This window comes from Lepidochelys kempii, chromosome 3, assembly GCF_965140285.1.
Source record: "Lepidochelys kempii isolate rLepKem1 chromosome 3, rLepKem1.hap1, whole genome shotgun sequence".
In the NCBI taxonomy this organism is placed as follows: Eukaryota; Metazoa; Chordata; order Testudines; family Cheloniidae; genus Lepidochelys; species Lepidochelys kempii.
In genome coordinates, this window is record NC_136382.1 from 66,307,896 (window position 1) to 66,452,074 (window position 144,179).

Genomic DNA, 144,179 nt, shown 5'->3' on the forward strand with positions numbered 1-144,179 from the left:
GACAATGTAGACGTAGCCTGAGATTACTGAGACTAATCTACTCACGGAGATTTATCTGCATCTGAAACAATTCTACTGAATGGTACACTCAGCACTGGAAAAATAGTGATGCTGCAGATAAACACTGAAATACACAGGCAGAGCTGGGTGATAAAATGTATTTTCTCTCTAGCTATAGCTAGTATGATTGTATTGGTTTCATTGTCCCTGGAAATCACAGTTATAGGAAAACTATGGGCTACATCATGCTGTTTCATAGAAAAACCATAAGAAAGGGCCAATTTAAGATGGAAATTCAAAGTTTCCAAAAAGTCAAATGTGTATCATGATAATGGGGGTTTAATGCTGCAAATGTACAGCTGCCCCAAGATCCATAGGCAAATGTCATCTTAGTGCGAGAGCATCTGTCCAGAGTTCACCGCTCTTCACTACTCACCTACCAGCACTGTTCCCTTGGAGTCACAATGGGAGTTATGGTCTCCTTACCACATCTGGGCCCCAAATCCTCTCTCTTGAAATGGGTTTGAAAATTGAGAGCATTAATGCTGGCAGCCAGTGTTATTTCACTGCAGGTTTGTTGGGGAGACGATGCCATGTAGGGGGTCTCCTTATGTTATGATCCTTCCCCCACACACTGGTTATCAGTGCTCCTTTATACAAATGTGTTATATTTATACAAATATTTTATATAAATACATAGCATATTTATTTAAAGGGACACTGATACTTTGTTAGGGCTAAAAATTTGCCATTCAGAATCAATGGAAAATATTTTATACGTTTGATTTATAGTTCATAGGTGTTTATAAGTATAAAAAAAGAGGAATTTTTTTTTATTCCTCAGCATAGCTTTTTTTTTTTTAAATTCAAGCAGGGGATGCTTAACTTGTAGAAACAATAAAGATTCCATTAATAAAATACAGCGCAACAGAGTAAAATGATTTTCCCAAGTAAGAAGTGTGATTAGCACTTCCTTGTTAGAAACCCTCTCAGGACCATTTGCAAAAAAGTCTAAGCTCTGTTGTTTGTATTAGCACTCTAAACTTGTCTCTGAGCTGAACCCAGTCCTTTATGTTTGCTCAGACATACCAGGGAAGTGTTAATGTTTACTGAATTCAGATGCTGCTGCTTAAGAACCTTAATTAAATGGATCATTCCTGAGTAGCAGAACAATGTGTAAAATGGAGAGATGTGAACTGTGCACTGACAAGAAACCCACTGTGTACTGTGGGTTAAAAAAGTTAATTTTCAATCAAATAATCAATGTCAGAGGGTTTTTTTGCGGCGGGGGGAGGAAGGGGCAGGGTTCTTCATGCACCTAACAAATCCGATGAAGTGAGCTGTAGCTCACGAAAGCTTATGCTCAAATAAATTGGTTCGTCTCTAAGGTGCCACAAGCACTCCTTTTCTTTTTGCGAATACAGACAAACAGGGCTGCTACTCTGAAACTTATGTTCTCAGGTTGTTGTTTTTTTAATATATATTGTTAAATGAGACAGTGGTTGGCCCAGAGCTGTTCACCTTTAGTTTAGCACTTTGAATCCTGCCTAAGGGCTGGTCTGCTCTGAAAAGTTCTATCAACTTAGCTATGTCCCTCAGGAATGTGAAACAGTGGTGTAAACAGCACGAGGTCAATTAAGAATTCTTCTGTTGACCTAGATACCACCTCTGCAGGAGGTGGATTTACTAGGACGGGAGAACCTCTCCTGTTGCTCTAGTGATTGTCTTCACGGAAGTGCAACTGCAGTGCTGCAGCTGTGCTGCTGTTGCGTTGTTAGTAGTGACCAGGAACTGTTCTATGATGGCTGTTACGTAGCGATGAGCAGAATGCCGCATAAAAAAAACAACCCCAAACCAAAACCCCAGTATTCTCTGTAAGTTTAAAATACATTTTCTTTACTTGTGTTCAGACTCATTCTCCATTTTCCTTGAGAGTATTCTAGCAAATGTGTTTATTGGCATGAACGTTCTTGAAAACAATTAATGTTAAGCAAATATTGGAGAATACTCGTGGAAAATACATTTTTAATTAATATGTATGAATATTTGCACTGGAAACCTGATTGGATGAATGTTGCTTTTACAAACAGGGAACACAGATATATACTATGTGTCCAAACAAAGCTAACTATGCACCAATCTTTTGTATGATCATTCTTGGTCAGCTCATTGCCGTTAAATGTAAGTGAAATCTGAGACGTGTTAATTTCAAATAACAAAGAATTTCAGAATCTGTTCATGGACAATTTTCAGAGAAAAAAAAGAGGTGACGTTCTCAAATACATTATTTGTTGGGAATTATTTTCTCAGCTCTACTTTCACTGGCTTGTTAATTGTAAATTGATTTCAGCTAATTCCTAGTGTCTTCATCATTAAGCCATCATCCCAACTGGTGCCATGGTTTGCAGCCTCAGCAGCAAGGCCAAGGACTGAATGGGCAATGGAAACTGAACTACAATCTCACGCCTAGGTCCCTCCAGGCAGGGTTGGGAGGAAGCTTTCACTGCCAGTGCTTTTGCTACCTCAACTATTGATAGAATAAAAGACAGTGGGCCAGAGTCTTATTTTCCCTTTGCCCACGGCAGTGGAATTCTACACTGTTGTAATACTGGTGAAGGCAGTGAAACTGGTTGCTGTGCGTGCTATGTCACCCCTCCCCAGCATAAAGGATGTGCTGGCAGAAAAATAGAGTGTGACAGGCTGGGCTGGGGCCATAATGGTACAGCAGCATTCTGTTACACCAATTCTCCACTGGAATAATCTAGAGCAGCCCCTGGAATTCTTTGAATATCTCTGGGGCTGAAACAGGGCGCCATAACCAGCTCTTTAATGTCTCCTCCCCCATTCCTCTGAACTAAGTGGCGCTTGGATGCAGAGGAGAATTCAGCCCTGTTAGTCCAATACTTTTCATGAGCAGTATATTCAATAAAACATGTTTAAACTATTTAGTTAATATGAACTGTCAGTGATTAGAAATAATGACTATGAAGAGGGAAATTGAAAGCTCTGTGTAAAATTTCCCATATGTGTTAGGCATCCAGAAGCCTTTGGGTGTTTTACAAATAAATGTTGATTATAATTATAGTACTAAAGCAACTTCATCTGCCAAAGAGTCTGCCATGCACCTGCTCTTCTACCTTGGAGAGATGGTGATGAGGGAGAGTAGAGGGTGTGGAAAGGCAGGGACTATTCAGTGAAAATGGAAATAGCAGTCTTTTCCTTTAGAAAAGCACAGCTGGCCAGATCCTACAATCTTTCTGCATACAATATTCCCACTGAGTTCAATGTGGGGGATCAACTGTAACCCCTCCATTGTTACCTCTTGTTCATGCCCATAGACAATCCTTTCAAAAGGCACCTAAGTTGTAAAATTATTTTTGAAACATAACTAAAGGGACATTTAGTGGTAGCCTTGGAGCCTGATATTTTATATTTGTGCATAAAGCAGGTGCGGAACGAGCAGTGCCAATGTGAGCTTCATCACAACAGTGATCTATAGGGACAGGTGAGGTGGCAGTTTAGACCTGATTCAGATCCCATTAAAATCAAAAGAAAGATTCTCTGACTTCAGTGGGAGTTGAGTCAGGCTCTACATCTCCATCCACCTTCCATCCTTGGACTCCCTTGTACGTTGCCAAGATGGTGCCAAGTATGACGACTTTTCTGACCAAGATAGGCTGTCCACTAGGAAACGGACTGAAGCACCAACCCACTTCAGATGAGCCACTCCACAGCTATTAAATGATACTACTTTTCAGTCATTACAAATCTGGGCCAAATTCAAAGTGATAAAGTGAGAGAGAGGCCCCAGTTCATCCATGTCTAACTTGAAGCAGATGAGCAGTCCTACTGAAACCAATGGAATTTCTGACATGCTTAAAATTAGACACTTGCTTTAATACCTTGCTGAATTAAGATCTAAATGTCCATGTTCCATGCCCAAGTCCTCTGAATCCTAACACTCTAAATGTCGCATGCATAAAAAATAAATGAATTAAGGCAACGCTTAAATATACATTTGTAAATTGGTTTTAATGTTATTCAAACCACTTGTTTTAAACAAACAGGCATTTTAAACAATACTTTATCTTCTAGTATCAATCTAATGCTGATGATATGTACAGTAAGAGTGATCTCTTACATTGCTGATCTAATGATCACCCCAGATAATCACTTTTGTGATGACATAGAAAATATGCTGAAAATATCTTGTACTTAAAATTTATTGCTTCATAATTGCTCAAAAATGAAAATATCAAAAGCCTGCTGGAGTCGGGGGTGGGGGATCCAAGCTCCCCTACCAACCCCCTTCTACGTTAAGAAGGGACTGACTCCCCACAACCACTAGGTGACACTTTCAACAAACACCAACTATCACATGAGGAACACACAATTAGTGACCACCTGTGAAATGTTTGGTTTAAGCAACTTGCCTAGCATCACATAGAAACTCTATGGCACAGGCAGGGATAGCATCCAGTTTTCCAGGGCTGCACTCAACTGCCTTAACCATGAGTCTGTCCTTTTGTTTACTGCAGTTTTCTGCTTTCTTCACTATATACCTTCCAATTTCTTCAACAAATGAGAGAGGGGGGGTCCCACAGAGAACATACTTCTTCTCTACACATCCCCAATTCATCCCCAAAGCAGGACCATCCTGTGCACAGGCAGCCTTAATTCTGGCATTTCCTAACATTTGAGTGCTTGACTTTGCAACCTTACTACTGTTCTTTAAACAGTTGTTTTGTGAGTAACTTCCTAGGTTTTGAAGAAAGGTTTTCCCTCCCCTCTTCCCCCCCCCACCAGAAATGTCATTTTATGACATCATATTGACACCCAGATGGTTCATCAGCAGGGTTGGGCCTTTAGATCCACTTCATAGATTTCTGTTACTTGAACTAACAGAATAAGTGATAGCAATAGTAGTTGTTATCCTTTATGTGCACGAGCACTAGAGGTGGATAAAAGGTACACTCTGCCAGTGGGTTACACAGATATTTGCTGACTGTCGAGGAATAGTGAGACTCAGGGATCTCTGATTCCATTCCAGGCTCTGGAGTGTGCTCTAGTGAGCACAGACTCTTCTGCCTGTTCCCCCAAAATTTGAACCTTTCTTCCCTATCTTCTCCAGCCTGTCTCTGTCCCACTCTTGTCTCTTCCTCTCCCCACCCTTGGTTCCTCAATCCTAATCCCATTCTATTCACCTAGCTGGAGTCAGTCTCCAATCTTCAGGCTTCTCATCCCAATCCTCAGCAAGTCCTAGTATGACTCCTCCAGACTCAAAGTCCCAGTCTCCCCCTTGTTGCCCAATTCTTTAGTGGTTATTGATTATTAGTGATTTCCAAATAATTCTGGTTTAAAGAGCTGGGGAATTGTAGAGTTCTAGTCCCAGAATCAGGCACAACAGAATCAAGGTTATCCCGTTCAATATCTGGTTGTGAACCTTGGAGGCACAATGTAAACACTCACAGTGAGGGCAAAGCAAAGCTTTAACAACGTTTATTAGCACAAAGTAAAGACATAAACGCTCCAAGCCACAAATAAAAAAAAATAGCACAAATACAGAATGAATGCAGTATCTTATACCCTTCTTTATATATATACTTACATGCTTTCTGATGGTGAGAGACAAAAGTCCCACTCCATCTCTGGCATTCCAAACAGGCCTGAATGATCCAGATCAAGACTGACCGAGTGATCTACCGACGACCCTTCTTAAATGGTAGTTTGATCTAGTTTAGGGCTTCGGGCCCATCATGAATATTCATTCAAATACATTCAATCTCCATGACCAGCCAGTCCCATTCGTTATCCCTGGATCCTAGTCTCAGTCTCTTCCATAGCTCCGAATCTCCTTGTCCAGCCAGTCCCATTGTCCCCAACTCCCAGTCCCAGTTTCCCTCTCCTTATCCCTGCCAGCCTCCAGATCCAGTTTCCACCTGCTTCCCAATCCAGGCTCCTTTTCCCAATCTATTCCTCTGACCCTTTCCCTGATTATTCCTGTCCCCTTTACATTTGAATCAGCTTCCTCCTCCACACTGCCTGGACCCAGTAGCGGGGGGGCGGGGAGATGAGAACACATGAGACAGGCCTCGTGTTCTCAGTTAAGTTGCCCAGACCTGGACCCAGCAAAGTCTGCAGCAGCCCAGAGCTGCAATTGCAGGGAAAGTCTTGCTCAGCGCTGAGTTGGAGCATGCCTAGTATGGATCAACTGTTAGGGGAAGTCTCTACTAAATATGTGCGAACTGTGATTTTTCAAAGGCTTATAACTTAGCTAAATTTGGGTGGATTTTTAAGGAAATAGCAAAACAAACACCACCCTTTGCCAAATTTTAAGTCCCTGCTCTAAAGCATGGGGTCACTAGAACTTATTGAAGAAAAGGTTACCAGAATTTTTTAACATGGGCTAAACAATGTATTTTCCCTTAGCCTCATTCTTGGAAATGGCTGAAATTTTCCAAAAGCATTCAGTGTGAGGCAGACACCTAGCATGGAAAATTTCAGACCAAAGGGTCAAAGTTTGGCAAAATTAGAAGCTACTGAAAGCAGAACCTTATAATGGGAATTACTGGGCAACCTTAATAATAGGCAGTGCAACCAGCTGTGTCTATAATTATTTCATGTACACTGGCCATACACAGTTGTCTTAACTAGGACAGGTAGGCTACTACTAAACTGTTCTACTAGTCCTATATCCTTGTCTCTATTATGCTATAACTCAGGGTTTCTGGGATTTGAGCGTGCAAATAAGATTTGAAATTCTGCTATGATGGAGTTTAGAACTTGAGAATATCAGTGGTCTGAATCATAGAATCATAGAATATCAGGGTTGGAAGGGACCTCAGGAGGTCATCTAGCCCAACCCCCTGCTCAAAGCAGGACCAATCCCCAATTTTTGCCCCAGATCCCTAAATGGCCCCCTCAAGGATTGAACTCACAACCCTGGGTTTAGCAGGCCAATGCTCAAACCACTGAGCTATCCCTCCCCCAATCAACTCCTTCTCTGTGGGGAAACAGGCGGGAAAGGGCAAAGGCACCAGGGAACTCTGCCAGAATTCCACTTATGGCTCCTGCAGAGAAGCTACTTTCGCAAAAGCTGGCTGTATTTCAAGGAATCCCTGTTGAGGTTACAGGGACAAACCATCCCGATGAGTCGAAAGAATAGTAAATATGGCGGCCGACCAGCTTGGCTTAACGGTGAAATCCTAGAGGATCTTAAACATAAAAAAGAAGCTCACAAGAAGTGGAAGGTTGGACATATGACCAGGGAAGAGTATAAAAATATTGCTCGGGCATATAGGAATGAAATCAGGAGGGCCAAATCACACCTGGAGCTGCAGCTAGTAAGAGATGTCAAGAGTAACAAGAAGGGTTTCTTCAGGTATGTTGGCAACAAGAAGAAAGCCAAGGAAAGTGTGGGCCCCTTACTGAATGAGGGAGGCAACCTAGTGACAGAGGATGTGGAAAAAGCTAATGTGCTCAATGCTTTTTTTGCCTCTGTCTTCACTAACAAGGACAGCTCCCAGACTGCTGCGCTGGGCATCATAGAATCATAGAATCATAGAATATCAGGGTTGGAAGGGACCCCAGAAGGTCATCTAGTCCAACCCCCTGCTCGAAGCAGGACCAATTCCCAGTTAAATCATCCCAGCCAGGGCTTTGTCAAGCCTGACCTTAAAAACCTCTAAGGAAGGAGATTCTACCACCTCCCTAGGTAACGCATTCCAGTGTTTCACCACCCTCTTAGTGAAAAAGTTTTTCCTAATATCCAATCTAAACCTCCCCCACTGCAACTTGAGACCATTACTCCTCGTTCTGTCATCTGCTACCATTGAGAACAGTCTAGAGCCATCCTCTTTGGAACCCCCTTTCAGGTAGTTGAAAGCAGCTATCAAATCCCCCCTCATTCTTCTCTTCTGCAGGCTAAACAATCTCAGCTCCCTCAGCCTCTCCTCATAAGTCATGTGTTCCAGACCCCTAATCATTTTTGTTGCCCTTCGCTGGACTCTCTCCAATTTATCCACATCCTTCTTGTAGTGTGGGGCCCAAAACTGGACACAGTACTCCAGATGAGGCCTCACCAATGTCGAATAGAGGGGAACGATCACGTCCCTCGATCTGCTCGCTATGCCCCTAGTTATACATCACAACAATGGGGAGTAGATGGCCAGCCCTCTGTGGAGAAAGAGGTGGTTAGGGACTATTTAGAAAAGCTGGACGTGCACAAGTCCATAGGGCTGGACGAGTTGCATCCGAGAGTGCTAAAGGAATTGGCGGCTGTGATTGCAGAGCCATTGGCCATTATCTTTGAAAACTTGTGGCTAATGGGGGAAGTCCCAGATGACTGGAAAAAGGCTAATGTAGTGCCAATCTTTAAAAAAGGGAAGAAGAAGGATCCTGGGAACTACAGGCCAGTCAGCCTCACCTCAGTCCCCGGAAAAATCATGGAGCAGGTCCTCAAGGAGTCAATCCTGAAGCAATTACATGAGAGGAAAGTGATCAGGAACAGTCAGCATGGATTCACCAAGGGAAGGTCATGCCTGACTAATCTAATTGCCTTCTATGATGAGATTACTGGTTCTGTGGATGAAGGGAAAGCAGTGGATGTATTGTTTCTTGACTTTAGCAAAGCTTTTGACACGGTCTCCCACAGTATTCTTGTCAGCAAGTTAAAGAAGTATGGGCTGGATGAATGCACTATAAGATGGGTCGAAAGTTGGCTAGATTGTCGGGCTCAATGGGTAGTGATCAATGGCTCCATGTCTAGTTGGCAGCCGGTGTCAAGTGGAGTGCCCCAGGGGTCGGTCCTGGGGCCGGTTTTGTTCAATATCTTCATAAATGATCTGGAGGATGGTGCGGATTGCACTCTCAGCAAATTTGCGGATGATACTAAACTGGGAGGAGTGGTAGATACGCTGGAGGGCAGAGATAGGATACAGAGGGACCTAGACAAATTGGAGGATTGGGCCAAAAGAAATCTGATGAGGTTCAATAAGGATAAGTGCAGGGTCCTGCACTTAGGACGGAAGAACCCAATGCACAGCTACAGACTAGGGACCGAATGGCTAGGCAGCAGAAAAGGACCTAGGGGTGACAGTGGACGAGAAGCTGGATATGAGTCAGCAGTGTGCCCTTGTTGCCAAGAAGGCCAATGGCATTTTGGGATGTATAAGTAGCTAGCAGATCGAGGGACGTGATTGCTCCCCTCTATTCGACATTGGTGAGGCCTCATCTGGAGTACTGTGTCCAGTTTTCGGCCCCACACTACAAGAAGGATGTGGATAAATTGGGGAGAGTCCAGAGAAGGGCAACAAAAATGATTAGGGGTCTGGAACACATGACTTATGAGGAGAGGCTGAGGGAACTGGGATTGTTTAGTCTGCAGAAGAGAAGAATGAGGGGGGATTTGATAGCTGCTTTCAACTACCTGAAAGGTGGTTCCAGAGAGGATGGTTCTAGACTATTCTCAGTGGTAGAAGAGGACAGGACAAGGAGTAATGGTCTCAAGTTGCAGTGGGGAAGGTTTAGGTTGGATATTAGGAAAAACTTTTTCACTAGGAGGGTGGTGAAACACTGGAATGCGTTACCTAGGGAGGTGGTAGAATCTCCTTCCTTAGAAGTTTTTAAGGTCAGGCTTGACAAAGCCCTGGCTGGGATAATTTAATTGGGGATTGGTCCTGCTTTGAGCAGGGGGTTGGACTAGATGACCTCCTGAGGTCCCTTCCAACCCTGATATTCTATGATTCTATGAAAAGCCGTAGTCCCATTGTTAGGGGGTGCTAGCCTTGTACTTGGGAGAGTGGGGTTCAATTCCCTTTTCTGCCACAAGGAACTTGGGCAAGTAACATATTGTCTTTGTGCCTGAGTTCCCCATCTGTACATTGAAGATAATAGCACTTCCCTACCTCACAGGGTGTTATGAGGATAAATACAATAAAGATGCTGAGGTGCTCAGATACTATGGTGACGGGGTGGGAGTCATGTAAATACCTTAGATAGAAAATTTCTCTCAGCCTTTAAAATGGTACAGTTTGCTTTTCTACGAGCTGCCTCCCTTCCCAGCTGCACCAGGCACTTGTTGGCCACAGCTGAAGGAAGATCTGTGTCTTGATCTGTGTACTTGGTGGTGGTGATGCCCTGCTGCCGGAGGTTAAATACCACATCCCAGGTTAAGTGTCATCATATGTGTTCCATGTGATGCTCAGTGCTATAACAAGGTCACAGAGCAATAGGGGAAAGGAGAGGACAACACTGTCTCCATCACTGACTTTCTAGACAGGGAGGTTATAAATGAGAAGACCACTTAAGTGAATGGAACACTGGTAGGCTAAAGCATGACTGGATGCAAATGCCAGTAACTTATAAATCAGTAAATCAGAGTTGGAGTGGGATGATCCTTCTATTATCTAATTTCTTATTCTTTTCTGACTGTATTTGATATGTTAGAACTAAATGCATCTCTACTTCATTTAACCTGGCTACTTTCTCACTTTTTTAGGGATTATGGAACAAAGTCTGCCATGCCACACTGCAGGCATTGAGGGCCCTGACTGCAGCAAATACAGTATGATTACGCTGCATGGTGGGTCAAACATTTCTGCTGAGGTCCAACATCAGTGATGCATCAGTATTTCACCACCCTCATTATCTTAAAAGGTCAGAAACAAGCAAGACTTCCTTAGCTGCTATTCAGCACCAATGCTTCTGTTTGTCTTTCTGTATGTTATTTGAAGTGCTTATAATCCCATAGCAAATAATTTGCCCATTTAAAAAAAAAAGTGGTTTGTCACATTAAATATTCTTGATTCTGCAATGTGCAGTTTACTCATCTGGATGCATTGTCTTTGCCATTTGCCAGAGTGTGCCTGGGGGCACACAATCTGGTGTTTGGAGTCACATCCTGTCACATGTGCACTGAGAAGCCTGCAGTGAATGCACACTGTCTCTGCAGTCCTCAGTCGGATACCCAGAGTAGCAATGTGACCACCATTTAATTTTCAAGTGATCAACAGGATTAAAACACAGGGATTCACAAGACACAAAGGAGAATTTTGTATCTCCAACTACTGGGTATTTCCATAGAGGCATGCTGGAAAGGGAATCCTCCCTGCAGCTCCACAGAGCAGAGCCAATCGCTCTGTAGCTATTACTTCGTATTTATTGATGGCGTAGACCTAGAGCCTTAGCACCTCTGTTGTGCAGAATGGGGCTAGTGAATCCATGCAGTATTCGATCTTCAAGTCTACCGATCCTGTGTAATTGCACTCAAGGATCCCCATGGAACTAGGCTCTATGGCATGAAGAGGGTGCAAGGATATGTGGGTTCCTGAAAAATTGCCCCTCTCCTCCACACAGCAGGGCTACACCAGTTTTGTTTTTTCTGGGACCCTTCACACCAGCCAAGTAGATGGGAGAACATATTTTACCCTTTGAGCAAAAAAAGACAGACTTTAAATAATATTACAGTCTAATTCAAAATCCAGATGGGGCCTTTTACATTGTCTAAGGACTATAACATAGGATTGAGGGGATGCAGGATCAGGCCCTTTGCTATCAAAATACTGTGGTGACAATTTTAAACCAACAGACATCCTATGTAGTAAGAAAACAGCATATCAGGGCCATAATAGTAACACAGTATCTTGTACAAAATGTAAATTTTGTTCATATTTTGCTAAATCTTTTTAAAACTTTGCACTAAGAAGTTGAATTTTAAACCTGTTCATACCCTGTTCTAACTTAAGATAATAATACTTTGTTATTCCTGCCAGTTTACAACTCATAATCTAATCCTATGCTTATGCACTGCCCAGTTTTCAGAAACTATAAATTGTGTTGTGTTTATTGGATTTTTTTGTTTAATTAATGGCCCACCCTTGCTCATACACTAGTAGTCCCAATGGCCTGATCCAAAGCCCAGATCAAAAGGCTTTGGTTCAGGCCCTAAATGGGAATCAAAGTATGGCTTACGTCCCATGAACTCCCAATTGATTTTAATAGTGTAGAATCTAGTCCATTGTATTCAGAATTATGTCTTCAAATTTTGTGCCACTCTGTTACTGGGTACTTATAGATGCCAATTGACATAGTAAATGAGCACCTTATAATCTTTGTTTCATTTCTCCTCATAACACCCCTGTGAGGTAGGGAAGTGCTGTTATCCAAATTTTACCCATAAGGAACTGAGGCACAGAGAGACTGAGTGGCTTGCCCAAGCTCACAAAGGAAGTCTGTGGTGGACGAAGGAATCAAACTAATATTTCCCAAATCTCCGGTTACTGCCCTAACCACTAGACCATCCTTCCTCTCAAGCACTTTAGAAATATACTTTAAAACTGTTAATTTTTTTTTAAAATAAGCATCTTTACCAATGGAAAATCAAAGTAAGGGGGACATTCTTGTGCTAGCAGATAATGGAGAAGCACTAGGCTTTCTCAGATGGTCTGTGTTAAAGAAAATGTGTGACGAGGTTTTCTCTAACACTCTGAGGGATAGACTGTGCAACCCTTACATACACACACATTTGAGTACTGACTCAGACAAATAGTCCCATTAACTTCAGTAGGATTACTTATGTGAGTACGTGCTTGCAAACATGAGTCAGGTTTCAGAATCTAGCCATGAGAATAAGACTTTTTATTAGATCTCTTTATGAATTACTGCGGGACAAATTGCAAGAGATACTGAGCACTTGCAACTTCCACTGATGTCAATGGGTGTTGACACCACTCACCATTCTACAGAAGGCATACAACTGGCTAATTCATTTAAGTTATTTTATTATGTGTATTGGTCATATTGATGCTGCATAACTAAAGGGTATGTCTTCATTGCAATAAGGGTGTATTCTTAAGTTGCGATAGCTAATGCAGCTTAAAATAACAGTGAAAACACAGCAGCTCAAGGTTTTACTTAGGTTAGCAGCTTGCATTCAAGTCTAGAGGGTTTATCTGGATGATTGCAAAGCATAATGAGATAAAATGAACTCTGACTTATCCTCTGGACTTGAAAAATATCACTAGTTATTTCAAATACATAAAAGTGCATTTCTATTGTTTGTATCAAACAATATGGAAACTATAATGGATTCCTGATGTATCAATATATTCCAACTAACAGTAGCAGGAGTATGGAAACAAGAGGTCTTGACTGATAGAGTTTATGCTCCATTAAGTCAAAGGGCATAAACAGATATCTTGAATCAGGAACAAGTGTTGACTTATTGAGGGCACTGTCAAAGTCATAAATTAGTAGGAGAAAATATGACAACAGCAAGAGGGCAAGTAAGCTCCTTACAAGAGGGAAAGCACCAATTTACAGCCATAAGTAACTTGAGTGGATTGATTTGTTGATTGAGTCTTATTCTTTTTTCAAAACCAAAATTACCTTTTAGTTTCATTTATGTATTTAGGCCCAAAACATGATTTCATTGTACTCAGTGATAAAACTTCCACATCATAGGAAATGCTGAGCACTGCCTAGACCTTAGCCCTGTTTTGGATACTTTAATAATATTCTGGAAACTTTTCATCAATACAAAATGCTTGTCAGGGTGGCAGGGTTGGTAACACATTGTGTGCTGTTCTTTGTAAATTCATATCTTGTTTTCAAAGTATATAGGAAAACTGCATTTCTTTCCATATCTGAAAATAAAAAAAAATCTGATGCTATGTACTTGAAAGACAGTTAGTACCAGATTTTCAGTCAGGCATGTGTAATTGTAATTGCATTTATATGCACCTCATTTGTACATACAAATCCCAGATGCGCAAATGAATCAAGAACTTACACGCAGTCATGAGTCATGACCAACCACCTAACTGGCCGAATGTGTAAATAAATGCCTTATTTGTGTACACACATTGGATAGCTGCATGCATAAATTAGGCAGACACCTAACTTTCAAAATATGTCTGTAAAATTTTATCAAAACTGGCAACATGAAGATGGAAGTGGGCTATAAACTACCAATTACTAAGAAAGTGTTTTCCCCTGATATCAGGATTTCCCCAGCTGACACAGTCTCAGCCAATAGAAAAGTGACGAGCTAATTATACTGGACCTGATCCTGCATTTCTAAATTTATAAAGCACTCTTTCCCTAGGTGTTGGAACTAGTGGTGCTGCCGCATACCCTGACTTGAAGTAGTAATAACAACCCAAATACATGGTTTCTACCTTCAGCAACCCCACTATAAAGATTGTCCCAGTACCACTGACTTTGACTACATAAATAAGATCTGTAGCATCAGGCCCATACGTTTCACATGTAAGCTGGTACAGAAGACTTTACATAATGTATTATGTTTTATTAATAACCAAGAGGTATCCATTGCTGTTCACAGAGAGGCTTCTATGAAGCCAGCTGAATGTTTTCAGCCCAGCTATTCCCATGTCCAAGTGTGATTAGCACTGTGTTGTCAGATCTTGCTCTGAGCCATTTGGGAACACGTTCCTTGTTTGTAATAGCAACCTCATCTGCCCAGACCTCTGTGTTTACTCTTCTATGTGTCCTATTAAAAGAATATTACATCACCAGGTATTGAACTGCTGAAAGGTATACAAGTACTCCAAATCAATTTCAGTGAATGAATTACCCTTTGCTCCTGATAAATATTTGCTTGATATGTAGAGCTAAATTGTGTTCTCAGTTGTATTGGTGTGAATCCAGAGTAACTCTGTTTGAGTGACTTGTACTGCCCGTGACATTTTTTAAAATTTAATTTTAACAGTATTTTTTTACAAAAATTGCACTGTGGCTGAATAAGATTGAATCCTGTAAGTTTACATGTGCAGCTGCTCTGAATGGGATAGCTATTAATAATAAATAAATCCTTAATGCTGACATATTCTGTATATTAGAGACTTTTGGAAGATGTGACATTTAATATAATCCCTGAGTATGTTTTGTTGATATTTATGAAAAAAGCAGAAAAGCCTCATTTGTTAGTTTCTGTTCCTTTCTGTTTTTAAAGCAGAATGTATTAGAGCATGACAATTAGAATTACTCTATTAGACTTACCCTGGAGTTACATAAGTGTAATTGAGAGCAACATCTGGTCCAATATTCATATTGTGTATTTTTAAAAAGCTGAGCTACAAATATCTGATGCAGAACTAGTATCTGAGGCATACAAAGAGAAAAACTGTGTTAATTTGATTAAGCAAGAATTAATGAGTGACTCAGCCTCAATCACAAAGATTCTCTTCATATTGCACTCAGAACTATACTAGCATCCACCAAATTTAAAAAATGTTATTTATTAATTGTTTTGTTAATCATACTTGACCACTATTTCTTAAATGGTTGTAGCATGGTTTTAATGTGGATTAGTGTCTAGCATAGACAAGACATTGTCCTATGTATGCATTGCAAGCTAACATTCCTTTGCTGCCTTCTGTGCTAACCAAAAGAGGGAAGCAAAGGGGTCTATGACAGGAGATAAAGCTATTCTTCTATACTGTGTTTAACAATGCCAGTCATACTCAACCTTCTTGCCACTAGGTCAGCCATGGTAAAGTATTGCAAAAATAACTTTATCTTAATAAATGAGACTTCACTACAAAACTGCAAGGCTATGAGTAGTCATGTAGCATGTAAGCACACAGTGGCAACAACAGCTGCTAGTCATTATTTTCTCCTCATCTCTTCAACACCTCTGTGTTTCAGTTTGCTTTATAAGTGGTAAGTCACTCTTTTCTCAAGAGATTTTCTCATACAGGGTAGGTATTAAAAGGAACTCTAAACTCTGGGGTAACTAAGGGTCACCAGCAAAGGAACTCAACTTTGTTTTTTTTCTTTATTTGAACTGTGCATCCTCTCTTCAACCTCTCTGTAGATAAGGTGGCTCACCTTAGTAAATTACGAAATAAATAATGCTGTGGCAATTCATCTTTGCTGTTTTGACAGAGACTCTTTTCTATTATTTTTTCTACAGGCAACCTGGTGTCCACCTCTTTCTTCTGTTCCAAGGCTTGTGTTGATGATTTTCTCAGAACTTAAGTGTGAGCTACAAAAACTGGTTCTCACTTCAGTCATGAAAAAATGTATTCTACCTTCAGTCTTTAGGCATTCTACCTTCAGTCTTTAGGCATCTGATTTTATGCACTAACTGTAGGTTGTTCCATGCTGACAATTTGGTAACAGAGGAAAAAGAGAGAGAACCTGGCTTATGATCACACACTCAGATAACTGCATAGACTGCTTTATGCCCTCATCTTATCCAATCTCCTGCTTGAGGATACCAGATAGGTATCTACTACAATGTAGTAGGAGCATTTTGTCTAGTTTAGTTTTAAGAACATAAGAATGGCCATAGTGGGTCAGACCAAAGGTCCATCTAGGCCAGTATCCTGTCTTCCAACAGTAGCCCATGCCAGGTGCTTCTGAGGGAATGAACAGAATGGGTAATCATCAAGCAATTCATCCCCTGTCACCCATTCCCAGCTTCTGGCAAACAGAGGCTAGGGACACCATCCATGCCCATTCTGGTTAATAGCTATTGATGAACCTATCCTCCATGAATTTATCTAGTCCTTTTTTGAATCCTATTATAGTCTTGGCCTTCACAACATCCTCTAGCAAAGAGTTCCACAGGTTGATAGTGCATTTTGTGAAATACTTCATTTTGTTTGTTTGTTTGTTTTTGTTTTAAACAAACAAACTTGCTGCCTATTAATTTCATTTGGTGACCCCAAGTTCTTGTGTTATGAGAAGAAGTAAATAACACTTCCTTATTTACTTTCTCCACACCAGTCATGGTTTTATAGACCTCTATCATATCCCACCTCAGTCGTCTCTTTTCCAAGCTGAAAAATCCAAGTTTTACTAATCTCTCCTCATATGGAAGCTGTTCCTTACCCCTAATAATTTTTGTTGCTCTTTTCTGTACCTTTTCCAATTCGAATACATGTTTTTTGAGCTGGGGCGACCAGATCTGCATACAGTATTCAAGATGTGGGTGTACCATGGATTTATATAGAGGCAATATTATATTTTCTGTCTAATTGTCTAGTCCTTTCCTAATGATTCCCAATATTCTGTTCACTTGACAGACACTGCACATTGGTTGGATGTTTTCAGAGAAACATCCAAAATGATTCCAAGATCTCTTTTTTGAGTGCTAACAGCTAATTTAGATCCCCTCATTTTATATACATTGCTGGGATTATGTTTTCCAATGTGCATTACTTTGCATTTATCAACACTGAATTTCATCTGCCATTTTGTTGCTCAGTCACGCAGTTTTGTGAAATCCCTTTGTAGCTCTTCGCAGTCTGCTTTGGATTTAACTATCTTGAGTAATTTTGTATCATCTGCAAATTTTGCCACCTCACGGTTTATCCCTTTTTCCAGATCATTTATGAATATGTTGAACAGTAATGGTCCAATTATAGACTCCTGGGGAATTTATCTCTTTCCATTCTGAAAACTGACCATTTATTCCTACTCTTTGTTTCCTATCTTAACCAGTTACTGATCCTTGAGAGAACCTTCCCTCTTATCCCAGGACAGCTTACTTTGCTTTAGAGCCTTTAATGATGGACCTTGTCAAAGGCTTTCTGAAAATCTAAGTACACTATATCCATTGGATCCCCGTTGTCCGCATGCTTGTTGACTCCCTCAAAGAATTCTAGTAGATTGGTGAGGCATGATTTCCCTTTATAGAAATCACGTTGAATCTTCCCCAATAAATCATGTTAATCTATGCATCTGATAATTCTGTTCTTTACTATAGTTTCAACTAGTTTGCCCAATACTGAAGTTAGGCTTACTGGCCTGTAATTGCCTGGATTGCCTTTGGAGTCTTTTTTAAAAATTGGTTATGTCACATTAGCTATCCTCCAGTCATCTGGTAGAGAAATGGATTTAAATGATAGGTTACATACCACAGTTAGTAGTTCTGCAATTTCACATTTGAGTTCCTTTAGAACTCTTGGGTGAATACCATCTATTTTAACCACTTCAACTTCATCCACTATAGGAGGGGGAAAAATTTCAAATAACTAATTATGTTGCAGTATAGCAGAGTTAGTAAGGGAATCTTACACTTTAAATGTTTGATTTCTTATCCTTAATGAAATTGGAAAATTATATAGCCAGTGTTATTCAGAAGGTCAGATTAGATGATCACAGTGGTCCTTTCTGGCTTGGAATCTATGAATGATTCATTGTGCCATTTTTTACACTGAGAGCAACCTTTGCTTCAAAATTTGCTTCCCTCATACCCCTCTTAGAAGCCAATGAACAGCTCCAATCTACAGATGGTGTACACCTAGAGATCCAATACATGAAGGTGATCTGGGCAGAGCACATCACAAATGTGCAGAAGGTTAAATGCATAGATTAGATAATTATTTCTTTTTCACTGTAAGAGCTTTGCCTTCTTCTCTCACTGATTAAATAGCAGAAAGCTGTTAAGTCTGTATCCACATTTCTGACTTGGAGCTCTGGGGGCGGGGGAGAAAGTTACAGACCTAACAAACTGACTACACTTACCACACAGCTAACAATATGGCCATTTTACACATGCTGCTGTGAATTAAATAATATGAACTGCATTGTGCCCAAACACAAAAGGAAAATGCACAAGAAAATTTCTGCCCATATCTGCTTTTGGGCAGAACTTTGCTTGTAACTGGTACCAGAAAGCCAATAGTCTCCCCCAAACAGTGCAAACATGCCTCCTGGTTGTGTCACTGGGCATATTCCATCATTTTGGAGGCTGTGTGTGCTCTAGTTAGCTGGGCTGACCCAATAGGGAAAGGAATGCATGCTACACCCCTTAAAAGGGAGGCAGAGCTGCTGTTGAAGCATGCACTCCCAGACCCATGAGTTCCTGCTGTTTGAATCCCCCAAAAGTGTTGTTATTTACTGGCTCTTCTGTTATGCTCATTGTTGCAGCATCTGAACATGTAACACACAGTATTGAATACAGCCTCACAATACCCTGTGAAGCAGGGAAATTATGTGGATTGTAGTTTAAAGTCTGGCCATTTAGTACCACATGCTGTTATTGCACAGGGTACATTTTCAAAGTTATTTGTAGTTGTGCATTAGAATAAAGCATCATTGCCATGTGAAAGAGAATGAATCAATGGTCTGGATACATGCAGTGCCTTGGGGATGGTGGTTGGGCAGGATATATCCTATAATTTAAGAAACTCCCATAAATTAACAGAATTGTTGATATCCGATGGGGGAATATATAAAGTGCAAAATATTTTCTTTCCCTTGGTTAAGAAGGTAAATATTCACTAATAATAGGTGAAGTGAAGTAGGATTGTACCACAATGCAAAGCCATTCCCACTGGACATGTCACTTTCTCCACCGTCACCATGTGAAGTTCCTTTGTCTGCCTCTCAGCACTGTGTACTGCCCTAGAAATGGTCAAATGCAATTTTAAAAAGTACATTTTTTGCAAAGCTACACTGTGGCTAGATAAGATTGCATGCTGGAAGTTTGCTTTGAAAGGGATAACTGTTAATAAAAATAAATTAATAGATAAAGTAAATCAAGTCATGAGGGTTGAAATATTTTCTATATCAGAGACTTGTAGAAGAGATAGCATTTGATATAATTTCTAAGTATGTTTTGTTATTAAGTGAATAAATAAATACAATTTTAAAGGCCTCATTTTTCATTTTATGTTCCTTTATTTCTGCTGAAGCAGCATGGATTAGATCCTGGGCAGTAAGTAAAGCTCCTAGTCAAGCAGACAAGTATTTTTGCCCCAGAAGTAGTGAGTATTTTATTCCCTTCAGTGGTAGCAGCTAGGATAGTGCTTCAGTCCCTGCCAGCATCAACCCGTATTGCAAAAAGTACACGAAACTGGGAGAGTCACTTTAGTCTTTCCCACACTTGCCATTTCACAGCCCAGAAGCGTGGGCTTTTTTTCATGACAGCAGCCGTGTCTGTTCAAGTGTGATTAACACTGACTTGCCAAATCTCTCCCTGGGCCATTTGGGACTTGCACGCGTCCACGCTCCTTGTTTACACTGATGCGCCTTCACGCGTAGCCTTTTTGTTTATCTGACTAGCAAAGGAAAGGGAGGGGGTGGACTCCTAAATAGTCATTAGCCGGGGACTATAAAAGCCCCACAGCCTCGGGCTAGCGGGAGAACTGATCTACTTCAGGATCATCATCGGCAAAGCAGCACCACTCCCTCGTCCGAATCCCGTGCTGCAGCGGCGGAGCATGGAGAGCGCACACATCTGCTGCGGCCCTCCACTTCACGGGTTTAGCTCCCGGGGATGTTCCAAAGGACAACACGGGTATCCGCACTTCCTCCAGCCCAGCGCACGCACCGCGCCTTCCTTCCGACAGATCAATTGCACTTGTGATCACACGCCTGGTTTCCCCATGTCTCTTTCACCCATCGGGCTGTGGAAACTGAGCAGCCAGTCTAGGGTTAGGTGAGTGTTCATCTCTATTTAACAGGCTGTTTCCTTGATTCCGCAGGGCCGGGGAATTCTGGAGACCTTGGATCCCCGCCCAAAGCGATGCAGAGAGACAGCTGAGAAGAAATCAAAGCGTGGTAAGTGTCTCAAATCTGCCAATAATACTGCCCTGGCAGGGAGATGGAGAAGACCAAGCAGGTTTTCTTCCATCTGACACGTTCAGGATACCGTGCAGGTCTGTGACTAAACAATAATAATAATTAATAAAAAAATTAAAGCCCAAAAGCAACAAACTATCAATCTCCCAAACAAGATCTATTTGGAAAATAATCTGTGCAGCAGTAGTGAAGGGCATTTCTGAGGTTAAATGGCAATGTGTAGTTTAATAAACCAAGAATACTGAATACTGCTGTAAATTAACCTGTACTGTTTGCCATGTTATATTTAACAGAGGAGGAGTAAATTTTGTCTCCTCTTTTTTTAATCCTAGCTGTATAGTCCATATGGGATGTCAGAAGCCTCAAGAAAACTTACCCAATATACACATCCAGTTAGGTAAGTTCCTATTCAAGGAGTAACAGGCTCTTTAGTGACCCTGGTGATAATTAATTTTACAGCTGTCATGCTTCTGAGGCAGACTTTATGGCCTTTAGTCTCCACCCATAGCACCAAATGTATTTGTGGTTGTATGTACATTAGATGGTCTGAAACCAGTTGAGCAAAGAGTACAGCAACCTTTTCCAGAAATGTGCTGTGCGTTATAGCCCCTGTCTAGCAAAGCACTTAAGTACCTGCTTACTTTTAAACAGTGTTAGTAGTCCTATTGATATCCGTGAAAGTACTCATATGTTTAAAGGTATGCAGGTGCTTAAGTGCTTTGCTGGATTGTGGCCTACCAAAATAAATGTTAAAAACTATCATATCAATGATACCTTGCATTTATAAAGCTGCTATTATTCCAGAGGATCTAAAGGCATTTTACACTTTTCAAACAGAACTCTCCTCACCCATCCCTGAGGTGAAACTTGACAGCTGTTTGATAGCACACACCACTAACCGCTCAGGTCAGGAAGTAAAGAAGATTACTATAGCTGAAACTGTAGAGGATCTATCTGTTGCATGTAATGAGAGCTAGTCATTATGGTATCCAGGTAATTTAAGAAGGCAGAATGTAATTACACAAATTAGTATTTGAGGTAGGACATAAAGTGCTCACAAATTTAGGCCCTGATTCTGTACACACTTGAGTAATTGTATTGACTTCAGTGGGACTACTTACATGCAAACGTGTGAGAGAGTCTCTTCAGAATTGTGGCTTTACACACTAAAAGTGAACAGGAAATGTGATACGGACTACTTGAGTGAAAAAGATATGATGTTCAGAAGATGTAGCCTACTATAATTTGTTATTTACAACTGACTTAGAAAGTATTTTTGAATAAGTAAATAAACCTCCTCTTAATTTGTTTCTGTTATGGATGATATGTAACCAGTGTTTATGAATCATTGCACAGGGAAATATATTAAATGGTGCTGGTGACAAAGTGGTTAGTGTCCATTTATCTTTAGAAACTTACATTTCATTTTTTTGCTTTTTAAATTCACCTCCCATTTTTGCTTGCAATTTGTTGTGATTAGTTGATAGTGTAAATTATATTAGTTGGCTGTCCCTGCCAATAAAGTAGGAAAAAAGTCTAATTGTCGTCACTGGTGTTTATAATCAGTGGGCACAATATGGGAGATCAGTTTGAAAAACTAGACCCACCGGACAAGAGTTGCATGTAGTCCACAAGTGGGAAGAAAATATAGATTTTAGTTTCATCCTGAGAAGTTACTCTTGCTCTGAATGCTTTCTTTCAACACCGTTTTACTGTAAATGTGTATAAACCTTGTTATATTGTTAAAAATGAAAAACAGTCCACATACTGTACATACATAATGATGCACTGTAAACAATATAGCATACACAAAGCAAACCAGTATAGCTCTCAACTGACATTTGGATTATATTATTCCCTTTTCTCCATCTTTGAAAACACATGTTATATACTCTGGTGTAGATCAGGATCTCTGTAGTCACTGAAGTCACACAAGCGTACCTGGTATGAAAGGCAATTCAGACCTCGTGATTTTTTTTTTCTTTTAGATTAAAACTATTGAGTTCTGTGGTAAAACCCATGGGCCTGATTCTCTTCTTACATCAGATTTACACCTTTGTAACACCCTAACTTCAGTAAAGTTGATCCTGATTTACACGGGTGTGAGAGGAGGATATGGCCCTTAGTAACAAAGCAATGCACATAATTTATGTTAATCTTAAATAGTCTTTGGACCATATTGTAGAACTTCAGTTAATTGGGTAGCATGGAGGCTGAGTTACAAAAGTGGATCTCAGGATTCAGGTTAGTTTTTGATTCTACATTTTGTGTGGTAGTAGATTTGAGGCTTCTATTAGATCTGTATTTTTGACAAATTTTAAATTTCAAAATATCTATCAGATATTCAGATAAAAGAGAAACTTTTATAGTGCTGACTTAGCAAGTGATAGTTGTGTAGGTTGGGGGGAAGAGTTGGTGTCTGTTAGAAACACAGAAGACTTTTCTGTCCTCGGAGGCTGACAGACAAGAAACACAAAGGATAATATCTAACAATAATAAATACACAAAACATTGTATATTTATTTCAGACTATTTTGGCCCAAGTCAAGGTGCTATGATTACTTATATCAAGAAGCTGAAGCACTTCTGAAAAACTTCCCAGTTCAAGCCACAATTTCCTTTTATGAAGACTCAGATAGTGAAGATGACAATGTTGAACTGGAACAAGATTCAGGAATAGAATCTGATTGCTAACTATATGGAGTGCTAATGCCACCTCTAAAACTTTCTAATTTAAACTTGATGTAAAAATGTATCATAGTATTTTAAAGATAATTTATTTGAATGTAAGTTATTGGTAATAAAAAATTGAAATATTTTGTAAATGTTATAGTATTTTTGTCTTTATCTTTTCTAGTCTAAGGATTGTTTTTGCTTTTAAGGGAGAAAAGGTACAAATTTGAACTTCTTAAAACAGCCGAATAATGTATTATATATTATACGTTGTAGTCCATAACTGACACATTCCCAAATTGCAATTTTAAAATAAGTTGCCTGATTATTCCTTCCTTTACACTAATTTTATGATGATGTGACTCTATTGACTTTACCAGTGTAAAAATGGTGCAACAGTATGGAAAAACAGGCCCAGTACAGTGGCTACACAATGAAAGTTTTCTTTATAGTTTTGGTGGAGCATATCAAGTAATTAATCTGGAACAAGTATTCTTAGATCATACATTCACTGATTAAATGAAGTTGCATACATGTGCATGGAAACAAGCAGTTTAGAAAAGGGACAAACAACATGACTTTTTCAGTGTAAACATTAGGAACCAAATTCTGCTGTCAGTCACACCCATGAAACTGGGGACAGAATTTAGGCTTGAGAACTGAATCATGCTCTCAGCTACATGGGCTCATATTGCTGGATATAAAAGGGGTGGCCAACCTGAGCCTGAGAAAGAGCCAGAAGTTACCGATGTACATTGCCAAAGAGCCACAGTAATACATCAGCAGCCCCCCATCAGCTCTTCCCCTCTCAGCGCCTCCTGCCTATCGGCAGCCCAGCTGATCAGCGCCTCCTCCTCCCAATCAGCTGTTTCATGGCATGCAGGAGGCTCTGGGTAGGAGCATGGGCATGACAGGCTCAGGGGAGGGGGCGGGAAGGGGTGGAGTGGGGAAAGGTCCTATGGCAGAGCCAGCGGTTGAGCAGTGAGCACCCCCTGGCACTTGGAAAGTTGGCACCTATAGCTCCAGCCCCGGAGTTGGTGCCTATACAAGGAGCTGCATTTTAACTTCTAAAGAGCCACATGTGGTTCCGGAGCCACAGGTTGGCCACCCCTAGGATATAGTATAAAAATAGTTACTGATGATGCATGTAAACCAGATGACAGCAAGAACTAAGGAGAAAAATTGTGCTCTGACTAATGGGGTTCCATTGCTACAGCTACAAGTAGAATTTGGCCTGACATACAGTAATAAATGCCTGCAAATGTGGAGACAGCTGTAAATTAATATAATTTATAGCCAAATAATCATTTGGGGTCCAAGTCTGCTACCCACACTCATGAGTAGTAGTACTGTGCTCAGTCAGTGTTCCCCCTGAAATTACTCAGAGTAAGGTACAACACAGTGCAATGACAGCAGAATCAGACACTTGATTAAAATGTTTTTTTTACAACCAGTCCATTCTCTCCATTTCAAAACCTTCAACATGTGACCTGGCTGTGACTACCTGAATTTGCAAGAGAGCTTGAAACAATAAATATGAGATCTGAACTACCCTGTTGAGTTCAGTGTGTGCTAATTCAGATGTCAATGATGATACTTTATACCTCAACATTAACAGCTGTACCGTTCTTCTAAGCATGAAAGAAAGGAGTATTCTATAAGAGAAGATTGCATAGATCTTCCTGACTGACTGCTCATGTTGGTGCTGAAGTTGGGTGTGATTGGTTTAATTTTCTTTCTTTCAAGAGTTTGGGAAACTGTCCAGCCTATTAGCAGGCACACTGTCCTTTCTATGTTTTATACTGTACCTCAAGGTCACTTGAAAAGTTACAATGCTTAATTGTGGACCTTAAATTTGATTCGGGGCAGAATGTCTTTGCATCATGCTCAGGTTTTCTCTCTCTTCCAGATCAACGCAAATAGCTCTTTTCTTCTACCTCTTCAAGGGCATATAAGCTTAACTTTCTCGTGACATTTTAATAATAATAACAACAATATTTTACACTTATAGGGCACTTCCAATCTGAGAATTTCAAGCACTTTACAGACAGTAACGCATTAAACCTCAAAATACTCTGTGGAGACCATATCCCTGGCCCACTCCAGTGAGGGGTGGCAGGCATTCCAGTCAGACGTCCAAGCGAGCTTGGCCACTTTTAGCCGATTCCCGCGGCTGTGTTACGAGAGCCGGGGCCATCTGACTCAGTGGTGTCCCGACAAAAAAAGTAACCCGCGGAAAGGCCCAATGCCAGGGTGAAAGGCGCATCAAGGCACAATCCAATGGGGGGGGAGGGCAACGCAGCAACCGCAGCAGGGTGGAACGTGGAAGTTGTTTTGCCCCACGTCACAGCCCGGCGGCGGCGGGGGAGGGGAAGGTCTCGCGGGGTGGGGGCGGGACGCAGCACGTCAGCACCGGCCCCTCTCTGCGGCCGGTTGGCGGCTTTGTTTTGCGCGGCTCCGGAAGGAGGCGGAGTCGCTCCCCCGGCTGCTGGGCGGGCTCCGCCCCCCGCGCCTGCGCAGTCCCGTCGCGGCCCGGCCGAGCGCGGAAGCGGCGCGGGGGGTGAGGGCGGCCGGGGGGCCGCGGAGCGGGATGCTGAACGTCCCAGCGCAGGCCTTCCCCGCGTCCGGCTCCCAGCAGCGGGCGGCGGCGGCGGGGGGGCGCAGCAAGGTACGGGGCCGGGCTGGCAGGGGGGGCTGGCCTCGTCTTTCCCGGCGGTGGCGGGGCGCTGCCTGCAGGGGGCGTTGCGCAGACCCGGCTGCGGAGCCTGGGCAGCGCCGCCGGAGCCGTGTGTCGCTCGGCTCTGCCCGGGGCCGGTGAAGCGCCGCGGGGGCCTCACAGCAGCCGGGCAGGGAGCAGCCAAGCGGCGCCGGGGCGCTGTGTGTGCCCTCGAGCCGGGCCCGGAGTAGTGGGCAGGCGGGGGCTGCCCCCGCTCTCCCCGGGGGCCTGGGCTGCCGCCCTGCCTCGTGTTTGGAACCAGCTGTGTCCTCCCATCGGGGCCCTGGGGATCGGGCACCTCTCGCCTGGTCACCCGCTTCACTTCTGTAGAGTGGGGGAAGCCTGCGGGGTGCGGATCAGTTCCTCTAAATGCGAAACGCCAGAGCTGTCGTGCAGCGTTACTGTCAGGGGCTGGCAAGAACAGCTCACGCATTTCCAAAAGGAAAGTAGAAAGAAAAGGAGGACTTGTGGCACCTTAGAGACTAACCAATTTATTTGAGCAGAAGCTCTGGTGAGCTACAGCTCACTTCATCGGATGCATTCAGTGGAAAATACAGTGGGAATGCATCCGATGAAGTGAGCTGTAGCTCACCAGAGCTTCTGCTCAAATAAATTGGTTAGTCTCTAAGGTGCCACAAGTCCTACTTTTCTTTTTGCGAATACAGACTAACACGGCTGCTACTCTGAAACCTGACAGAAGGAAAGTGGCAGTTATGGATGTGCAGCAGGGAAAACCTCTGCTTAATGAAATGTGGTATAATTGGTCTATGGGACTCATTGCCACAAGATATCAATTCCATGAGTATAGCAGGATTTGGCATCTTATACATAATGAAGATAGTCCACGATTACTCTGTTGTATTTTTAATAATTTTATAAGGTTAAAGGGTTTATGTCCTTGCGTTTCAGGGCTGAAGCTAAGGAGGACACTTGCCCTATGGGCTGACTATTTTATAATTGCCCATGTGAAGGTTCTTGCACTTTCCTTTGAAGCATCTGGTACTGGTGACTGTCAGAGTGCAGGACTAGATAGATTGCCAGTCTGATGGCAATTCCAGTGTAAACCATAACCTATATGTATTATTTTTTGTTAGTTTTATGTATTAAATCTAAACTTACATGTAGTATTTGTCAAGGTATATGCTATAAAATTATCTTCTGGGATTTCCTGATTTAATTTTTTTACTTTAATGTTGCATTAATGCTTTTTTTCTTCTTTAATTTTATGTAATTTGCAAGTATTGGTGGAACCATTGTGCTGGATGCTGTACAAACATTTGAGAACACGCATTCACTGTCCTTAGGAGCTTATGCTTGCTTGTTGCATTTTTGTTTCAAGTTTGTTACACTCTAATAATAGCAAAGGGGTAGGAAAGACATGGGTGGTAGCGATAAGACCAGATAGCTACATAGGTTAGGTATCTGCACAGCCTTATGGTTCCAGATAACTCATATTTCTCTTTAGAGAAAGAAGACCCTTACCAGTTCCTTGTTAGATTTTCTAGGTTATCTCAGTATTTATAAAGTATAACTCTTCCGCTGATGTTAACAGCACATTTTGCAGCTCAAACTCTACATGAGGATGTTTATATCCAGTAAAGCTCTTCTGTTTAGGTTCCTAAATAAGTTGGGCCTGGCTTTCAAAAGCCCTGAGGACACTTGACTCCTGTTGGCTTCAATAGGAGCAGGGTGTGCGCAGCGTTTTTAAAATAAGGCTCAATTTATTTAGGAGCCTAACTTATAGGCATCTGCTGTGTGAAAATTTTGACCGTGTCAAATTTTAAATTCTGATTCCTTATGCAATATTCTCCAGTCCTCTCTTTTTCTCCATCTTCTCTTCTGTACCTTAACATGCTTTTTCACCTCTTTTGCCATATGTAGGGCTTGAAAATTAGATCAGTGGTTTAAACCTGCTAGGCACAGATTAGTATTAAAGGTGTTAAAGATCAATGCCCAGGTGAGATACCATCTGCACCTCCAACTTTTGGGAAAGGGAAGGTCCTGCTAGGATGATGTCCCTGGATCTTTTGGCTTTCTTTTTAGTCAGTCAATGACCAGTAAACTTGGAGATGTTTTCTCTGGGTGCTTGAATAGAGGAGGAATAGGTGTATCTATCTCTTCTTGAGCCTCTTAGCTGCTATGCAGTTTGGTGGAGATTCTTCTGTCTGATTGATGTGAAGTGTGTGTTTGTAATACTCTCTCTCCCTAAACTGTATTCTTGACTCCCTTCTTTCTGTGAATAGCTCTATTTCTTTTGCTATTCATGGACTTCCCAGCCAGCAGCAGAATGAAACTGGTGTGACTCTTCACTACTGCAGTGAAGATTTGGTGTTTGAAGTCCAGTTTGTTGTGGACAAATATCTTTCCAGTGGGTGCTCATGTTGGCAGTTGAAGGGCAAGGAGAGAGTGGAGAATGCCACTTGCCTTGAGTGAGTAGGTAGCTGTCCTAAGTAGTTTCTCTTTGGTCCATGGTGTTCCCCATAGCAGCAAAGAAAACAAACGAGTGTCTTCACTCTATCCATACCCTCTTTGTAAAACAAAACAAAGTAGTCTTTTGAATGTGCACTTTTCCAATAAAAGTTATTACCTCACCAACTTTGTCTCACTTTTCCTTTAGCATTTTACAATGTTAGCATACATTTTACTTTTTAGGTCCCTTTGAAACCAGGCAGAAGTCTTATGGATTGGATTCGACTAACTAAAAGTGGAAAAGACTTAACTGGACTGAAAGGACGATTAATTGAAGTGACTGAAGAAGAGCTTGCAAAACACAGTAAAAAAGATGATTGCTGGATATGTATAAGAGGTGGGTTATTCATACAAAAAATACATATAAACAGTGTGACAGTATGTGTGTAATTTCTTCTCATTCATAAGGTGGTAGTTTGGACATTGTTTTACAACTTAGGCCAAATCCACTTTTGGCATAAGTGGATATAGTTCTGTTTAAGTTAAAAGTTGAATTGTTTAAGCCAGGAGTGAAATCTGATTTTCAGTGCACAAATTACAGGGATACCCATTTACCTTATTTCCTCTTCTGCCCACTAACACCATTATAGATTTTTCCCCTTTTTAAGACATTAAAAAGGGGCCTTCAAAACAAGAACTGCAGCCAGGGTAAATTCCCACGTTGTCAACTGTGACTTGCAAATTGGGAACCCTGGAAGTTGTTTCTTACGGAGCTAATGCATGTTGTGTAGCTGAGCTTCTTGGAAGAGGTGTGCAGCTTGAACAGTAGAATCAGAATGCTTTGTGCTTATGAAACTATAAAGCCTCCCTGGCTCTTGACGGGGTGTGTTCAGGTACTCCCTTGCTATAACTTTTTAGTGAGATTTGGTGTGTGCTTGTTTTCAACTCAGCCATTGTGTTGAGGTGAGACCATGTCCCTTCCAAGGTCAGTCTATGCTAGCTAGTCCCTGTTGGAGTGTTTGTCACTATACTTTTGCATACCCCACTTGGTGGGTGTTCCATATGGAAAACTTTTTCTCCACTCTCGCTTCCCTCTAAAGCACGCACAGAGCTGAGCATATTTTAGACCGGTCATATATTTGTATATTAAAATGACAGAATGCAGTTTCTTAAATGGGATCAAACTAAAACCAATATGAAACAGCAAGATCAATATAAAAAAGTTGGCAAAAGTATGAAAGTCAAAATGCTGACATGCAGACTATCTTTACCCTGTCAGAGTTCAAAAAACACCAACAGATGAAGGAGCATTAGTAATTTTATTATTTATTTATTAATTTATTAATTAATATTATTGTCTTAGAATATCATGTAAGTTTAAAAAAAATTAAAGGGAGAAGTAAGCATGTGTGTAAGCACATTCGTATCCTTAGGTCTTCACTTTAATAATGCAAATTACAGTTGTTTACATTTAGCTGTAGCAGATGTCTGTGGCAACGATTTTTTTTTTTAAATGACTTCTACTGAATCTGAGATCAAACATTCCAGTAAAAGCACCCCATCTTTCTTTGTAGTAATTAAAATAAATGTATTGTGAAAACCAAAGCTCTTGGTATAAGCAGTGTTCTTCTGGATATTTGGTTGCTCGTATGCAGCTCAGTGGTTAGCTGAGAATAACATATTGAGCATGTAGCTGTTTGTATTTCTTTTCCTAACCATTTTTCTCCAAAAATGGCAAAGCATATGTTTGCAGACAGTTTATGAAGATTGAGGTCTATAAAGAATGACTAAACTCATCTAACATAAGTATGATCTGGGGCAGCAGAGCCTTCATAGAAATAGAAATGGGCTAGGAGAGGTTGGAATTGTCCTGGGGTAAAGCACTACTTCCTTGAGAAGAGGAGAAAAAGTGCTTTGTCACAATATCGACTTTTTTGACTCTTTAAGGAGTAGCTTTGATATACTCTGAATGGAGTTTATGCCATTCAGAAGTTTACTGCCACATGCTTGATCTTGGACATACTTGCAAAAGTATAGTCAAAAGAGAGCTTGACTACCACGGTATCTTTTGCATCTCAATCTTCTTCCAGAAGATCCCCTTCCTGTAGTCAATCCAAAACACAACTGCAAAATCTTTCTTTCCTGCTGTTCTGACAGTCTCTCCCCATTCTGGCTTCCCTTCTCCCAAAACATTCTTTAAGGTTCTCATTTTTACAGAACTCAATCACACTGCTTCTGCATACACCTCTGCCTTTATTTCCTCCTACAATCCCACCCATTCTTTATGCTCTAAGGCTTTTTTTTAACTAAGCATCTCCCTTGGCATTTTTCAGACTCTCTCCTCATCCCCAAGCCTAAATACTCTAAGAAACTTTTAAACACCCTTACTGCTTGAAACACTCAGGCTATATTGTCCTGTTTTGTATCAAATGTACTTTTGATAATAAATTCCTCCAGGAATGGTCTTATTACAGTAGAACTTCAGAGTTACGGACACCTTGGGAATGGAGGTTGTTTGTAACTCTGAAGTGTTCCGTAAATCTGAAGAAGAGGTATGAACTTCGGCCACAGGTGGGGAGGGAGGATGTTGGGGCTGCAGCCGCAGGGTGGGGGGCATCGGGGCTTCTGACCCGCAGGGTGGTGGGGCTCCGGGCTGAGGGATCAGGGTTTCTGCTCCGCGGGAGCACTAGGGCTCAGGACTTCAGACCTGGGGGGAGTGCTGAGGCTTGGGGCTTCAGCCCTGCAGCTCCATTCCCAGTTTCAGCCTCACTGATGATGCTGCAGCTCATGGCTTCAGCCCCACAGGGGGCTGCTGAGGTTCGGGGCTTCAGCCTCCCTGCTCTGTTTCAGCCTTGGGGGGGGCACCAGGGCTCCCCATGGCTCTGCTTCCGGTTTCAGCGGGCGATGCTGGGGCTCAGGGCTTTAGCTACAGGGGGAGCGCTGGGATTGAAACCAGGCCCCCGTGTAGCTAAAGCCCTGAGCCCCAGCGCCCCCCATGGGGCTGAAGCCAGGAACGGAGCTGCGGGGCTGAAGCGCTGAGCCCCAGTGCTCCCCACAGTGCTTCCGAGGGTCAGAAGCCCAAAGGCCTCCCGCTCCCAGTGGCTGAAGCCCTGAGCTTCCGAGGCAGTACATATTTGCTGGGTTGGTGGTTTGGTTTTGTTTGTCTCCACTGCTGCCTGATTGATTACTTCCAGGTCCACGTGGCTAAGGCTGCGATTTAGTGCAGAATCTGGTCGGACAGATATGAGATTGAATGGGGGGGGGGGGTCAGACTGGGGGCTGAGCGGTGGCTTTGTGAGTCTGTCAAACTGAATGTAGCAGCAGCATAAGAATGGCCATACTGGGTCAGACCAAAGGTCCATCCAGCCAGTATCCTGTCTACCGACAGTGGCCAATGCCAGGTGCCCTAGAGGGAGTGAATCTAACAGGTAATGATCAAGTGATCTCTCTCCTGCCATCCATCTCCACCCTCTGACAAACAGAGGCTAGGGACACCATTCCTTACCCATCCTGGCTAATAGCCATTAATGGACTTAACCTCCATGAATTTATCCAGTTCTCTTTTAAACCCTGTTATAGTCCTAGCCTTCCCAACCTCCTCAGGCAAGGAGTTCCACAGGTTGACTGTGTGCTGAGTGAAGAAGAACTTCCTTTTATTTGTTTTAAACCTGCTGCTCATTAATTTCATTTGGTGCCCCCTAGTTTTTATATTATGGGAACAAGTAAATAACTTTTCCTTATTCACTTTCTCCACACCACTCATGGTTTTATTTACCTCTATCATATCTCCTTAGTCTCCTCTTGTTCAAGCTGAAAAGTCCAAGTCTCTTTAATCTCCCCTCATATGGGACCCATTCCAAAACCCGAATCATTTTAGTTGCCCTTTTCTGAACCTTTTCCGATGCCAGTATATCTTTTTTGAGATGAGATGTAAGCAGTATTCAAGATGGGGGCGTACCTTGGATTTATATAAGGGCAATAAGATATTCTCCGTCTTATTATCTATCCCTTTTTTAATGATTCCTAACATCCCGTTTGGTTTTTTGACTGCCGCTGCACACTGCGTGGACGTCTTCAGAGAACTATCCATGATAACTCCAAGATCTTTCTCCTGATTAGTTGTAGCTAAATCAGCCCCGGTCATATTGTATGTATAGTTGGGGTTATTTTTTCCAATGTGCATTCCTTTACATTTATCCACATTAAATTTCATTTGCCATTTTGTTGCCCAATCACTTAGTTTTGTGAGATCTTTTTGAAGTTCTTCACAGTTTGCTTTGGTCATAACTATCTTGAGCAGTTTAGTATCATCTGCAAACTTTACCACCTCACTGTTTACCCCTTTCTCATTTATGAATAAGTTGAATAGTATTGGTCCTAGGACTGGTTAAATAGTAAACTTTTAACCACACAGCTAGTTACCCCTCTCCATTCTGAAAGTTTACCATTTATTCCTACCCTTTGTTCCCTGTCTTTTAACCAGTTCTCAATCCATGAAAGGATCTTCCCTCTCATCCCATGACAACTTAATTTACATGAGAGCTATTGGTGAGGGACCTTGTCAAAGGCTTTCTGGAAATCTAAGTACACTATGTCCACTGGATCCCCCTTGTCCACATGTGTGTTGACCCCCTCAAAGAACTATAATAGATTAGTGAGACATGATCTCCCTTTACAGAAACCATGTTGACTTTTGTGCAACAATTTATGTTCTATGTGTCAGACAAATTTATTCTTTACTATTGTTGCAACTAATCTGCCTGGTACTGAGGTTAGACTTACCGGTCTGTAATTGCCAGGATCACCTCTAGAGCCCTTCTTAAATATTGGTTTCAGAGTAACAGCTGTGTTAGTCTGTATCCGCAAAAAGAACAGAAGTACTTGTGGCACCTTAGAGACTGTTACATTAGCTATCTTCCAGTCATTGGGTACAGTAGCTGATTTGAAGGACAGGTTACAAGCCATAGTTAATAGTTCCGCAATTTCACATTTGAGTTCTTTCAGAACTCTTGGGTGAATGCCATCTGGTCCCTGTGACTTGTTACTGTTAACAATAGCTCACCTTACCTGATTACTCCCGTTACAGTGTGTATGGTAACACCCATTGTTTCATGTTCTCTGTGTATATAAATCTCCCCACTGTATTTTCCACTGAATGCATCCGATGAAGTGAGCTGTAGCTCATGAAAGCTTATGCTCAAATAAATTTGTTAGTCTCTAAGGTGTCACAAGTCCTCCTTTTCTGGTTACTGTTAAGTTTCTCAATTAATTCCAAAACCTCCTCTAGTGACTCTTCAGTCTGTGACAATTCCTCAGATTTGTCACTTACAAAAGATGGCTCAGGTTTGAGAATCTCCCTAACATCCTCAGCTGTGAAGACTGAAGCAAAGAATTCATTTAGTTTCTCTGTGATGACGTTATCGTCTTTAAGTGCTCCTTTTGCATCTAGCTCATAATAATAATGTCCTAATAATCTGGGTTTTCACTGACTAAATGTCCTCCTCATATGCAGTATTCACTACTGCACACTAGATGGTGTAGTTAGCAAATCCAGCAGAAAAATCATCTTTTATAATCTTGCAAATATCAAGGTATATGTTCTGCATTTTCATTGTTCACCCATTTAACTTATATCAGTTTTCTTAATCTTATTGAAGTTACAATTTTATCAAACTATCCACAGGCAGCGTTCTGTTTTTCTATATATATTTTAGGCAAGAAGCATCCACAGTCTGCAGACTTCTGGACATATTGTCACTGAAATTGATAGTAAAAACAAAGCAAAGTATAAAATACTAAACACTGTGAATAGTAATATGGTTGGTACTCGAGGGAGGGAGCTTTTTTCCCCCCTTGACATACACTGATTTGCACACAGCAGAAGAAATGTAATTTAAGTTAGGAACCAGTAATATGGGCATGTATACTTAATACTTCATAATATTTTGCTTTTATATATAGCAACTGTGGGAGAAGTAAAGAAAGAAGCCAGTTTAGAGAGAATCTCTTATTGGTGGGTGGGGAGATATTTTAAAACAGGGGTTCTCAAACTGGGGGTTGGGACCCCTCAGAAGATCACGAGGTTATTACATGGGGGGTCGCGAGCTATCAGCCTCCACCCCAAACCCCGCTTTGCCTCCAGCATTTATAATGGTGTTCTATTTAAAACTCTTTTTTATATATTTATGTGGGGGGGGGGAAGGGGAGGTCTCACACTCAGGTTTGCTATGTGAAACGGGTCACCAGTACAAAAGTTTTTGAGAACCACTGATTTAAAAGAAGAAATCCTTTAAAATGGACAGGATGTCATATTGCTGAGGGCATGAAGAAGGTCAGTTTGTTTTGGTTTTTTTAAGCTTAGAAAAGTTAAATTCTGAGTAAAGGCATCTTCCTAGCATTCTTCTAAGCTAGGCATATTTCTGGCACAGAACAAATTTAGTCACTTTAAAATCAGTCATCTGTTGTATCTTGATTTTAAAATTTAGGCTTTAATCCTGCCAAGACTTGAGCAGTTGACTAACCTTAAACATGAAAGTAGACCCATTGATTTCACTTGGACAACTCATGCTTAAGTCTTTGCAGGACTGGGATTTTAGGCTGCTTGATATTACTTCATTTAATTAAACAAAATAGCTGTTGTATGACATGTAGGGATATGGAATTTTCTAGTCTGCTTCATTTTAACGTTTTTCTCCTTGTTTATTTTTGCATTACTGAGGATTGACGTATAGTGCAGTATTATTTCATAATATTTTTTATGCCAAGATCTCTCTCTGCTGTTTCCCATGACTGAAGAGCATTGAAATACTAACTTATTTGGAGAAAGCAAATTTTAATTTTAAAGTACACATTTTTAATTAGCGAATTCTTTGCTATGATTTATATCTCCATTCTTTGATGCAGGGCTTGTTTATAATGTCACTTCATATATGGAGTATCACCCTGGTGGTGAGGATGAGCTAATGCGAGCGGCAGGAACAGATGGCACAGATCTCTTTGATCAGGTAAGAATACTGTAACACTTTGTTACAAGGTGTTCTGAAAACTGCACATTTTTTGAGTTTCTTAATGCATTCGGTGCATGGGGAGGGGGAAAAAGTTATTAAAACATGTGCAGGACTTAGGTTCCAATACAGTAAAGCCTGACCATTTTTCCATTTCCACTTTGGTGTTTTAGACTATAGAGTTTGAGTATTTCTCATAGCTAAAGCTCTGAAGAACTAATGAAAATTAAAAATCCTTAGTTTCTCAAATCCTTTTGTATCAGGAAACTTGCTATTTATCTGGTTTGTAGATCTGACTAATTGTGTTCCCACTTTTTCCACTGCATTTAACTTCTTGTCCTTGATTTCAAAGCCCTAGTAATCTTCTATCATGTTTTGCCCTATTTCCTCTTCTCCACCCACTGTGTTGGTTTTGATGCACTGTTTGTCCCATTGTCCCACAAAGGTTTCCATGCCTTTTTTTTGTACTGCTCCTTATCATGGAAACTGTCCCAATTCTGGTCTGATAAATCACTGCCTTTTCTTCATTCATAGGACTACTTAAGATTAACTAAAAAGAAAAGGAGTACTTGTGGCACCTTAGAGACTAACCAATTTATTAGAGCATAAGCTTTCGTGAGCTACAGCTCACTTCCTCAGATGCATATCGTGGAAACTGCAGCAGGCTTTATATATACACAGAGAATATGAAACAATACCTCCTCCCACCCCACTGTCCTGCTGGTAATAGCTTATCTAAAGTGATCATCAGGTGGGCCATTTCCAGCACAAATCCAGGTTTTGAGAAATTTTTTTGAGAAAACCTGGATTTGTGCTGGAAATGGCCCACCTGATGATCACTTTAGATAAGCTATTACCAGCAGGACAGTGGGGTGGGAGGAGGTATTGTTTCATATTCTCTGTGTATATATAAAGCCTGCTGCAGTTTCCACGATATGCATCTGAGGAAGTGAGCTGTAGCTCACGAAAGCTTATGCTCTAATAAATTGGTTAGTCTCTAAGGTGCCACAAGTACTCCTTTTCTTTTTGCGAATACAGACTAACATGGCTGTTACTCTGAAACTTAAGATTAACTGCTTCTCTGATGCCCACAACAGTTGAGTTGAATAACCTTGTAATTCAGCTATGATAGTGTATATGTACCTAAACTGTATGATCTTATTGTTCTTCTTCTTTTCTGTTCTTTGTTACTCTTACACATCACCTCTAAACTAGTTTTAGCTCTCTGGGGTGGGGGCAATATTTCCTATTTGTCCTTTAAAATACCTAGCACACTGACTTGGGTCATGTAAACATAATAAAAATTTATAGTAAATAACTATTCAAAGAATCCAAGAGTAACTTTAAAGACTGTTGAATCCAAATACTTGCACAGCATGAAATATAGTGTACAAATTACCGTATCTCCCATTTTCCAAGGGTCCAGGAAAGAAAGATGACCAGTTGTCTTCCAGTACAAAAGACAATGAAGCAAAATGGACATTTAAAAAAATCAAACTCTGATTAAAGGTCCTTAGATATGTACTAATACCTTTGTAGCCCTGATGTTCCTGCCTGTGTTGATGAATGTAGCACAGGGGTGGGCAAACACTTTGGTTTGAGGGCCACATCTGAGTATGGAAATCGTATGGCGGCCCATGAATGCTCATGAAATTGGGGTTGGGGAGTGGGAGGGGGCTCCAACTGGGGGTGCAGGCTCTGGGGTGGGGCTAGGAATGAGGAGTTGAGGGTGTGGGAGGGGGCTCCAGGCTGGGGCAGGGGGTTGGGGGGTGTGTGTGTGTGTGAGGGCTCTGGCTGGGGGTGCGGGCTCTGGGGTGTGGTGGGATAAGGGGCTAGGGGTGCAGAAGGTTGCTCCGGGCTGGGACTGAGGGGTTTGAAGGGTGGGAGGGGGATATGGGCTGGGGCAGGAGGTCAGGGGTTCAGGCTCCGGGCGGCACTTACCTCGAAGTTCCCAGAAGCAGCGGCATGTCCACCCTCCGGCTCCTATGCGGAGGCACGGCCAGGTTCCCAGCCAATGGGAGCTGCAGGGGCAGCACTTGGGGCAGGGGCAGCTTGCGGAGCCCCCTGGCTACCCCTATACATAGGAGCTGGAGTGGGGACATGCCGCTGCTTCTGGGAGCTGCGCAGAGCCAGGACATGCATGGAGCAGGGCAAGCCCCAGACCCCACTCCTCGGCAGGAGCTTGAGTGCAGGATTAAAACATCTGATGGACTGGATGTGGCCCGTGGGCCATAGTTTGGCCGCCATGATGTAACATCTCAAAATTTAACAAGTGTGTTTTGAGTCACCAAAATAAAAACTGACCTTCATTTTCTCACCGTATAGTTTCTCACATGCAGTCAAAATTATAAATATTCTTAAGCGTATGAAAACTACTCTTTTCCTCCATGCAGGTTCATCGTTGGGTTAATTATGAATCCATGTTGAAGGAATGCCTTGTTGGAAGAATGGCACTCAAACCTGTTGCTGCTACTACAGGTATATTTTATAAAATGGAATATTTTAAAATCAAATACATTCAAAATTAGATTATTTGAAAGTCTTGGGACACCTGAAATGCTCGGGTGGTTTGAGAGTTGTCCCTCTGAAGTGAGGGAGAATATTTAGTTACCCATTTCAGACTTTCCCAAAACCATCTGGCTAAAGATGGAGCTATATTATAAACATAAATTTCTATACCTTGTATCCCTCTGTTTAGCTCCAGTTTGTCAGTCACTGGGAAGCAGGCAGTTCAGACAGGTCATCTTCTCTTTTTATCACAAGATGCTACTTTTGATTTCCCCACATCCTGCGCCAGCTCTGCTGGGTTGCTCCCTTTGCATAATCTAGAGCAATTTGTAAAGCATCAACTCATTTTCATGTGGTATTTCCATTAGATAATGTTTAAAACCCAAAGTGTCAATTATGGGATCACACTTCCTAACATGTACTTTGTATTTTATTAAGCAGGTTGAATAAGCTAACTACTCAGGTGGTAATGCACAAGAAAATGTGTTTCCCTACTTGTGCTTTTTTGAGTTAATTCAAGCTTTGAGGCTTGTTTGGTCTTTATATGGAAAAACATATTGGAGATACTACTATTTGTTCTGCTTAAAAAATGCTTGCTTTACAGAAATCCAAAACTGATCATTGCTGGATCACTGGATGAGATAAATAAGTTGTCTTAAAAAGTGCTGGTGTGGATTCACAGAGGCTTCAAAGTCAGTTATATTCCTTTTGCCTTCTAGTAATGATCAAGTGGCTAGTAATAGCCCCCACCCCAAAAAATATTGCTGAGCAGCAGGCACTGTTTTTGAGTAGTAAATATGAGAAAAGTGGTATGGAAACAATGACAGAGTTAATATGTAAAACTGATTTTTTTGGTGACTAATTTTTAAGTGGCATTTAATTTACACTTTAAGCAATGAATCTCTCACTTCTAGCTCCTAGTAAGGAATGCTAACAGGCATTGTAATGAGGATGTGATGAGTCCTTACTAGACCTTACTTAAGTTATATCTGTAGGGCCATATTGTTTAACTGATTGTGCTTTATATCTGCACTTACGGAGGAGAAAGCAGGAGACTGTGTTTCAGTGTTGTATGTAGCTAATTCCACTGTATAATTGTGTACTTAAATGCTGGAATATATGAATGAACCAAAAAAACCCAAAACAAAACCAACTTCCAAGCTAATGGAGTTGAGCTGTGACAGATGAGTTGCTGCCACTTACGTGAATAATCTTTCCAGAAGTACCACTTACATTAATAACCTTTTCAGAAGTACATTGACATAATTAAAAATAAACCAACCTCAGTGGAATCTATTGAATCAATTACAATCTAAACTTCCCTGCAGTGGGAGGGATGCAGCTGGAACTGACAAGAGTTTCAGCCAGTCAGTGGGTGATATACAAACTTTGTTCATCAACTGCATGATAGGTGGCTGTGTTAAACAGCTGTGGCCACTCATCTGTTTGCTCCAGTGCCATTTCTTTCCTGTGTTTGTTTGGCTTTTCTCCTTGCTTACTCCACCATGGCATGCTGAAAGCTTGTCCTTCTTAGCAATATCTGCAACATAGGACTTCACTTTGCAGTGGGCCAGTAGTATGAAAATGACAAACTTGTCTATTTCTTTGAAAGAATAAAATGTTAAATATTTTACTTTAAAATGGATCAAGGTGTATTTGCTGAATGTTTATTGCTACAAGTAAGTAGCATTAACAGATCTGTTTTCCATAATCCACTGCTGTTTTATAATCATATAATATTAGGGTCTCTGAGAAATACCCTTCAGTCAAGGCTATGTTTGACATTTGAAATATGACAATATTCTTTTTTAAAAGTGAATATAAAATAAAAGCTTTTCAGAAGGAGCAATTTCCTTCAGGGGAAAAAAATCATTTAATGTAGAATTCCATAGCAAAAGCTTACTTTGCTGTTCTCAGCAATTAATAAATTAGCAAGAATAACTTAGGCCTTAAAGTATCTGAAAGTTAATATTAAGTTGAGAAAATTATCTTGCCAAAAACCTTTTCATTGTGAAGTGGGTGATATTTTTCTAGTCTGTTTATAGTTCAGTTGTGATCACAGTTTGATGAGTAATGAAAGTCCTGCTAGCCCTTGGCAGCAAAGGGCAAATATTAAAGTCTGTCCTCGTTTTATCCCAGTTTTCTAGACAATGATAAAATAGACAGCTATTGTGTGTATTACACAGTTCTGAAGGGGTGTTAGAGTACTCGAAGATGGGATAATGTTTAGCATATTAACGAAGGTTGCTCTTTAAAATTAAACACTTATGAACAAATACAGGCTAATGGATTGCAGTTATTCACTGAAATTACTTGATGAATTTTCATGAATAATTCTTGCTGTGTAGCTTGTTTGTGAGCAATTCATGAGGTATTTGAAATCTGATCTGCTTGATCACCTTGGTCTGATTTTGTTCTCTGGCAGAACATCCACTAGAATCAGCTTTCTATTAGAAATGCTCTTGGAAAGGGAAATTAAATTTGCTGTCCACGAATAGCATAAACTTTAAAATTTGCTATTTCCACAGACACACCTGTCATTAAACATGTTTGCTAAAATATTGCTGGAAAGCAAGAACACAGGGTGGAGAGTTAACTAGATTTAAAATGTGAACTAAAATTAGCAGAACACTTTTGCAGTATTTATCCAGCTCTTGAAATTGCTATATTAACACTAATTTATTAAATTATACTGTAGAATTAGTAAATTCCTTCACTACTTCTCTCTCTCCCATCTTAAAAAAAAAAAAAAAAAGGAAGTAGTACCTATTTGTAGCATATTCTACATAGCAATACATGTAGTGTATGTAGTGGTTGTAGAAGAAAATATAGTGTGGCATCCAAGAAACTTGGCTTTAGTATTGGACAGAGGTGGGCAAACTATGGCCGGTGGGCCACATCCAGCCCGCGGGGCCATCCTGCCTGGCCCTTGAGTTTCGGGCCAGGAGGCTCGCCCCTGGCCCCTCCCCTCCTGTTCCCCCTCCCCCGCAGCCTCAGCTCACTGCGCCACTGGCGCCATGCTCTGGGCTGCGAGCTCCTGGGGTAGCGCAGCTGCAGAGCTGCGGCCTGACTCGGTGCTCTGTGCTGCGCAGCTGCCTGTCCCGGTGCAACCGTGCCAACAGCCACCAGTAAGGGGACAAGGGGGGGCAGGGTTGGATAGAGGGCAGGGGAGTTCGGGGGATGGTCAGGGGCTGGGGGTTTGGATGGGGGTCGGGGCAGTCAGAGGGCGGGGAATGGGGGGTTGAATGGGAGCAGTGGTCTGGGAGGGGCAGTCAGGAAGGAGAGTGGGGGTTGGATGGGGCGGCAGGGGGCAGTCAGGGGTGGGGGTTCTGGGGGCTGTCAGGGAGAAGGGGTGGTTGGATGGGGCAGGGGTCCCAGGGGCTGTCACGATGGAGAGGGGAGGTTGGATGGGGCAGGCAGTCTGGGGGGCTGTCAGGGGGCGAGAAGCAGGGGGGGTTGGATAGGGGGCGGGGGCTGGTCCATGCCTGGCTGTTTAGGAAGGCACAGCCTCCCCTACCCGGCCCTCCATACAATTTCAGAAACCCGATGCGGCCCTCAGGCCAAAAAGTTTGCCCACTTCAGTCTAGGATCTTCAGATGACATTGTGTGCTGTTTTGATCAGTTTCCTTTTGATGGTGAAAAATGGGTGACAGAGGGTAGAGGGTGAATACTCAGACAATGGCTGAACTAATTTGAAAAAATAAAAAACGACAAGTATATCAAGTATAAAAGACTTTGGAAAATCTTGAGTTCTTTTGAAATGTTTTAGAGCAATAATGAAGAATGGTCCTAGAAGACAAATTGACAGACTGAGAAACAGAAACATGAATTCCAAACAGCAGTATACTTGTTTTAAAATTGAGCAGTCTGTCTGATATATTTTTTCAAAGAAGCTAACAAATTACCTGATTAAGCCAATTGTATTACCTGTGCTTAGCTACTGTCATGATCAATAGTCGGTATTTCATTTTTCTGAAAAACCAACTAATGATGCTACTACATAGACTCTTTGGGGATAGTTTTAATACATTGAATATATTAAAAATGGGACTATCAAATACACTTGCCAGTCATCAGCCTGACCCATTTTTATGTTGTATCTCCTTCCCCACTCCCTTTTCAGTTATTTTTCTTTAGACTGTGAACTCTTCAAGACAGACTATCTTACTATATGATTTTACAGTGCCTAACATTCCTTAACTATTACAATATAATTAACATCACCCTTATCGTTGAATCAGTACTGGAATTCTAGGGCCAAATTTGTTTTCCAAATGTAAAGATCACACTTTCTACAGATGACTACATATACTGTTTTTATAAAAGATGGACTGTCTGTCATGATTCAGCAAATATTTGACCAGAACCTACCTGGACCATTTTGTTTTGTATCCTTCACTTGTAAAGCCATTACATTTTTAATATGTCTCTCAAAAAGAAAAGGAGTACTAGTGGCCTCAGTGTATTTTCAACTGAATGCATCTGATGAAGTGAGCTGTAGCTCACGAAAGCTCCTGCTCAAATAAATTGGTTAGTCTCTAAGGTGGCACTAGTACTCCTTTTCTCTTTGCAAATACAGACTAACACGGCTGCTACTCTGAAACCTGTTAATATGTCTCTGTAGCTGTCATGTAGTGAAAATGTAAATGAATAGGGAAAACAGTTGTCTAAGTTTAGCTCACCTAATATTTTTAGGTGAAAAGAGCATTTTTCTACTTGTGCTCAGCAGTGAAATGCTTGTCTTCTAGCTTGTGATGTTGGAATCATATTTCACACTTAAAAAGATTTAGAATAAGGACTGTAAATTTGAATGTTTAATCCAAATACGTATCTTTATTATAGGCAGCACTATCAACCTGTACTTAACTTGTCTGACACTTTCCATTATAAGATAGTGTTTTCAGTTGTCTATAACTTTGTCAATCTCTAACTGTTTGGGCTAAAACTTTCAATGCTAGGTGTTTGACTCACACTTACATTTTTGAAAGTTTCAGCACAGTTGTTTCTGAGAATTAGAGGAAAAAATACATTGTCTCACGTGATAAAAATAAGTTTTTGCAACTATTTTGTTGAGAAGCTCTAGTGCTGCCATGCTGTGGATCAAGGACTTGAAATTTGGCAGGGGAGTCACTCTTGTGGCAGGGATGTGCCTTTTGCTTTTCCCATGGAAAAACTGCATGTATGTCCAAGTTAAAGCCTCAAAAAAAATTTGATTCCGTGCATGTTTAGTAGAGCCTTGTTAGTTTGGCAGCAAAATTCTCTGAAGATTCCATCTGTGCTAAATATGCTCCATCCCAGGGCTTTCCCTGCAATTGCCTATGCAACCATAATTCAGTCCCTTTGTGTATCTGCATTATATAAAGTCTTTAAATACACGATCACATATTTTTTTCCATGGGATCTGTCTCAATCAGTACACTGGCAACCTTAATTCTGATATTTTCTAACTTTTGAGGGATTGACTGTGAAACCTTAATTTTCTTCTAAACATAGTGTTTTGCATGCAATATATAAAATAGCATCATTTCATTTTGGCTGTTTTATTTCTTGATCTTTGAGAAATGTCATTCTGGTTAATCTGTTTGAATACTGTGTTGTAACTTGATTCTTGACGCTTATTTACTTTTCCATGACCAGAGCTTTTTTTAGTCAAACATATTTGAGTACTGTGTCTTAACCATAGTAGCTGTCTAGTATTTTAGTCATTGTTGGCTTTCTTGCGTCCTTGCAGAGACTTGCTGCACTCTACCTGAAGAGAAGAAACTCTTAAATGGTAAGTTTTCAGATGGTAAGAATTTGAAGCTTAAACTAAGGAATAGCCAAAGAAGTTAATAGGAGAAGCAACATCTAGTTCAGGGGTTCTCAAATTGGGGGTCGTGACCCTTCAGGGGGTCACAAGGTGGTTACATGGGGGTCGTGAGCTGTCAGCTCCGTGGGGGTGACAGCCCCTAACCCCCATTAAATTAACACCCCAATTTTTAATTTATAAGTGGGGATCACACTCAGAGGCTTGCTTCTGAAAGGGATCACCAATACAAAAAGTTTGAAAACCATTGCTAGCTGGTGAACTCTGCATTATACATTTCAATCTATGGTGTTGCTGCGGTAGAGACAACTGTGAGAATTACAGTTCACAAAATCCTACGTAGGATTTGTGAATTTAGCACTGAAAGATGTTTCACCCTAGAGAAATCTACTTTTGGGTTCTAAAATTCTGAGTACAGCTATAAAAATACAGTCCTGAACTCATCTTCGATGTCTCAATTTATCTGCTCCTGCCCGCTTTGCTGCTTTAGTGATGCTCTGTCCTCCTGTTTGTCATCTCTTATCTGCATATTGTCTTACAATATTCCAGAATAGTTCAGAGTGATGAGTTTGGTAAGGCAAATGGAACAGGCAATATGCATTCTGTTGTAATTAGTTTATTCACAGTCTTTGGAACCTGTTTTATTGAGACACAGAGCAGTTGTCTGGAACATAAGGTTTATCAACAACTCTTGTTACAAAGTGCTGTCAGACTTTTAAGTTGGAAGTGGAAAAAGGGAGTAACCTCAGTTTTAGTAATCATGTGAAAAATGTTCCGTTTTTAACAGTTCATCAGACTTTCTGTCCCATTTTGTTCATTGGAGCATCAGGTTTGGGTACAACTATAGCAGGGGTGCGCAAACTTTTTGGCCCGAGGGCCACATCCGGGTTGCAAAACTTTATGGAGGGCTGGGTAGGGAAGGCTGTGCCTCCCCAAACAGCCTGGACCCTGCCCCCTATACGCCCCTTCCCACTTCCCACCCTCTGACTGCCCCCCTCAGAGCCCCTGACCCATCCAACCCCCCCTGCTCCTTGTCCCCGACCGCCCCTCCCAGGACCCCTGCTCCTAACTGCCCCCTGGGACCCCACCCCCATCCAACCCCCCCACTCACTGTTCCCTGACTGCTCCAATACCTGTCTACACCCCCGCCCCCTGTCAGGCCTCCTGGGACTCCCACCCCCTGTCCCCTGACTGCCCCAACCCCTATCCACACCCCGCATCCACACCCCCTGCCCCTCACCACCCCCCAGGATCCCACCCCCTATTCAACTCCCCTGTCCTCTGACTGTCCCCTCCGCAGAACCTCCTGTCCCCTGGCTGCCCCTCAGTACCCCCGGCCGCTTATCCAACCCCCCTGCCCCCTTACCATGCCGCTCAGAGCGGCAGGAGCTCGCAGCCACGCCGCTGCCCTGCCCGACAGGACAGCACGGGCAGTGCAGCGCACTGAGGCTGCGGGGGAAAGGGAACAGCAGGAGAGGGGTCGGGGGCTAGCCTCCCCGGCCAGGAGCCGGGCAGGACGGTCCCGCGGGCCATAGTTCGCCCACCTCTGAACTATAGTGATCCAAATTCTCTTCTGCCTGTGCACTACCTTCTGCCAACTGTGAATTGTTGCTTGTTAAAGTCATATCAGACATCTCAAATGACTTCACTAAGGCATTCAGGGGTTCAGCTTCACTAATACACGACATATATTGCAGTACACGGATACATGTGGAAAAGTAGCTTATGCCATGAATAGGCCCGTTGAAGACAATGACATTACAATACTTGTGGCGTAGAATACTAGTCAGTGTTAGCAAATGTGGCGTAGTGGGGTTTGATAGAAGTGGATGAATAATTTAGAGCATGTGAAATGCAGAGTTGTCAAGGAAAATTCTATTTTTAAAATAAGTCTCAACTGTAAGATATTTAACTCTTTTGGATAAAAACTGCGTTCCACAAACATAATTAGAAAGATCAAGATTAACATGGTAATGATTTATTTTTTTAGGTCATCTTCAAAGTTCTATTCTTGCTATAGCTTCATTTGTAATCCAGACAAATTCATTTTTGTTATATATGCATGGAGTTACAGAACCCACAAATATCACACCAGAATTGTTATCTTGTTTGCTGGTGTGTATATATAATTCTCACCACGATATACTTTCTAAATTTAACTGGAGTTTGATTCTTCTCTCTCCCTCCCCCCTCCCCCGCCTAATTTATAGCTTGTTAAGTACAGCGTTTTTAATAATATGGTATCAGTGTTTCCATGAGGGCGTCAGTTGGGAAGCAAGCCTCAGATTTACTGGGTGGTGGCTCTTCTTTTGGAAGAGTGTTCTTTTTTAGCCCCATCTGCTTTGGCAGCTGCTGTACCACCTATGGTATATACAAATTTAGGAGCAGTGCATAAGGATTTGCATTTATTTCGCACATGGTGTTCCCTCCTTGGTTAGTCATAGGTTTGTAAGGCCAGAAGAGACAGTTATGACCTAGTACAGAGGTCGGCAGCCTTTCAGAAGTGGAGTGCCGAGTCTTCATTTTTTCACTCTAATTTAAGGTTTTGCGTGCCAGTAATACATTTTAACGTTTTCATAAGGTCTCTTTCTATAAGTCTTTAATATATAACTAAACTATTGTTGTATGTAAAGTAAATAAGGTTTTTAAAATGTTTAAGAAGTTTGATTTAAAATTAAATTAAAATGCAGAGCCCCCCGGACCAGTGGCCAGGACCCGGGCAGTGTGAGTGCCACTGAAAATCAGCTCGCGTGCCGCCTTTGGTATGCATGCCATAGGTTGCCTACCGCGATCTAGTAGTTTGATCTCCTGCATGACACACACAACTTAATTTCATCCAGCAATTTCTGCATCAAGTCCAAAATATCTGGTTGAACTAGAGAACCTGTTTGATGATGATGATTGATTTAAATGGGAAAATGAATACACTCCCTAGTTACTTATCCTTGTCCATTATGCATAACCATCTCTCGTTAACATGGTTTGTTTTTAATGCATCTGAAACTGATTTTGAAATTTAAAAAAATGGGCACTTCTATCTGGAAGGGATGCATGATAGATCAGAACATGCTCTGTTCAAGGTAATCTTTGTTCTTGTCATGAAAGTGTGTAAGACAGTTCTGGCTATACATCAAGCTAATTTTAGGAAAACATCACATTGGTTACTCAGGAGAGTGGTCTTGCCTGACATAAAATCCTTGCTCTTGTTTTGATAATAACCAGCCATCCACAGCAATAACCATTGCTTCCCAACTCTATTTTAACCCTTCTGCCTAGAGTGTTCCACCAGAAATCCTGCCCTCCACTTGGTGTCATGGACCACATAACATTTCAGGTTGTTCATTTTTCGCCATGCCCACAATGACGCAGTTCAGCTTCTTTTTAGCATCAGTGTTTAGGAAGAAGAATTGAAATCACTTTAACCTATGTTCTCATTTCAGATTGTTGCCTGAATATTATTCTCTCTGTCAGCGATCAGTATTGTTGCTCTCCAAGCAAACTGAATAGTGATTGTTCTCACTATTAGTTTCTCAGACTTTGGTCAAGGTCATTGTGATTAAAAAGTAGAAAAACACTAAAATGAAAGCTGTTTATGAAAGCAGCTAGCTGAATACTACAAAGATCTTGAGCAGGATGCTTAGTGTAAAGCAAGATTTAAAATGCCTGAAAGTTTCTGCTTGTCTTACTGATGTTAAAGCTGAATTAGTGTATGACATTAAGTTACATACCTGAAAGTCACATTTTATTTTATTTTTATTTTTGGAACTCTAAACGTGGGTAAGTTATCTGGGTAACTTGGGTCAGCATTCTAATGCTTTGAAAATTAAAGTAAAATATAAGAGACAGTTAAAGAATATGCTTATACATATAGCTACAATTACATACCACTGGTTTCTTAGACCATATTGCACAAACAGATGCTAATTCCGTGGGAAGCTCATACACCAAAGTTTTTTGTGATGTACCAGTTGCATGAAAATCAAGAATATGTGAAGTGGAAATTTTTGGGGGGTTGGAGTTCATTTCTCGGGGGGCAATTGCTAAAAAGCTTGTGGCTGCCCAATTACCAATGGAAATGCAAACACCAGGTATCGAGGAGCTATAGCTATTGCATGCATTTAATTTTAAAACTTTCTGGATTTCATTCCTACTAGGAATAGATGTTAACACTCTTGGATGCGTGAATATCAATGCAAATGTGTTAATAAATTCTGATGGGTTTTTTTGTAGGCATGCTTCCTAAAAATAAAGTATTGGATACTTCTTCCAAAGATTTAACTCCAAGGTACTGGTCTATATTCTTATAGTACACTTTTTCTACACATTTTGTTAAATAGTGTATACTGTTAGCAAATACAGAGTACTGTCTAATCCATAAAGCTCAAAGTGCTTTATGAAGGTGGGTATGTGTCATTATCACATCTTACAGATAGGGAAACTCATGCTCAATTAACTTTAAATGTTTTACTCGAGGTCCTACAGTGAGTCCGTAGAAATGTGGGAGAATAAAATGTATATTTAGCGACTTTGCACTAGTCTCTGCCCTATGCTGCCTCCTACATAAATATAAAGTTAGTTCTTGATTCAGGATTCCTCCCCATTTGTGTTTTTCTACAGTGCAATAAATATTACTTACTTGAATTTTTCTACATTTGAATAGTATCCAGTATTTATTTTGTTAAAGTATGGAATTTTCTGATATTACATTTTTTAAAGGATAATGGGTAAGGATAATACACTTTGAACTATACCCACCAGTGTATGATGCTGTGGAGGTTCCCTGTGCAGGAGTACTGATGCAGTTCTGCGGCACGAGGGAAGATTGGCTCCATATACGCTAGTGTAGAATGGGAACAGAATACAATGGAATATACAAGAAGTGGCCAGTGAGACTCTGATGACATTGATCTAATTGCTAAAAGCCCAAGGAACAGTGACTGCAGGGGGCTGTTTGCAAGTTGGGGTTGATTCCATTCCCACAACCACTTCATTTTTCTCCTTTTCCTAGTCTACCTCAGGGTTTGTGCAATAAGTTGTGAATCCTATCACTTGGTATGGGGACTGAGGTAAATAGGGAAGAGAAGACAACTCAGACAAACTACAAAAAGAACTAATCTACTTGCAAACACTCTCATTTGCAGTAAGTTTCAGGGCTTTGCTTTCTTGTCCGTTAGTCTAAAAGATGAATACAATAATGTAAGATTAAACTCAAATTCCTGTTGGAACTTAAATAATGTATATCTAATACGTAGACATATTGTATATCAAATACTGAGTCATCCATCCTAGAAAAGGGACAGGATCCATGGAAATGAAAATAGGGGTGAGAGTAGTGATATTTATTCTACATGGCCAAAAGAGTCCTCTTAAATGATTTCTGTTCATCCAAAGAATGAACTGCTCACTTTACTCAAATGTCTTTCATCAATAGCCAGTTTCTTTAAACCAGTCATGTGCAATTGTATACACATTCATACAGTTAGTGCAAAGTTTGTACGCATTCTTGCTTAATCGTACTTTCTAATAATATGCTAACTAGTGATGGATAACTAGAGTTCCCGTTTTTTAATGTTTGAATATCCTTTCTTAAAATAATCAGTTTGAGACTTCTCGTCAGGATATAAAAATATATATTGGTATATTATTTCATAGAAAGGTCTGCTTGGAAATTCTTGACATTTAAATGTATTGTTTGCCCACAAGATTAATTCCTTTTTTTTCCTTATTATTTTACAGCTATGATTGGTTCCAAACAGATCATTTGGTCACTGTTGTCATATATACTAAACAAAAGGTAAATGCATTTTATCAAAATAAAAGAACCATGAAATCTTACTGTGAATATGACCAACTGATTTAATTGGGGATTGGTCCTGCTTTGAGCAGAGGGTTGGACTAGATGACCTTCTGAGGTCCCTTCCAACCCTGATATTCTATGATTCTGTGAACTATGTTCTATGAGTTCTTCAGCCTTGTTCTTATGTTCAAAAAGTATTTGAAATTAAATTGAAATAATTTCCTTTTCTGTATAAGGGGATGAATTCAGAAATGGTGATAGTTGACCATCAAGATGGTAGACTGAGAGTAGACAGCATTCTGAGGGATTATTCCTATCTCTTGCATATTGGTAAGTGCTTTAGTTTTGCTTTGGAAAACATTAAAATTGAATTCTATTGAGAGTTTAATTTTACTCCTCCCCTGTCTCCCCCCCCCCCATCTAGTAGTTAGTGCATTTGTGTATTTTTATATCTTATGCTTCTACATTTCCCATCATCATGTTCCTATTACGCCTCTGGCATTTAGGGCAATGACGAAGTTCCTCCACTCCTGTCTGTTTCTGGCAAGTCTTTCAGTGGTTCCCCAGCTTTGCCCCAGGTTTTTCAGTTCAGTTTCCACCAGCGTGGATTTGATTTAAATCAAATTGATTTAAATCACTAGTCAGGAAGACTCGATTAAACATTGATTTCTACATAAAAGTGCATTCTTGTTGGTTGTTATAACCTTAATACATATTCTTCACAACTCAGAGATAGATGTAGGTTTTATTTTTAGAAGGTACACACTATACATTTTTAAGTGATTGATTTTGAAAACTTTTCTGATTAATTTTACAATTATATCAGAAAACGAATGATTGTTTTCTTATTTCATTTACCAAAGGTAATTGAAGCAGATATTTATGAAGTCATTGGGAGGTGAACTATCTCCAATTCAACAGGTTAATCATTAATATTTGGAGGATTTTCTTGCCATGTTGTATTAGGAGGAGAACATCACCAGACAGACATTTAAATTGTTTTATTTAATTAAAACAATAATGCTATGTATTCTGGATTTTTTTCTTCAAAAGCAACATATAACATTTTAACAAAACAAGCATATGAATTTTTGAATTTAAACATTCAAGTTTTTTAAAATAAGGTTTGATTTTGTTAAAATTGTGTTTAACTAAAATAGTTAAATGAAATATTTAAAAAAAACAAAACAACCAAACTTAAATCGACTATGTCAGCCAGGTCAACATGAGAAACTTGAAATGTTGGCTTCCACAGCTAACTCAGTCGTCTTCACCTTCACTTTCCTGTTTGTTCATAATCTGGAAAAGAAAAACAAGCTTTCCTGCTTTTTCGAGTCCCAAATGATTTCTCAATTTGGAATGAATTAGTCCAAAGGAAGAAAATATTCTTTCTACACCGACAGAAGAACTTACTACTGTTAAAAGTGAGATTATCACTTCAACAGTCTCTGAATCCAAGTGCTTAGGTGATTTCCACCAGTTCACTGGTGTGACTTTCTTTAAAACATCAGCAGCAAACATATATTTCTTGAATGGTTCACCTTTAGTTCTGAAGTTTATTATAGTTGGCATTATGGAGGGATGATTGCTGGATGTCCATGTCATAGCCAACTTCATCAGCAGTTAAGGTTTGACCCTGGTACCAAGTATTGAGAATATTTGCAAGAAAATGAGCTGGGGATAGTGCTTGTCCCATTTGGTTTTTTTAGTGCTTGTAATTTAATTCTGTCATTGCATATTTCTCTTTTTAGGATCTCACTCGGTTCCTTCCAAATTTCAACAGTGTCAGCAATAAAACAGCTATTTCCCTGCATTTTGTTCAAGGCTACAGAAATAGGCTTCAGGGTACTCAGCATGTGTTCAACATGTCTCTTAAGCCCAATGTTGAGAATCCTGGCTGTGACAGTGCCATCCATTTTTTCATGATTTTGTTCCCAAACTGTCATCAGATTAGGCCAGTTCTTGATACAGTGCTCAAAATAGTCCACTACTGAGTTGCATCCCATGTCTTGTGGGAGGGTTAGCTTGGTTCCTCCCACTTTTTTCAGAGCAGCTGCTGCAAAGTGGTTGTTACGGAAATATATTGTAATTTCAACAACATTAGCCTTTATTTCTGGAACACTGAAGTCTTTGGCTAGGAGGTGCGTCAAATGAGCACTGCAACCGTATGTTGTTAGCTTGGGACTCTCTTCTAAATTTGGTTTCATCTTGGATCCATTTGCATCATTGTGACCAAGCTGCGTACCAGACATTTGAATTTTTTTTCAGTTTGTTATAGCTTTTACTGCTACTTCTTGTAAGTATTCTGCTGTGTGTGCATTTCTTGATGTATCAATTGTTTCTGCAAGGAAGCCATTCCCTTCTTCTGTCACACTAGCATATAAAACAAGATCATTGTGGACATTGTTCCACCCATCAAGACTCAGATTAACAATTTCACCCTCTAGACCTTTTGCACACTGCTCAATTTCTCTTTCATACACTTTATCCAGCAATTTGCCTGCAACATCTGCTTTGTTGGATGGACTGTATCCTGGTCTTAATGACTGAACCATGTTAATGAAGTTAGGGTTCTCAATCATAACGAAAGAAGCATTTGTTGCATAAACTAACTGGGCAATTTTTTCATCAATTACCTCTTTTTGTAATCTGCTGGTTCTTATCACAAGCTTATCTATGGAGGTTTCTGGATGATGGAGCTGCTTTTTTTTCTTTTTGCTACAGGAGATATACTGTGGCTATGTGACACACATGATGTGACTGAAACACTACCATTAGCAGATCACTCTGAACGACAGAAAATGACGGTGATCTTGAAGGTGGATAGTCTTCAGAATCCTGCATGTTGAGGATGGATTCTCCTCAACAAAATAAGTCAATTCAGTTATTTAATTGTTATTACCATACTGCTCATTTAGTATTATTCATTGCATTCACTGACACTCAGTACTACTTTAAAGGTGAAATTGTAAAAGGAAGATCTTATTTCAGCTCTTTATTTTGTATCAAAACTGCATCTAAAATGATAGTACCATGGAGTAACAACTATATTTTTTGCTCAAACATGAGAATTCAAGAAGAGTCCAGAAGGCAGATAGGCAGTCCTTAAGAAAGAAGTATGAAATAAAAAAGTTAACCAACCTGAAGACGCTACACATTCCTTTCATCATCTTTGTCAAGGTTCCTCCCCTACTCTGAACTCTAGGGTACAGATGTGGGGACCTGCATGAAAAACCTCCTAAGCTTATCTTTACCAGCTTAGGTCAAAACTTCCCCAAGGTACAAAATATTCCACCCGTTGTCCTTGGATTGGCCGCTACCACCACCAAACTAATACTGGTTACTGGGGAAGAGCTGTTTGGACGCGTCTTTCCCCCCAAAATACTTCCCAAAACCTTGCACCCCACTTCCTGGACAAGGTTTGGTAAAAAGCCTCACCAATTTGCCTAGGTGACTACAGACCCAGACCCTTGGATCTTAAGAACAATGAACAATCCTCCCAACACTTGCACCCCCCCTTTCCTGGGAAATGTTGGATTAAAAAGCCTCACCAATTTGCATAGGTGACCACCGACCCAAACCCTTGGATCTGAGAACAATGAAAAAGCATTCAGTTTTCTTACAAGAAGACTTTTAATAAAAATAGAAGTAAATAGAAATAAAGAAATCCCCCCTGTAAAATCAGGATGGTAGATATCTTACAGGGTAATTAGATTCAAAAACATAGAGAACCCCTCTAGGCAAAACCTTAAGTTGCAAAAAAGATACTCAGACAGAAATAGTTATTCTATTCAGCACAATTCTTTTCTCAGCCATTTAAAGAAATCATAATCTAACACATACCTAGCTAGATTACTTACTAAAAGTTCTAAGACTCCATTCCTGGTCTATCCCTGGCAGAAACCAGCATATAGACAGACACACAGACCCTTTTGTTTCTCTCCCTCCTCCCAGCTTTTGAAAGTATCTTGTCTCCTCATTGGTCATTTTGGTCAGGTGCCAGCGAGGTTACCTTTAGCTTCTTAACCCTTTACAGGTGAGAGGAGCTTTCCCCTGGCCAGGAGGGATTTCAAAGGGGTTTACCCTTCCCTTTATATTTATGACAATCTTCAACGCAGTTTCCTCCTGAGAAGGAACACTTCTCATGATGTTGTTTCATGCGGGCAGCCAGGCCTTGCATTTCTTTGTTGCACTGTTTGCATTTTACATGCATGCCTGTCTTACCCACAGGTAGAGGAACTTCATTAAAATATTCCCCAACGGGGTCTCTTTTACGGCCTGCTGCCATTATACATTTTCTCTTCTAGTGAGAGAATGGTATGATAGATCTCAAATCAGTGATGGTCATTGAATTTTTTGAAACTTTGCACTTCTAGAGAGAGGTAAGGGATTGAGTACAAATTTGCAGAGGGACAATAGGGTTGAGGTCTGTTATTTCTCACCTCTATATGTTTGTTTGTTTATTTTAAAACATTTTTGCTGTTAACAAGCATGTTATCTCTGGAGACAAATCCACAGTTTGAGAACTGCAAAACTAAGCAGTATCTTGTAGTATCATCAGTATCTCTGATGGTATCTTCTAGACTGAGCACTGAGTCCCATTGGGTAGATAGATTATTTAGGTTAATCTTTCTATGCAGAAGACCATAAGATTGGGTCCCTAATCCATGAAGTATTGAAACTCATTTACAAAACTTTTCTTAAACATTACATTCATATATTGTTTCATACTATAGAATTAGAATTTATAATCCCTATTCCATGATGAGATATCTTTGAGCTATAATGTATCTTAATTAAAACTATCTTTAGACAGGGTTTTTCCTCAAAAAATCCGATTTAAATAAATATCAATTCCCCTCCCCCCCCCCCCTTTAAAATCATTGATTTTTATCCAGGCTGGCTTCTACAGCTCTTAGCCATATTGTTTTCAGGCGGTCTCATTTTCGCTTGCCTTCAGGTGTCTATCTTATTGCTACTCTGGTGATGGAATCAGTTTTCATCCGAAGCGCATGACCAATACATCTCCAACGCCTCCTGGAAATGATGGTGCTCAGATCCTCTTGGCTGCACTGTGTCAATAGATCTTGGTTTGAGATTGTTCTGGGCTAAAAGATATATGGAGGATTTTTCTGAGGCAGGTTGTATGGAATGAAGGCTGTATGGACACGTACTTTCTCATTCCCCAGCATTCTGCACTATAAAGTAGTGTTGAAAGTACGTAGCTCTGATAAACTTAAGTTTGGTTTTGGTGTTGTGTTTTGATGATTTCCAGACTGTATTTAAGCTCCTGAAGTTGTTCCTGGCTTTATTGATTTTGTTCTGGATGTCCTGGCTACATTTCCCATACAAGATGTTAATTTATATCATGATACTCCTGGAGTTTAAGTAAATTGTGACATTTGTCACCTTACAAATATTAATTTACAGTGAATACTTACCTTTTTGCCATCTAAAGTTCTTTGTATTGTTCTAAGCTATATGGAATGAGCTGTAATAACAAAAACTTAAAATGCTTTTTTGAATCACTTCACGGTAAGTGAATAATGCTGTGATTGAGTGCATGGATGGGCCGCACTGAGAAGGCCATACTCAGGGCAGACTGCAAGAAATAAGGCAGAAAAGCCCCAGAACTGATGGTTTATTCTAGGTTCATCAAATTAGTAACAAAAGAGTTGTAGTACTACACTAGTTAGCAAGAAGCCAAACACAGTCCCCTTTAGGCATAACAGCCCTTGGCTCCCATCTAGACAACCAAGTCTAATATAGTGAGAGGTTACTGAAAATGCTATTCACTATACTTAGTTCTACCAATCCCAAAGGGTCAGACACTTACCCTCAGGTGAATGTGAATCTCAGATCTTGTCCAAAAATCACGCTGTCAGGCAATCCTTAACTAAATCTAAGATTTATTAAAAGGAAAAAGAAAGAGGAGAGTTATAAATGGTTTAAAAGATCAATATGCATACAAATGAGTGTAAAGTCCTTAGGTCAGTTTCATAGCAGAGATGGTAAGGCTGTTGATTTGTAAAAGTCTCTCTGGAATCAATTCAAAGGGTTATAGTCTAATAGGTAGTTAAGGTGTAGAGTCTATTAAACTTTTTTTCCATGAGAATTCCAGGGTAATCCAAGTCTCCCTGGAGATCTCGGTGCTATGGCTTAGACCTTTCCTGTTAAAGTTTAAGCAGGCCTGAGATGAAAGGATCAGGCCCGAGGTTTCACTTCTATAGCTCTCTAGCAGGCTGACAAGCCTCCTCACAGCAATCATCACAGCAGGGCCTCCCCCCACCCCATCCCCGAGGAAGAATAGGCAATGCAGCTTGCCTGTGTACCTTTGCTTTGAAGCTAATCTTCTATTTCTTATGCATACACAAGTAAACTAAGTTTCAGAGTAGCAGCCGTGTTAGTCTGTATCCGGAAAAAGAAAAGGAGTACTTGTGGCACCTTAGGGACTAACAAATTTATTTGAGCCTAAGCTTTCGTGAGCTACAGCTCACTTCATTGAATGCATGCTCAAATAAATTTTGTAAGTCTCTAAGGTGCCACAAGTACTCCTTTTCTTTTTACAAGTAAACTAGTTACTCTCATTCTCATAAGGCAATTAGCCAGCCCTCCATTATAACATAGTTTGTTAAACTGAGGGCAATGTAGATAATGTGTTCCTGCAGTATCTCACATCTTTGATCTTAAAGTTAACTGAACTATTCACATACATAATGTAAGGCAATTAAGACATGAAAAGCAATGAGTATGTAGAAGCTAATTTGGCTACGTTTACACTTCTAACAGGATATTGGTAAACAGACAAATACACTTAGCATCTACACTGGATTTCTATTACTATAAATTAACAGGTTAGTGATTGCTAGTCTAGTACATCTCTTTGAAATTCACATACAAGGGAATTGACTGGATACAATAGTAATGCCTCTTAAGTTGTTATGGGTCATACACAGGTTGGCTGGTCTGTCAGCGTCACAGATGCTGATAACTATAGAAGGAGAAGGCAATTTGATTTCCAATTGTATCTAAATAAGAGGATGTGCATTTTCTTCATTTTAGAGCTGAGTTATGCAGTTCAAGAGGACATTACTGGTAAGGTGTTTCCTTCCTTCCTGTTCTCTACCCTATTAATGTCAAAACATGGAAACTTAAGTCTATCTACTTTGTTCTGCTCTTCTCCATCTGGCTAGCACATATTAAACAGATAAATAATACCTTTGCCTATGAATAATGCTTTGACACAGCATGCTATTTTGAACAGTCAAACAAAACTTAATTTTTTCCAGTATTTTTGTATTTGAAGCCACAGGAATTAATGTATCATTTTCAAGGGATTTTGCATGGCACTAATGTCATGCTAACATTAAGAATATAGTTCTTAATAGATCTGTAGAACAGTATTTCAAAAGAAAATATAATTATGTCAGGGAAAATCTTGGTGTGCTGGGAGTGAGCCTCCATATTTTTTCTGCATACATGTATCGTTTATAATAAGGGACTCTCCGTAAAATTAGACCAATATTCAGTAAAGTAGTTGGAGAGTGAACATAGTGTGTATGGATTTTTAAAAAGTGTTCTATATAAGAGTCGTATAGGGCCAGCTGCCTTCCTGAACTGTCCGCTTTCTTGAGTCATCACAATGGATGCTCAAGTTTTAAAGTGAATACATCTAGATGCCTTGGAAATATTTAAGACAGAATTTCAGCATTATTCTGGTCCCCTGAAGCATCTTTAAAATGTGTTTCTTAGTGATTAGAAACATATTCTGCAGTATATTTGCATACAGGACTTTGCATTAGATTGGATTAATCAGTTTTTGAAATTAATCTGCATATTAAAATAGTCATAAAATAGAGGGGCTTGTCACTTATGCACTACAGAAAAAGTGGTACTATTTATCAATAATTGGTAACTCTGAAATCATAAGCATTAACTTTTTGACCAGAAGAGCAAAATGTAGTTACTAAATATACAGTAGATGCTTTATTAGTCATGCATACTAAGCTATTGTTTTTAATAATACACTGAAACATGTCAAGGAAGTCTGGAAGTACATTTCATTTGACATTTTAGTGTAGCAGAGTAATTTTGTATTTTTTTTTGAGAGATTATTAGATACTAGCCCTTGCTGAACTTAAGGACAATGAAACTAAATAAAATAACTTTCTTCAAAATTTCACCAGAATTCTTTTTCTTTTTTTTTTTTTAAGTACACATTGCTGAAAAAGTGGGAAAAGTGGAGATTGTCCTGAAGAAAAAAGATAATATTCCTTGGAGTAAACTGGGACAGCCACTCGAGAGTCATAGTTCATTTATCAAGTGCACAGACAGAGGTAAATAGTCTCATTTGTTATACAGGACAGTGCGTTTCTCTTCTCAACCACATTTGAGGCAAGTACCTTCCAAACATATTTTACCAACTGGTCCAAAACAGGATTCCCAAGGAATGGGGGACAGAAATGTGTTGTCTCCCTTTTGTCTTTTATAGTCATGCCTTCAGCCTAATGTAAAGAGTTTTCTGGTTGAGAGTATTACTCCTAAGGAAATTCTGTGCCAAAAAATAAAAATTATGTGCACAATATTTTAAAATGCTGCCAAATCTGCACATTTTGTTAGTAAATAAATGTGGCTCTAGCATGGCAGAGGGAAGCACAGGTCACTGGCTGCATTGAGGTGGGAGATTACCCTGAGGGTGGGAGCGTCAGGGTAATCTCCCACCTCCCCCGGTACAGGGCCTCTGCAGTGAGGCTGCACCCGACCCTGACACAGCTCCAGAAACATCCTGGGGCCCTGCCCTCTGCGCCAGGTGCACCAGGTGTGGGTGGGCTGGCTCAGCCCGGCAGGATCCAAGTGTGGAGGGGCTTAGAATGGGGGGATCCAGGTGTAGGGTGACAGGTTTCTGTGTGGGGCAGTCTGGGTGCGGGTGACTCAGTAGGAGATCTGGATGCACAAGGGCTCGTTGTGGGGTTCCATGTGCAGGGGCAATGGGACTTCACAGGGGATCCAGGTGAGTGAAGGTGGTTGGGTCTCAGCAGGGGGGGTCTGGGTGTGGGGGGCTCATCAGAGGGGTCCAGGTTTAGTGGGGTAGGGCTTGTCAGGGTGATAGTTCAATGGCCCTACTTAACAGGGGAGCCCCAGGTGCTGCCAAGGGGATGCCGCATACCTGGCTCCCGCTTCCCACCGCAATTCGCCAATCTCCTTTTCTTCCCCATTTCATCCCACTGCCCCATCCCCGCTCTTCACTTCCACATTCCCCTTCCCCTGCCCTATTCCACCCCTCTTCCTGCCCCACCATGGGCACTCACTGTTACACAGAAAACAGGAGGGCTCTCAGCACACACAAGGGGAGCACGACTGGCACTAGGACCCAGGAAGTGGCGTTCAGTTGCAGAGTCAGCAGAGCTGAGATGCAGCCTCCTTCAGCTGGGCAGCTCTGCACTTGTAGAAATGAAGCTGGGGGCGGGGACAGCAGACAGCACATGGGAGAGCCAGCAGGTAGCAGCTTGGACCATTCTGCCAGTGTTGGATCTCATCATAATACCTCTGTTTCATATCTACTTGAGAATACCTAAGTGGACACTGACATCCCAGTAGAATAAGCAATGCAGGGAATATTGCATTTGGGTGATGGATGATCTCTGGGCCTCTTGGTTGTAGTGGTAGTCTGATGGTAACTGTCAGCTAAGGAATGGATTTCTAAATGCCTTCAGCTCCAAACTGTGGTGACTGCAGATACATCTCTTTTGGGATAGTGAGATCATGCGGATAGACGCTGTGCCCAGGGAACTGGGTGTTTTGAGGGTGGGGCTCAAATTGCCTTTTTTTCTTGAAATCCGTCTTGCCAATGCTTAAACTGTTTTGTGGTGTGCTGATTGGCCCATATTGACCCCTCTGCATGCCTCTGTTCAAAAGTTACTTGTTTTGAGATCATCTTGTTTCATTTGGCAGAAAAATGGTGGGTTATCATGAATTAAACAAAGGTAGATTAATCTCTTTGAAGCCTCTTTGCCTCATCATGTGGTGCTTTACTCTTTGATCCTTCCTATCCCAAAATTAAGAGCCCTGGTGTCCTGGAATATTAATGCGGTCTGACAAAGCCAGTGGAAAGCTACTTTTGAGGTATTCAGTATCTCTGAGCTTATGTTTCTTATGTGAAACCTCATTTTCCTGATGGTAGTGAGTTCAGCTTTAGAATCTGTTGACTGTTCCTCCCTGAGATCAGATTTTATAAATACAAGAGATGGTGCTCATAGCAAGAAAACTTGTCTCAATTTTACAAGTGGAGATAGCTCCGATTAACCAAATTATCCGCTACCTGGAATATAACCTGAGTTGTTAACCTTCCTTTTTAATATTTCTGAACAATACATTATTAAAATAAAATGGAATGTTTAAAAAATGAAGAAATATCCTCACAGACCACGGTCATTTTACAGATGACCCTATGAATGAAACCAGGGGAAGGGATAACTATAGGCTGGTTGCAGAGGTCCCAGTCTGAATCAGAACAATTGCAACAATTTTTGAAGACCTATTCCACAGATGTACTGAGACACAAGTGTTTTTGACTCCAGCATGATATATGTAAAGTCACACAAGGCGCAAGTTGTGATAAATGGGGAGGGGAGGGGAATGCATAGCTCCCTTTTATGGACATGCAGCCATCCAGTAGCTATAAAATCCTTCTTGGTAGCTGTTCTCTAATGGCTCTGCCTGGAAAGGGTTAAAAAGTCTCACTGCTATGCATAGGTAAAAGGAAGTGAGTGGGCACCTGGCCAAAAGAGCCAATGGGAAAGCTGATTTCTTTTTTTTCCCCTCTTTCTCATCTCTTCCCTGAAGATGAGGTGAAAGGACTTGGGGGTACCCCACAGAAAGGAATTCCCAAGCCTTCCTGGGCTCTCAAAGGGGTTCTGTGCTTGGGTGGTGGCAGCATCTACCCTTCCAAAGCCAAAGAGAAGCTGTAACCTTGGGAGTTAAATACAAGCCTGGAGTGGCCAGTATTAATTTTTAGAATCCTTGCTGGCCCCCAGCTTCTGCACTCGAAGTGCCAGAGTGGGGAATTAGCCCTGACACAAGTATTCCAGGTAGTTTAAAGAAAAGGAGGACTTGTGGCACCTTAGAGACTAACAAATTTATTTGAGCATAAGCTTTTGTGAGCTACATTAGCTCTTCATTGGATGCATGCCAGGTAGTTTAGTTAATCAGAGCTGTCTGCACTTTAAAATTGTTGTTTTTTTTCTGTGAGGAGTTTTCTGGTTATTTTGTGGCTTAAATTGCATTGATTTGAAAGAAGCGTGCTGTGTCTATGGGATTCCCCCATTTCTAGGGTTGGAAGAAAGGAAAGAGAATCTTGAAAACAATTTTAGGAGTCTCAGAATGAACGCTTCTAAACACCTCTGATATAGTTTGCAGAAAAAACCTTCAAGATCTAACCACCTGACTCTCATAACCCTAAAATTTGAGCCCCTTTTTCTTCCCTTGACTTAATCCTAAATAGCCCTTTCAATCTATCTACATGGTGGTAGTAAGTAGTGTCCCTTACTCTGAAATGCCCTGCTTTTGCTACTACCTCTAAATGAGCAAAGTATGATGTTAAAATAACAATGTGGGAAAGTGGTACTTCCTTACAGTGTAAGGAGTTCTGTTCGCCCTTATGAAGGGTAGTCTCCCTGTCTTTGAGTGTAAAATTATCTGTATGTATGCAAAACCATCTTTCTGAGAGAGAAACAAATTTCCTAGAGAATTGTTGTTTGTACACAAATCTGAATAATCTAGACTTTCAGATTAATTAGTGATCAAGTACATACACAAAGTTTGCTCATTACTGTCTAAGAGGTTCAGTAGTTCTTTGATGGGAAGATGAAGTTTATTCAAGACAGGTTATTCCTAATTGGACAGGCTACAGATATCCTTGATCAGAAGTGTAGTAAAGGAGAATCTCTGAATATGATGTAGCCAGTTATATAAATAATGCATCTTTTGATTTAATGGGGCTATGAAAAAGAAACCTTCTGTACTAATAGAAATCTTCAGGTAAAGAGATGGCTTCTTTGATCAGAAATATGGAGCCAGAGACTTAACCCCTAATTCTGCAAAAACGTACCCATATGCTTAAAGTTCTGCACTGAGGTGGGTTGTCTGATCTGCGAGGCCACTTTGGGGCATACAACCACCTGCCCTCTTTCCACATATAAGTAGAGGAAATGTTTGGGAGGGGAGTGGGCATGGCCCTTGTGCGTCTTTAACTTGCAGTGAAGCCAAGAAGGAAAGGTTCAGGGATCCTCAACTGGCTCCCTTCAGCCATCCCTCTCCATCAAATCTCTGCTTACACTCTTCTCTTTTTGAAAAATTACTTAATTCATATTTAAAACAATGTTTCTTTTCAGATATAACTGTAGGGATAAAAAAAAATCTATGGACAGATTGGGAAACAGTCGTATTGTCTTGAGATATTATATTTCATATTGGATTTTGTTTAAGATTGGCAGATTGCATTTTGATGGCGTTACTGGTGTGTTCCAGTGCAAGGGACCATGTTGCTTCAAATGTTTCCATACTATCATATAACTTGAATGAGAGATCCTGTTTTTGGATGCAAGGTTACTCGGTTAGGTAATGGTCTCTAAACGTTGGTAGTGCGGTTTCCATTTATGCTGTCTCATTTTTTCCCAACTATTGTCTTGTTGTTTTTGTGTTTCCTGTTGATTACATCATGTAGTGAGGAGACATTTTCTGTCATAAAAAATGCTTTGGGTTTAATGGGAGAATTTTTCTAGTGCCATATAAATTCTGACTTACATTTCCATATAATATGTAAGAATTGTCTTGCTTTTGGCTTGTTTCTGTAGCATTTACTTGTTTGAATTTTTAAGCAAGCTTCTGCATGCTTTCAGGGTCTCTATATATAATATATATTTTGTTGATTTAACTGTAGTGGGACTTGAGACTCTTGTTTGCACTTGTCTGGTTTTTTTTCTAGTAGCTACTTACTTGTATGTATATTCATTTTAAATATCTATCTATAAAAAGGGGAACAAGGACAATCCAGGGTATTATAGGCCAGTCAGCTTAACTTCAGCATGTGGAAAGATATGGAGCAAGTAATCAAGCAATCGGTTTGTTTAGCAACCGATTTGTCAAGAAAAAATGTCAAACCAATATAATATCCTTCTTTGTTAGGTAACAAGCCTTGTGGATAGGGGGAAGTAGAAAATGTGATATATTTTAGTGTAGGGCTTTTTGTACTAGCTCACATGACCTTCTCAAACTAGGGAAGTATGTAGCCTAGATGAATTTACTATAAGGTAGGTGCACAATTGGTTGGAAAACCATACTCAGAAAGTGGTTATCGATGGTTCTTTTTTGAGTGATGTCCTTATGGGTGCTCCATTGTAGGTGCGGCAGCACACCCTGTGCCTGGGATTGGAGATCTTCATCAGTAGTGCGCATTGGAACACACGTGCACCTATCCCTTCTTGCTGTGAGGGGGACGTATATACAGCACTGTGCAGTCTGACCACCCCCCAGTTGCTTCTCTACCACCTTTGGTCTGGGACAGAATCCACAGTACAGCCTGCTTCTCCCTTTGCCTCCTTTGATAGTGCCTTACCTGTTAGCTTTAATGTAGTTTAGTACTTTCTTCTTCTTTCCTCTATCTTAAAAAAAAAAAAAAAAGTGTTTTGTTTTCGCTTTGCCTTAATTGTTACTTCACAGTTTAGGTTTTTGTTTCCTCATTTCCTGCCCTTCCGGACCAGGAAGCCTTTTGACCTCATCCATAGACAGGGGACATAGCTACAGGGCCTGTCCGAATATCTCCGGTACTGGAATGAAACAATGGTCTAAAGAGCCTAATTGGGCAGACTTGCAGCCCTTGGCACCGTCTCTTGGCTCTGGAGACCAAGAGAGACCAATTTGGGAGCTATGGCAATGACAAAACTGCTGGCACTGACGTCTCTTTCGGCACTAACCAGGACCTCAGCACCCACAAAGCCATTGGCATTGAGCAAGTCCTCTGCATCAAGAAAGTCCTTTGCACTGAGCAAGACTTCAGCTCCACCTGTTGGCTGCTCAGAAGAATCTCTCTCTCCTTGGGCACTGAGTCATGCACCTTCCTCCTCCCCAGGAATTCAGATACCCTAAAGGCCTACTTGTATCTGACATGCCTGAGTCACCATTGCTCAGACACAACTTCTCCCCACTTCCACCTGCCTCTCCGGACACTTGACATTCTTCCCTTTCTTCTTTGAAGATGGCACCTCCCTTTCCCAGCGATGAGGAGAAGAGGAGTGCTCCATCATGCCCTCTTACTCAAGACAGGCGCAAACAACTTCCTCTGCATGTCCTCACTATTCACAGTCCATACCTGGACCAGAACCCAGGTATGGACCACCATGGATGCAATCCCACATTCCACTCCCTCCACATTGGCCATACTGGGACCCCTGGGCCATGTATAGGGCACAGTTCGGGAAGACTCTCATGGAGCAAAGCTGGAGACCTACACCTTTGCTTTCTCCATCAGTTTCTTGACCACCAGAGACTGAGCCTCCCCCAGTAACAGATGAGGATGAAGAACAGGAAGAGGAAACTCCACCAACACTATTTCTCCTCTTCCCCTGATAACCTTATCATAACTTCACCTTCTGCTGCTGCTGACGACTTCAAACTTCATCCGGATTCTTTTGGAGAAAGTGAAAGATGAGCAACATAAATTACTTGATATCCTGCACACATCTTCCTCATCCAGAATAGCCCTACCTATTAACAAGCCCCCTGCTAAAGTGTTTTGGCAGACCCCAGCATCTATCCCTCCCACCTGAAAACGGGCAGACAAAAAAATATTATGTTCCCGCAAAAGATATGGAATTTCTTCTCTCATCCCACTACAAATTCTTTAGTAGTTAATGTGGTGCAAGAAAAAGGATGCCTATATCAACCTCAATCCACCCATCAGGACAGAGGCCGGAAACTATTAGATTTATTTGGATGCAAGGCTTATTCATCTGCCATTCTCTAATTCTGCATCTCTAATTACGAGGCTCTTATGGCCAAGTACAACTTCCTCAACTACTCTAAGGTAGAGGATCTCTGCCAAGACCTTCCTGATGCCAAGAAAGAACAATTCCAAGCGCTTATATCTGAGGGACACCTTTTGGCCCGTACAGCCTTAAAGTCTCTCTAGACTCTGTGGATACTTCTGCCCATTCCATCGCGACTGCAGTAGTCATGAGGCTGCTGTCCTGGCTGCACCTCTCTGGTCTTTCTAAGGAGGTACAAACTAGTGTGGAGGGACCTACCCTTTGAGGATCCCAAATTGTTCATGGAGCATAAGAGTGATTCACTATACTCCCTTAAAGACTCCTGAGCTACTCTCCGCTCTCTCAGCATTTACACATCCGTTCCAAAGAGACACCTGCAGAAATACCAACTTCCCCCACGATCGCGGCCAGTGGCACTATGACATTCAACGCTGGTGACAAAAGCCCCCTACCAAATGCAGACAGGCAACTCCTCAAGGAGCTACTTATCACGCACCTCTAGCCAAACAACAATTTTGAAGGTGTGGTCAAGATACCTTCTCCTGTTCCAGTCACACCAACCATCTTGACATCTCACCAGTTTGGCAACTGATTGGCTCCTTTCTTTCCATCATGGAGGCTAAATACCTCAGACTGGTGGGTTCTAGAGGTCATCAGGGAAGGATACTTCACCCCTTTCCTATCTATCCTGCCCTGCCACTATTCCTACCTGTCCCTTTTCAGGAACCCATCTCACTACCCCATTCTATGAGAAGAAATAGATCTTCTGCAACAGGGAGTCATAGAACTGGTCCCTTCCTAATATAGAGGGTTTCTAGTCCCATTATTTTCTGATCCAGAAGAAATTGGGTGAGTGCTGACCAATCTTGGACCTTCAAAACCTAAACAAATTAATCAAACTGCAACGCTTCAACATGGTTATTCTGTCTACCATTATTCCAGCATTGGAACAGGGAGACTGGTTCTCGGCCATTGATGCATCCAAGATGCATGTTTCCATATCACAATACATCTGCCCACAGATGTTTTCTTCAGTTCAGCATGAGCACTGACCATAATCAGTACAAAGTACAGCCTTTCGGACTGTCAACGGCCCATTGTGTATTTTCCAAGATCCTTGCAGTAGTTGCTGCCTACCTCCGCACACAGGATGTCCTCATCTTTCCACACTTAGACGACCATCTCCTCAAGTCTCCATTTGCAACAGACGCTCTTCATTCCATCCATTTGACAGTGGACCTTTTCACGAATCTCAGCCTTTGTGTGAACTTGGAGAAATCTATTTTAGTGGTGGTACAATCCCTAGAGTTCATCAGGGCACAGTTAGATGCCATAGAAGCCAGAACCTTTCTTCCAGCTCACAGATTTTCGACCATTGTATATATGGTACGAGCCTGCCCCCAAATCTCTGCCAGGACATATCTCCAGCTACTCAGCCATATGGCAGCGGCCACGTTCATGGTAAAGTACACATGGTTACACATGTGATATCTTCAGGCATGGCTATGCACAGTATACATACCTCACAGACACAGCCTGCACAAATTCTTATCCATGCCAAGGACTCACTACCCTGGTGGACACAGCCCAAGGACATTTGTGTCAGGGTTCCTTTCCTTCAACCCATGCTGATCATGATTCTAATAACTGATGCCTCCTTAATCAGTTGGGGAAGTGCACCTTCACACTCATACAGTGCAGGGCAGATGGTCCTTGACCGAATACACCCTACCCATCAACCTCCTAGAGCTATGAGCGATCGGAATGCCTGCCGACTTTTCTTCCCACTTATTACACATTGCACCATCAGAGTTGGTCCTACTCTTCATGCTTGGCGGCACTGAAATTATGGAACTGGTGTATCCAACACGACATCACGACCTTGGCCACATACCTCCCTGGAAACCAGAACACTGCTGCGGACTCATTGAGCAAGAGATTATCCCACAAGCACGAGTGGGAACTGGATACATGAATCTGTCAGCTCATCTTCAGCTGCTGAGGATTCCCCACTATAGATCTTTTTGCCACACTGCAAAATTCTCGATTTTGCTCGAGAGCAGGACTGGGACATAGATATCTGGGAGATGCATGCCTCCTCTCATGGGATGCGCTACTGCTCTATGCCTTCCCTCCTTTCACCCTTCTGTTTTGAGTACTCCACAAGATGCAGGGGGACCAAGCCTGTGTCATCCTTATAACTCCAACATGGCCATGACAGATCTGGTATACTTACCTCCTTCGCATGATGGCATGCCAACCGAGCTCTCTCCATCAACTCCGTGAGTCCTTTCACAGGATGCAGGTTGCATCCTCCACCCTAATCCATAACTTCTCCACCTGAAACATGGCTCCTCCATGGTTCTGGGATTTGGAAATAACCTGTTTGGAAGCAGATAGACAGATACTCTTGAATAGCAGTTGCAACATGACTAGACGCACTGTACCTCCACCAATGGATTAGATTTCAATGCTGGTGCACCTCCCATCAGGTCGACGCAATAAGCTCTCCACTACCACTTATCCTGGATTATATTTTACACCTTAAACAATCAGGATTATCCACCAGCTCCATTCGTGTGCATTTGGCAGCCATCACAACTTTCCATTGCCACATAGATGCCCACTCCGTTGTCAAACACCCACTCATGAAACATTTCCTGAAGGACTTCCAAAATATTTACTCTCACATACAGGATCCAACCCTGACCTGGGACCCTGGCCTCATCCTACGCTCTCTTACTAGACCTCCATTCAAACCAATGGCAACATGCTCCTACGTTCACTTATAGATGAAAATGGCATTTCTTGTTGCTATCATGTCTGCCCAACAGGTTGGCCAAATTGGTGCCCTTACAGCATATTCTCTGTACACACTTCTTCAGAAAGACAAAGTTATGCTACATCCACATACTAAATTTTTACTCAAGGTACCATCCTCTTTCCATATCAGTCAACCTGTCCACCTTTCCTTGCTTCTTTCCGAAGCATCATGGCAACCAACAGGAGGCAGCACTGCACACCCTGGACGTCAGACGTGTGTTAGCTTTCTACCTGGACAGAAGTAAACCTTTCCAAAAATTGCCACGTTTATTCCCTTCAACGGCCAAAAGATCCAAGGGTGCAGCCATCTCTAAAGCAATGCCTTTCCAAGTGGATCTCATAGTGTATACATCTGTCCTGCCAGTTACACAGTTGACAACCTCCTACTGGAATTAGAGCACATTCCACCTGCTCGCTCTCCACTTTCAATGCTTTTCTCAGTAACATCCCTGCTGCTGACATTTGCAAAATGGCCACAAAAGCATCAGCAGACAGCTTTGCCCGTCACTACGCTATTACTCACAACATGCAGCAGATACTGTCCTAAGACATACTGTCCTATCATCTGCAGTAAATGCTGCTCCAAAGCCCCAGCCTTCCAGTGAGGGGCACTGCTGTCTAGTCACCTAGAGGGGAGCACCCATTGGGATATCATTCGAAGAAGATAAGGTTACTTACCCGGTGCAGTAATTGAGGTTCTTCGAGATTTGTCCCCCTCTGGGTGCTCCACTACCCACCCTCCTCCCTTCTGCTTTGGAACTGAAACATAAGCTCTGCAACAGAGAGAGAACTGGGGGGCGGTTGGATGCTTATATAGTCCTGTTCACGGCTCTAGAGGGGGGAGGTGCAAATGTGTGGTCAGATGGGCACTGCAGATGATCTCTGATCCCAAGCGCACATCTTTGTTTGCCAAACATCGCCTCCAGCCTTAGCTATCGTTTTGCAAAAACATTTTTATTTAAATGGAAGAATAAATAGGTTTCCCTGTGGCTCACCCATCACTGACTAGATAGCTTGAGAATGCAGCAATGGAAAAATAGTTCTTCTTAATTTAAGGAATTGACTTGTTTGCTGTAGATTTTAGCTGACTTTCTGATTGAAATAGTATGGTAATTTATTTTGGTGCAGTTATGGCCTTCTGTATGTAAATCTAGACAAACAGATATGTGGAAATCCAGACACATATGGAAATGTTATACCAATAAAATAAAAACCAGCAGGACCTTATTAAAGGGAATAAGGCAAAATACCACATTTATTGTGAATACAGAAAGAATCATAGTAAGCAGTTATAGCTATAACATTCCATTCAGTTTCATATTTATTCACACATTCATTCATACACACACACAGGTTCTGCAAGGTTATCATAGTTACCATCCTTAAAGTTGCTTATGCCAAGCTGCTAGCTAGGTGGTCTGGACAGGAGGAGGGAGCAGGGCCTTGTCAGATGCTCATCTGATGCTCCTGGAAGTTGGTTTGCAGAATCAGACCCCAAAGTTCTCGCTTTCTAGAGTCCATTTTTATAGGCATTTACTCCTATGCCGGTCTGTGGGAATTGCTTCATCATGCTGCTGCTGAATCAGCAGATGGCACATTCCTGACGGCTCCGTGCTGCCAGATGTTATCTTGTTTTGTGGTTCTCCCATCCTTGAGGCTGTTGGGTGGATTCCAGTCTGCCCTCTAGGGGACCTCTGGTTGTTTCCACTTGACGCCTTCTTTGGCTGATGGACGCTGGATTCTTAGGCTGGCACCTCCCTGATCATTCATTTATTATCCACACCAAGCATCAATCCACATACATCCTCTATCTCTATTTTAATCACAATTGTTAACAAAGTGAGATAAATACAACAAAAGGGCAGGGAGTCTGTGTGCTGTTTCTGTTACAGAATATTGCTTTGAGTCTCTCTCTGTGTGAGTAGTTGTTACAAAGTATCGCTTTGAGTCTGTATGTGTGTGTATTTGTTGTTTCAAAGCAATACTTTGAGAACAGACTCTGTCTTAGGATATCCTAACACAATTAGCAGCTTGCAAGTTTCACACGGAGGGAGAGAAACCGTAAAAACAAGAGGCCAAAAACCAGGAGACCTCTTAATTAGTAATACTCTGGAATTTAAACTATGGGGAATCAAACTCATTTGTGATTTTAATACAGAACTTCTTTAATATGATCCAACATAACAGAAATCTAAACAAGTCTGTGACAAACTCTTCAGATTTGCTGCAGAATTTTTTCTTTATGTGTTGGTAAAACAGAGTGAAGTTAAATAGTTACAGTAATCTAGGAATTATGACAGGTAAACTTCTAAAGGGAACCAATTTACAAAACATTTATTTCAATATTTCCAAGAAAACACACAGTTATACCTCAGGACTGATTGATACAGAGAAACGCTTCAAGAGAAAGCCTTTGAGATTTTAAGACGTTTATTCCACAAGGCTTATTCCTCATTTTTTTTAAAGACCAAGTGCTAGAGAATTTCTTGAGGAATAGTTATTTATAGGTGTTGACAATGCCCTCTCTTTTGTTAGTTTTTGTTCTATGTTGCAATGTAGGTGATATTTGAAGTCAAATGTTGTATGAAAGGTATGTTTCAGCAATCATCTGATACTTTAAAGAGAATCAGTTGAATAATTAATTGATTTTAATCTTAACTGTAGTTAGGCATATCTTTCCAGTAAAGTGTAAACAAAAAACTGAGGGCTATGGTACTGGCATTCTGTTAGAACATATATTTGTAGAATAAAGGCAGCATGTACCCATTGAAATACACTTAGTACAGTGGTAGAACATAGCAACTGTTCTATTCTTCCAGTCATTGAGACGTGATTTTCTTGTAGGTGGTTTTCTGGAAAGTGCATGGTATGGAAATCTACCCATCAGGAGATAGGTTGAGATCATCACAACATATTCATACTGCTGTGCCAGGCGGGAATCGAACTCAGGCCCCAGAGGTGACAGGCAAGCACTTCAATACTATGCTACTGACACCAACTTTATATGAGACTCTTTAAAGAAACACTATTAGGCAAAAATCATACTTAGTAAAATATTTTTGTTACTTAAATTAATCCATATTAAACCATTTAAGTAACTTTTAAACTTTAATGCTTTTTGTTTACTATTTGTACTTCATTTAGTTTGGACAACGAAATTAGATTTTCTGGCTTATTTTCCTGGTTCCCATACATGAGCACAGTGATGCAACTTTTGTGGAAAATGCTGCAAAAAGCATTTAATTCCGTTTTTTTAAAAGTGTGAAACATTATGGCTGATTAATGATGAAGTGAACTGTAGCTCACGAAAACTTACGATCAAATAAATTGGTTAGTCTCTAAGGTGCCACTAGTACTCCTTTTCTTTTTGCGAATACAGACTAACACGGCTACTATGAAACCTGTCATTATGGCCGATCACCATTTCAAAACTGGTGAGTGTAAAGTCACACACACACCCACACCCACACCCCCCCCCCACACACACACGTTGGAAGTTACCATACAAACTGTGAGAGGCTAATTAGTTGAGATGAGCTATTATCAGCAGGAGAGAAAAAAAAACAAACAGACTTCTGTTGTGATAATCAAGATGGCCCATTTAGACAGTTGACAAGAAAGCGTGAGGATACTTAACTTTAGGGAAATAGATTCAATATGTGTAATGATCCAGCCCCTCCCAATTTCTGTTCAAACCCAGGTTAATGCTATCTAGTTTGCATATTAATTCAAGCTCAGCAGTTTGTCCTTGGAGTCTGTCTTTGAAGCTTTTCTGTTGCAAAATTGCCAACCTTAAATCTTTTACTGTGTGGCCGTAGAGGATGAAGTGTTCTCCTACCAGTTTTTGAATGTTATGATTCCTGATGTCAGATTTGTGTCCATTTATTCTTTTGCATAGAGACTGACCGCTATACTTACCTACATGCCTCCAGCTTCCATCAAGGACACGCCACACGATCCATTGTCTACAGCCAAGGTCTAAGATACAACAGCATTTGTTCCAATCCCTCAGACAGAGACAAACACATACAAGATCTCTATCAAGCATTCTTAAAACTACAGTACCCACCTGCTGAAGTGAAAAAACAGATTTGACAGAGCCAGAAGAGTACCCAGAAGTCACCTATTACAGGACAGGCCCAACAAAGAAAATAACAGAACACCACTAGCTGTCACCTTCAGACCCCAACTAAAACCTCTCCAGTGCATCATCAGAGATTTAAAACCTATCCTAAAAAATGATGCCTCACTCTCACAGATCTTGGGAGACAGACCAGTCCTCGTTTACAGACAGCCCCCCAACCAGAAGCAAATACTCACCAGCAACCACACAACAAAAACACTGACCCAGGAACCTATCCTTGCAACAAAGCCCGATGCCAACTCTGTCCACATATTTATTCAAGTGACACCATCATAGGACCTAATCACATTAGCCACGCCATCAGGGGCTCGTTCACCTGCACATCTACCAATGTGAGATATGCCATCATGTGCCAGCAATGCCCCTCTGCCATGTACGTTGGCCAAACCGGACAGTCTCTACACAAAAGAATAAATGGGCACAACATAATATTCAAGGAATCATAACATTCAAAAACCAGTAGGAGAACACTTCAACCTCTGTGGCCACTCAGTAAAAGATTTAAGGGATGGCAATTTTGCAACAGAAAAGCTTCAAAAACAGACTCCAAGGACAAACTGCTGAGCTTGAATTAATATGCAAACTAGATACCATTAACCTGGGTTTGTATAGAGCCTGGGAGTGGCTGGATCATTACACACATTGAATCTATTTCTTTAAGTATCCTCACACCTTCTTGTCAACTGTCTAAATGGGCCATCTTGATTATCACTACAAGTGTTTTTGTTTTTGTTTTCCTCTCCTGCTGATAATAGCTCATCTTAACTAATTAGCCTCTCACAGTTTGTATGGTAACTTCCAACTTCTGTGTGTGTGTGTGTATATATGTGTGTGTGTGTGTATATATACACACACACATATCTTACTATATGTTCCATTCTATGCATCCGATGAAGTGAGCTGTAGCTCCTGAAAGCTTATGCTCTGATAAATTTGTTTAGTCTCTAAGGTGCCACAAGTATTCCTATTCTTTTTGCAGATACAGACTAACATGGCTGCTTCTCTGAAAACTGATACAGGAGTGAATCCATAAAGGATTGAGGGTTGGCAAGGTGGACTTCCCAAAGGGAGAGCAGTGAAAAGTAGTCAATACTGGTGTAAAGAATGGAGTGGAGATGATCATCAATGTAACAGCATTGGTGAGACCGATACTGGAATATTGCTTACAGTTCTGGTGCCCACGTTTTAAGAAGGATTTTTGAAAAATTGCAGATGGCGCAGAAAAGGGCCATAAAAATGATTCCAGGACTAGAGAAAATGCCTTATAGTGAGAGACTTTTAGAGCTCAATCTTTAGTTTAACAAAAGGAAGATTGAGAGGTGAACTGACTAGTGTCCAAGTACCTTCATGGGGAGAAAATACCAGGTAGTAAGAGGGCTCTTTAATGTAGTGGAAAAGGGCATCACAAGAACTAATGGCTGGAAACTGAAGCCAGACACTTTCAAATTAGAAATTAGGCACCCATTTTTAACAGTGAGAATGAATAAGCAGTGGAACAAACTGGCAAGGGAAGTGGGGGATTCTCCATCTTTTAGAGTAGGGGTGGACAAACTTTTTGGCCCGAGGACCACATCTGGGTATGGAAATTGTATGGTGGGCCATGAATGCTCATGAAATTGGGGGTTGGGGTGCAGAAGGGTGTGAGAGCTCCAGCTGGGGATGCGGGCTCTGGAGTGGGGCTGGAGTTGAGGAATTGGGAGGTGCAGGAGGGTTCTCTGGGCTGGGACCGAGGGGTTCGGAGGGCGGGAAGGGAATCCGGGCTGGGGCAGAGGGTTGGGGGCATGGGAGGGAGTCAGGGGGGCAAGCTCTGGGCAGCGCTTACCTGAAGCAGCTCCCAGAAACAGTGGCATGTGCCTCCTCTGGCTCCTATGTGGAGGCGCGGCCAGGCAGTTCTGCGCGCTACTCTGTGTGCAGGCACCACCCCTGCAGATCCCATTGGCTGCGGTTCCCAGTCAATGGAAGCTGTGGTGGTGGCGATTGGGATGGGGGCAGCGTGTGGAGCCCCCTGGCTGCCCCTACATGTCGGAACCGGAGTGGGGACATGCCGCTGCTTCCAGGAGCCATGCAGAGTGGGGCAAGACCCTGACTGTGCTCCCCGGCTGGAGTGCTGGAACAGGGCAAGCCCCAAACCCTGCTTCCTGGATAGCTCCAGGGCTGGATTAAAATGTCTGGAGGACCGGATGTGGCCCCCGGGCCGTAGTTTGCCTACCTCTGTTTTAGAGGTTTTCAAATCAAGACTTGGGCACATTTCTGAAAAATTTTTTTTAGCCAAGCACAAATTACAGTGGTAGATAGCTGGGTGAAGTATAATGATCTGTGTAGTGCAAGAGGTCAGACTAGATGATTGAGGCCTTTTGGCCTTTAAAATTTATTAACACAGACTTGGTGAGAGAGGAAGGTCCAACCACAGTGTAGTCTAGTAGTGCATAGGGTGCTGGATTGGGACTCATGTGACCTGGGTTCTTTTCCTGGCTCTATCACTGACCAGCTGTGTAGTCTTCTGTGCCATCCGTTTTCTGTCTTGTTTTAGATGGTAAGAATTTAGAGTAGAAAGTGTCTCAATATGGTCCAGAGCTCAGTTGAGGTCTTTAGGTGCTACTGTAAAATGAATAATAATCTTGGGATCAAATGCTGGATTTGGACCAAGATCTATGATCAGTTCCTGGTTTTGCCACAGGCTTTGTGTGACCTGGGGCATGAGCCACTGAGGGTATGTCTATGCTGCAATTAGACACTTGTGGCTGGCTTGTGCCAGCTTACTTGGGCTCTCAAGGCTCAAGCTAAGGGGCTGTTTAATTGTGGTGTAGACATTTGGACTCAGTCTGCACCCTGAGCTCTGGGTCCCTCCCACTTCATAGGATCCTCGAACCGAGTCTCCAGTTTGAGCCCAAACATCTACTCTGCAGTTAAACTGCCCCTTAGCCCCAGCCTCATGAGATTGACTCAGCTGGCACAGGCCAGCTGTGGGTGTCAAATTGCAGTGTAGACATACCCTTAGTCTGTTCCTGAGTTCCCAGTTTCAACACTGAAGTAATACTGCTTTACCTCACAGGTCTGTTGTGAGAATAATATCATAAATGTTTGTGAGGAACTAAGATTCTGTGGCAAAAAGAGAGCTATTTAGCTATTTGAATACATGGGGGGAAATGTCTTCAGGTTTTGAAATTGAAGCAGCAGTGTGAGCTTTCAGATAAGATTTAGCAAGCAGGTCATGCTCCCTTCAGATAATTAGGAATTCTGTGGCACAGTACTGTATTTAAAACTTGGCTGAAAACCATGTGATAAATGTAAATTTGTTTGTTCCAGATATTAATCTTTGAGGTTATGTTAACTAATCAGGTAACTAACGCCTGTAAATGAGTGCATTAGAAGTGTTTTGCAGTAAATTCCATGAAAATTAACTGAGAGGAAGTAAATAAATTTGGCCTCTATAATGTCACACTCAAACTATTGCATTTTTGGGATTTATTATCTTAATGCAGAGCTTTCCAGATGCTTCTTATGAAAATCTATGAAATTCTTGGCATATATTGATGTCTTTCAGTGAACATAGTGATTTATTGTGTCTCTAGGAAAATATGGAGGCACTGACTGTATCTCCATAGTTAACATTGTAATGGGGCTTAAATTCGTGTTTTTCTTTATATATAAAGTTAGTGTGGAAACGTCACTTGTGAGTTTTTTTACAACTTGAATTTTTGTGTGTGTTTTAGTTTCTCTTCATATGCTTTTAATAGGAAGTATTCAAAATTGATCTCGTACTGCAATTTGTGGAAGTTTCACTTTTTGTTGTATCGCTAAAACAAAATTGTGTAACTGCACAAAAATTGATAGCTGAATCTTGAGTAGATCCTGATAAAGGACAATTTTTGAAAATGTTTAGCATTACAAGTCACTTTTTGTCATTTTTTCCTAATGATTGAAAATGTATACACAAAGGGTAGCCAATGTATAAAATCTTTTCCATTGTGCACATAAAATCTTGTCCATCAGATAAAATTCTTCTCCATCAGCCGCTACACCTTTCTAGAAGATTTTTATCCTACAAAAGAGTTTATATGCAGTACTGACTAAGAAGGTTTCATGTGCTGGAATATAGCTGCTGCTATCTTGCTGAACCTTGAAATGATTATTTCAGAATATGAAACTCCTTTATTGCCTTTTCAAATAAAATGATGTAGGAATCCTGCTCATACACCCAAAGCATAACATCTGGAGTTTTCTTTTCACTCATCCAAAGCAAGCTCTTATAGGATATATTAGACAGAAACCATGAAAAAATGTTTATGAAAAATATGTTCAATATCTCAAACATTACATTTTTAAGCAGTTTTCTATAGTGATGATCTCCATATTAATTGCTATATGTTAAAGTAACTCAGTGCAATAATATATGCAGCAAAACACCATAGAAAATGATGACATGTTTCAATAACAGTAATATGTAACTAGCAAATTAGACTCTCTAAATTAGCCAAATTACAAACTTTGAAAATTGCAGAGCAAACTGGATGGACAGTATCCTGCACATACGCTTGCAGGTATAATAGTATGGTCAGATGTTCTTGGCTCTTACACATATTTGATGCTCCTTGAAAATAAAGCAATTGGGGACATATGTACAGACACAGCTCAGCTGGAACAGTTTGTTTTAAACGCTTTTACTTTAATCCAATAAAAACGTCCTTTTGCTATAAAACCCCTTTTTCTGTTTAGAAGCTCTTGCTTTTACTACTTTTCCGTGAAATTTTCCGAGACCCAGAAAAGTATAGGCTTTTATCATTAGTGATCTGGATGACCTGTTCTGTAAGGAGGAAAAGTGCTATATACTGTTATGGTAAAGTGCTTAGATTTAATGGCACCAAGAGCTATATGAGGAGTTTTTCAGTGCTTGAAGGTTACATATAATTTTTGCGTGTATTTACTTATTTTTAAATGAAAACTGAACGTAAGTTTTATATCTGTAGAAACCCCATAAAAATATAGTTGTTTTCTGAATACTTTTGCACGTCAGAGCCTAACTTGGATGCTTTACCAGGCATATTAAAAAACAAAAACAAAAAACCTCTCAATCCTTCTCTTTTAGGGCTGTGCTACAGAAGGTGCAAACTGATTTCTAAGACAGAAGTCACCCATGACACCAAACTTTTCTGCTTAATGTTGCCACAGAGTACTCATCTACAGGTTCCTGTTGGGCACCACGTTTACCTCAAACAAATTATTGCAGGTAAGAATAGCTGAATCTATCCACTAACATTACTTAATAAAAGTGCTTTTTTTGGATCATTAGCAGTGTGACAGACATCTTGACAATTTCTTGCAATATCCTTAATGAACTTTATTGAATTAAGGTAAACCTTATTGAGGTTCATTGTATTAAACATGCAGTTGTGTATGTGGTGTTGTGGAATTATATGAATGTAACTTCTCTAGGAGAGTGACTAATGCAGTCTCTGGCAGGTATTAGAAACTTCAAAGGGGTTTTTAGATTAATATGTAGGAAGTGGATTTCCTAGGGGGATACCTGGGGATAAAGGGAATGCAAATGACCCACTTCGAATCCACTCTTTTGAAACTACTGTCTGAGGAGGAAAACTAATTACCTGCCCTGGAAACTCCAGATCAAAGACCCCTGAACTGTATAAAGCAGTAATTCTCAATGTTTTGTATTGGTGACCCCTTTCACACAGCAAGTCTCTGAGTGTGATCCCCCCTTTATAATTTTTATTTTTAATATTTAACACTATTATGAATGCTGGAGCTGAAGCGGGGCTTGGGGGTGGAGTCTGACAGCTCACAACCCCCCACATAAACTTGTGACTCCGTGAGGGATCAGGACTCCCAGTTTGAGAACCCCTGGTATAAAAGGTGGACAAAACTTGTTATGAATGTGCTTATTCTGAGCTGATGCAGTGACGCACCACAAAAATAAACCCCTTGGGTGAGGTTTGGAAGGACTGCTCCAGCCAGAGTCCATGTCAAGGTTGGAGTGATCTCTGATAAGCTTATTAGCATTTGTGTAGGTTCTTTTATTGTTTTTAATGTGCTTTCTTTGTAGTGCTTTTACCTTAAGAATAGAACAGGCTTGCGTAGAAAGAACTGTGAGGTAACTTATAATTGTTGACAGAGAAAGCAAGCTGCCTGTCTCTGCTAGGAATAACACAATGAAGCAGGGAAACTGTGCAGCCTGGAAATGCCCCTTCAGAAGTGTCCCCATCCTAGAAAAGAAATTGGCTGGGGAGCTGGAAGCCTGAGGCAGGGGTGCCCTTGCTGGATGGCTGCGGGAAAACACATATGCAGGTGTCCTGAACTGTGACCAACAGAAATCAAATCCAGTTTTATTAATAAAATAAACCAGCCTGTTAAATACCTGCAAAAAGTCAAGGGAGTCAGTTACTCTGTTCTTTTGTATGAACTCTTACCTTAACCCGTACCATTTAGTTACTGTTTGTCTGTTCCCATTGTCAGATATCCAGCATTCCAGTTAAGTAATCTACAAGTATCTCCATTCTAGAGAGGGTTTGGCATTGAGTGCTTATGTAACTTTCCTGAACTAAGAGGTATACAGTTCTTTTATTTAATGGATGAAAATAAATGACTCCTTTAATTGGAAGAGTTGCAGTAGGGAGCGCAGAACAGCAGCTGCTGGTGGCCCTATGATCTCTGCCCAGCAGCACCCATCTTTCTCACCATGGAGGCATACGTTCATTACTAATGAAAGGTACATATTGGGGGGGTAGACAGCTTCTATCTTCAAGTGCCACTAGCAGCAGCTGTGGGTTATTTCATTCTACCTGTGGGGCAGCTACTTTAAAAAATCAGACCTGAAGGAGAGGTACCAAAGCATCTAATATAGCTGTAACAGCAGCTGAAAGAATATGAGGCTCAGAGCCTGTATCTTTTCCTTTCCCCTTTCAGTGTCTGCTTGCAATAGCAGAATCTGGAAGTCACAGCCTTTTCCCTACTCAAAAGGGGGAAAGGAAGATAAAAAAGCAAAAAGCTCCAAGTGGCCTGTTGGTACTTTGTAGCCAATTAGGCAACCAAAGTAAAGGGGCCAGCCTATTCTTGAAACATCTGATGTCCTGTGCGCCTTATGTTAAAAACTGCACCTGTAATACTGAAGCGAACCATGGGTAAAAGTATCCAAAAAACACAAAACAACTAGTTACAATAGAAAGTAGTTTTTCATTCCAGCCCTAGATGCTTATTCTCAGATTGGCACAAAGATGTGGAAGATGGAGCCCTTAACCCTTTCTGATCATCTTTCAGGGTGTTAAGAGATGGACAAACCTCTTAGATCGAGTGGGTTGTCTGGCAAATGTAAATAAAAAAAGTAAATTTTAAAAAATAGATACAGTCATGCATTGTTTACGAAGTTTGTGAAGCTAACATCACTTATGGGGCTATACTGAGCCTTCATGATGTCAAAGATGGACAATCGGATACATCCTGCAGATCTAATATATGGGCTATCTGGATTCTGAAGCAGGCAAAGGGAAACAGCAGGATTACTTTCATCTGCTATCCATTACAAGGCCTCTTACAAGGATTAAAAAGGATTAAAATCTTGCAAAGTCAAGTGGTGTTAAGTTAGGAAGTGCCAGAATGAATGTTGTGTGCATGGAGTCTTAATTTGACCACCTTGTGTGTCTGCGTTATGACACAGGCCTGGTCTACACTAGAAAATTAGGTCGACATAATGTGTCTCTCAGGAGTGTGAAAAGTCCACACTCTTAAGAGACGTAATTGAGTCAATTTAAGTCCCCATGTAGACAGTGCTAGTATCCCTCCCATCAGCGTAGGTGGTGTCTACACTAAAGCACTGCAGTGTTTTAAGTGTAGACAAGCCCACAGTCTTCACATACTTTTTTTTTTTAACCCAGGATCCATGGTTGATTGAGTGCACAGGGTGGAGTTGCTCTAGGGATGAATCAAGTTTTCAAAGTGAAGACTGTTGTCTGTAATACCACTGTTGCATTTGTTACAGAAGTTGGAATTGTCAGGCAAGAGTTAAAATTTAGCTAACAGCTAAAACAGAAACCGCAGATCAAGCAGAAATGATTCAGTAGCCCAAGGACACTAACAGCTGTAAACACTAGATAAACTTATATGGTCAAATGTCCGCCCAGTAACTCAGCTCTTAGAACAGAACAAACCTTCCCTTCACAGCCCAATGGATATCTGTAAGCACTCATCCCGACCCCTCCCTCCCTCCGCCCCACATCTTTCCCCCGCAAGATAGCCATAAATACTTATTGTAATCAGGACAACTGCTATACGTACCTACTGTTCCTTTTTCTGTCTTTGTTCAAAGTTCTCTTAACTTGTAACAGTGTCTGTCTCTGTATGTACAAATAAATGCAAATAAATTAATTTAAAAAGTATATAACTGGCCACTATGGCACCATATTTTTAAAGCTGTTTTTCAGTCTTCCCTGTACTGTGAATAAACCCCCTTCAGTAGTGTGTGTGCCTGCCTAATTCTTGCGGAGGGGGAATCTTTTTGCCTAACAGAAGACTTGTACTGAATGAGGCAGGGGACTGCAAGAAGAGAAAGGGAAGTTGAATGCCACCCTGGAGACTTGGATTTTATCCCTGCCTCTGCCACAGAGTTGTCATGTGATGCTCAGCAAGTAAAGTACACCTAACTTTTCATAGGTAGTCAATCTATGTGCAAGTAGAGGCTGCATCATAATGCATAAGCATCGGGGCCAAATTAAGGCTGCAAAGACAATGTTCGCTATGGCATTTCCTAACTTTAGTGCTTGACTTTGTTCTCCTTATTAAATCCTTAACTTTGTATTTCCTACTTTTTATGTATTTGTTGGCAGAGAGGAACTTTAAGTAATGTTAATGAAATATTTTGTGAATTTCTTTACATTTTAAGAGAGAATCTTTTATATATGTGCTATTTAAATAATAAAGCACTTACTTGTTTTAGAGCTTCTATTTTGGAGAGTTCATTAATAACAGTTTTTGAGTCCCATAGGGATTTCCAAAAATCTGGGCTTTTGGGGACTTTCATTTCAGTTTATACTGGAAAGAGAGTAATCTTTGTAATATTCCTTAGTTTTCGTGTTGTACTGGTTGTGGTACTTTGGGGGTTCACCCAGACCAGTAAGGGGTTGTCACCACCTACTCTGTAACCTTGGGTGCTTCTGTGCTGTGCAGTTTTGTCTCAGAGCAGTCTGGTTACCGTACAATGACCAGCCTGGTTAATCCTTGTAGCGTGACACCAACAATGCTGACTCTGTCCAATACTATCTCCTTTGCAGTGCTCAGTTCCTCTCACTGTAGCACTCACAAAACTGTATCAAGTTCCCTGTGCCTCTAAAGAGACACTCCACAGCACCAACCGGCTAGTTTGGTTGTGGATTTTAAAACTCTTGAGTTTGAAACACTGTGTGGTGACTATTGTGTGATAAAACAATACATTTTTTTTTAACAAAGACAGCTGTTTAAGTGATACCAAGTAGAAAGAATTGGGATAGAAATGGTTACAAACAAACAACAGTAAAAATGCGTTTCTAAGACTAAAATTTAACAAACTAGAGTCTTTTGTTCAAAGTAGTTTTCTTCCATGATTATTCTTGCAGCATGCCTGGGCAGTTCTTAGCCAGGTTCTAACATAGAGCTCAGAGTGCTAGGTTTCTTTGTCTCTTCAGATGAAGGATGCCAAAATGTTTTTTCTCTCTGCTTATATCTTTAAGGTTTTATCTGTGGTTATGCCTACACTACGCAGCTTTTAGCAACATGGCTGTACAGCCATGCCGCTAAAAGTCACGCCGTGTGTAGCCACTGTTTGAGCAGTCCTGCCAACAAAAAACTTCCATCCCCAACAAGCAGCATTAGTGTTGTCGGCAGGAGAGCGGTCCTGCCGACACAGTGCTAGTCATACTGGCACTTGTCGTTGGCAAAACTTTTGTCTTCTGTGTGTGTGTGTGTGTGTGTGTGTGTGTGTGTTTTTTTAACACCTCTGAATGACAAAAGTTTTGTCTTTCACTTGCCTATGTAGACAAAACCCCAGTTTTCAAAGCCCACAATACAAAAAAAGGGAATTTTTTATCCAATAAACACTGAAAAAACACCAGGAATGGTTACATGTAATAAGGGTTTGTCTACACCAGGGATTGGCAACCTTTGGCACGCAGCCTGTCAGGAAAATCTGCTGGTGGGCCGGGGCAGTTTGTTTACCTGCAGCGTCTGCAGGCTCGGCTGATCGCAGCTCCCACTGGCTGAAGTTCGCCGTTCCAGGCCAATGGGAGCTGCGGGAAGCGGCGTGGGCCAATGGATGTGCTGGCCGACGCTTCCCACAGCTTCCATTGGCCTGGAACGGCGAACCGCAGCCAGTGGGAGCTGCGATCAGGTTGTTGATCCCTGGTCTACACAAAGCACAGGGGTGTGATTTCTAAAGTGCGCTAATGTCTTGCACATTAATTGGTCCACGTAGCCCCTGTTGGTTCACACTGAAGGTTCCCAGGAGCACTTTCTTGTAGTGCTGTGACCCTGAGAGCACCCATATGCCTGAGGACAAGGGGCACCCCAGCATGTAGTAGTTAGTCAGCTGGCCTGACCAACTCATTGTTGTCATAATCTGCATCTCAAAGATGTCATGTAAGCTATCATATGTGAACTGGTAACATGCTGATCATTAGCATCACTGCATGGTGTACGTAGGGGTGATATATGAAAAGTTTTAATATATTTGGCAGACAGAGCTTACATCACCCCACCCTAGACAAAGAAATGTGGTCCATCTGCTTGAATGTGTACTCTCTCCAGTGTAAACTGAGACAAACAATGAAAGCACATTTACATAAAAGTAAACAAAGCAATCAAATGATTGACAGCCACTTAATTATCTCAAGGGGGAGGAGAATGCAAAAATTAACATGGCATCAGCTCCATCATGGACACAGGAAGCTGAGCCTCCAGAAAGTATTCTTTTGGGGTTTACTAGTTAAAACCTAAAATCAGAAGGCCTAAATGGTGGTTGTCTTAAATGTGTGTTTTATTGTCATTGTCATCTTTGAAGTTCTGTATTTCACCACTCAGTGCCATATTGACCAATATATTGCAAGTAATTAAGTTGTTTGCAAACAAAGCATGTTTTTAATGCAATGTCGATGTTACTGCAGCTTCTAAATGACAGACTTTGTAACTGGGTAACTGTTTGAGTAGGGACTTATGTCTATAATTTCCCATTCTCTAAAAAGGTAAATGTTCAAAACCATAACCTCCAATTTGTAAGAAGCATAACTAATAGATGGAAAGGAGCTGTAGTTTTGTTGCTTATTTTCACGTAACCCTTCTTGAGAACAAGTAAGAATTACCATTTGAAAAGGGAAGGAGTACTTGTGGCACCTTAGAGACTAACAAATTTATTTGAGCATAAGCTTTCGTGAGCTACAGCTCACTTCATCGGATGCATGCAGTGGAAAATACAGTGGGGAGATTTATATACACAGAAAACATGAAACAATGGGTGTTACCATACACACTGTAACCAGAGTGATCAAGTAAGGTGAGCTGTTACCAGCGGGGGAGGGGGGAAATCTTTTGTAGTGATAATCAAGGTGGGCCATTTCCAGCAGTTGGCAAGACGTGTGAGGAACAGTGGTGGTGGGGGGGAATAAACATGGGGAAATAGTTTTAACCAGTTGGAGAGCACTTCAGTCTCTTTGGTCATTCGATTACAGACCTAAAAATAGCAATTCTTCAACAAAAAAAGTCAAAAACAGACTCCGAGAAACTGCTGAATTGGAATTAATTTGCTAACTGGATACAATTAACTTAGGCTTGAATAAAGACTGGGAGTGGATATGTCATTACACAAAGAAAAACTATTTCGCCATGTTTATTCTCCTCCTCCTCTTCCTCCTCTCCGCCCCCCTCCCCTTCCTCACAGGTTCTTGTCAACTGCTGGAAATGGCCACCTTGATTATCACTACAAAAGGTTTCCTCCCTCCCCCGCTCTCCCGCTGGTAACAGCTCACCTTACTTGATCACTCTGGTTACAGTGTGTATGGTAACACCCATTGTTTCATGTTCTCTGTGTATATAAATCTCCCCACTGTATTTTCCACGGCATGCATCTGATAAAGTGAGCTGTAGCTCACGAAAGCTTATGCTCAGATAAATTTGTTAGTCTCTAAGGTGCCACAAGTACTCCTTTTCTTTTTGCAAATACAGACTAATGTGGCTGCTACTCTGAAACCTGTTGTTTGAAAAGTAGTGTAATTTACAGTTCAGACTCAGAGTACAGTAGGAGCTTATCTGAACCCACTCTGTTTTGATTACTGTTCTTTGTGGGCCCCTTCTCTGCAGAAATGCTAGTCTTCTGAGGCAAATCAGTCATCAAAGGTAGCCATGACAACCAGGGCAAATAGTGATTCTTCCCAAGTATGCCAATTAACTGGAGTGATTGAGGGGCTGAGTAGCTCTGATGTCACAATGTTACTGCATAGCGGACAGCAGAAGTTCACATTTTGGGGGAAAATCAACATACAAACACAAAATATATATTGGAGATAAAATGTTAGTTAGTGTCTGAAATTTGGTTCAAATTCCCCATTGCATATTTACTAAAAAGGGTTCTGAAAAAGGTGAGACACTGATGTAAAGATTCTGTAAAAGAGAAAATTTTGATGCTTCCTTAACTATGGAAGACCATAATGAAAGGCAAGGTGGCGATAGGAATATTTTAGGTACAGTAATGGGAAGAGAATTACTGAAAACTTTACTTCAGTCACTCCTTGTAATACTGAGTTGCTTAAAAAAATAAAATGCATCATGCCAAAAAAGTGCTTCTATTTTAAACAAGAACAAACACACACGTTTTTTTTCTTCTCTTCAGCATTTAGTTTAGCTTTGTCATTCACTGAGCAGTTTTATGACTGGGGGACCTGTGTCAATGTTGTTGTTTGGAGTGATGAAGAAAGCCTTCCAGTCTCCCCCCCATAATAAATCTTTCATTTAAAGATGAAGGGGAAGTTGATAATTCCCAAATGTATTGCTTTGAAGTAGGAAAAAACCCTCAAATTGCTGTATGTTGATGTCTCCTAGTTCTTGCAACCTCCTAGATTTTACAGAAACAATAAGGAAGTGATGACCATTAAAACAGCATCACAGGGAAATGGATCATTTGTTCCTAGATAAAAAATGAAGTTGATACTTAAGTTAAATGCCAAGAAGCATTGAGATTTTTGCATTCATTGTGAATTAGTCTTTATTTCTTTCTGACTTTATTTCTGCTATGCTAAGTGATTGATTTATTAGAGTTGTCACTGAAGACTGTCTGTTATTCAACTAGTAACTGAGGATTGGCATTATGACTCACTGAGAGAATAAAGTGTGGAGCTGGTGCTCAGGGCTGGGGCAGCACGCGGAACCCTGTGGCCCCTTGCCTGGAAGCCGGACCCACTGCTGGGGTGCAGCCCAGTGTCAGAACAGGTAGGCACTAGCCTGCCTTAGCTGGGCAGCACCGCCAACGGGATTTTTAACAGCCTGGTCGGCTGTGCTGCCCAGAGCAACCCAGTGCCGTACATGCCGTGACCCAGTACTGGGTCGCTACCCGAACTTTGAAAAACGCTGATCTATGCAACAGTTTTGATTGGCTGGTTGAGTGTTTGATTCCTTTTATTCCTCTGATTTTTATAGTTGCACCCTTTTGCCCACTTCCCTCCATTTGGGGACCACCTTGTCCATTTCCGCCAGACTTGGGAGTGGATCACTATGGACTAGTGGATCTTGGAGATCATAACATTGGACTGCACCATCCAGTTTTTGACTCTTTCCCCACCTCTCTTCAGGCCTGCCTTTCACGAACTTCTACTAAAACAGGAGGTGGACTCTCTTCTGAAGCTAGGAGCGATAGAGCCAGTTCCTTCTCCTTACGATGGCAGGGGGTTCTATACAATATACTTCCTAGTACCAAAATAGGACCGAGGTTGGAGGCTGCTCTGAGGTAGCTGAACAAGTTCATGAAGCCTCAAAAGTTCAGGTTGGTGAATCTAGCAGCTATAATTCCTACGCTAGAGGAAGAGGATTGGTTTTCGTTCCTTGACCTACAAGACACTTATTTCCATACAGCCACACACTGATCACACAGCAAATACCTGCGATTCACTGTGGGCCAAGATAATTTCCAGTACAGAGTGTTCCTCTTCAGTTCCAAGGGTGTTCTTGAAGTTTCTAGCCATAGTGGTGGCTTATCTTCATTTTCCCATAGCTCGACGATTCGCTTCTCAAAGACTGCTCTTTCGAGACAGTGTTGTCATCCAATCAGAAGGCTCTTGCTTTTTTCTGAGAGTTGGACCTACAGCTGAACATAAAGAAATCCACGTAAGTACCAATGCAAGGAATTCAGTTTATTGTACTCAGTGACAGCTAGAGCATACCTTCCTTTAGACAAATTTTATGACTGTCAGGACTGGAGGGATGATTCAGGGAAGCTCTCAGACATCAATAAGGAACTATCTTCAACTCCTCATGGCATATGGCAGCATGTACCTTTGTTAACAATCATACAAGGTTACACCTTTGCTGCTTCAAAGATTGGTTGAGAACTGCCTATTCTCTGACCAGGGACGTCTTGGACACCCCCTTACACATAAAGAATTCCCTGAACTTTGAACAAAGCAACTCCACATCTGCAAGGCTGTCCCTTTCCACCTTCCAGACCTGACAGTGACTCTAACAACTGAAATATCCCTGTTAGGTTGTGGAGCCCACCTTGGTACCCTGGTAGTTCGAGGCAGATGGATGGCCCACAAACTAGTCTCCTCATCAACCTGTTGGAGCTCAGGGCAGTCAGAAACGCTTGCCTTCATTTCCTGCCCTTGATCAGGCAAGATCTCCCTCCTTGTGCGTCACAGCTGTAAAATTCTGGAACTGGTGCATAGCCAACCACATCCAAATTTCAGGAGCCTACGTTCCAGGCATCTGGAACACCACTGTAGAGGCCCTCAGCAGACACTTTTTTCCCATGACTATGAATAGGAGCTGGACGTGCAGGTCTTCAAAGACATATTCCAGAGATGGGGATGGCCAGAGATAGATCTTTTCATCATTTCTGAAAACAAGAAGTGTCGTCTTTTCTGTACAAGGGGGCATTTGGGTCATCTCTGCCTGAGGATGCCTCTTTTCTACCTTGGAAGAAGTCTGTTTTGTGTCTTTCCCCTGACACCTCTAATTCTAAGGGTGATAAGATCAGGCAGGTCAAGGCTGGAGTTTTTCTCATAGTACCTACCTGGCTGAGATAAGCTTGGCACCCTTTCCTGATTCAGCTGTGTGTCTAACTGCCAGTCAAGCTCCTGACCTTTCCTCATCCCCTATCTCGGACATGTAGTGTGCTTTACCACAATGTGGCAGCTCTCCATCTCAGAGCATGACTCCTGGATGGTTCTTAGTAATAGTAATGCATCCGATGAAGTGAGCTGTAGCTCACGAAAGCTTATGCTCAAATAAATTTGTTAGTCTCTAAGGTGCCACAAGTACTCCTTTTCTTTTTGCGAATACAGACTAACATGGCTGTTACTCTGAAACCTTAGCAATAGAGGTTTTCTGCTTCATGGAGGTTTAGCACGTGTTCTATTACACAGTAGGAAAACATCAACCTGCGAACTTGCAGAATTTGAAAAGATTTGCTGACTGGTGTCGTCGTCAGTACCTCCTACCTGAATTGGGTCCCCTTTCCCTTATCCTGAATTATGCCCTGGATTTGAAGACGTCCATGTTATCCATCGGATCAGTCAAGGTACACTTGGCTGCCATCCTCCAGTTGAGGGGATGCTCCATTTTTGGTCACCCGGTGTTGTACAGATTTATGAAGGGTCTGAGTAACCTATTTTCCCACTTTAGACACCCACTCCATCCTGGGACCTCAGTCCAGTCCTCAACGAGCTGACGAGACATTTGTTTGAACCAGTGGCTACCTGCTCCCTCCTTCTTTTGTCTATGAAGACTGCCTTCCTAGTTGCTGTCATGTTGGCCTGTAGAGTCAAGGAAATCTGAGCTCAGATGACAGATTCCTCTTTCACCATGTTCTTTGGGTAGAAGGTTTCTTTAGGTCCACATCCTAGGTTTCCATCCACGATTGCGTTGGATTTTCATCTTAACCAGTCTATCCATCTACTGATATTCTTTCCAAAAATCTCACAATTCTCAGCCAGAATCCTACTTTCATACCCTGCATTTTAGAAGGGCCTTAGCCTTCTACTTGAATACAACTAAGTAGTTGAGGAGATTGCCTAGGTTCTTCATATCTTTTGTGCATAGTTGTAAGGGTATTTCTATTCAAAGACTTTCGAGATGGGTATCAAGTTATATCTATATCTGTTACAAGTCTACAGGTGCTCAGCTTGCCCCAGGGGGGTGAGAATGCACTCAAGTGACATCTACTGCATTTTTGAAGAATATCCCAGTTTCTGAGATATGTAGAGCTGCTACCTGGGCCTCAATCCATATGTTTTCAAACGCCCCGCTCCATGCTGTCATTACGCCCCGCTCCATGCTGTCAAATCTGAAGTGGCCCTTGGCTCTGCAGAGCCATCTTCAGTTGTGGATCCTGTTTTGAAGCTCCCTGCTCCTGGGGATTCTGCTCAGAAATCACCTGAAATTGATCACTCATAGGGGTCACCTTTGTCCAGCTTGTCCTTGTCCGTCCCTCCATGAATGCAAGTTGATGCCACACCATTTTCTTTTGTTGCGAGGGAGTTCTTTCCATTTATGGCCATAGAATTTTGTCATGGGATCGGCCCAGCGCATTTTTGGTCTGTCCAGTGATCGCATGTGGTCTCTGGGGATCCAGTCACTAATGCAGATTGTCCACCTATTGTCTTGCCTGCGGACTACATGACCTGCCCATCTTTGCTTTGCGTTGTACATTGCCTGCGCTACATCGGTTACCTTTCTACACCTTCTGATCTCCTCATTCGGTATATGATATCGGAGCGATATCTTACACATTCGCCTTTCCATTGCTCGCTGGGTGACAGGGAATTTTTCTTCCTCTGCTTTCATCATTGACCAGCTTTCTGCTCCATACATCATTGCTGGTAGAACAGTGGAGTTAAACAGTTCTTTCCTTTTCTTCATGGGCAGCTCATCATCTGTTAGAGAAGTCTTTATTTTGTTGAAACTTGCCAACCCTACCTTTCGCCTTCTCCTGCATTCTCCTTCGAATGAGTTGTCTCTGCTCAGCTGCTGACCCAGGTAAATATATTTGTCGACCTCCTCGATTTCTTTTCCGTTTACAGTGATGATTCCTTCTGCACAATGCTCATTCCGCATCCACTTCATCTTCAATGTGTTCACTTCCAACTTGATATCATGCGAAAGTGTTTGCAGTTGCTGGAATTTGTTCTCCAGTTCTGCTGTGTCCTTTGCCAGTAGTACACAATCATCAGCGAAGAGAAGATATGTTAACTGTTCTCCATCAATTCTGATTCCTTCTTCCCAGTTCAATTTCTTGAACAGAAACTCCTGTGCTGCTGCAAACAGCTTTGGTGAGATTGTGTCCCCTTGACTGATTTCTCTGAGATAGTAGTAATAATGCAGGGGACATTGAATAATGTTATCTCTGTCGAGAAATTGTGGTTAATTTGTTCCAGGAGGTCGAAGTACCTCGGGTCATTTCCGATTTCACTGAGTGCGTTGAGCACGGCCTTAATCTCCACAAGTTGAATGCCTTTTTGTAGTCAACAAATTCAATACACAATGGTACTTTATATTCCTAGCATTTTTCAATGAGCTGCCGAACTGAGTGGATGTGATCAATTGTCGAATACCCTGAGCAGAAACCAGCTTGTTCTCTGTTTTCATGCATTTCAAGATCCTTCTTAATCTGATTGAGTATGACACGGATGAAGACTTTACACACTTGTGAGAGGAGTGTGATCAGACAATAGTTGCTCAGTTCTTCTGGATTGCCTTTTTTCATCAATAGTATTGTTTTTGATTTCTTCCATGCACCTCGAACACGCTTTCTGTTGATGTAAAGATGGTGAACTGTTGCACCAATGCTTTGAAGAGAGTATCTTCCCCTGCTTTGAGATACTCTGACCAAACATCGTCCACTCCCAGACTCTTCTCTCTCTCTTTATGTTACGAACTGCGTATTCAGTTTCTTCCCACATAACCTTGGGAACTTCTTCTGTAACCTGCTGCCTTGATGGTGTATGCTGGTGTACAGTGTACTCATAGGGATGCTACTCAAAACGGAGGAAACATTGCCTTGTGCAGTAACTGTAGTTCTTCAAGATGTATGTCCCTACGGATGCTCCACTATTGCCGTCCTTTCCCTCTGCTTTGGTTGTTCCTTGGAGGATTTTCTTACTTAGTAGAGAAAAACTAAGGGAGGTTTGCGAGCACACCCATGTATAGCCTCGGTGTCTGCCATGAGGAGGCATGGGGCATGTGTGAAGGCTGAACAGACAGTGCTAGCTAGAAATCTCCATTCAAGGGCACGAGAGGCAAATGTGCATCTGAGGTGAAGCACCCATAGAGAGAGACATCTCAAAGGGGGTGTGTGTGTGTGGTGCTATGTATTAAGAGAAACTTTCTTTTCAGTGTAAAGTAATTGTTTGAAATAGGTTGGAAAGGCTCTGGGTGGGGATGCGGCTACATTGACACATTTTACCCTGAGTAGTAGGCTTAGTCCTTGAGCTAGCTGGAATTAGTAAATTAGCTGAGACTTGTTATAAATCTGAAATAGCACTTGGCTGCATTTACTTTTCTTTGTTTGTGTTTAATGCTAAAACCTGTTTTATAAAAAAAAAAAAAAAAAACTTGAAAATTTGGAACAGCTGCTGAGAAATTATAGGAGTAGACAGGCTGCTTGATGGATATGATCACATTAAAATCATTTGGTATGAGTTGTCTTTTGTGCTATAAGTTTCATTTTGCCCTTTTCTTCTGTTTGCATAGGAACTGAGATAGTGAAGCCATATACACCTGTATCTTGTTCTTTGAAATCAGATTTCAAAGAACCATCTCACTATGATGGTACACACCTAATTTTAATGATCAAAATTTATCCCAATGGACTTTTCACACCAGAACTTGACCACCTGCAAATTGGTAAGTGTTTTCTTGCACTAAATCATTTATATGTATCATTCCCACTACAGACTGTTCAAATTGGTACCCACTTACATATGTGTGTTTTCTCCTTTGTGCCCTTGTTACATTTAGTATTTGAAACCTTATTCCTTTAGCCATATCCTATCTAGTTTTGTAAGGAACTGTGTGCTGTAAAATATTCACATTGGGGTCTACTCTTCCAGAGTTTTCCCTAAATAATTATAGCTAGCTTATTGTAAAGTTTCTTTCTATGTACATTATTTACAGTTTCTCTGATACTTGGGGAAAAAAACCTAGGTTTATTTTTGTGTGATTGATGTTAGCACAAACCTCAATGCCTACTGCTCCAAGTGCAAGACACACTTTTGACTTTGTCATCACTAATCTAAACCATGGCTGTGTATTTGTACAAAAAACAAAAACAAACCCAAACACCCTACCAAAACATTACATTGCACATCCAGTTTTTCGTTGGTGACAGAATGAGAGAATGAACCATATGTGACAGATTAGTCATGTCAGTGCTGTTCTTGAAAATAATACAGTGATGAGGGCAGCATAAGAGCTTGTATAGAATAGATCATCAGTATTCTGACTTCCACTTCAGTAACATATACTGTTCTGTTTTTGTTATATAGGAGACTATATTTCCGTGAGCAATTCTGAAGGTAGCTTCAAGAAGTCACAAGTTCAAACTTTAGAAGATCTCTTTTTATTGGCAGCAGGCACAGGCTTCACACCAATGGTTAAACTACTGAACTATGTTCTGACTAATGTTTGTAGTCTGAGGTTAGTATACTCCTTATGGCTTAGGCACCAAACCAGATTAATCTTTAATGAGGAAGTAGAGGGTAAATGACTGAAATCAGTTCTACAGGAATAATAGAAAATGGATTAGGAAGTGTTGTACCTTGGTATACTGTAAAGCCTGGTCTGTTTCAGGGAAATTTTTCCCTCATCTGTGAACTTCGGGAGCTCAAGCATAGATGGTGACTGGATGCTGCAGGTGTTTCTCATTGGTAGCAGATGGTATATAACTGTCTCTTGCCTTGTGGAACCTGAAAAATCAGCTTCTTAGTTAACTGGAAGAACATTTGGATAGTACTGCTAGTTAGGTGTGTTGGGGATGCCTTATCCTTAATTCTGAGAAAACAAGGCCTTGTTGGAGGGTAAAGGTGGTTATGGAGGTGCTATCATTCTTTTGCATTCCCTGCTTATTCACTACTGCTCAGCAAGTCCACTGACAGTGAAGCATCTTGGCATTAATTTTGATCTTATCCTTTCCATAGAAGACCATTATTTCATACATAGTATAGCATGCATAGGCTCTTCTCTTAAAAATCCTATGAACTTGCTGAAGGAATCCAGAGTCGCTTATTGTGGTGTTCTCAACAGGGTTTCTATCACCTTGTTCAGAGTGCAGCAACATGTTTTCTCACTGGTTTGAGTGACTGATTATTTTCTGCTTGTCTTCTGGCTTTTATAAGGAATACCTATAAAATGTTGGATTGACTTTAAGTTGGTACCATTGGTATTTAAATTGGTGGTGGGCCATGTGTATTTCAAACAAACTACTTAAACTTGGTTCTGACCACAGTTGGCTCCTTATTACCTGTCCTTCGTATTTCTTGAAACCCCACTTTCTTTTCTAAAAGTTGCAAGAGGAGTGCTTTTAATTTTTATATTTTTTTATTGTGTGGACTGTGAAGGTGGATTTATGATATAAAACCAAATTACATTCATAACTCATTTTTTCCACTGTATTGTGTTCTAAAAATGTCCATGTTAAATTACCCCATCTTTGGTCCCCAGATTTTCTTATGTTCAGACATCTTTCTTTTAATAGTGAAAAATACCTTTAGATCTGACAGTTTAGCTATACAACATACTGTAAAGTATTTGACAATGATACAACTGATGTATGAATTGCCAAAAAAGGCTTTGTAGAATTGTGGCTGTTAGATTGGAAGGAATTTGCAGATTTAATTATTTGATGCTGATTTCTGTGTATGACTGGGTAAGTAAAAAAGACTGACTACTTTTTTAGGAAGAGAGGAGGTGGTAGAAAATCAGAAACTTGCAGTAAAACTAAAAATGCTTTATCTTTCCAAGTGAATATTATCACAGTCTTAAAGGTTGTATTCTAGAAATACACTTCGGACCTCATTAAGAGTCTGGCAACTTCAATTTTTATTTTGTCCTGTGACCCCAGAGTATTTTGCAGTTTGACTACCAGTAAGACCACTACATGCTCCATGGATTATTTTTAGAAATAACATCACTGGAGAATGGTGCCTCTAGGACAGGTTAGCTAGTTTTTTTATATTCTTCCCAGAATTGAATCATAGCATGTTATACCATTTGCAATCACTTAAAAGTACTGAGCTGTAGTGTGGCAGGAGTTAGCATCCCCAGTGCCTTACCAGCAAGGGAGCCCAATAACATTTGTCCCCAACCCCCTTTCTCTACCAGATGCCCTCATTCTCCAGGAGGGTTTTCAGTAATTACTGGCCAAAGTAGCAGATGCTGAAGTGGGACACAGCGTCAACGTGTTTGACAGTGCTTAATTGTTGTAACAAACTTAATTTTTTTCATTTCCAAGGAAATTGAGATCTAAGGTTTTATATTGAACCTAGTTTGTTGTGTGCCAACCACTCAACTAGCATAAAAATTATTTCTAAAATCTCTTTATTGGCCCCTACCTGACTATTTCCCAAAACCCTATATACCATTGAAACTCTCTTTTGAATTGTGTGAATTTCTTGGAACTCTTCCCTTCTCCATTTTTTAACTCCAGTGATGAAGTAGATGTGACACAAGAACTGTTTCCTTTTTTTCCAGAAGCAGAAAATGAACTTGCTTTTGATAGCAGATCGTTCTCGTTATGTTTGGCTTCAGTCAGTATTGGAAAGAGAGGTTTCCCAGAAATGGGAAGTATGCCCTAACTGCAACAGAGAATATGAAATATTGCACAATGCAGCATCTTCAAGGCTGCATATATGCAAAGCAAACAATAAAGATTCCATGACTCTCTTTCTTAAGGGCTTGTCTACATGGGGAAATTAACTGGCATAGCTGTTCTGGAATAACTCCCCCTTTGGACACACTTTTATCCTGGAATAACTCTAGCACTTTAAATTCACACCCTACCCTGTTCTGAAGTAATTTCCCTATGTAGACAAGCCCTAAGAATACCTGTGATAAGGGGGGGAGGGTAGCTTCCTTTTATGAACACCCAGCCAGCCAGTTAGCTATAAAATCCCTCTTGATAGCTGTTCTCTACTTTACCTGTAAAGGGTTAAAAAGTCTGACTGCATGCATACGTAAAAGGAAGTGACTGGGCACATGGCCAAAAGAGCCAGTGGAAAGGCTAGAACTTTTTAAAATTGAAACAAGACTCCCCTTTTGTCTGTCTTATCCTCCAGAGAGAGGAGACGCAGAGCAGGCTGTAGGAAGCTTTAAGCCAGGTATGAAAAATCATACCTAGGAATTGCTTATCTGAAACCTCGGGTATGAAAGTAAATCAGGGAATGTCTAGGAAGACACAATTAGGGTTATTTCTTTTATTTCTTATTGGCTTGTGGACTCCTCTGTGATAACCCTCAAATGCTTTTGTTTTGCTTGTAACCTTTAAGCTGAACCTCGAGAGCTAACTTGATGCTTAATTTTTGTAATTGTTTTTCTTAAGATCTAGTAAAAAGCTTAAATTCCAGATGAATTTTCTTTCTTTTTGTTTTTAATAAAATTTACCTTTTTTAAGAACAGGATTATTTTTTGGTGTCCTAAAAGGTTTGTGCATATGTTGTGTAATTAGCTGGTGGCAGCAGCTGATTTCCTTTGTTTTCTTTCTCAGCTCTTCCCCAGGGGTGTGTGTGAAAGGGCTTGAGGGTACCCCAAAGGAAGAAATTCCGAAGTGCTCCTTCCTGTGATCTCAAAAGTGGTGGGGGGGGGCAGGGGGGGAGTTTGCACTTGTGTGGTGGCAGCATCTTCTCATCCAAAGTCAGAGAGAAGCTGTAATCTTGGGAGTTTAATACAAGCCTGGAGTTGCCAGTATTAATTTTTAGAATCCTTGCGGGCCCCCACCTTCTTCACTCAAAGTGCCAGAGTGGGGAATCAGCCTTGACAGTACCTTTGGCCCAGATTGCCCATTTTCTCCTGTCTTCGTTGTTTTTTTTTTAATGTGCTGCCTGGTGTTAGTTCTACGTAGTAAGGATTAGGATCAAGACTCTGAAGATGCAGTTTCATAGCCATATAAATTGCCACTGAATTGTAGATTGTTTTGAAACTTCCACATAATTGTGCTCCAGAGTGTAAGCGTTCTATTTTTTTAGAAATAGTCTCTAGACCTTAAAAGATAAGTGTATAAATGTGAACCTAATGTAAATACTCATGTCTGCCTGATCTTGCAGGCTACCTAATACAGTAGGACTGAGATAGGTATGAACTGCCTCATTCATGTCAATGGGATGTTAAATCTGGAGTATGATAACTTAAATGTCTACATTAACTCTTTAACTGCAAGCTAATATGATTACTTGTTGTTGTTAGGTAGAAGGAATTCAAACCTGCATCCCTCCATCAGATACAAACTTTTGTCTATGTATGTTTGCATCAGTTTAGTTAAACCTGTTAAGTAAAATGCAATTGCCAAGAACTATGGAATGTGAGCGGATTTAATAATTTATTACCTACATGCTGGTCTAGTAATTTATTTTAGATTTTTTTAGTTTTAAACCTGTTCCTAATTGTTTTATGCTAAATTGAAATAAGCCTGTGGTAGACTGAAGTGTTGACAGAGCCTTTTGTACCGTTTTAACTGAAGTGTCTTAAAATTGCATCTTAATTTAAATGGGTGCAATTCTGCATGTAGGCAAACTCTTAGTCATTCTGCCCCTGCCCCCAAGGAAGGGAAAGAGGAGGTGCAGCCTTCCCAGTGTCAGAAACTTCACCTGCTTCCTGAATACTTATCTTCCCCAAACTAAAATCATCTTTTGCCCTTTTCTGGTTGCCAAAAGCCTCTGCCCCTTACTCAGCTCCCGTCGCCTCCAGCTTTCTCAAATAGCTTTTGTGTTGCAGTTACTTATCAATAGAAAAATCTGTAGTATGTTAAAATTTGAGGGCCAAGTAAAATTTCATGTAAAAATAAATGACGCTTAAAAACACTGTATTGATTAACCTAAACTGGAGTGCTGTGAGAGGAGGCAGTGCAGCATCATATAGGTCTAATCTACCACAAGGACATGGGGAGCCTTGATCAGTGTCGTCGTCTTGTTGCAGCAAGTCACCCAGAAGGTTAGCTGCATTTCAGTGGTAGATGAAGTGACTTGTGTCTCTGCTTTTTCTATAATGCCCATCAAAATGATATCTGACCACTCTGTATACCTGTAGTTTGTAAATTGTTCTGGGGTCATTTGGGATGGTGGATGTTATATAAACTGTAATTTAAAATTAAGGGCATAATGCATTGGTACTGGGTCCAGTGAGAAGTCATTGTTGGACTATTGTGTTAGTGTCTCATCAGCACCAGTTTTCACCTAAATATCTTCAAAACCAGATTACTTTAAGACTAGGTAATGTACTGTAATTTATAAAGCTAATGGCAAATGATGAAACCAGAATCCATCATCACCATTTTGAAACTCAAAGTTTATCTGTACAACATGGAGTGTATAATGTTCAAATTATTTAGAGGTGTGCAGGGTTTTACTTTCATAACGTTTATTAAAATAGCATAGCACAGTAACACTTAGATACTATTGAGACACTTTTAGGTAGGTATATAGTCCTGTTACTAAAGCCTGTGGAATTCCTAAAAAATGTGCCATTCTTGTCCTTAAGAGAATATAGGTCTTAAATTGCTTCATAATTAAATGTGTTCTGGAGATGTGCAGTATTTTCTTTCTATTTAATAGTTGCTACACATTCATACGTCGTTAAAAGCTTGATATTGAAGTTGTGTGGTTTTTTTGTTTTAAGGACAGTGAAGTTGATGTTCTTCAACAAAACGGAAGATGATATACTTTGGAGAAACCAGCTGGAGCAGTTAGCCCTGAAAGATAAAAGGTATTAAATAGTTTTATAGAATTTCATTTATAAATTATTTATTATTTGTATTATTGTAGCACCTAGGTGCCCTACTCAGAGTCCAGGACTCCATCATGCTAGGAGCTGTACAAAAACAAAACAAAGATGGTCCCTGCCCTCAAAAGCTTACAATGGATGAATACTAACAGACAGGGGAGTACAAAGAAACAATGAGACAATATTGTCCAGTATGATAGACAGTGGTCTCTGTTCACCAGCAGTTTAACCATTGTGAAGGTTCTTTTGTGAGCATTATGGAAAAGGAGAGTTTCATGGAAGACTTTGGAGGATGATATGCTAGTTTTTGCAGATGTTTATGGGGAGCTCCTCCCAAGCACGAAGGACAGCATGGGAAAAAGCGCAAAGGTGTTTGTTTGAAAATGTAACAAATAGGTGATGGAGACTGGCATGATGGACCAGTTGGAGGTGGAAGCTGACATCTTGATAGTGTGTGAGAGATCATAGGGTGGGGATATGCCTGGAAAGTGAAGACAAGTAGTGTGTGTTTGATGGAATGGAGAAAAGGGAGCCAGTGGAAGAATGCAAAAAGAAGGGGTTGACATTGTCAAACTAACAGGCTAGGGAAATTATCTTCGCAGAAGTATTTTGAATTATAAAGCAATCATAAATTCTACCATATTTACCACTTATCTGGAGAGTGTAACTCTTTTTTAAATGGGTAAGTAATATAGTGGACATCATCAGTTTACCACCACCACAGTAAGGGTAGAAGGGATGGGTTTTAAGCTTTCACTGGTAAATTTTCATCTTAATTTAGCTGTTTATAACATGAGCTGTTTAACATGCATATGTGCCTTTCTCAGTAGGGATAGACTTAAGCATATGCTCAAATACTTAGCTGAATTTGGGCTTTTGAGCAGTTGAAAATCAGTAGATAGCACCATGTGATCAGCCAGCTAGGCATGAATCATTAATAAGTTGTCCACCAAACACTGCTGTTCCATGAACCATGTTTCAAGAATAGCTTTTATAATTATGTCTGTACACTACTCCATTTTAAACTAGATGTTCAGGTGATGTTTCTAGGACTTGAAAAGTGAATCTGCATCTTGGGAATGTAAGGTGGGAAACTATGAGTGTACCCAATTTAGGCTTAATCAATTTTCACCTTTATTCATAAAATTTCAGACAGAATTATTGTCACAGTGTCTGAACATATATTTATGCCAGACAATAAACATATAAGATGGATTTGATTGAGGTCCCTGATACTGCATTCTGGAGCACTGGGAAGTTCTCCTGTACATCAGGATGGTCATCGCCTCCTCTGATCCCTAGTCTGGTTCTTCAGGCCAGTTCCTTCGCTTTCTGGCGTGGTATTCCTCCATCTTGGGCCCTCCTTCCCTTATATTCTCAAACATGTCCACATTACCTATTCCTTAACTTTTCTCCAATCAGCATTAAGCATTTGTCTTATGTAACCCATACAATACGCATACACAAACTTTAATTTAGGAATCTATAGTTGTGTCTAGACTTTTCATGTCATTACATTTCCATGTCACCCTGCTCCTGGGTTTTCCCAGAAAAAGGGGACTTTTGTCATTACAGGTTTGTGTGTTTATTATACTAATTAACTTCCCTTTTACCTAAAATCTTCCAACATAACATCACCTTTGTCCTGTCAAAGTTACATTATTTTAATCAAATCAGCCAATCTATGTAAGAGGCGAAGAACTGGCAAAACCTCACGCATTGCCAAGCAAATTTAGGCTGAGGGCTTGGCCTAAATGTTACCTCATCTAAACTCATTCACTATCCATAATTATAAATTATTAAAGTATACCTAAAGGCCCTTAATCTTACCATTTAGCAATTCTTCATCTTAAATTAGTGTGTATATATATCATAACCCCTCTACTTGGGGGCAGGGTAGTGTTAAAGAGCACTTTGACCCCAAAATGTCAATATTTTCTTTGTATGCACTTTTGTGGTAATTGTGTCTGTCCCAGGATATTAAAGATCCATGGTGAGTAAGGTAATATCTTTTATTGGACCAACTTCTACTGGTGAGAGACACAGGCTTTCGAGCTTACACAGAGCGTTTCTGCTGACCAACCATTTTCACATCATTCAGCACTTTGCCTCAGTCTGCTGTCTCAGCCATCCACAACAGTTCAGATATGCCTGAGGCTCTTGGGCCACATGTCCACTTGCATGTAAGTGGTCCAGTTTGTAAGGTTGCACCTTCACTCCTTCCAGATGTGGCTCAGGACAGCTTAGTGTCAATGGGAGCTGCGGGACGTGCTCGCCGCCGTTTCCCGCAGCTCCCATTGGCCAGGAATGGCAAACCGTGGCCACTGGGAGCTGTGGGGGGCCATGTCTGCGGACGATTAACATAAACAAAATGTCTCGCAGCCCACCAGCAGATTACCCTGATGGGCGGGGCGCATGCTAAAGGTTGCCGACCCCTGTCCTAACTAGACAGAGTGTATATTTGTGGGGTGGGGGCTGGAGAACCAGGTAAAGGTCAAGGGTAGTATTTCTTCCAGACAGACTGAGAGGGGTTATCAAGGATACATGCTCTCCAACAGAGGCTATAAAAATACCAGAGTTCAGTAAACCTAAAGTTATTCTGGCAAGAAGATTAGATAACTTAAGTTGGATAGCCGTGTCTTTGTGTGACAGTAGCTGACATCCACATTTACAAAATGACAAAGCTTAATTCCTGCTCCCCAGTCTACTGTAAATAACATCCTGGTATTATAACCAGGTTTGGCTAATGTGGGAGAGTAGGAAGCCAAAGACTGCTTCCTAATCTGAATATCCCACATGATAAAGCATATTGACGGAGATGTAAAGTTATCCTCTGTCCCACCCCCACAATCCAATACTTTTAATTCTAAAGAAAATAACAGCCCCACTGAGGTAACTCAGAAATGATTTTGTTTAATTAAAGACAAATTTTCTGGTTTTGGGTGAATAACTTTTCATTTAACCTCAGTGAAGGGAGAGAGCAATTACCTCAAGTACACTCCAGAACCAGTATATAACTTGCTCGGATGAGCAGAAAGCTTGTGTGCTGTGAAAGTCAACATCAATCAATCAAACAAAAAAAAATCGCTGTACTTATTTGGGTTCATATATTAAAATTTCTGACTGGACTGAGAAATGGTGTAGCCTTTTGTGTGTTTTTTATATTCCTTATTGGTCATGAAGTTTGGTGTGGGAGGAGACGTGGCACCTATTTTTCAGTCAAATCTATGTGATAGTTATACAATTTTGGAAGAATTAAAAAAAAACACAAAACCTTCCACCTTCCAGCAAAATTATGCATAGAATCTGGAACATCTGAACTCATCCAAGTGCTCATGAAGTTGTTAAGATGCATTGCTTGTTGGCGCTGTCTGCCTGCAAAGGGTGATGTGATCTGGCTAGAGTTTCTCTGTGGTTCTGCTAACAGCTGTTAGTGCTTAATTGTTCTCTGGCATTTTACAGTACACTTCAGAAACAGCCAAAATCTCTTAAAATTTTAAACACAGACAAAAAGGCCTTTTGGATAAGATCTCAAATAGTAAATTAGAACCCAGAGTTAAAGGAGGTGGATATCGATATCTGTTTGAAAATTTGGTTGCTGATTTTTTTTTAAATTTGGGATTATAAAATATAGAAATAGCAACAGAATGGCTTAAAAGCTCTTAGAAATGACATTATTCTATGTGCCATCCAACGTCTGAAAAAATGATAGAAACTGAGAGAGCTTCAGAATATTAAGATCCTTAAGTGGAAAGTAATGTTAATATTTTATATGTAATATTTTTTCCTCAGATAACAAATGCCATCAGACTGCCCACCACAAAGAATAAAAAATCAATGAGATTTTTCAAATTTACAGAAAATGCACAGTTGAGGATTAGGGCAAATTCTTTGAAATTAATGTGATCTTTATCAATAATGTTCATTAAAGTTACTGAGCAAACAGATGTAAAGGCTGATTATTGGAGAACAATTTATTTTAGGGGCCGTCAATAGGGGGACCACGGGCCAAATCTCGACTGACAGACACTATTGAGTGGACCACAAAAATCTTTTTATTTACTTATTATTATAGTAAAAGCTGTTTTATCTGGCATGATGGGAGAGTGCAAGTTAGAGAAAAATGCCACTTAACTAAGAGGGAGGGAGTTTGGGTGTGGGGCTGGGGGTGCAAGAGGGGGCGCGGAGCGCAGGCTCTGGTATGGAGTTTGGGTGTGGGAGGGGGCTTAGTGTGCAGGAGGGGGTGCCGGATCCGGGGGCCACTTACCTTGGTCGGCTCCCTACAAGCGGCGACCTGTCCCAGCTGCTCCTAGGCAGAGGCACGGCAGGTGGCTCTACGCCCTGCCTCTGTCCCGTCCTGCCCCGCCCAAACACTGACTCTGCAGCTCCCATTGGCTGGGAATGGGAGCTGTGGGGGCGGTATGTGCTGGCGGAGGCAATGCGCAGAGCAGCCGGGACAGGTCGCCGCTTGTGGGAAGCCGCATCAAGTGAGTGGCCCCTGGGTCTGGCACCCCAGCCCTGTGCCAGAGTGAAGATCAGAAATGCCAGTTTATAGAGCTTCCCGGTTGGTGAAGTGTCGGATAAAACAGGTTTTGCGTTGTGAAAAATGTTCCTCTGGAGTCTCGATCTTGGCTTGACGAAGAAATTTTCACCTTGACAAAAAATAGACTACCCCTAATTTTTTTTTTATTAAACAGGGAATGTGTGTAAAATAAGACAAACAACGTCAGGGATGTGTTTCTTTAAACTTTTAAAGTGGGAGATGAGATTTAATGTAGCAGAAAAATGTGTTTAACACTAACAACTGCAGGGGGTTACTTCGCTTCAATGTTCTCTTAATTAATTAGGACTAGAACATTCTGGGGTCTAGAGAATGTTATGTTCTTGCCGGTACACCATACTGGACCGGACCAGCTTACTTTCACCTCTGCCATCAGCCCTTCTGGTCCTGAGCCTCCTCATATCCATCCTTCCTGGGTTCTTAATTACCAGACACCTGGACTTCCCCCTCTGGTTTGTCGCCCCAAAGATGTGAAACCAGTCCCCCAGTTATCAGTTCACTTGGGCCCCCATGCTCCACATAGCTTGCATAACAAACCCTGCTTGGGGTAAAAATGAACAAAAGGTTTATTTAATAGAAAAAGATTCAAAGATGAAATAAGGGACAGCAAACATACAAGTTATACAGTAAATAAACGGACAAAACTTCAGGCTTTATACTTCTGTATTAGACAAAATCCCTTTTCTAGTACAAGTTGCCTGTTGCCTTTGAACAGTTTCCCAGCTTACACCCTAGCCATGGGGAGGATCCAGTATTCACAGACAGCCTGCCATCTTTAAGACTGTCCCTCAAGTTCTGGAAGAAAACTCCAGTTTTAAGCCACCTGTTTAAAAGGCTTTTTTCCCTTTCTCCTGGCATGGAGACTCATGGTTTTGGGCAAACACCTGGCTTGGTAGGTGCCACTCCCTGTCTGATAACTCACTGTCCTACTGTGAGGTGGAGCCAAAGTTTAAGCCCAGATCTCTCTCTCTATAAATTCATCATGGTAGCCTTTATACATATCCCATAATGATTATTAAGTTTAGAACATTACAAGCTTTCATAAGACCCTAGTCAACATTTGTCTAACACAATAATATTATATGCAATCAGTTAATTCAGCTGCTTATTCTTTAGTGTCCAAACACCTGTTCTCCCCTTGGGGTGTCTGGACCCTGACTGTCACAGTCACTTCCTCCATGACTTGTCAATTATGTCTTGTAGCTTAATACACAAATCCAATTTTCTTCTTTTCCTACTACATGTATCAAATTGCTCTGCATACCAGTGCAAATTTAAAACTGAATTGAATAGGATGATCAGGCAATGTAGTGCCTATTTTACAAAAGGAGACTAAGAGCTTGGCATATTTAGCATCGCAAAATGAAGGCTGAGATGAGGGGTTATGATTTCTCTCTATAAAAGACAAAAATACATTTGGGGTAAACACCAGGGAGAGAGAGGAGTTATTTAACGCCATGGTCAATGTTGACACAAGAACTGGCCATGGGTACATTTAGGTTGGAAATTAGAATGTTTCTAACCATCAGAGGAGTAAGCTTCTGGAACAACCTCCCAATAGGAGTAGTGGGGGCAAAAAACATAACTGGTTTTAAGATGCAGCTTGGTAAGTTTATGAAAGGGGCTATGATAGGGTTGCCTACAATAACAGGAGACTGGACTTGATGATCCAGGAGGTCCCTTCCCATCCTATGTTGTTGTCAGGTAGTGACTGTCTTGGCAGTCAGCATTTAGCGGAGGAAGAGGTCAGTCAGTATGTCATAGAAATCGTTAGCTCTAAGATGAATCAGAGCAGATTTATTTTAAATCAGTGGTTTATATCACCAATTTTAACCATGATTTAAATCAGCAAGTATGACATCTTGATTTAATTAATCAATTTTAATCTTGTTTTGCATCTTGCACTTTTAGTTATTTTCCAAAAGAAAGGTTGATTCTCATTGGTTGGTAACCATCTAAACAGATTGAATTGCAACTAAATGTGGTGCTTCTTTTTGCTAACCAGGAGGATACATTATATTTATATACATTTTGTGTTTCAGTTTTCATCAAAAAGTTTAGTAGCAATTGGACATCTAACTTAATGAATGTCAGTGAAAATGAAGTAGGATCAGAGGCTAAAACAGGGAAAGAACAAGTTAAAAATTACTCAGACAAGTTAGATGTTTTCAAGTTCCCAAGGTCTGATGAAATACAGCCTAGAATACTCAAGGAACTGACTGAGGAGTTATCTGAGCCATTAGTGGTTATCTTTGAAAAGTCATGTAAGATAGGTGAGATTCCAGAGGACTGGAAAAGGGAAAATATAGTGCCATCTATAAAAAGGGAAATAAGAACAACCCGGGGAATTACAGACCAGTCAGCTTAACTTCTGTACCTGGAAAAATAATGGAGCAAATAATTAAGCAATCAGTTTGCAGACACCTAGAAGATAATAAGATAAGTCACATTCAAAATGGATTTGTCAAGAACAAATCATGTCAAACCAACCTAATAGTTTTCTTTGACAGGGTAACAAGCCTTGTGAATAGGGGGGAAGCAGTAGATGTGGTATATCTTGACTTCAGTAAAGCTTTTGATACGATCTCACATAACCTTCTCATAAACAGACTAGGGAAATACAGCCTAGATGGAGCTACTATAAGGTGGGTGCATAACTGGTTGGAAAACTGTCCCCATAAAGTAGTTAGTGGTTCACAGTAAAGTTGGAAGGACATATCGAGTGGGGTCCTGCAGGGATCAGTTCTGGGTCCAGTTCTGTTCAATGTCGTCTTCAATGATTTTAAATAATGGCATAGAGAGTACACTTACAAAGTTTGCTGACGGTAACAAGCTGGGAGGGGTTGGAAGTGTTTTGGAGGATAGGATTGAAATTCAAAATGATCTGAACAAACTGGAGAGGAGGTCTGAAGTAAATAGGATGAAATTCAATGAGGACAATTGCAAAGTACTCCACTTAGGAAGGAACAGTCAGTTGCACACATACAAAATGGGAGATGACTGCCTACGACGGAGTACTGTGGAAGGATCTGGGGATCATAGCGGATCACAAGCTAAATATGAGTAACAGCGTAATACTGTTGCAAAAAAAAAAAAAAAAGCAAACATCATTCTGGGATGTATTAGCAGGAGTGTTGTAAGCAAGACACGAGAAGGAATTCTTCCGCTCTACTCCGCGCGGATTAGGCCTCAACTGGAGTACAGGCAGTCCTTGACTTTACAACATTTGACTTACGTCGTCAGTGCTGTTCATTGTTTATGAATTCACACCCTGATTTGACTTACGACAATTTGTTTCGACTTTACGACACTTGGTCCCGCAATGGAGTGGATTGCGGTTCTAAGTTACAACGTTTCGACTTACGACGCAATTTTCAGGAACGAATTGTGTCATAAATCCAAGGACTGCCTGTATTGTGTCCAGCTCTGAGTGTCATATTTTGGAAAAAGTCCAGTGAAGAACAATAAAAATGATTAAAGGTCTAGACAACATGACCTATGAGGGAAGATTGAAAAAAAATTAGGTTTGTTTAGTCTGGAGAAGAGAAGACTGAGCAGGAACATAACAGTTTTTAAGTACATAACAGGTTGTTACAAGGAGGGAGAAAAATTGTTCTCTTTAACCTCTGAGGATAGGACAAGAAACAATGGGCTTAAATTGCAGCAAAGGCAGTTTAGGTTGGACATTAGGAAAAGCTTCTGTCATAAATATAAAGGGAAGGGTAAACCCCTTTGAAATCCCTCCTGGCCAGGGGAAAGCTCCTCTCACCTGTAAAGGGTTAAGAAGCTAAAGGTAACCTCGCTGGCACCTGACCAAAATGACCAATGAGGAGACAAGATACTTTCAAAAGCTGGGAGGAGGGAGAGAAACAAAAGGGTCTGTGTGTCTGTCTATATGCTGGTTTCTGCCAGGGATAGACCAGGAATGGAGTCTTAGAACTTTTAGTAAGTAATCTAGCTAGGTATGTGTTAGATTATGATTTCTTTAAATGGCTGAGAAGAGAACTGTGCTGAATAGAATAACTGTTTCTGTCTGTGTATCTTTTTTGTAACTTAAGGTTTTGCCTAGAGGGGTTCTCTATGTTTTTGAATCTAATTACCCTGTAAGGTATCTACCATCCTGATTTTACAGGGGGGATTTCTTTATTTCTGTTTACTTCTATTTTTATTAAGTCTTCTTGTAAGAAAACTGAATGCTTTTTCATTGTTCTCAGATCCAAGGGTCTGGGTCTGTAGTCACCTAGGCAAATTGGTGAGGCTTTTTACCAAACCTTGTCCAGGAAGTGGGGTGCAAGGTTTTGGGAAGTATTTTGGGGGGAAAGACGCGTCCAAACAGCTCTTCCCCAGTAACCAGTATTAGTTTGGTGGTGGTAGCGGCCAATCCAAGGACAAAGGGTGGAATATTTTGTACCTTGGGGAAGTTTTGACCTAAGCTGGTAAAGATAAGCTTAGGAGGTTTTTCATGCAGGTCCCCACATCTGTACCCTAGAGTTCAGAGTAGGGGAGGAACCTTGACAGCTTCCTAACTGTCAGGATAGTTAAGCACTGGAATAAATTGCCATGGGGGGGGGGGTTGTGGAATCTCTGTGCTCTAAGAATTTTAAGAGCAGGTTAGACAAACACATGTCAGGAATGGTCTACATAATACCGAGTCCTGCCATGAGTGCAGGAGACTGGACTAGAAGACCTTTCGAGGTCCCTTCCAATCCTACGATTCTATGATTTATTTAAACAATTACATAGTTTAACTTACATTTATTCATATTCTTAATTTTTATGTTAGACAATGGTGAATGATGCATTTCTTACGAGGTGATTAATTTTTTACTTGAGCTTTGTGTCAAGCTCTATTTGGATGGAAATTCAAAGTCAATTTAAAAATGGACAAAAACAGCATTGTAAAATTGTGTTTATTCGTTAAAATATGCTGGATACATAAGAAAAAAGAGTTTATCAATGTTTCAAAACAAGTTTTAGATGTAAAACTAACTGATTTATGAAAGAAAATAATTATGGAACCGATTTTTTCTGGCCACTGTGTCCTTCAAGATTTTAGAACAAATAAAGCTCAGCTACGAATAAAAAATGTGTAAGAGGAAGTGGAAAACATCTTTTTCAACTCCCAGTTGATTTCTTAACTTTGAATGAACTAGTCATTCAACTGAACTAGTTGAATAAAGTGAAATGAAGAAAATATTCTTTCTATACCTGCAGGAGATTACTGCCCTCAAAAGATGGTTTAGCACTTCAACAAACTCTGGTTCCAGGTGCGAAGCCAGTACATTTCACCAGTTCAGTGGTTTGGCAGCAAACATATCTGATTTTTATCTACCCTGAGATTCATTGATAGTGCTAAAGATGTCTGTATGGAAGCAATATTTTTACATTTCCTCCTGTTTTGCAGGTTTGAGGTTCAATTTATTCTCTCAGAGCCAAAAAAAGAAGGGACCGGCAAACAGGGAAAAATTTCTTCATCTCTCCTTTCTGAGTTTGTGAAAAGAAGCAAAAAAGACTCCAAAATACTTATTTGTGTCTGCGGTCCAGCACCTTTCACAGAGCAAGGAATACAGTGAGTGTAAAAATAATTATTCCTGTGCCTGAGGTGAACTGTATAATTTTACCCCCTTTTAGAATTTCTAAAAGGTACTTTGAATTTTCCTTATATGCAAGTTAAAACCATTTTTGTAAATGTTTGTGTTTATTAAGCAGTAGATAGTTACAAAAGGATAGAATACAATCATAGGGAAAATCTTGTTTTTTAAACTAATGTTCCATACTACTATGTGCCGTTCTTTTTATGTCATATAGGTTACTAAAATTTTAGGACCACATTAGCTTAAAACGTATAGAAACATCCATTCATGCAAATATTAACTACAGCCCAAGTTTCATCAAGTTGTTAAAGCTTTTACTCTTAGCAAAATATCACTTTCCAGTTATTTTTTGTAGCTACGTCACACGTTTTGGTAGATCTAAGTGCTGTTTAAGAATTTTGAAATTTACCACTTTCTCCAAATGGGATTATGTCTCTGATATACAGGAATTACTGAAAAGAGCTGTCTGAGTGGTGCCTGTTCCTGACAGTGCCAGCTGAGTCAGAATTGAATTTGAAGGTGTTGTTCTGTTAAAATCTTGTGGAGACATTAAAGCTTTCAGTGTATTTATATTCATTTATATTCATTTTATTGCCGTACTAAAAACACATGGAATATAAAAAAGAAAAGATGCAAGTTTAAACAAGCACATCCATCCTCCAGACATTGGGCCAAATATCAATGCTGGTTACATCTCCTGAAGTCAGAGCAGTTTCATAGATCTAACAAAATATTGAATCTGACCAATATATTTTGTCTCTGAAATCTTTAAACAAAAACAAACACCACAAAACAGTGGGAACTAAATCTGAAATACTTCAAAATGTTACACATTCTTTGGTTTTTTAGAACTGGATACTGCACAAAAATACTAAAATGATGCTATATGTATGAATTTCTGTATGGACATGTCATTTGTTCTTAATGTATTTGCATAGCCAGAGTGATTTCAGCATGTCATCTTTTGGAAAAAGAGAGAGACTGTTGCTGAACTGTAAACTGTTTAGCTTTCCCTACATGTGAAGTAACAAATTTGATTACTGATTTTCAGGTTTCTGCAGAATCTTGGATATTCCAAAGAAGAGGTCCATAGTTTTACTGCATAAAGCAACATTGAGGATATGACAGTTTAATGCATCAATCTTCATTATTTACATTCATAAATAAGTTTAAATTCTTAAAAAGAAAAATATTTTGTATGCATTAAAATTTGACTCTTGGTATGAAAATATTTCTTGAATGGCATGTGCATTTGAGGTAAAGGAATTTTATACTGTTTTCTTGCTTTTGTATTTTTGCTAATACTTACAATTCAGCTAGGATATTAATTTATTGCAGAGGCAAGTAAATATGTACAGTCCATATTAGATATTTAATTTTGTTAGCCTAGAACTTTTTCCTTCTAGATCTGATTTATTACCATTCTAAGTACTGATTATATAGATTTTTACTTGAAACACTTTTCTTTACTGTAAAATGTCTTAGCAATACTGTCTGAATGTATGTATTGCACTGTTAACTCAGGTAAATGATCACTTACACTATGTTCTTATTGATATTCTAAAACCATGTTTGACTTTTAAGTGATCAAAACATGTTGTTGTTCTTGTACATAATATTGATAAATAAGGTGCTCCATATGTATGGCAAACTGAGTAAAGATGCAGTAAGTAATAAAAAGGTAAATAATGGATTCTTGTTGCACATGATGAGTGGAGTATCACTGTCATATATGGTAAAGTGAAAGGCAGATGGGAAGGATGGTCCAGTGGGCAGGGCACTAGCCTAGGACTTGAGAGTCCTGGATTCAAGTTCACCCTGCACCACAGACTTCCTGGGTTCAATTCATGCTGCACCACAGACTTACTAGCAGAATGCTTCAGACATTTTCTAATTATAGTAAACTCGACTAGTTTAACTTTTGCTCTGTTTGGCTTGATAGCTGGTGTTTGAACCAGAGTATACCTTTTAGAAAGACCTCCAATTTTGATTTAGGCCTGGTCTACATGGAAAAGTTTCATCGGCATAGCTACATTGATCAGGGGATGTGAAAAAGCCACACCCCCACCTCTGTCTGAGGGGTTGGAGCAAATGTGGTGTATCTTAGAGCTTGTATACATGTAGGCATAGTTATACTTAGCTACGTGCCTCCAGTTTTCATCCAGACCACACTACACAATCCATTGTCTACAGCCAAGCTCTAAGATACAACCGCATTTGCTCCAACCCCTCAGACAGAGATGGGGGTGGGGCTTTTTCACATCTCCTGACCAATGTAGCTATGCCGATGACACTTTTCCATGTAGACCAGGCGTAAATCAAAATTGGAGGTCTTTCTAACAAGTATACTCTGGTTCAAACACCAGCTATCAAGCCAAATAGAGCAACTGTTAAACCAGTTGAGGGACCATTAATTACCTTCAGCCCCCAACTAAAACCTCTCCAACGCATCATCAAGGATCTACAACCTATCCTGAAGGATGACCCATCACTCTCACAGGTCTTGGGAGACAGGCCAGTCCTTGCTTACAGACAGCCCTCCAACCTGAAGCAAATACTCACCAGCAACCACACAACAGAACCACTAACCCAGGAACCTATCCTTGCAACAAAGCCCGTTGCCAACTGTGCCCACATATCTATTCAGGGGACACCATCACAGGGCCTAATAACATCACCCACACTATCAGAGGCTCGTTCACCTGCACATCCACCAATGTGATATATGCCATCATGTGCCAGCAATGCCCCTCTGCCATGTACATTGGCCAAACTGGACAGTCTCTACGTAAAAGAATAAATGGACACAAATCGGAAGTCAAGAATTAGAACATTCAAAAACCAGTCGGAGAACACTTCAATCTCGCTGGTCCCTTGATTACAGACCTAAAAGTTGCAATTCTTCAGCAAAAAAACTTCAAAAACAGACTCCAACGAGAGACTGCTGAATTGTAATTAATTTGCAAACTGGATACCATTAAATTAGGCTTGAATAAAGACTGGGAGTGGATGTGTCATTACACAAAGTAAAACTATTTCCCCATGTTTATTTCCCCCCACCTACTGTTCCTCAGACGTTCTTGTCAACTGCTGGAAATGGCCCACCTTGAATATCACTACAAAAGGTTTTTTTTCTCTCCTGCTGGTAATAGCTCACCTTACTTGATCACTCTCGTTACAGTGTGTATGTTAACATCCATTGTTTCATGTTCTCTGTGTAATACAGTTCTCCCCACTGTATTTTCCATTGAATGCATCTGATGAAGTGAGTTGTAGCTCACGAAAGCTTATGCTCAAAAAAATTTGTTAGTCTCTAAGGTGCCACAAGTACTCCTTTTCTTTTTGAACTAGATGGATCGTTGGTCTGACCCTGTATGGTTGTTCTTATGTGCTCTAGTTTAGTGTAGCTAACCTAATTTCAGGTCCTTCTATTGTGGGTAGTCTGATTATTTGTGTCTTACTTTATCCCATATTATCCAGAATTTGCATCCATAAATGTCTTTGGTATGTCTACAGTGCAGCTGAAAGTGTGCTTCCCAGTGCATGTAAACACACATCCTAGATCTGCTTGAGCTAGCATGCTAAAAATAGCAGTGTGGCCACAGCAGCACGGGTGTTTGCTTGGGCTAGCCACCTGAGTATGTACTTTTGGGATGAGGTGTGATTGAACTCAAGTACTTGAGTTTTTGCTGGCTGTCTCAAATATTTTTTTTTTCTGAATTTGCAAAATTCTATAAAACTGCTTCTTACCAATATACACTGAGGATTGTAAATGATTTTCAGCGAGAGAGTAGTATTAATGGTAACGTATGGTTACTGATCTCAAGGGTCATAACCCTGGGACTTGATCGAGGAAGGAGCTGTGCACGCTTGTGAAGTTCAAAGCACCCTTGACTGCTGTTGAAGTCAGTTGAAAGTGATGGTGCTCATTGCACAGGAATGCCCACACTGTGCACCCCAGAGTGAAAAGGAGGGGTCTTACTGTGTTAGGTGGAGCCCAGCCTATGGATTTCATCACCACATTTTGCCACCTTTGGCAGGAAGGGGAGTTGCCCCTAACCCAGATGAATTTCTGGGCTGTAGGTACACGGCCACTGCTATCTTGAATAATGCCAACATGTACGTATGAAATTCTGTGTGTGCCTTCAAATCTTCCACTATACCTTTGCTTTGTTTTTTGAGGCAACAATAATTTATCTCCATTTTACATATGCAGAAATGGAACTATTGACTTGTCCAAGGTCACACAATACATCTGTGGAGAGCCAAGGGTAGAAAACAAATTGTCTGACCCCCTCCCCTTCACCACCACCTGTCATTTAACTTCTTGACCATGCTGCCTCAGTGTCTAGTTTCCATGTCTAGTTGATCACTGAAAACCCTTTTAGAGCACAAACATATTAGTAGAGGCACCCTAGTACATGCCGTCAATGTTTCAGTATCCTAGCTGAAGTCCAAATCTGATCAATCCTTTAGTCAGAGCTACTTTTCCCAGTTCTTTCCTCCAGGGCACTACAAGTATTTTTAATATAATTTCTCCTCCTACTACTCCCCCTCCTCCCCCCATTTCCTTCTTCCTAGCACAATTTCGGGTTTAGCAAGCTCAAGTTTCAACACAAGCGTAGGTGTTTGGTTCCCATGGAGCCAGTTTACTGTCATCCCACACAAACTGGAAGCTGGGTTGCTGTGGCAACATAGATAAGAACTTCATTTAGGACCATTAGAACTGTCAAATCAATGCTGAACAATGGCCCATCTTGTCCTGTGTCTTGTCTCCATCAGGGGGCCAAGGGTGGCTGCTTCAGAGGAAGGTGTAGAGGTGTCCATAGCGCAAATAACTGCAGTATGTTAAAATTGCAGAAAATTTTAGTTTATGTATTAAAGCAGAAGCGATGATAGCCTGTAAAACTTAATTTTATCTCTTTCCTCCATATTTTGTTGTCTTTTGTTGTTCCCTATGAGAAGTCTACGCATGTTTATGGTGAGTGCTGACAGTCTACCAAGTGCTATACTAGAGACAGAAGGCATGGTCCTGCCTCTGAGATATTTACAGCCTAACTAAAGAAACTCTTTGAAGTGTACTGGAAGACCAGAGATCAGTTTAGTCACAGTGAATTAAAATAAAGGTTTGTTTGTCGTGGGGAACACACCCACACTGCTCTGGGATGAGAAGGGGTTAAGGTACTCTACTGATTACAGCTAAGAGGAAACAGCCTCACCCTGCATAAATTGCCTGGCTGTCAAACTTGAAAGGGAGGCTCTCCAGTAACAACTACTTAAGAACTGGAAATAAAAGGAAGGGTATGGTTAGAACAGGCGAATTACAGAAACAGTTCCCATATGGGAGTAGCAGAAACCTTGGGCTGATCCCCTGAGTTCCAATATCTAATATCTTTTACTAAAAGACCATCCTTGCTGTCTTGGGGACTCCCCATAGAGCAACATCTTATAACTACTGTGAAAGTGCAGCTTGTCAAGAGCACACCAACTCACTTAAAGTGGTGTTCAGCCTGTTACACCCGTGTTCATTGATCTTCACTGAGTGAAGTTTAAGGTGTTCATTTCAACCTGTCAGGCCTAAATGGCTTGGATCTGGCTACTTCAGGAGGAGAGTTTAGTGAGTGGGAGAGCATGGTGCGGGAATGTGATTTTAGGAGAGATTGGAAGGTCCTGTTTTCAGGTATTGGCCCAATTAAGGGAGAGTATAAAGGAAGCATTTGTTTTGGGTGGGTCCAATACATAAGGCTTTGTTTTAACAGACTGCATACATAGACACCTTTTCTGCATTCTGGGCCCTTTAAAGAAATCTGATTAAGTAATGCATATATGATAGGACAATAAAGCATGGGTTTCCGCATCAAGTTAGTTAGGCAAAAGAAAGCAAAGGTCAAACAGTGAGTGTATGAGAACAGAATAAAGCACAGAATGAACAGTTTTCTGAAGAAACTCTCATCTCCAGTGAATGATGAAGATATCACTTGAATAAGGACACATAATTATAAATAAGGACAAATAGTTATCTTTATGTGAAGATAAATTGTTCTTTATAGAGGCTTAAGCTGTTCTTATGAAAACACTAAAAACTAGACTCATACTAATGCTGATGTCAATCGCAAGGATGCAGAAGAACTTCTTCATCTGGCCAGACATACTGAGTTACCAAGCAAAAAATGGAAATGAAGGTCAGATGGGATGCCCTGGTTATAAAAAATATTCATGGCTTAAGCAATTAAACGAAAGATAAAATGTTGCAATTATTAATGTAATTGCATGGTTCTGAGGGATTTTAGCTCTTATCTCCCTTTCTGGGCGTGTTAACTGAAAGGGTTAGATTCTTAACTTGTGTAAATTCTCATAGAATCATAGAATATCAGGGTTGGAAGGGACCCCAGAAGGTCATCTAGTCCAACCCCCTGCTCAAAGCAGGACCAATTCTCAGTTAAATCATCCCAGCCAGGGCTTTGTCAAGCCTGACCTTAAAAACCTCTAAGGAAGGAGATTCTACCACCTCCCTAGGTAATGCATTCCAGTGTTTCACCACCCTCTTAGTGAAAAAGTTTTTCCTAATATCCAATCTAAACCTCCCCCACTGCAACTTGAGACCATTACTCCTCGTTCTCATAGCTCTATTGAATTCAGTGGAGGGAGTTATACCAATTTGCACCAGCTGATGACCTGGGGTAATACATTTTATCCTTTATCTTGGCTTTGGAGACCGGCTCAGGACACTTGTATCATAAAAAGCTGCAGGAAGCATATTGTTAAGGGGTTTCTGCTGACTATTGTGTAACCTATGCAAAGGGTACGTAAGTCAATCTGCTTATCAATTCTATGCTACAGAGTTCCTCTCTCTGACTTAAACTATTTGCACAGACCATGAATTCCTATCCTTGCAAGAGTCTACAGCGGGATGTTCTATAGGAACCTTTCCAAATACTAGAAGTGGAAATTATAATAGGATTCACTTTCCTTCTCTTCTTCGGAATCACCGGTACCAGTCTTCACCATAAAATAGCTACACTCACATACAATTAATAATTTCACATTTCTTTTTATGAGTAATGCACCAAAGGTAAACCATTACAGCACAGCAGTTACCGTGCACCCTAACTGGACTAACATCACTCCCTAGAGATATGTTATTTTTCCTTTAAAATGGAGACTATAACACAGAACCTAAGGCTGCAAAATATATATTTATTTATAATATTTTGCAAAATCAATATAGGGATTAAGTTGGGACTCCTGACAATCAGAGATCATCTGCTTTCACATATGCTCACCCTGGATATTACTGTTGACATTTAAGTAAAACATTCAGTTGTACTACTTAACCCATTGTTTCAGCATCCACATTACTGAGCAAATTCAAAACTTCAAATAAAGAAAAAAACACTTAATTACTGCAGCTGTTAAGCTCTCTCACACTCTCTGGTTCAATGACATAGTACACCTCCTGAAGATATTAGGATACCAGTTTGCAATTGTTCCTTTATGGTATTTTCCAGGTTTTAATCCCACTGTCTCTGTAAAACTGTAGGAAACTGTATTGAGATCCAACCCACAGATCAGTCTGGGTTACCCTGGACAGCTTTCTCTTCTCCCTGCAGGACTGGATTTGATCTGAGCAGCACTCAACATGGCTCCCAATTTTATACTGCTGACAGAACTCTCTACTGACTGGCCAGAAGCTGCTAGCCTCTAACTAAGGAGGTATGTGTGTGTATATGCAGGAATGTTTGTCCTTAATGAAGCCTTCCACACCAGGTTAAAAATAGCTATTGAGTAGGGTTAACAACTTCCTGCACACCCTCTAGTATTCAAAGAAGTAGTTGCTATTTCAGCAGTCACTCAAGGCTGCCATCTTGTCTGAGAGCAAGTAGAAACAGCTGTAATTACAGCAATAAATCCAGGTCTACACTATAAACTTACATCGGTTAAACTATGTCGCTCGGGGGTCTGAAAAATCCATACCCTGAGCAAAGCAGTTATACTGACCTAACCCCCGCCATAGACAGTGCTATGCTGATGGGATAGCTTCTCCTGTTGACGTAGCTACCGCCTCTTGCAGAGGTGGATTAACTACGCTGATGGGGAAGCTCTCCTCTTGGTGTAGTAGCATTTTCACTACAGTGGCTCTGCTGCACCAATATAGCTGTCACGCTTTTTAAGTATAGACCTGCCCTAAGTGTTTTTGGATGATACCATGGGGCACAACAATCACCACTGGACTGGCTCCTCCTCCTGGTCTCTCTGGGATTAGCTCAAGGATGACACCCTCTGTCTGCAACTTGCACCCCCTAACTCTGTCTCCGCTTCTGCTGGCAGTCTCTCCAGGAACTGCCACTTCCTCTTCATGACTCAGCCCTCTGGCTGTGTCACCTTTTGTGTTTTTCCCCTTTCCTGGGGTCAGTATCTCATAGTCCATTCATCCAGCCACTTCCCTAAGATGCCCTCCCATCCGTGGTTTGCACCCTGTCACTCTGCTACTCAGTCATAACAGCCAGCTAGGAGCTTCCTCTCGCTCCCCCGCTCCTTGCCAACAACTGCTCTGTCCATGGTGCTAGCACCTCTTTCACCTGCTAGGAACCCAGTCCTTACCCCTGGAGCCCCAGGCCGCAACTGCTTGACTCTGGCCCTGCAGCTCCTTTTACATGAGCCCTGCTGAGCCCAAATTGGTTGCTCACTGCAACTTCTCTCTATGTCTACACTACAAAATTAGGTCGAATTTATAGAAGTTGGTTTTGTAGAAAGCATTTTTATACAGTCGATTGTGTGTCCCTCCACACAAATGCTCTAAGTGCATGTAGTCGGCGGAGTGTGTCCACTGTACCGAGACAACCGTCAACTTCTGGAGCATTGCACTATGGGTGGCTATCCCACAGTGTTGGATCATATCAAAGAAGTTCTGTATTAAAATCACAAATGAGTTTGATTCCCCATAGTTTAAATTCCAGGGTATTACTAATTAAGAGGTCTCTTGGTTTTTGGTACCATTTCTCTCCCTCTATGTGTGAAACTTGAAAGCTGCTAATTGCGTTCGTACGTTCTAAGACAGAGTCTGTTCTCAAAGCAATTCACACAGAGAGAGACTCAAAGCAATATTCTGTAACAACAGAAACAGCACCCAGAGACTCCCCGCCCTTTTGTTGTATTAAGAATTGTGATTAAAATAGAGATAGAGGATGTATGTGGATGGATGCTTGGTGTGGATAATAACCGAATGATCAGGGAGGTGCCAGCCTAAGAATCCAGTGTCCATCGGCTGAAGAAGGCGTCAAGTGAAAATAACCAGAGGACCCCCAGAGGGCAGACTGGAATCCACCCAACAGCCTCAAGAATGGGAGAACTAAAGAACAATATAACATCTAGCAGCACGGAGCCATCAGGAATGTGCTATCTGCTGATTGATTCAGCAACAGCACGATGAAGCAATTCCCATAGCCTGGCATAGGAAGAAACTCCTATAAAAATGGACTCTAGAAAGTGAGAAGTTTGGGGTCTGATTCTGCAAAACAACTTCCAGGAGCATCAGATGAGCATCTGACAAGGCCCTGCTCCCTCCTCGTGTCCAGGACACCTGGCCAGTGTCTTGGCATGAGCAACTCTAAGGCTGGTAACTGTGATAACAACCTTGCAGAACCTGTGTGTGTGTGTGTCATAGTGGATGGTTTGCTGCAATCATAAAATCATAGAATATCAGGGTTGGAAGGGACCTCAGGAGGTCATCTAGTCCAACCCCCTGCTTAAAAGCAGGACCCAATGGGATTCCCTAGCTGTGGTGGGGCCATAGACGGAACCCATATCCCTGTCTTGGCACCGGAGCACCAAGCCGGCGAGTACATAAACCGCAAGGGGTACTTTTCAATAGTGCTGCAAGCACTGGTGGATCACAAGGGACATTTCACCAACATCAATGTGGGATGGCCGGAAAAGGCGCATGACGCTCGCATCTTCAGGAACTCTGGTCTGTTTCAAAAGCTGCAGGAAGGGACTTTATTCCCAGACCAGAAAATAACCATTGGGGATGTTGAAATGCCTATAGTTATCCTTGGGGACCCAGCCTACCCCTTAATGCCATGGCTCAGGAAGCCATACACAGGCAGCCTGGACAGTAGTCAGAAGCTGTTCAACTACAGGCTGAGCAAGTGCAGAATGGTGGTAGAATGTGCATTTGGATGTTCAAAAGCGCGCTGGCGCAGTTTACTGACTCGCTTTACTGACTCAGAGAAACCAATATTCCCACTGTTATTACTGCTTGCTGTGCGCTCCACAATATCTGTGAGAGTAAGGGGGAGACGTTTATGGCGGGGTGGGAGGTTGAGGCAAATCGCCTGGCTGCTGGTTACACGCAGCCAGACACCAGGGCGGTTAGAAGAGCACAGGAGGGAGTGGTGTGCATCAGAGAAGCTTTGAAAACCAGTTTCATGACTGGCCAGGCTATGGTGTGAAAGTTCTGTTTGTTTCTCCTTGATGAAATCTCCCGCACTTTGGTTCACTCTACTTCCCTGTAAGCTAACCACCCTCCCCTCCTCCCTTTGATCACCACTTGCAGAGGCAATAAAATCATTGTTGCTTCACATTCATGCATTCTTTATTAATTCATCACACAAATAGGGGGATAACTACCAAGGTAGCCCAGGAGGGGTGGTGGAGGAGGGAAGGACAAGGCCACACAGCACTTTAAAAGTTTAAAACTTATTGAATGCCAGCCTTCTGTTGCTTGGGCAATCCTCTGGGGTGGAGTGGCCGGAGGCCCTCCAACAGCGTTCTTGGGCGTCTGGGTGAGGAGGCTATGGAACTTGGGGAGGAGGGCAGTTGGTTACACAGGGGCTGTAGTGGCGGTCTGTGCTCCTGCTGCCTTTTCTGCAGCTCAACCATACGCTGGAGCATATTAGTTTGATCCTCCAGCAGCATCAGCATTGAATCCTACTTCCTCTCATCATGCTGCCGCCACCTTTCAGCTTCAGCATGCCACGTACTCTCTTCAGCCCACCACCTCTCCTCCCAGTCATTTTGTGCTTTCCTGCACTCTGACGTTGTCTGCCTCCACGCATTCGTCTGTGCTCTGTCAGTGTGGGAGGACAGCATGAGCTCAGAGAACATTTCATCACAAGTGCGTTTTTTTCGCCTTCTAATCTTCGCTAGCCTCTGGCAAGAAGATCGTCCTGTGATCCTTGAAACACATGCAGTTGGTGGAGAAAAAAAAAGGGACAGTGGTATTTAAAAAGACACATTTTATAGAACAATGGGTACACTCTTTCATGGTAAACCTTGCAGTTAACATTACATGCTGTGACAAAGTTCCTGGTCTACCTTGGTGGGTCTTGCGCTTATTGGCGGATTTGCTTGCCTTGGAGCTTCATGGCAGCCCTCAGCTTGGCCGTTTTTCTGAATTCACAATCCAGGTCGACTCCTCCTGTGTCTGACCAGGAGTTGGGAGGATTTGGGGGGAACCCAGGCCCGCCCTCTACTCCAGGTTCCAGCCCAGGGCCCTGTGGAATGCAGCTGTCTAGAGTGCCTCCTGGGACAGCTGTGCGACAGCTACAACTCCCTGGGCTACTTCCCCATGGCCTCCTCCCAACACCTTCTTTATCCTCACCATAAGACCTTCCTCCTGGTGTCTGATAATGCTTGTATACCTCAGTCCTCCAACAGTCCATGTTCTCACTCTCAGCTCCAAGTGCCTCTTGCTCCCAGCTTCTCACACGCACACCACAAACTGAAGTGAGCTCCTTTTTAAAGCCCAGGTGCCCTGAATAGCCTGCCTTAATTGATTCTCGCAGCTTCTTGATTGGCTGCAGGTGTTCTAATCAGCCTGTCTTAATTGTCTCCAGAAGGTTCCTGATTGTTCTGGAACCTTCCCTGTTACCTTACCCAGGGAAAAGGGATCTACTTAGCCTGGGGCTAATATATCTGCCTTCTATTACACTCCTATAGCCATCTGGACCAACCCTGTCACAATACATAGCACATGTGCTTTCGTTCCGAGGTCGCATTTTGCCTCCCCACACCGCATGGCTAGCCCCTCATCCCTCCCCTGCTTCAGCCATAGGCAAACAGCCCAGCAGGAATGGGCACCTCTGAATGTCCCCTTAAGAAAAGCACCCTATTTCAATCAGGTGACCATGAATGATATCACTCTCCTGAGGATAACACAGGGAGATAAAGAACAGATGTTGTTTGAATGCCAGCAAACATACACTGCAATGCTTTGTTCTACAATGATTCCCTAGTACGTGCTACTGGCCTGGGTGGTAAAGTGTCCTACCATGGTGGACGGAATAAGGCTGCCCTCCCCAGAAACCTTTTGCAAAGGCTTTGAGAGTACATCCAGGAGAGCCGCAAATGCCAGGGCAAATTAATCATTAAACATGCTTGCTTTTAAACCATGTATAGTATTTTAAAAGGTACACTCACCAGAGGTCCCTTCTCCGCCTGGCAGGTCCGGGAGGCAGCCTTGGGTGGGTTTGGGGGGTACTGGCTCCAGATACAGGGTGAGAAACAGTTCCTGGCTGTCGGGAAAACCAGTTTCTCCGCTTGCTTGCTGTGAGCTATCTACAAGCTCATCATCATCTTCCTCATCCCCAAAACCTGATTCCGTGTTGCCTCCATCTCCATTGAAGGAGTCAAACAACATGGCTGGGGTAGTAGTGGCTAAATCCCCTAAAATGGCATGTAGCTCATCATAGAAGCTGCATGTTTTGGGCTCTGAGCTGGAGCGGCCGTTCGCCTCTCTGGTTTTCTGGTAGGCTTGCCTCCTTAAGTTTCATGCGGCACTGCTTCGGGTCCCTGTTATGGCCTCTGTCCTTCATGCCCTGAGAGATTTTGACAAATGTTTTGGCATTTTGAAAACTGGAACGGAGTTCTGATAGCACGGATTCCTCTCCCCATACAGCGATCAGATCCCGTACCTCCTGTTCAGTCCATGTTGGAGCTCTTTTGCTATTCTGGGACTCCATCATGGTCACCTCTGCTGATGAGCTCTGCATGGTCACCTCTGCTGATGAGCTCTGCATGGTCACCTGCAGCTTGCCACGCTGGCCAAAGAGGAAATTGAAATTCAAAAGTTCGCAGGTCTTTTCCTGTCTACCTGGCCAGTGCATCTGAGTTGAGAGTGCTGTCCAGAGCGGTCACAATGGAGCACTCTGGGATAGCTCCCAGAGGCCAATACTGTCTAATTGTGTCCACAGTACCCCAAATTAGACCCAGCAAGGCTGATTTAAGTGCTAATCCCCTTGTCAGGGGTGGAGTAGGGAAATCGATTTTAAGAGCTCTTTAAGTCAAAAAAGGGCTTCATCGTGTGGACGGGTGCAGGGTTAAATTGATTTAATGCTGCTAAATTCAACCTCAACTCCTAGTGTAGACCAGGGCTCTGATTGGTTGTGGCCCACACAGCTGCTTTAGGCTACTCGGAGGACTCATCTCCACTGCTCCCTCCTGGGGTTAATCCCTTCCATGCTGGTGTGGGGCAGACACTCCATCGGAGCTGAACACCAAGAAATAATAAAAAGAAAGGGGGCTTACAGTTGCATGGAAGCCACTTGTGCTATTTTGGTAGGCTTGTCCTGTTGAGAGATCATTTATCCAATAGCAGTTTAAAGGCATTCATTAATACAGGTGAAGATTATGCTGAAAATGGGCCCTATTTGATCATATCAATTATTTGTCCCATATCTTTCAAATGAAAGCTTCATATATTTTCTCCTTTATATCTTTTCTGTTGTATACTGGTATGTATATTGTATATTTCTGCTTCTTATGGCAGTTCCTACACATTTACAGAAAAGAAGCACATTTTTGCGAGTAATAAATAACATTTTGTTGAAAATAAATACTTATTCCAGTATCAACTGTAACATAAAATCCACAAATTACAGAACATATATCTATAAAATACCTTGTCTTTGAGATATTGGAGATTTTTATATTAATAAATGTATCCTATTTCTACTGAAATTGTAATATGTAGGAAATTGCATAGAGGACGAATGAAATGCTAGTTTTGTCCTAACTTTCATTAGCTATTTGAAGATCATGTGTTGACTCATTTACGCTGATAAAACATTGATTGGTTTTCTTTAGAAAAGTATCCATGTATAATAACAAGCTGTCTAATGCTAACATTGTCCTCAAGTATTTTAAATGATTTGGTGGGTAGAAACCCAAGTGTTGATGTTACTTTTCCAGTTATATAATCTGGACTACGCTTCTCTGTCTTACCTGTTATGTACCGCATGCTGGGATTTTCTCTTCTACTTTTGAGAAAAGGGGGAGGCAAAACCATCAGAATCTGGCCCCTGACCCAAGATGGGACAAAAATGAGTGAGTGCATGCTTCACAGCTGGCACTCTCAATTTGAGTTCTGTGTAGTCAAGTACCCACAGGTTTCTCAAGGACAGGTAGGGAAGGGCAAAACAGCTGAACTCTGCAGCATTCTCCCCTGCTGACCCTGAAATATCAGATTCCGTATTAATGCCGCTTGAAGCAGCATCGTTACTGATGTAATGTTGCTACTCAAAAGTTAGGGAATGAGTTGGTCAGTGACGCCATAGCTCCTTCAGGAGGCATGCTACCAGGGGAGGTCAGGCTGCTGGGGCAGAGGTACAGGCCCTCCAAGGATTTTCCTGAGTTTTATGTGGTCCTTGGACCATCTGCTGCTCTGGGGAGAGGGACAAGTTCCCTGCTCATTCTGCATCATGGTTTTTTGATTATGCCTTATATAACAGAAAAGTACATTTTAAAATATTTAAGATAATTTTATTTTTAATTAGGACCATTTTCTAGTTTTCCAAACCTTGTTAGTGCCAAAAGCCCAGTCAAGCAAACCTCTGAGAGAGAGAGAGAGTGAATACATAGTTCAAAAAACCAAAACCACTGTCCAAGATTTGAATAAAGCAAGGAGCCTGAAGTTAGGCCTCTACAAGGGTTATTTTTCAAAGGCACAAATGGCAGTCAGTGAAAATCATGGGAGTTAATCTCCAGTCAGCCATTTGTACCTTTGACATTCTCTCCAACATCTGTATTTGGGCTCCTATTGGAGGGTCTGATATTCAAACATGTCCAGTAACTCCCATATGTCAGAACTGTTTCCAGCCCCTCAGATGTTGAGAATTTCAAGGTCAGTCTTCCTTCCTTCCTTCCTTCCTTCCATCATCCTTAGCTTTATCCTCTTAACATGAGTTGACATCACAAAAACATATATCTAATAGCCCAAAAAGTGCAGATATAACCCATGTAGATATAAATTTCAATCCAGCAATGATTCTATGTCTCATCCCTTGGAGGAAGAATAGGTGTATTGACCCAAAAACCCTTCTGAAGTAAACATTCTTAATGAAGAATTTTGTTTTCTGTGTAGAAAACCAGAGAAATCTTTCAACAGAAAATATTGCATGATAATTTTTTTATCCATAGGTTTCTTGAGAAATAAGCTTTTAGTCTGGGGGAATTGTATACAGGAACCCCTCTGCACTTCCTGAAACTCTCAAAAAGCAACCATAGCAAGCTTAATAATTCATAAATTCCCGCAGTACTCTTTTCACAAAATGTAGATTTGCTAGCACAGCTTGAGAGTTTCCTGGGGAAACTCTTGTTCTGTCGTCTTTGTAAGAAATGGCGGGCGGGACGGTCTTACTAGTCAGCATGAAACTTACAGCCTGCAAATTATGCAATTCCTTCATGACTACTAAGAGCCTCTCATTATTCTTACGGTGTAAGATCTGCAAACATTGTAAGGTTAGACAATGCCTTCAGACGTTGTAAATTCTATAAGGACGGACCTTAAAAAAGCTGCAGGATGGTGTTTGAATGTTGTAGACTTCAGGCAACACCTATGAACACTTTTGAAACAAAAAGTACAGAACTTCCAAAGCCCACAATCCATATGAGAAAATAACAAGCTGTGGACTAGCTTTAGTTGGAAACCAATTTGGAAAGCAAATATGAAGTCTTAGACCCAAGATGAGTCTGATTTGTTTAGATAAAGCACTAAGTTTTCAGAAAGAGGAAAACTGGGGGTTTTTCAAAACTGTATAAGTTAAATTGTTCAATAAACCTTAAACTTAAAAACACTAATCTTGTCACGTAAAATTTGAATCTGAAAGCACTTAATTTAGCAAATTAGGTGAGAATAAAAATCATATCTATAGCAGATATTGTTTTATTGAGTTGTTACCTTTGCTTTGTAATCAAATAATGTCAGCTTTCATTTCTGTACCATTTTTCTATGCAGTGTTCTCTGTGATTCTAATTGGATCAAAAATTACAATTTCTAGAACCTTACATAGTGGGCTCAGCTTGCTCTGAGTTCTAGTCGCTCTCTTGACTGAGATCATGAGCTGTTACTAAAGCCTTGTCTACACTACAGATTTAAGTCGACTTAAGTTACATTGATGACCATATGCCGCTTTAATTACATTGGTTGTGCACATCCACACAACACTCCTTGTGTTGGCAGAACGTATCCACAGTTAATGTCCTTGCATCGACAGAGCGTTGCATCATGGGTAGCTATCCCACTCTACAACTTGCCACCCTCTGCCGCTGGGAGATCTGGGAACGGATCACAGTGCATCATGGGGGGCATGCTTACCATACCATGATGCAGTTTTTTCCAGCCCATCATTCCATGGGCTTCTGATTTCATTTCATGCTGTTTTTCAACAGCCCCTGTTAACTGTGCACCTGTCATCTCTTCCTCAAAACAGGATCCTGAGCTGCTGACCAGACTGGTGATGAGCATTATGACCACAATGCAGCTGGTCCTACAGTATTTCATGAGCTGGGAAACAGAGAGTGAATCTGTGGTGTCTGCCCTGCTGTCTACAATGGAAAGAAACAATTCAAGATTGCTGCTGGCATTCACAGAGCAGCTCCACATGGTGGACTGTCGGTACTGGACTCGGGAAACAAGTACTAAGTGGTGGGATTACATCATGATGCATGTATGGGATGATGAACAGTGGCTGCAGAACTTTTGGATGTGCAAAGCCACCTTTCTGGAACTGTGCACAGAGCTCGACCTTGCCTTGTGGCGCAAGGGCACCAGAATGAGAACTGTCCTAATAGTGGGAATGTGAGTGGTAATTAATTGCTGTGTGGAAATGGCTTATCCAGACTGCTACAGGTCAGTCATGAATCAGTTTGGAGTTGGAAAGTCCACTGTGGGGGTTGCCGTGATGCAAGTGTGCAGGGCCATTAATCGCCTCCTGCTATGAAGGACTCTGACGCTGGGTAATGTGCAGAAATAATTGATGGTTTGCAACAATGGGATTCCCGAATTGTGGCAGGGCATAGATGCCATGCATATCCCAATTTTGGCCCCAGACCATCTTGTGACAAAGTACATCAACCAAAAGGGCTACTTCTCCATGGTTTTGCAGGGCCCAGTGTCACTGGGGCAGTTACACTGACATCAGTGCGGGTTGGTCAGGGAAAGTTCATGATGCACGCATCTTTAGGAACACTGGACTGTACAGAAAGCTTCAAGCAGGGACTTTCTTTCTGGACCAGAAGATTCCAATGTGGGATGTGCAATTGTCCATAGCTATCCTGGGAGACCCCGCCTACCCCTTGCTACCATAGCTCATGAAACCTTACACCAGGAACCTAGACAACAGCAAGGAGCTCTTGAACAACTGGCTCAGCAAGTGCCAAATGACTATTAAATGTGTCTTTTGCAACAAGTCGCTGGTGTTGCCTTTTTGGCAGGTTAGACCTCAATGAGGAAAATACGATGATGGACATAGCAGCCTGCTATACTCTGCATGACATTTGCAAAGCGACGCGGGGAAAGTTTCCCCAGAGGTGGAGCGCTGAGTTGGATCGTCTGACTGCTGATTTTAGCAGCCAGATACCAGGGCAATTAGAGGGGATCAGCGTAGGGCTATTAGATTCAGGGAGGTTCTGAAGGAGCATTTGGACAATGAGCACCAGTAGTGTGTCTTTATGTGATGCATTCAGTTAGGCAATGTTTACTTGCCACCTGAAATGACCCCTATAATGCTTACTTCCTGAGCTTTAATTTTAGTGAGCAAATGTTCCTGTCTATAGACACTGTTTGAATTTTAGCAGCAACTCCCATGTGTATGACACAAATAAATACTAATTTTGTTTCAAATACTAGACTTTCATTAAAGGATAACACACTTTTTTTGCAACCGGGGAACATGGCAATCAGGGAGCAGTCTCTCAGTTCAGGCTCTTTCAGCTGTGTATAACTCCAGCTTTCATCATTAAATCAGTCTCTAGGGGTGGATTGCAAGGGGTGTTGTAACGGAATGGGAACATGTGAGAAATGAGTTGGGGGAGGGCACGGAATGGCATTCTCTATTGGCTGCAGGGGGAATCATGCGTGCATGCGCTCACACTGCAGTGCTATGAGGGACATGAATATCTTTCTGTTCCTCTAGTAGCTTTATCATCCACTCCTGTCCATGTCTCCTTTTCAGGCAAACCAGCCTGAGTTTTTCATTAATTCTCTCCCTCTCCACACACTTGTTTCGCTATGTGCAGCATCTGTTGACTGCAGCACTTCTCTAAACATATCCTCCTTACTCCTCCTAGTTCGCCTCCTAATCTGTTGAAGGTCTCCACCACTGGGTAGGGGTTGGTCCTCAAGGGCACATCTGCAGAAGTCAAAGAAACAATCAACAGAGACACTATTGAGAGTGCCCACAAAGCCATAAATCACAAGTCACATACACCTTTTTCTCACTATTCCTTTGGTAGCACACAGCTCAGTGAGAGTCTCAGATATAGTGAGGTTGGGGGTGGAGTGGGAAGGAAGAATGAGCAAGAATGGGCAAAGTTTGGGTGATTTGCAAAGAGGGTCACTACACACATGTAGGGAAAGTATTCTGAATATTGGCATCCTTTTTCACAGGCTAGGGTAATAGAACCCAATATCTCACTCCTGAGGATAACCCGGAATGCCAGGGTGCATCTCCTGCATGCATGCAGCTTCAGACCTGGTCCGTATGCAGCTTGCCTGTGTGCAGATTTGGTCCCTGCAGAAATAATTGCCAGTTGGCTCAGCAAAGTTTCCTACAATGGGGGCAGAAACAAGGCAGCTTTCCCTAGGAACCTTTGGCAGAGGATTGCTGAATATCTACTGGGAAGTTTCCGAGAGATCTCTATGGAGGATTCCTGGGACATTCCAGTGTACATTAACAACTTTTCTGCCAGGCTCTCACAGGATAGCTGCATAGGCTCTGTTGTTAATTCCTGTCCTATATCCCTCCTCTACCATATAACAAAGTAAATGAGACTTCAGTCTTCTATCACTGTATATTATCAATGCAAGATGCAGGCTTACTAGAGCTCGCATCCCCAGCTTCATGAGCACCGGAGCCAAAGTGCTGGGATTGGCTAGACCCCTACAGAGTCAAAAATAGGTCCTGGCTTGCTACGCCACCAGAAGACCCCTGTCACATATCCCATATCTTCCTCCAACTCCCCTTCCTCATCCACCACTTCTTCAGGGTTGACTCCCTTGGCCACTCCCTCCAGTCCCCCCCAAGTATCCATGGGGCTCATGGTGGTGGGGTCAGCACCAAGGAAGTCATGCAGCAACTTGTAGAAGTGGCATATCTTCCGCACTGCACCAGAGCGACGGTTGGCCTCCCTTGCCTTCAGGTACGTTTGCCTCAGCTCTTTGATCTTAGCATGGCACTTGCTGCATGTCCCTTTTGGGTCCCTTCTCCTATATGCCACTAGCAGTCAGCCCGTAGATATCAAAGTTCCTACAGCTTGAGCAAAGCTGTGGCTGCACAGCCTCCTCTTCCCACAGACCCAACAGATCCAACAGTTCTGGCGTGCTCCATGTGGGAGCGCATCTGTTGTGGAAAGCCAGCGTGGTCAGCTGGGAAGATGCTGGGTGAATGGTCTAGGGGAGTTAAGTCAGCAGCAGGAGCATTGTGTGTACACCTCCACTGTTTTGTTCAGGAAAGCTGACTTTTGTTGACAAAACTGCAGTGTAGACAAGGCCTTAGGCTTCATCTTGTCTTGAATTCAGATGTTTTAAATGACCATCTACAGGGCTAATTGAAAGCCTTTTGAACATATGCCTCAGATTCCCCCAAGTATAATAGACAGATAGAAAGGATTCTTTCACAACTATAATTGTTTATCTAACTAAGGGCATGGCTACACTGGAAACTTCAAAGCGCTGTTGTGGGAGCGCTCCGACGTGCGAATGTGGTCCTGCGCGAGTCCTGGGAGAGAGCTCTCCCAGCACTCCTGGTACTCCACCTCCACGAGGGGATTAGCTCTGAGCGCTGGGAGCACTCCCAGCATGCTCAGAGCCTGTTTACACTAGCGCTTTAACGTGCTCTGACTAGCTGCGCTCAGGGGGGTGATTTTTCACACACCTGAGCCAGCAAGTTAGAGCACTATAAAATGTAAGTGTAGCCAAGCCCTTCGAGTTACAAAAGCTAGGGAATTGACTGGAGAGCCTAGTGCTGTCCTTACTGAACACAGAACTGAATCCTCTCATCTGCATAATAGCCAGGTAAATAAGCTTTGCTCAGGAGTTCTGTGACTTGGTAGGGGATGAAGGAGAGGCAGAATCCGCGGTATGTATTGTCTTCTGCACAGTCGGGCTAGTGTATCCACATATTCATATCAACCAGTCTTGCCTCAGCCTCACAGTTCCCCTCTACAGTGGTATAGCCAAAGTAGTTTATCTGCATCCTTTTCTCTCTGTACCCCTACACACAACATTCATAGAATTTAAGCCCTTCTCTGGGACTTAACTTGGGTTGACAGATGTGGCTTACAGTCATTAAAACAAAGCACTTCATCATGTGTTAAGGATGTGAGAGCCTTCACCTTGTGTACACTAGCAAGTGTTCACCAGTGCAGCTACATTCTGCAATATCAGCAAAAGTTATTTTACCGCCATAGCTATGACAGTTAGGCTTGTGATTTTTTTTTAACCAACATACCTATACCAGCAAAATATTAAGTGTTAACTTTTAGGGTTAATGTTGTTGAATCTCTGACACAAGTATCTCAAGGTGATTGCAAAGGAAATAAAAATTAAGCACGTGTCCGTCTCCCCCATTCCCTCTTCCTCTATTTTATGATAAAGAAGGCGTGGAAGGGGTTTTCTCTACCCTGAAGAATTCTATGGATTCCAGTGAAATACTTGCGTCACAGGACACTGAAAAATGAGTAAAAATGAATGAGTAAAAATGTTTAAAATGCTTAGTTTTTTGTTATCACCTATTTAAATCTAATGCCTAATGAACATTACAGAAAAATGATGCCTCTTATAGTAATTACCCATTTATTGAAGGTGTGAGAATTTGTAATACACATACCATGAGACCCCCAAGAGGTTCTCCAGCAAAATCAGAGAAGACCAATCTTAACATTCCTGATATTTCTCATGAGCTGCCCCCTGCTGGTTGATGGTATAACAGGTCAAGGGAAATGTAGCTGTAAAAGGAGGTTGTGTTCAGAGAGAGGGGCTCACATGAAGGACTTTGTTTATATCAGGACAGTGACCTTGAACTGAACTCTGAGAAAGAGTCAGTGTCCTTTGTTGCTAGGTAGATTGGCGGCTGTATTTTGTACAAACTGGAGCTGTCTTCGGAGTATGGGGCTTCATTCCTAGCTATGAGTTGCTGTAGTCCAACATGAACAGCATGAATATGTGGCACACTGTGGCCAGGGTCTTTGTCTGATAGATTTTTAAGGCCAGAAGGAACCACTGTGATCATCTAGTATGTGCTCCTATGTAGCACAGGCCATAGAACATCCTCAAAATAATTCCTAGAGCATATCAAAACATCCTGTCTTCATTTAAAAATGGTCAGTGATGGGGAATCCACCCCTTGGTAGATATATTTCTAAGATGTGGGTTATTGCTTGGAGGGACAGCCAGCCTCCTAAAAATAAATGTATTTTTTCTCTCACATTGACCTGCCAGCTACACTGTATTTTCAAATTAATTTTGTGCACTCAGGAGAGAGCGTGTAAGGCTCGGAATTTATGTCCTTTAAAACTGCATACTGTGCAACACAGACTGGAAAATGCTAGTAAAAATGCATAATTTATGGACTGCAGTAGAAGTTTCCCTTGGTGGATCCATTCTACCCTGATTCTGAACATGACAAAAATGCTTTAGGAAAAGTGTGTGGAGGCTGAGCTCTTTGGAGCCAAATGTGATTGAGATCAGAACCCTGTCAAGAGAGGGCTGTTCTTTGAGTATATGTCAGAGTGGATCCCCTGGTACATGCACATGTTCCTCATCTGCATGAGATCAGAGTCTTTTGACTAACTGTTTTTGTTGGGGGCTGCACATGCACCCTGTACCTCCTTGTGCTCCTGTGTGAGGGCATAAAGGCTGGAGCAACCACAACCTTCCCTCGGTTTCCTTTTTGCCATCTATGGCAGCCTGATGGAACCTGGCCTGTCTCTAACCCGCTACTCCTTTAAGATTTCAGAATTGGTTTCCAACTACTTTTAGTAAAGAAATCTTCTACAGTCACACTCCCACTTCCTGAAATGTAGACATTCCAAAGAGACAGAAAAAGAAAAAACAGGGCAAGCACTTTATGTCAATCACCAATCACCACACCTCCTGGTGGACATCAGACTACTAGGGTTCAAACCCTGCTTGCCTTGTGATCGACTCATTTCCCTTCAAGGTTGGTTGGAGTTGATGCCTCTTCTGCATGGGGGAGATACGCATCCCGAATAGGTGCTCTGTGTGAAAGTCCTTTTCTGCCATATATAGAGATACTCATTTCAAGCAACACCTGCTGAAGCAGTCCAGACAGGTTGCTTCAGACCCAGAGGTGATGGTAACGATGAAAGGCTGGATAAGTTCACATTGGCTAGTGCTCCCTCTAGCACTCATTGTACCCTGGGATCAGGAAGAGAAGAGGTGAAGTGGATGCCAACAGGGGCAGCACCGGTCACTTGGACACTGACCATCTCAGCATCAGCAAAATCTTTGGCACTGAAAATATCAGCAAAGGCAGCCTCGGTGCCCAGCTTGTCCACTACCCACCACTTTTCCCATCCCTCAAGTGACCCTTCTGTTGAGAATCAAACAGAAATGCCCTAATTGCTTTGCCCAAGAGTCATATAAGAGGGAGAGAAACTTCTACTGTCATCCTTCCACTTATTCTGAGAAGAAAGGGGTTCTTCATCCTATCCTAGACATGAGGAAAGTGAACAGATTCAGGATGGTAATGCTTGTCCCTATTATCCCATCTCTTCAGGCTTAAAACTGGTTTGAAACTCTCAACTTAAAGGATGGGTGCATCCACATAGACATCCACTCAGCCTACAAGAAACACTGAAGCTTCATAGTGGGGCCCAGCCATTAACAATGTATTTTCCCTAGTCTCGTTCTCAGCAACAGCTGCACTATTTTGACACATATTCAGCCTGAGGCAGACACCTGGCATGAAAAATTTTAACTCAAATAGTTAATCTGGTAAAATTATAAACAACTGAAAATAGGATCTTATAATAGGAAGTGTTGGGCAACCTTAATGGGTGGTGCTACCAGACCCCTCTAATACATAAAAAGGCCTTTAAATAAGTAGTGGAATAGAATGTACATTTCTAATATCAGTTTTTTTAACAAAAGTGAAGTTCCCTGCATGTTTTATTTAACAATGAGTTAATAGACAATAATCCACTTTACTAAACAATAACTGTGCTGTCCTTTTTCTCGTACTAGAAATTGCTAACTGCTTGACTCCTCCTGGTGATTGTCTTGGTTACTACTTATTTATTTTTTATTGGGCTATGTGGATACTGGAACCCTTTTTCCAAACTAAAGCTGGTTCAAAAATGAGAAAAAATTGGGAGGTGTGTTTGTTTGTTTTTCCCCAACAAAATTCAAAATTTCAGTGAAGCACTTAGTTTGAAAGTTTTGCTTACTACTGCTACTCCAAACACCTCCAAACTTTGGTGGTTTGCCTAAAATAGAAACTGGATCCCAGCTACCCTGGGTTTTTAGTATTGATAAATTAAAATCTGACTGAGGTCATGCAAAACTGAGATAAAAATGTGATTTCTTTGACCAGTCTCTTATTCAGCTGTAACTACACTTGTCCAAACACAATTCTGATATCTGAATGTTATATGTCATTATTTCTTTTATTTTATTACAGCTGCACACAGAGGCCCCAGTTAGCATCAGGGTCCCCGTGCACTGAGTGCTGTATAAACACACACTACGAGACAACACAGTTAACCTGTGGAACTCTTTGCCAGAGGATGTTGTGAAGGCCAAGACGATAACCGGGTTCAAAAAAGAACTAGATACATTCACGGAGGATAGGTCCATCAATGGCTATTAGTCAGGATGGGCAGACATGGTGTCCCTAGCCTCTGTTTGCCAGAAGCTGAGAATGGGCAACAGGGGATGGATCACTTGATGATTACCTGTTCTGTTCATTCCCTTTGAAGCACCTGACATTGGCGCTGTCAGAAGCAGGATACTGGGCTAGATGGACCTTTAGTCTGACCCAATATGGCCAGTCTTATGTCCCCACTCTGAAGAGATAGGGGCTTTTGAAAATGTTACCTTGTAAACAACTTAGGAGCCCAAGCTCCATTTTCAAAAGTGACTTAGATGCTTTTGAAAATTTTATCCACAGTCTAGTATAGTGTTTTAGGACAGTATGTGTGTCAAAAAAAAACAAACAAAAAACAAACCCCAAACAAACAAAAAAAACCCACCCCTCTACCCAAACAAATGGAGGGATAATAAGGGTAACAGCTCTGAGAAAATGCAGTTACATATGGGCCTAATCCAAAAGCCATTGGAAATGAGTGTTTAATTCTTTCTTTTTTTTCAGTTTAACCTGAACAAAAATATTTTTGATGATATTAAACACTATTTCTGTACTAAGATTTGCTTTGTCTCAATTTAACTCTGTTCTTTCTTGGGTCCTTGGATATTCTTGTACAGTTCAACTGTATGTGTCTTTGATTCTTGACATCTGCTTTCAAATATACCTCTGCAAATAATGTTGTACCTAGTAAAAGAGTCAGTTTCTCACTGGTGATGGGGAGAACAGACTGTTACTTTCCGAAGGTGCAATTAAAGATTCATAAATGCACTGGGTGAATATTACAATATTTCTATATGTATATAGGATCAACCATAGAAGGAGACATCAGTGAAATAAATGGTAATATTCACACACGTTCTGCACCCCAGAGAAATATAAAAAGAAAATAGTATAAAATAGTGTATTGTGCATGCATATATCATAGAGACTTTTCCTCAGTATGGATTATAGAGGCCTGATTCACAGCCCACTGTAGTCAGTGGGTTTTTCCATTAGTTGAGTTATCGGAATGCAGAAGCAGCTTCTAAAAATTTTCTTAATTGAGCACGGAAAAGAAGCAGAGTTTTTTCATTGGGTAAAGCAACTGCTGAGCAGAATTTAACCAAATTATCCTTGGCCTCAAACCTCTCATGCTTGTTCTTGTCATATTTGTCAAAAATGTAAGGGCTTGATTATATCATTTTATAACAATTTTTACCTTGCCTATAACAATAATTTGGTTCTGTAATGAAAAGAGCTATAATTATCTCAAATGGAAGATGTCAGAGTTACACAGTTCAGACTCCTCATTTTCATGGAAGAAAGGGCCTGCTGAATATGTATATATTTCTCATATTTTAGAAAATACAAACTTTTTAATAGGGCTGTCGATTAATTGCAATTAACTCGTGCTTAACTCAAAAAAATTAATCTTGATTAATCGCAGTTTTAATCACACTGTTAAACAATAGAATACCAATTGAAAATTATTAAATATTTTGGATGTTTTTCTACATTTTCAAATATATTGATTTCAGTTACAACACAGAATACAAAGTGTACAATACTCACTTTATATTATTTTTATGACAAATATTTGTACTGTAAAATGATAAAAGAAATAGTATTTTTCAATTCACCTTATACAAGTACCATAGTTCAATCTCTTTATTGTGAAAGTGCAAATTACAAATGTCGATTTTTTTTGTTACATAACTGTGCTCAAAAACAAAACACTGTAAAACTTTAGCGCCTACAAGTCCACTCAGTCCTACTTCTTGTTTCTCTGAGCAATTGGCTGAACAATTTTGTTTACATTTATGGGAGATAATGCTGCCAGCTTCTTATTTACAATGTCACTTGAAAGTGAGAACAGATGTCTGCATGGCACTTTCATAGCTGGCATTGCAAGGTATTTACATGTCAGATATGCTAAACATTCGAATGCCCCTTCATGCTTCGGCCACCATTCCAGAGGACATGCTTCTATGCTGATGACGCTCGTTAAAAAAGAATGCATTAATTAAATTTGTGACTGAACCTCCTGGGAAAGAATTGCATGTCTCCTGCTCTGTGTTTCAGCCGCATTCTGCCATATATTTCATGTTATCGCAGTCTCGGATGATGACCCAGCATGTTCATTTTAAGAACACTTTCACTGCAGATGTGACAAAACACAAAGAAGGTACCAAGGAGAGATTTCTAAAGATATGTACAGCACTCAATTCAAGATTTAAGAATCTGAAGTGCCTTACAAAATCTGATCGGGATGCGGGGTGGAGCATGCTTTCAGAAGTCTTAAAAGAGCAACACTCTAATGTGGAAACTACAGAACCCGAATCTCCAAAAAAGAAAATCAGCCTTCTGCTGGTGGAATCTGACTCAGAAGATGAAAATGAACACGCGTTGGTCTGCACTGCTTTGGATCGATATCAAGCAGAACCGATCATCAGCATGGACGCATGTCCTCTGGAATGGTAGTTGAAGCATGAAGGGACATATGAATCTTTAGCACATCTGGCACGTAAATATCTTGCAATGCCGGCTACAACAGTGCCATGTGAACGCCTGTTCTCTCTTTCAGGTGACATTAAGAAGCTGGCAGCATTACCCTGCAAATGTAAACAAACTTGTTTCTCTTAGCGATTGGCTGAACAAGAAGTAGGACTGAGGGGACTTGTAGGCTTTAAGGTTTTACATTGTTTTATTTTTGAAAGCAGTTATATTTTGTACATAATTCTACATTTGTGAGTTCAACTTTAATAATTCAATAATAAAGAGATTGCACTACAATACTTGTATTAAGTGAATTGAATTTTTTTTTAATTTTACAGTGCAAATATTTATTATAAAAATAAATATAAAGTGAGTACTGTACACTTTGTATTCTGTGTTGTAACTGAAATAAATATATTTCAAAATACGGGAAACATTCAAAAATATTTATATAAATAGTATTCTCTTATTGTTTAACAGCATGATTAATCGTGATTAATTTTTTTAATTGTTTGAAAGCCCTAATTTTTACATGTTAGTTTAATTTACATTTGCAATGTGTAATGACTCTCACCCCAAAGTGCCCTGCCCACTATGGACCTGATCCACATGGATGGATCCCTTTATGTGGCTTTGCTGACTTCAGCTGTGCTATGTGCAGGTTCAAGGACCTGACACCAAGGTTCATCTTTCAGGAATGGGCTCTTTATATGTACCTCACCACTGAAATGCAGCCATTGCTGGAGGGGTATGCAGCAGAAAGATAATAGTGCACCTTACAGTGCAGCACACTCAGCTAGAAAAGACAGAGAAGGCACAGTAGGGCAACAAGGCTATGTCAAATCTATCTATCTAAAAGAAGAGATGCAAGATCTTTATTGACCATGCAGAGCAGAAAGGACCCCTATTCTTTCTTTCTTTCTTTCTTTCTTTCTTTCTTTCTTTCTTTCTTTCTTTCTTTCTTTCTTTCTTTCTTTCTTTCTAAAGGTGTCATTTGAAGACAATAATAAGCAACGATGGTCTGATGTAATGCAAGCTAAATTTACTTGGGTAGGAACAATTTGATCTATATGTAGTCAAAGCAGTTGACTTGCCATTTCCTTTCTGGGGCATGGTCTAGCTCTTTCACAGCTAATTCCTGATGTATTGTTGAATTACTACCCTGTCACCAAACACTCTGTTCTGTTAAATGGACCTGTCAATAAAAGTGAATATCTTGTATGTGCTCCGTCTGACTGTAGTTATTCTTCTGAAGTGGCTAAGTTCTTAATGTACTTAATGTACTAGATCAGACCTGCTGAGAGCACATTTACATTGCCCCTCACTTCTATTCCCCAGTTACAGCTATATCACTAACACAATATAAATATTTTCATTTTCAGCAGTGGTTTTTATTTGGTACAGAAAAATGGTGTTTTCTGTGGCACCCGGCAATATCAACACTGTGCTGACACATGCAATGTTGTAGTGACCTTGGTATCGATCAGTATACATCAGCATGATACCTAGGTACTTATGTGCCTATTGCCATAATACCTGATTTGTATTTCTGCACAGTTCTATTGCACTTTGCATCATGTCTCCTTTTTTATTCTTGTTCATGGCTAGAGCTGCATATTGATGTAAGCAGAGTCAGGATGAGCTCCACCCTGACATCTGGTGGTGAGATGTGGCAAGCTGTGGAAAAGAACTTCAGGGGCCGATATCATTTGCATAGGCACACCCACCCCACCTAGAATGAGGCCATAGCTGCCCAAATGGTCACTTTGGCTATTGTGGGATCGCCAGTGTCTCTGTTATTGGGGCAGAAAGAATAAATTGTTATTACCCTAATCATGGGAACTGTGCTTGGAACTGTACTTGGCCTTTTGTTATGATGGAGGGACTCACCAACAACTAAGTAGCACTCGCTAGGCAAGGGACATTGGTTCCAAAACTTTGTGACTTGAGAGAGGTTTGAGGCAGGTATTAGTACCTGGTGGTGTGGGTCCCTTTGTGAGGGCCTGAAACACCAATTGTACCTCTGTCTCTCTCCACTGTGGAATGTCAGAGCTAATTTTGGGTCTATTAAGAGTCTTGCTATAGGTACTGTGCTGAATTCACTTTGGCCTTATGGTGCACCAGCACTAAGGCTCCCACTACTATGAGCTGAAATCACTGAGCACTGTGTCAAGTACTGGGGAGCTGGAAGATCTAGAGTGCAGTGGTGCTGTTCGTGGATAGGCTGCCGGAGCATTCGTGAGACGGCGAGCTGAGCTGTGCAGAGCGGAGCCGTTCATGAGAGAGCAGAGTGGAGCCGTTTGGAGCGGAGCCGTTCGTGAGATGGCGAGCTGAGCTGAGAGGAGCCGTTTGAGAGGGAGCAGAGCGGAGCCCTGTGGGGCAGTCAGCTTCAGGTCACGTAAGGTGCCCCTTACCTCTTTCCCCCCACACACAGGCACATTTTTAGCTAGACTGGGGAGTAACACTCTGCAGATGAACTTTTGAACTCTGGGGCTGGACTTTTTGGACTTTGGGTGATTTGTGAATTGCTGGACTCAAGAGACGTTTGGGTTCTGGGACTCAAGAACCCGAGCGAAAGGATGTGGCCCAATTTGCTGGGGTGGGTCTTTGTTCATGGTTTGGTTAATGAACACTAGTTGTGGTGTTTCCCCAATTTAATGCTGATGTCGTTTACCTCATGTTATTAAAGATTCTCTGCTACACCGAGACTCTGTGCTTGCGAGAGGGGAAGTATTGCCTCTTTGAAGCGCCCAGGGGGTGTGTAAGATTTTCCCAGGTCACTGGGTGGGGGCTTGAGCCAGTTTTGCATTTGCTTTGATGAGAGGGAACCCCTGTGTACTGAACCCGGCCCTTGCTGCTATCAACTTGGCCTGGCAGAAGGGTTACATTTAGTTTTAGGGAAAGGTTAAATTAGATAATTACTTCTAAGGTGTTTTTGGGGGGGGGCAGATTTTCAGAAGTTCTTAACATCCAGAAGCTTCCAGGGTACTTTTGAAAATCTGTCTGCTCAGTTTTGCTTGAACTGGAGATGAGCTGTTTTGAAAATTTTGGCTTTAGAGACCCCTTCAGTGCCTCATGTAGAGCATAGAATCATAGGATTGGAAGGGACCTTGAGAGGTCATCTAGTCCAGTCCCCTGCATTCATGGCAGGACTAAGTATTATCTAGACCATCCGTTACAGGTGTTTGTCTAACCTGCTCTTAAAAATCTCCAATGATGGAGATTCCACAGCCTCCCTAGGCAATTTATTCCAGTGCTTAACCACCCTGACAGGAAGTTATTTCTAATGTCCAACCTAAACCTCCCTTGCTGCAATTTAAGCCCATTGCTTCTTGTCCTGTCCCCAGAGGTTAAGAAAAACAATTTTTCTCTCTCCTCCTTGTAAGAATCTTTTATGTACTTGAAAACTGTTATGTCCCCGCTCAATTTTCTCTTTTCCAGACTAAACAAACCCAATTTTTTCAGTCTTCCCTCATAGGTCATGTTTTCTACACCTTTAATAATTTTTGTTGCCCTTCTCGGGACTCTCTCCAATTTGTTCACATCCTTCCTGAAATGTGGTGCCTAGAACTGGACACAATACTCCAGTTGAGGCCTAATCAGTGCAGAGTAGAGTGGACTAATTACTTCTCATGTCTTGCTTGAAATACTCCTGCTAATACGTCACAGAATGATGTTTCCTTTTTTTGCAACAGCATTACACTGTTGACTCATATTTAGCTTGTGGTCCACTATGACCAAGCATGACCAAGTTCTGAGTAGACATCCAAGTGTCCACATTTATTTCCTAAAAACCAGTGGGGCAGGGGAATGGCAATTATTGCTGTAGCTTCTTATCAGCATGCTCCCAGCTATCGTCCCTAGAGTCTTCTCCAGAGAGAAAGGAGTGAGTAAACCACAGCTGAGTATGGACACTGAGATTCGGAAGCTGGACAGAGAGGACAGAGGAAATATAAACTTGGAAAGTGCCAAGTCTGTAACTGTTACATCAATTAGGTTAGACTAAATCCTGGAAGCTTTGTTTTTCATCTAATAATAGCTGTATACTGTAATTATTTCTAGCAAGTAATAGGTGTAAGCCTGCCTGTTGTCACAGATAGGCAATATCCAGAAACAGCTGTCTTAAGTGATGTTAATCATATTCAGCATACAGTCTGATTGATAGCTACACTTTGAGTAATGCTGAATTGGTCCTAAAATAATTTGTCAAGTATCAGGGGGTAGCCGTGTTAGTCTGTATCCACAAAAGCAACAAGGAGTCCGGTGGCATCTTAAAGATTAACAGATTTATTTGAGCATAGGCTTTTGTGGGTAAAAGCCTCACTTCTTCAGATGCATGGAGTGAAGGTTACAGATGCAGACATAAATATACTGACACATGAAGAGAAGGGAGCCACCTCACAAGTGGAGAACCAGTGTTGACAGGTCCAATTTGATCGGGGTGGATGTAGTCCACTCCCAACAATAGATGAGGAGGTGTCAATTCCAGGAGAGGCAAAGCTGCTTCTGTAATGAGCAAGCCACTCCCAGTCACTATTCAAGCCCAAATTAATGCTGTTAATTCATTTGCAAATGGCTGGCTCATTACAGAAGCAGCTTTGCCTCTCCTGGAATTGACACCTCCTCATCTATTGTTGGGAGTGGACTACATCCACCCCGATCGAACTGGACCTGTCAACACTGGTTCTCCACTTGTGAGGTAGCTCCCTTCTCTTCATGTGTCAGCATATTTATGTCCGCATCTGTAACTTTCACTCCATGCATCTGAGGAAGTGAGGTTTTTACCCACAAAAGCTTATGCTCAAATAAATGTTAGTCTTTAAGGTGCCACTGGACTCCTTCTAAAATAATATGGTGTATCTGAATCAAGGGGCTATTTGAAAAGGCAGACAACTGTAAAATTAAATATTTTGTAGAGTCATTAGACTCAGCACTCTCTTGTGTTGCACACAAATCCTTTTACTTTAATAACACAGCTTCAATAATAAACAATGGAAATTGTGGTCATTCTCATCTCAAACTGTAATAGAAGAAATCTGCTTTTCATTACCATAAGTTTTACAGCATGTTCTTTTGGTTAAAAATGCTGTTTGTAAATGTCATGACATTCTAACAGCAGTAATGAAAATGCAATGATTAGCTTTCTGTGAAGGAAAAAGATTGCATTTAAATACAGCATGAGAGGTAGAGTGCATTGCCATGCACTCTGTCATCACATGGTTTATCAAATGTAGGGTCCCTCACTCAGCCTCTTGCTTCCAAGGAAGATAAGAGCAGAATACTTCATTAACAGGCTCCTAGGAGTAATGATTCTCAGGTCACTTATCCCTTAAATCATTAGCTATAGTGTAGTTACTCAGACATTAGCTGCCAGCAAGGACAGAACATGAGATCTAATCTAAAACTACAGGCCTTTAACCACTTGAATTAATGGATTTCAGTATACACCTGTATGGGCTGTGAACAAAACATCTTTGGTAGAGGTTAAGAACATAAGAATGCCCATACTGGGTCAGACCAATGGTCCATCTAGCCCAGTATCCTGACTGCCAAGGGTGGCTAGTGCCAGATGCTTCAGAGGAAATTAAGAGAACACGGCAATTTTGAATGATCCGGACCTTCTTCCAGTCCCAGTTGGAGGTTTTAGGACACCGGCAGCATGGGGTTGCATCCTTGACCATGTGGTTTAATAAGCATTCATGAACCTATCCTCCATGAACTTACTTAATTCTTTTTTGAACCCACTTATTCTTCTGGCCTTCACAATAGCCCATGGCAGTGAGTTTCACAGGCTGACTGTGCACTGTGTGAAGAAGTACTTCCTTGTGTTTGTTTTAAACCTGCTGCCTATTAATTTTATTAAGTGACCCCTCGTTCTTTTGCTATGTGAAGGGGTAAATAACACTTCCCTATTCACTTTCTCCACATCATTCGTGATTTTATAGACCTCAGTCATATCACTCCTTAGTTGGTTCTTTTCTAAGTGCCAGTTTTTTAATTTCTCCTCAAAGGGAAGTGGTTTCAAACCCCTGACCCTTTTGTAGCCCTTCTCTACCTTTTCCAATTCTACTATATCTTTTTTTGAGATGGGATGACCAGAACTGCATGCAGTGTTCAAGGTGTGGGTGTGCCATGGGTTTCTGTAGTGCATTATTAATTTTCTGTTTTATTAGCTATCCCTTTACTAATGGGTCTATGGTTTTAGAATCAATTCCTGAAAAAAAGAATGAAAAGAAGAAGAAAAAAGATTTAGCCACTGACTAAGCATGTTGCAAGACTAATCTTTCATGTAGCCATTTTCCTAATAGATCGGCAGTCTCTCTCTGCTACCACTTGCTAACTGTCCCTTCAGGTAAGAGATTCTGAGGGAGGAGAGCTACTCTCCTCTTATTTGTGGTCTCTGACTGTAGAAATATGTATTTATTACCTTATATATGGACACTAGGAGCTTTAGAAACTGATATAACTCTATTTCTGTCCCACATCTCAAGTACCTCGTCTCTGAACATGGGCAAGTCAAACATTACTTAGGGAGGTTGTGGAATCTCCATCGTAGGATATTTTTAAGAGCAGGTTAGACAAACACCTGTCAGGGATGGGCTAGATAATATTGAGTCCTGCCGTGAGTGCAGTGGACTGGAGTAGATGACCTCTCGAGGTCCCTTCCAGTCCTATGATTCTACTGAAGCATTACAAGGTGCAGCAAAGTTGTTAATGTGAATAAGTGTTGTTCAAGTGCATCAGGAAAATATGCACCTTTAAACCTATTATGTAGTCTCTTGTTTCATTTTATTTTACAGTCCTCCTCTGTTCATGTTAGAGAGGACAGAGTGACGAAAATTAAACAAACCATTTTATTGTCTTATGTGTAAGCTTCCAGGTTGTCGGATGACTCATTCAAATCCTGACTTGAAATATCTTGCTCAGAATGAGCTAGAACATCCCTGCTTTTGTTGGAACATTTCTGCTAATTCTGGCAAACACAGAATTTACCTTTATTTTACATGCTAGATCTTCCCCCCACCATGAATCAGCAGCACCAAATAAAGACTATAATTAAAACACAGCACTCAATGACAAATATTTTCTGAATAGGAATGAGATGTTTGGTAGTGAAATAATTTTGTTCAGAGTAGTGGTGATTTTTGTAACAATGCCAATATATTTTCTCATAAAAAAAATAAGAACAATGAAGCTATAAGCCAGGTGTCCTCCTTCCAGCTGGGTGGCAGCATCCCATGCAATGCAAAGGATCTTTGTGCTCAGTAAATATATCTGATGAATGCTAAATAGTAAGTTTGTGAAAAGTGACTAGAAATATCCATAAGATTTCAATAGATCAGTAAATACACTTTAATATACAGTGAGAAACCAACAACAGTTACACACCATGCACAGAAAACAAAAAAATAGTGTAAGGGTCTGAGCCAAAGTCCATTGAAGCCAATGGAAAGATTCTTATTCTCTTCAGGGGGCTGTGAACCAGGCCCCCAGGGTAGGATTTGCTAAAGAGCTCATTGTTAGCCTAACTCTGCCCCTATTGAAATCAATATTAAAATCTCATTGAGTTCAATGGAAGCAGAGTTAGGCCAACTAAAGTATGTCTACACTTTGAGCTGAAGGTGTAATTTTTAGCTCTAGTCTCTAGGAGACATATCCCCACTAGCTCTGATTGAGCTAGCCCACTAAAAATAACATAGCCGTGGTGGTGGGTGGGGCTAGGCACCTGTCACATTCTAGGGTACAATCCAGACCGGTGAGGGGTTCTGTCACCAGCTGCCTTGCAACCTCACAATCCCTGGCTGCTGTAGCTCCCAACTTGGGCCCCTCACAACAGCATACAGGTCACAACTTGAGTGTCTGTGTATAGCTGCAGCCTGCCAGCAACACAGACCACAGCAGCCTTGGTTACTACCTGCAAGGTGACCCCAACATATTCCCAGTCTTGAATTTTTCCCCAGAATGTGTGTTCTGCCTCTCCTGGACAGTTCAGGTATCATAAGTCCATTGCCCCAATAAGGGGTCAAAATACAACAGTTTGCTACTTTAATTGAAGTTACCCAACATTTCACTTTAAACACAACACTGGATTAGTTTGGTAAAAGAATAAAACAAGTTTATTTAAGTACAAAGAAAGAGAGTTTATATGAGTACAAGTTCAAGGCAGAAATGTTTACAAAGAAATGTTTAAAGTCAGAAATGGTTACAAGAGAAATAAAGATAAAACGCTTTCTAGTGCTAAAATTAAACAAACTTGACTTGGTTCAAGATAGAATTTCTAGCACATGCTACCAGCCACAGGACGAACCAAACTTCAGCTCAGGATCTCTCCCAAAGTCAAATGACTGGTTCCTTTGTCATCTTAGGTGAAAGAGAGCTAGATAGGGAGAGATACATTAAGGAGTTTTTGCCCCTCATTTTGAAATGCATTTATCTGAGGGTTACTCCTAGTTAAAGTTCATTCCTGCTGGGAGATTGGAGTAATTGAATCTCATGGTAAAAGAGGTTCCATGTTGTTGTTTGCTAAAATGTAGATTGATTTGTTTCTGCCCCCCTTCTTTGCCAAAGAATATGCCACTTGACAGGTCATTGCCAGTCAACTTTGATGACACCTGACAATAGGCATCAACTTGTCTTTTGTCTTTGAGAAACAGGTTTATCCATTCCCCAGACTTACCTGGTAATCACATTTCAGTCATAATATCAGCTTATGTTCATAAATATCCATGTAATATTCCTACATACATTTCACCATGATATTATTTAACAGTGAGTTTTCAAATGGTACCTCACAATGCATATTTTATACAAAGATTATTACAATAGTGCAAATACAGAGGTGCATTCGGTCACACTACCCCAAGTATGTGCCTGTCCAAGATGGTAGGCTTGTACTCAGGGTAGCTAGCGCCTCCCACCAAATCATACCACTTTATTTTTAGCACACTAGCTCCATGACAACTAGCATGGGTATGTGTTCTTGAGCTAGGAATTGGAGCACCCACCCAAAGTGTGGATGTACCCTAAATGAATAGCTCACAAACAATGTGCAGGATGAGAGCTTTGTCTCTAACCAGAGAAATGGCTAAATTCTCAATATCCATTTTGTACTCTCTATGGCTGTAGCTAATTGAAGATGACACACGTGTACTTTGTGTTCTTCACTGAGACTTTATTTTTGTTCATTCTTGTTGTTTTTCCTTAATCTAAAGTTAGTCAATTTACACAGAGTACACATTTTGCTTTGTGTAGATGGAAACATAACCCTCTTCAGTGCTAAAATTAGAGAGAAGAAAGCAAGCAAGAAGGGCTAGAGAGCCAATGAACATCTAGAGAATATGTAATTTGCAAGAAAAAATTACCAGATATTCAGGGGCCATAGAGAATGGTAAATGATCTTCATGGCCATGTGAGGAACAGGGATTGGAACAGGTGTACAATTCTTACACAAAGCATCTTGGTCAATTGAGAAACATGATTGGGTTCTGTTCATTTTTATTTTACTTAATGAATATATTGCCATTGTTACCCTTCTGAGGATGCGAGCCAGGACAAGAACATTAAAGGAAGCCAAGACTGATGGAGGACAGTGGGAAGGATTCATACAATTATGAAAACCATTATACTAACTAACATAGCCTCTGATACCAGCCAAACAAAATGAAGGAAAAGACTAACAGCAGCCTAACAGTGCCCAGGACAATGTGTGCTAGGAGTTAAATGGCAAGGAACAAGGATGAGCAAGTGAGTCAGCAAATAAATGAATACAAAAAGAAAGTGGTGGGTGATGTCCTTACTAGGTTAAACAAAATTAATGGCAAAGGGCATGACGCATATTGAAAGAAGATGGAGAAAAGTGGTAGGAGACTGAAGGGAGAGAGGCTGAAAACTAAAAGCACAGAAAAAATATGGAATGAATTACATTAATTTTAAAGTGGAAATTGTGGGAAACTTTTTATTATTGGATCAAGGAAAGCAGACAAAAAATATTGCTTGTCTTTTATTCAGCAGCAGAGAAAGAAAGCTAATGATGGTGATTAAGTCCAGTGGCTTTATTATTTGTGGGTGCTCAGCACCCCTGAAAAATCTGACCACAATTGTTCAGAACAATAATTTCCATCACAAATGCTCATAAAGGTTAGAACAACATGTACCGTGTTAGGTCTTTCATCTCCCAAGCCCTAAGTGAAAATGTATCTCAAGCCACAGTGAGTTAAGTTTGGTGGTTTCTACCTAATTCTTCTTCGAGTGATGATCCCTATATGTATTCCAAAGGTGGGTGCACATGCGCGTCATGTGCCTCAGCTGGAAGATCCATGTGTGCGTCCCCTTGTGCTCGCAGCCGAGGGTATAATTGGCTGTGCAGGTCCATGCCTCTCCAGTTCCCTCTTACCGTCACATGGCCTGAGTCGGAACTCCTGTTCCTTCATGCTCTGAGTTTTTTACTACGAGATTGACTTTGCCCATTTCTGTATAGTTATTTATAGTTGTAGCTAGTAGTTGTAGCATTAGTAGCAAGTTAGTTAATCATCCCCACTGGGGACTATCCCCGACTTTCCCCAGGACTATGCCCCACATT

At 41.3% G+C, this 144,179-nt stretch overlaps 2 protein-coding genes across 6 annotated transcripts; both read left to right on the forward strand.

Moving 5' to 3' along the window:
- Positions 1 to 20,024: 20,024 nt before the first annotated feature.
- Positions 20,025 to 23,439, forward strand: RIPPLY2 (ripply transcriptional repressor 2). The gene is made up of 4 exons (XM_073335138.2): positions 20,025 to 20,275; positions 20,463 to 20,538; positions 20,892 to 20,956; positions 23,088 to 23,439. The coding sequence occupies exons 1-4, from the start codon at positions 20,199 to 20,201 to the stop codon at positions 23,251 to 23,253; spliced, it is 384 nt and encodes a 127-aa protein (XP_073191239.1). The 5' UTR covers positions 20,025 to 20,198; the 3' UTR covers positions 23,254 to 23,439.
- A 2,313-nt stretch (positions 23,440 to 25,752) lies between these two features.
- Positions 25,753 to 108,493, forward strand: CYB5R4 (cytochrome b5 reductase 4). Of its 5 annotated transcripts, XM_073336568.2 has the most exons (16): positions 25,753 to 25,900; positions 28,601 to 28,754; positions 35,261 to 35,361; positions 37,755 to 37,839; positions 43,601 to 43,642; positions 47,906 to 47,960; positions 49,412 to 49,469; positions 49,709 to 49,802; positions 56,535 to 56,567; positions 57,686 to 57,808; positions 76,567 to 76,707; positions 90,408 to 90,560; positions 91,202 to 91,352; positions 96,540 to 96,626; positions 106,610 to 106,774; positions 107,851 to 108,493. In XM_073336568.2, exons 1-16 carry the CDS (start codon positions 25,823 to 25,825, stop codon positions 107,903 to 107,905), a joined length of 1,575 nt encoding a protein of 524 aa, XP_073192669.2. In that variant the 5' UTR covers positions 25,753 to 25,822; the 3' UTR covers positions 107,906 to 108,493. The 5 variants fall into 5 exon arrangements, 4 of the variants coding, with proteins under 4 accessions (XP_073192669.2, XP_073192670.2, XP_073192671.2 ...); XM_073336569.2 differs by lacking the exon at positions 56,535 to 56,567; XM_073336570.2 differs by lacking the exon at positions 43,601 to 43,642.
- The last annotated feature ends 35,686 nt before the right edge of the window (positions 108,494 to 144,179 follow it).

Bases quoted from the DNA above. Each gene is read 5' to 3' on its own strand.
- RIPPLY2 (XM_073335138.2), top strand. From the start codon at position 20,199: ATGGAGAGCGCACACATCTGCTGCGGCCCTCCACTTCACGGGTTTAGC. The intron at 20,539-20,891 runs GTAAGTGTCTCA...TTTTAATCCTAG, and splicing joins TGAGAAGAAATCAAAGCGTG to CTGTATAGTCCATATGGGAT. The intron at 20,957-23,087 runs GTAAGTTCCTAT...TATTTATTTCAG, and splicing joins CAATATACACATCCAGTTAG to ACTATTTTGGCCCAAGTCAA.
- CYB5R4 (XM_073336568.2), top strand. From the start codon at position 25,823: ATGCTGAACGTCCCAGCGCAGGCCTTCCCCGCGTCCGGCTCCCAGCAG. The intron at 57,809-76,566 runs GTAAATAGTCTC...CTTCTCTTTTAG, and splicing joins TATCAAGTGCACAGACAGAG to GGCTGTGCTACAGAAGGTGC. The intron at 106,775-107,850 runs GTGAGTGTAAAA...ACTGATTTTCAG, and splicing joins TTCACAGAGCAAGGAATACA to GTTTCTGCAGAATCTTGGAT.